The following is a 144,179-nucleotide window of genomic DNA, read 5'->3' as shown; positions in this document are numbered from 1 at the left end:
TAACAGAGCTGTGTTGTGTTTTCACCCTGAGATCTTGTCTCTCTCGCGCCAGTGGGAATGCCCTGCTGCACCAACCGGCAGAAGCCTTTCGTGCACTCAGTATATTGTCAGTCCTTAATTAGAGCATGTCGGGCAGATCTACGGAGGAAGTGACGCAGCGCGGCACCGCAAGCCCTTTGGCTGCGCCACACTGCCGCACTTCCAAAGCACCGGGATGCGACATATTTACAAGAATATGTTGCATCTCTGTGCTTCGCGCTGCGGTGTTGCACAAACTGCAGCCATGCGCTGGCGCAGGCACCCATGCACCATGGTGCAAGTATGAGTGCATCGTGGGGAGATTGTTTTTGTGCAGGTAGGGGAACCTTCCTGCACAAAAACAATCAATACAGGCATTTTCCTTTTTCAATGTGTGCTCTAGAATGCAGCATGCATTGAAAGAGGAAAAAACGGGGAGAAATGAAAACATTTCTCCTCGTTGCGCCTCCCTATGCCACCTCTAGGGTAGCGTAGCATTCACACACATATCCAGATTTACGATCCCTCATAAATCTGGAGATGTGTCCGGTTCCATGGGTGTTGCGTGGGAAAACCCACAGCAACACCGATGGAACGCCCCGTCAATGCAAAGTTCTGTGTAGAAGGGGTCGTATTTACAAGGAAAGTAAAAGTCACGCAGGGTGGCTTTTCCTCTCCTTGTAAATATGGAGGACCCCACGAAAATTGATGTACTGGTGGCGCAGGGGGCTTGTAAATCTGCCATGTCATGTTTGCGAACAGGACAGACTTCCACTGGACCTTTGATGTCATGCTGACCAGGACCAGGAAGTGAGGTTTGTTGTCAGCCTGAAAAGCAGGTGCTTGTGTTCAACAAAGACAGTAGGTGCAGGCTATGAGCTACAGTGGCTTGAAGTGGCCATTTCCATTGTGCATCTTGTTCCCCTCCCTCACTGTGAGGTCCGTGCAGGCAGCAAAGGATGTGTGCATGCTGCACGAGACATTTTGGAATCCAGCATTCATCATTCAGTGGCATATTTATAAAGCAGTGTTCTTTAAATACCCCTCACACACCAAAAGGTCCCTTGGTGTCATGCTTCATCATTGAGGTCTTCGCACCCCTCTACGGGATGCGGCGTGCTATGACCTACGACTACGCGGGAGCACTTTTTACAATGACCATTTGAGGTGTGTGTGAGGTATATTGTAAAAGTGAGTTAGTGGTGTGGTTTGAAGTGACTATAGTGATGGTTTTAAAAGTACCTGGCTCGTGGGGTGGACTCAAAAAAATGTTTAATGGGCCCCCGAGCTGGCACTGTTAAAAGGTTGTGTTTCAGAGGTTCTTATGTATTGCAATGTACATCACCTCTTGTGTGCGTGATAGGAAAAGTACCAGTATACTCTGTATTTAACATTATATAGGGCACATTCTTGTCATTTCTCTGTGCTGCCTTGCATCAATACAAGCACCCTTGCACCATGGTACAAGGGTGCCTGCGTTGTAAGCAGGATAGTTTTTGTGCATGAAGTGACACCTTCCTGCGGTATGCAGCGTTTAGAACGCAAGCATTACCACGGAATACCTTTACAACGCGGGCGTAACAACTAAAGTTGTTACCACGCATTGCACTGGGGGGCGCTCAAGGATAGTAAATGATTTAATTTACTATCCCAACACCTTCCCTACTATCCACGGGGACTGGTGTTGGAATAGTAAATTAAATTAATCAATTTTGCGCCCCCAGCGCAATGCGTGGTAACAACTTTCGTTGTTACGAACGCGTTGTAAAGGTACGCGTTGTCAATGTATGCGTTCTAACGTCATACATCCCTTCCTGTACAAAAGCAACCCCCAGAGAAATAAAGATATTTCTCCTCATTATGCCTCAACTGGGAAGGTGTAGCATTTTGAAGCATTCTCAGGTCTGCAAGTAATGGTAAATCTGGGAATGTGCCAAACTCCATGGGTGGATGCGTGGGAACACCCATGTTCCATCCATGGAACGCCTCCCTGAGGCAGAGTAGTGCAAATCAGAGCTGCGTTGCGTTAGTCTAAATTTATCAAGCTACTCAGGACCACACAAGGTGGCTTTGCGTGGCTTGATAAATCAAACTTAGAAGCTCTGTTGCTCTTGCACCCCATTGCTTGGCGCAAGGCCGATGTGACTCTTTGATAAATATTCCCCTCTTTGTCCTGGAGACAGGAGAGGGAGACGGGCTTAGGTACCGATCCACACTTATTAGTGCTTCTTCTACTGGCATTAGAATAGCCTTTCAGCAATTGGAGCATCTTTAATAGTGTGGAGTGAGTGGTCCTTTGTTTGCATTACACCAGAACGAGGCCTTGATCATGGACCATGGAAATATTTGGTGCACAGTCGTCCTTCAAATCTCTCCACTGAGTTAATGCACTTTGCCCTCCCAGCTAACTCACTAGTCTCTGGGAAGATGACTTCCGGGTAGCATGTAGTCTTTGAGTGAGGAGGAATAGTGTCAGTAGTACCTTGAAGCAATGTCAGCTTGTTCTGTCTGTCCCCCCTTCTCGCTTGGTTCTTAAAATAGTGGGTTAGACGTCATGGTGCGCAATGTGACAAAAATAAATGTTTCTTTGTATGGTCAGGCCACAGGCAGCAAAATATTTGGATGTGTCATTGATGAGAACCAAAAGGGACGTTATGGGACTTCATGTACTCCTGGCCACTATATGTTTAAAAGGGATGAGATTTGCATAGGCGAACAGGCAAAATGACATAACTTAGAGGCTGACGCTGAGACCTTTGACACCTGGCTACGGCTTCGGGTTGAAGATCTCGCTCCCTCTGTCTCTTGCCTCGGGAAGAGTGATCGGCTCTCCGCTCCTTGGTTTAACACTGCATTTAGAGAAAGTAAGAAGTCATGTAAACACTTAGAGAGAATCTGACGTAAGTTTTTTGATCCCAAAGACAAGCTGATCTATAAACAGTCATTGAAAGCCTATTATAATCAAGTTACAGAGGCAAAGAAAATCTTCTACTCAACCAGAATTGAACTGGATAGAAATAAAAGTAAGGAAATCTTTAAAATAGTTAGTGATTTCTCTTCACCCGCTGCCACAGTCAAGCCTTTTACCCCATCGGAGGAATGGGTTGACCGAATGGCCATCCATTTCGATGACAAGATCAAAGATATTCCCAAGTCTTTCTTGACAACTTCCACGGCATTTAGTGACAGTGATATGCCTGCCTCTATAAGCACACAAGATATAGTACCTTCCTTTGAGCAGTTCCCAAGGATCTCTCTAGAAAGGTCTGTACACATTATGAAAGGCCTGCAATCCGGCTCTCCCACCAACCCTTGCCCTGCCGTCATTTTGGCCGGGACTGCCGCAATTTGAACCTGGCAGTCAACCGGGTTCTCAATCTCTCCTTAGAGTTAGGGCAGGTCCCTAATAGGTGGAAAAAGCCAAAATTCTCCCCCTACTGAAAAAAGCTACACTGGACCCAGAGTTAGTCTCTAACTATAGGCCAATTTCCTTGCTCCCCTTTTTTTCCAAAGTTTTGGAAAAGGTGGTGAATATTGCAACTACGGCCTTTGTTGGGATGCACTTACTATTACATCCGAGTCAGTCCGGTTTTAGAGCCAACTTTAGTACAGAGACGTCATTGTTGGAAGTCTCTGAGGCCATTAAGGAGGTGACGAATGGAGGCAGGAGAACCAATGACCGTCTCCTACAGCGATTGCAGCAGTGTGGATTTGGGGGTACGGTGTTTAGGTGGTTTGTCTCCTTTTTAAAAGACTGCCAGCAAACAGTGTGGTCTCCTCCTTTCGCTGCCTCCATCCCTCCCCTAGCGGTGGGTGTACCTCAGGGCTCTATTTGGAGCCCTACTCTATTTAACATATATATGTCACCGCTAGCAACTCTAGCGGAGGAATATGGAGCTAAAATTGTATTGTACGCGGACGATACGCAGCTGTTATTCACCTGCAAAAAGGATGCAGATTTCAATGGAGACAGGATTAACAGCTGCCTTGCAAAAGTGTTCACCTGTCTCTGTTGTAACCAGCTTAAGTGCAACTTTGGGAAGTCAGTGATCATCTGCTTTGGCCACAACCACGGAAATATCTGGTGTAACTGGTGGCCTGCCGACATGTCCCCACCCTTCGACATCAGTAAAATTAGTGAAAAACCTGGGGGTGAAGATGGATGAGGATTTTTCCATGAAGCCTCAGATCCAGTCAGTAGTCTGCACTTGTTTCGGCATGCTTAGGACGCTGAGACAGTTTCTTCCTCTTCTACCTATACTCCACAGAAAAACGGTGGTCCAGGCTTTAATAATATCCAGACTGGACTATGTGAACGCACTTTACCTAGGGCTACCAGAGTATTTACTGGCCAGATTGTAGGTAGTCCAGAATGCAGCTGCCAGGGCAATTCTACTGCTTGGCCCCAGAGTGCGTATGTCAACCCAATTGAAATTCTTGCACTGGCTTCCGGTCCACAAGAGGATCCAATTTAAGTCCTTGGCTCTCACCTTTAAGGCTCTACATGGCAATGGTGCTGGATACATTGCGAAGAGAATGCAGTTTTATCATCCCCCTCGTACTCTCAGGTCCTCAACTCTTCAATTGGCATGTATCCCTAGTTAATGGCGAGCTCGCATTGGGGGACGTTCTTTCCAGGTGCATGCTGCAAAACTGTGGAATGAGATGCCGCTGAAACTAAGGACGATGACGGATCTCCTAGTATTTAGGAAATCACTTAAAACGTGGTTATTTCAGCTTTAAAAGCCCTGATACTGTAGTTTAGAGATTTTCAGTCATTTGAGTAGCTGTGCGCTTAATAAAACCCATATAACATAACATAACATCAATGCCACTCTGCTGTGCTTTACAGATTCCCTGTACCAGATATTGCCTTTTAGTGGAACATGCAGGAGAGGAGTGAAGCTGCGTATGAGGAAAACCAGATCTTGGTGATCAGCAGTGTGGGATAGTGGAATATTATTTGAAGTGAATGGCAGTCCTCCTCAGTAATAATTACATTATTACTTATGAGGTCCAGTTATGTCTCAATAATTGGACCCTGAATTCAGCTCTTAGTAGCTCTAGCACAGAGCAGACAGGCTTTTCTTAGGGGAAAAGTGAAAAGCATTTATCAGTATCAAAACAATTAAGAAGTAGCAAATAAAACACAATAAAATCCTACTCTAATTTATAAAAATAGAGAACATTTTACTGAACAATTAGATAGCAAATGACAAAAATCAGATGTATGGAGCAGCAAATATGATTTTTAAAGTTGTATGTGTTTGTAGCACCAAAAAAATCAACGAGCCAGTTGTGGGTATCTGGTCTCACTAGACCAGGTCAACACCAAATGTTAAAACAGACTGTGATGAAGCGCGTGTCAGATACAGACACCAGGGTTGTTCAAGTCATGAGTTTTACCTTCTCATTTAGGGCTTATTTATATCTTCTTGGATGGCTACAGACTGTTAAAAATCTTCGATATAGCCATCCGCCAACATGACTGTTCGTCCACCCAGTTTATATGTTGGTGGTATGACAGACGAAACTCCGTCAAACTTATGTCACTTCCGTTATTTTCAGAGTACTTCGTTGTCGGAGTATTGGCTTAAAAGCGGCTGACAGAGGCATCACCTGCCAAAATAAAACTTTGCTTATTATCGGCGACCCATAGTGGCCAACTGTCCATACCTGACCTGACAGTCTGGTACTTATAAATGGATGAAACACAGCCCTTTTACCCTCTACTCAATCTTTCATCTTTGATCATATGGAAACCAGCTACAACATTGATAGAATCACAGGCTTGCTATTATTTAATTTTTTAAAAAGCTGTGCAACTTACTTCTAATGAATTGGTCACAAAACACAACCTATGATTTTGTATTTCTTTTGTAATTTTTAAACATTTTAAATAATTGTTTGAAATGAAACATAAATCTAGTCTCTTTTAGTCGCTTAAAAAGCATTCCAAATTGTCCTTATGAATAAAATGTTGTTTTAAGCATGCGTCACTAGCCCTTGGCCCCACTTTTAAAATCTGTTGTCACCTGGATGTATGTTTCTGTCAATATGATGTCACATCAGTTAAGCATTTCTTTTGGGTAAATATAATTGTACCCATACTTTATCAAAGTGTAGGATACCTTCACATACATGTGTATTTGAATGGTATAAAATGTAGCAATTTAAAATATCATTCTCAAAGTTTTACTGATATTAGCTTAAATTATATTAACAATTGTGGAAGCTATTGAAGGATAGTGGCCTTTTGAACAATATTTCACCTTTCTTAATTAGGCTCCATAATGATAATTTCGCCCAGGTAAGGTCGGGACCGATGGCTGAGCGAACTAAGAAAATAATAGTAGCTAGAGGGCTGAGGCTGGGATGTGTAATGACCCTGATTATATTTTCTTAACATGTTAATGATGTGGTGTGATTTGTAGACACTCGAATGAACTGGCCATTCTGGACTTCCAAGACATATCTAGTCTACGTTTGGCTAATCCTAATGAGAGGTCCAGGCATTTGTTTGAGGCCTTGCATTTGGATGATCATTTAGTGATACCTAGAAGAAAGTGTCTGGCATCTCACACTGTCACTTCACCCGCTGCCTCTGTGAGTGTATGCACTATCATCTTCCAGTATCCTACCCATCCTGGAAAGTTCCATATCATGTACATGAAGGTGGCTGCTTCACTGGAGTAACGGGGGACAGATATCGGTGGGTGTCAGGTACATCCGTGTTAGTATGTCATGGTGAGATACTTGTGATGTAGGTAATTAAATTGAGGGTACTTTTGTCTTGCATTTCCATAAACGGTGTGGGGTATGATTTGAGGCACTGTAAACTGCTCCAGGAGGTCCTCAGTACCAGTCTTCCAGAACTGGACAGCAAGCTAGAGCTGCTGCCTACCAGACACATTTCTACCGTCCTGCTGCTGAGCCAAGCTCGAGCAGGGGAAGGCAGAACAATAGATCTCCTATCTCAGGGAGGTGTGACCACCTCCCAGACAGGGTTTAGTGTATTGGGGCAGGGTAGGGGAGCTTGTCAGTGCTTGAAGGGCACATTTAGTGCCCTCCTTGCATACTCTAGTTCAAACAATTTCAGGAAGCCATCGGCTCCCACTCTGGTGCAAAATTAGACAAAGGACTTGGGTGTATTCTTCCCACTGTCCAGCCCCTCCTCTGGGAGGGACCCCTGAATCATCCCAACCCTTTCCATAGGGTACTTAAGGGTTTACCTGTGGGTGGGTCACTAAATTCAAAGTGGGGCAAGATTCAGATCACATACCACTTCAACTTCGACCATCTGGGTACTTTGGACTTCGTTGTACTTCATTTTGGGAACAAAGACTGCAACGGGGAAGATCCCTGCTGCTCCTGCTCTCATCGTCCTGCCGGTCTTCTGCAATGTCTGTGCCTGTGCTCCATACAGGTTTTTCACTAGGCCTACGGACATCCAAGACACCTGAAGAAATCACCCTTGGAGTAAAGGAGTAACTCCCTTGTATTTTAAGGCACTGCAACACAGCAGACCGGTATGCTGATCCTGGGCTTCCACGGACTCTGAAAGGCTCAGCAACACAGGTCGTGGTTCTACAACTCCCTCGAGACCTGCACTGTCTTCTCACTGAGTTTGAGGCCAGTATCCCTCGTCTGAACCGCTAGAACAGAACCCCAGTGCATTGCAGTGACTTGCTGTTGCCAAGGCTTGTTGATTCTCTCCTCCAGAGATCTTCAGGCTCCATGAAGCTCCAGCCTCAAGCATCTCCTGCAGCCAATATCTTCACCTGCATCACAACCTCTGCACCATGGGCCTTCATCTTTTGGTAAGCTGCTCGAGGTCCTCTTGCGACTGGTCTGCCTCCAGCCTGTGGGTCCTCTAAAGGGTCTTCTTTGACCCTCGTGGGCTCCCCCTGCTTGCTTGGGCCTGCTCAGACTTACTTGCTCATGGTGAGTCACTTGGACCTTGCTGGTCCCTACACTGCACCTCTTTCTTTGATTAAGTTGGTTGCCGTAGCCAAGGCTTGTTGGTGCCTCTGTGGGACACTGACCTCTTGGCTCTTGGCATCCAACATCCACCATGAGATATCTCATAAATGGCTCCTGGTCTACCCCAGCATTGACTGGTCCGCACAGTTGCAACTTCATGGGCACTGTGAACGCCCCTGCATTTATCGACATTAGTGGGCAGTTGTCTTCCGTGCCTCATGGTCACTCTTGAGTGGCATAAACTCTGTCCCCTCTGCTTGCAGGTTCTTCTCACCTTGAAACCACATTTGAGTTCCACAGGACTCCTTCGTCTTCTTCTCCAGCAGCATCTTTCTTGAAGTCCTGCATTGTGGTCTACTGCGGTTTCCGACATTACTTGACACCTACGCACCAGGTGTAGGTATCCTGGTTCCTGGGTTATCCACGGGTGGGGTGACTCTCTTTCATGTGTTTTTTTAGGGTCTGCTGGGAAGGGTCCTCTTTCTTTAAAACTGAACTCCAACTTACCCATTGACTTGTGTTGATATTGCAGTCGTATTCATGCTCTGCACACGGCCTCCGAGGGTTCCTTGGGTCCCCAACACCTCAATGTCTTCTAGGTCCAGTCTTGCCTTAGGTCGTGGTTCGCACTCCACTATTTTAGTATATTGTTTGGTTCTCCCTGGGGACCACTATGTATTTGTGCTACTTACGAGTTCTATTTCATAAGTACTGTGTGTATTGTGGTTGTATTTCCGGGTAGGACGTACTCAATGTGTTAGTGAGTACACATTTTTAACTACACTGTCTAATTATTTTTCACTTAACCTATACCATAAGATTAAGTACTGGTTAAACAACCTGCTTTACACTCCTTCTGGACTAAACCTGAAGGCTGCTCTCCATAGCTACCACTTAGAGAGCTTTCTAAGGTTGTCTAAGCCCACTAAAATAACCATAAAGGTTGTCTGGATTAGTTCAAGGTTCTACACTTACATAAGTGAGCACCATGTATTGCGCCAGCCTCTCACATACTCCTTCCCAGGTCGCCATCTCCAGTCAGGACACCATTCCCATTTGACCAGGTAGTACCCAAAGAGATAGGTCTGGGGCATATGGTGGAAAATTCTGTCTCTTCTGCACATAGTGTGCCCAATTATACCAAGCTGTGTTTATTAAAGTATTCCCTGTTTCTCTTTTTGGGATGGGGGTCTCTGAGCCCATCAACCATTCTAATACTGTGTGTTTGTGTTATCCTGTTGCCCAGTGGCCTAGTTTGGTCAGATTGTAGCATGCCAACCATCGCATCGGCCAATGCATTTGGTCTGCTGCTTAATATTGCTCATAAGTGGGGGCATCTAATCCTCCTTTAGTCAATGGTGCGTAAAGCTTTGTAAGAGAAACTCTGGCCCTATTTTTGCCCCATATCAGTAATTTCAACATTGATGTACTATCTCAAAAAAAGAATTCATGGCAGAATGAAGGGGAGAGCGGCAATAAAATATAACAATCTGGGCAGGAATATATTTTGGATATTGCAACGCGCCCCATGGGAGAGAGTAGAGGTTCCGTCCAGTCTAAGTGTAAGTATGTACTCTGAATATGTTGCCTTCCAGGAAAAAAACAACAGGAGTATAACCCATAGACCAGATTGAGATTCGGGTGTATATGTGTTTTAAGCAACAATATCTCAATCGGATTCAATGAAAAAGGCAAATATACGTGTATGACATTATGAGGTCGCGAAAGAAAGAGACACTCTAGGTATCAATTTTAAAAAGTGCATATAGCATCATATATTAAAAACTCATTTTATACAGGACAGTTGTAGCAGCACTGCTGGCATAAAATGCGGTGGCAATCCAAGGGGGCTTTGTGCACTTGGTGCTCGTGAAACAAAGAGTGACGGCGCGAGTGACAGGTAGGAAAACACAGCGAAGGACGCAAGGTGACAAAGGGTAAAACAATATATACAGAAGCAATGGTTCGTCATCAATGAATGGATAGGAAATATTCGTTTGGAACCAAGGTTGCTGGTGCGCCATGAGTCGCCCTGTACGTAGAGTTGACGGGGTTTCGATCCTATCTAGTCAGGATCTTCATCAGGACCGCGTTGCCAGTTTGGTAAGTGCTGCATGGGAAAGGAAGGAGAAATGAGGGTAGCGGCCGGGAAAAAGGGAGCTAGCATGGTGTCAGAAGGGATACGAATAAAGAGCAGGGGAGCAAGGGGAAGGAGGTGGTGGGAAGGCTAGGGTGGGCAGAGCTGGGGGGAGGGGTCGGTGGGATTGGGGATGACAGGTGGAGACGGCCGGGTGTGAGCCCTGCGGGATAAGGGTGTTGGGGGAGAGGGGTTTGGGTTGGGGTAGTAGAGCGAGCGGCCTGGTGGGAGGAAGTCAGATTGCAAGCAGACAGATTTTGCGGACTGGGTGGGACCAGGTAAGATGTGTCCACCCTTGTGGATGGGTGTTCCTGGGTACCAAGGACCAAGTAATGGGTTACTTGCGGGTTTAAGAATTTGGCTCGGTGCGCTCGTGGGAGTCCAGATTTGGTGCAGGGAGGCTCGAAGAATCCGGTGTGCTATTCCTGGGGAGAGGGGGAGAACGATGGTTGGGACAAGAGGGAGTGCGAGTAGCAATGGAGGGGGCAAGGCGCTGGGGACGAGCAGACTTACTTTTGAATGGTGCTAAGAAGGGAACGACGGTAGCCATGGGCGCAGTATCGGAGCCCCGATCTGCCCGGAGTCAAAAGCCTAATCAGAAGTGCAGTCAGGGGCAGGGTCGGACCAGCCAGTCCACTGCCTGTCCCGTTGGCGGTACCTGGAAGTGGGGAAAAAAAGGAAGCCTGGTTGGCATTCGGTGGTAACATGGCCTCCAAGGAGTGTTGAACCGGCTCGGGGTTGGGCTTACCTAGTATCAGACTGAATCTGGCCGTCGTGTGAATCCGGTGGCCTATCGGGCGGCTGTGGGGTCTCGTGAGTAGACTGTAGTCAGCGCCCGGGGTCCAAGCAAAGTGCGAGGCGAAGGATCACAGTGAAGTATCTGAGAGTGGGCGTGGCATGTGATGCCGGTTGTTGCAGGAAGGGAAGGGGACGGCAGGGACGGTCATGTGCTTCAAGAAGGAAGACTATGGGACAGTACTTAGATTGCTCCGGCATCAGGAGCAGTCTGGCTGGTGGAAACGATACATGCTGCTGGCAGTGGAAAAGTATTAAATGGCATGTTTCCTAAGTAATAGGGTTATTCGCATGGAATCAAAATTTGTTACAGGTACATACAAAAGTTTGGAAATCCCAATGTCTATGTTGGCATATTTCCTGAGCAATAGGGCTATTCGATTGGATTCGGAATTTGCTACAGGTACAATGTAGCATATACAGGCAACAGGAGCAGTCTGGCTTGTGGAAACGATACATGCTGCTGGCAGTGGAAAGGTGTTAAATGGGACATTTCCTAAGTAATAGGGTTATTTGCATGGAATCTGATTTTGTTACAGGAACATACAGAAGTTTGGAAAGCACAATGTCTGTGTTGGCAATTTTCCTGAGCAATAGGGTTATTCGCATGGATTCGGAATTTGTTACAGGTACAATGTGGCATATACAGAATTTTAGACAACACAGTGGCTGTGTACATGGAAAATAGGTACAGAGAAAACATAGTAACAACATGCTGTTCAATACTGCATTGATAGTTGGTGGGAGCCACCAGTAAACAATAAGTATCCGATAAGAGACCCTAGAGAGTGGCAAGTGGAGGGCCTTGTGATGGAGGGCTGGGATCATATGCATGCAATTTCGAAGTTGCTAGAAGTACAATGTGGCATATAAAGGCAATATAAAAACACATTTTTAGTGCTATGTACACAGTCGTAAATAGAACTGAAATTACACAGTGGCAAATTGTGTCTAGTTGCACAATGTTGGTGGAGTGCCTTTAAGGAAGGTCTAAGGGGGAGGGCCTTGTGGGGAAAGGCTAGTGGCCAGGGTGTCACAGGAGGCAGTAGTGTGGAGAAAGCCTGCCTGGTGTGTGGGGGATCAGCTGAGGCCATCTAGCCAAGTGTAGGAGGTTGGGATCAGCAAGTAGGGCGGGTATGGGTGTCAAACTTGTATGATACCTTTCCATTCGTCAAGTGTATTTAACCCCTGATTTGCAGCATGTGATCCATTTACATTCCCTGTGGTTCAGTAGGCTCTGGAGATTGCCGCCTATGATAGGTAGTGATGGTAGTTCAACCACTTGCCATGACATTTCAAGTTCAGTGTGATTCATTTCAACATAGTGCGAAACTAGGGGAGTGGTGAGGACCATGCAGTGGATTCTGCTTTTATGTTGTATTATCCTTTGTTTGATCATTTGGGTGGTCTGACCGATGTACACCAGGTCGCAGGGACAGCGGATGGCGTAGATCACATTCTGGGATTTCCAGTTTGTGAGGGTTTTGAGGGGTTAGGTCTTGTTGTTGATTCTGAATTCTTTCGTGTTGTAAGTGAGATCACAAACAATACAAGATTGGCACCTAGCCGGTTCCACCCTGCCCGGGGGCCACGTTACCACCGAATGCCAACCCGCCTCCCTTTTTTCCCCTCTTCCAGGTACCCCCAACAGGACCTAGGCAGTGGATCGGCTAGCCCAACCCTGCCTCCCGACTCCGATTCTGATTAGGCTTTAGACACCAGGCAGATCGGGCTCCGATACTGCGCCCACGCCTACCATCGTTCCCTTCTTAGCACCATCCAAATGTAAGTCTGCTCGCCCCCAGCGCCTTGCCCCCTCTCTTGCTACTCGCACTCCCTCTTATCCCAACCATCATTTTCTTACTCCCCAGGAATACCACACCGGATACTTCAAGCCTCCCTGCACCAAATACGGACTGCCACGAGTGCACCGAGCGGAATTCTTCAACCCGCAAGTAACCCATTACTTGGCCTTTGGTACACCTCCGGACAGTAATTGAACAACACAGTACTCTGCTTTGCCCTTTTCCTAAGTTTTCAGGAGACCCTTCCTTTCCCCCCCCCCTTCCCCAGCGTGTCCTGCCCTGACCCCTCTGACAGCTTATCCTCTGACTGTCTCCCAGTCTCTCCAGTCATCCACCTTTACCCCCCTCTCCTCCCTCGCCCCCCGGGCTCAGCACAGTCGGGTCCCACGCAGTCCGCTTAATCCGTCTGCCTGTCATCAGACCTCCTCCCACCAGGCCGCTCGCTCCACTACCTCAATTGCCACCCTCACCCCCATAGGCTCGACACCCAGGAACACCCGTCCACTAGGGGTGACACATCTTGCCTGGTCCCACGCAGTCCACAAAATCCTTCTGCTTGCAATCTGACATCCTCCCAACCCAAACCCCCATACCCTCTTATCCTGCAGAGCCCACACCCAGTCATCTCGATCTGTCATCCACAATCCCACTGCCCCCCAGCTCCGCCCACCCCAGGCCTTCCCACCCACTCCTTAACCTCCCTCCCCTCGCCCCCCCTGCGCTTCATTCGCATCTCTTCTGACAACACGCTAGCTCCCTTTTCCCCGACCGCAACCCTCATTTCTCCGTCCTTTATCACGCAGCACTTACCAAACTGGCAACCCGGTCCTGATGAAGATCCTGACTAGATAGGATCGAAACGCCGTCGACCCTAAGTACAGCGTGATTCATGGCGCACCAGCAATCTTGGTTCCCCAACGAATATTTGCTATCCATTCATTAATGACGAACTATTGCTTCTGTATATATTGTTTTTCACTTTGTCACCTTGCGTCCTTCGCTATGTTTTCCCACCTGTCACTCGCGCTGTCACTCTTTGTTTCACGAGCACCAAGTGCACAAAGCCCCCTTGGGTTGCTACCGCATTTTATGTCAGCAGTGCTGCTACAACTGTTCTGTATAAAATGTGTTTTTAATATATGATGCTATATGCACTTTTCAAAATTGATACCAAGAGTCTCTCTTTCTTTCGCAACCTTGTACTGTCTGGCGCATACACGTATGTTTGCCTATGTTGCCTTCCAGCAGGTCCACTGGCTCATGATATATTTGAACTCCTAGGTATTTAAAAGTGTTACAGGACCAGGGGTAGCTGCCTTTGTTACTCCAGACTTAGAGGTGTCAAAGGAAAAAGTAGTGATTTTTCCCGGTTAACCCTCAGACCTGATATCTGCCCAAACCTTTCCAGCAGCTGCATCAACTCCTTGGTCACTGCTGGATCACCATGCAAATATATTAGTGAATTGTCCGCATTTAGGGAGATCACATGTCATTGGTCATATCCCCTAATACTCCAGTCCGTGGCAAGTGTATGTAGTGTGCATTCCAGTGGTTCCACTGCCCACGCAAAGAGAATCAGTGATAATGGACTGCATTGCCGGGTGCCACGCTGTATATCAAATAGTTTTGAGATAACTGTGCATATCTTGACTCGTGCTGTAGGCGACTTATATAGCAATGTGATCCATTTCAGAAAGCGCTGTACCATTCCATATCTAGTGAGCACTGTATGCAAGTATTGCTAGCCTAAGGTATCAAACTCCTTCTCAATATCTTGTGAGGCTATCCAGAATAGGACAACTGCAGTGTCCGCTCAGAAAATTAACAAGAAAAGCCTGAGTAGGTTGAGAAAAGTATTTCTGACGGGAATTAAACCATTCTGGTCACCATGTACCAGCAATTGGGTTACTACTATTAAACGATTGGTCAGAATTTTGTCCAATATCTTGTCATCCGAATTCAAAAGGGGCAGTTGGCGGTAGGAGCTAAGCAACAGTGGGTCTCTCCTTGGTTTAGGTAGCACCAACAGAATGGCTTCACAAGTGACTAGGGCAGTACGCCTGTCTCATAGGCGTCGGTATATATTCGGAGCAATCAGGAGCTAATTGTGTGTGGAAGGCTGAGTAAAACTCTATCGGCCAACCACCTGCCCTGGTGTCTTGCCATTCGTTATCTGCCGGATAGTGTCTACAATTTTGGTTTCTGAGATCGGGGATTCTAGCTCAGTGTAGTGTGCTAGTGAAATGCGAGGGAGATTTAAATTCTCTACGAATATCTGTGTTACTGTTGGGTCATTTGCAGGGTGGGCTTTGTATAGCAAGGCATAATAAGAGTAGAAGGCTTTGTTAATTTCATCATGAGTGTTGACTAAGTTTCCCTCCTTATTATATATGTCTGAGTTTGGAGACCTAGATTATTTCGTTTTGTGTAGCCACACCAATAGGCGGCCTGCTATGTCCCCCTCCATGTGTTTCCTAGCTTGGTAATCTCTGTAGTGTAGAGCTCCTAGTTTTATATAGTGTTGTTGTTTCAATCTAGTCTGTGCTAAGGTGGCCGCGGATGCCGGGTGAATAGACAATGCTCGCTCGCATTGCTGGATCTTTGCTTCAAGGGTAGTCAATTCCTTATGGAGGGTCCTTCGGGTCCAAATACTGCTCTTATTGTTAGATTTGGGGGTCTATAGTTGGCAGAGGTAGGTGCCTTTGACAAATAGGGACCCTTGCGTCTAGTCAGGGTAAGGGGGAACACTCCTAAAATAACCCTTGCTCACCCCCATGGTAACTTGGCACGAGCAGACAGGCTTATCTCAGAGGCACTGTGTGAATCATTTGTGAACACATACATTAATCCAGTGACAACACTACAGATTGACACCACACAGTTGAATATTAAAAATAAGTATTCTTTAAAAAGATTTAACACAAGACCACAAACTACAAAAATCCACAATACTGTACTTAACATGGTAGAATTAGCTTAGTTCTCTTTAGATCTTAAAATGCCACACTTTGAGTCAATGTACCTTTGGATGCGTAACACTATACAACGAACGTTTTGCAGGGAAGGTGATGCGTCGGTTCCTGGCTCGCAGGAACGGTGATGCGTCGGTTCCTTACTGCGCTTCCGTGACGGTGCAGCTTGCAACGCCATGATGCGATAAGGTCCGGTGCGATTAAACAAAGATGGCATCTTCTTCTTGATGCGACACGCTTCTCCAATGTTGTGAGATATCTCGACTCAATGCGACAGCTGCAGCGGTGACACCCTTGTTCAGTGATGCGACGACAGCGGTGGCGGCACGCTTCTCCATGGATGTGAGGCGCTTCTGCGATGCGATGCGACAGCTACAGCGGTGACATTCTTGCACAGTGATAAGACGGCAGCGGCTGCGGCGGTGACAAGCTTTTTCCATGTTGCAAGACATTTCTTGTGATGCGATGCAATGCAACAGCTACAGTAGCAACACCCTTGTTCAGTGATGCGCCGGCAGTGGCTGCCACGGCGACACGCTTCTTTTTGGTGAGTCGCGCTTCCAGCTCCTTGCGACATGCAATCCCTCAGAAGGCCCAAAACAGATGCAGGCACTTCCAAAGAACTCTTGGGGAGCTGGTAGTTGACGTCTGTTGTCCCTGAGTCTTCAGCAGGAGGCAAGCTCTGCTCTCAAGCCCTTGGAGATCCTTCACAAGTTTAATAAAGCACACAAAGTTCCTTTATCCTTTCTTTGGCAGTCAGGCAACCACTGCAGGCCAATCCCCCAAGTAGCACTTCAGCTTAGGGATAGTCTCTCCTCAGTTTTTTCTGGTTCCTCTCCTCAGCAAAGGTTTCTTCTTGTTTCCCAAAGTGATCACAATTTCTGGCATTTGGGTCCCCTCTTTTATACACAGTTTATCTTTGTTCTCTGAAGGCAGAGAGGCCTTTGCCTAGACCAAACCAGTTCTGGTCAGTCCTGGAGCATTCTGTTTACATGACTCCTTCTTTCCTTTCACAGTGCAGGGCAGAGACATCAGACACACCACAGGAGGTGGAGCCAGCATTGTGGAGGGAAGGCACAGCCCTATTCAGGTCCCAGGTGCACTCCTCCCTCCCAGCTGGATGCGGATCTCTCTATTCAGCACTGGGCTGACTCACCCTATCTCCTGGAATAGTGTCCTGCATGCAGTATATGTGATTTATTATGCTATGGAGGTCTTGCATTCCAGAGTAGTATGAAGAATCCCTGAGGGTAGGGTGAAGGCTACACCATGTTTCTTGTATATTAAGGTTATCGACCCATGCCCGTAGGTGTTGGGCGAGTTTAAACAAGCGGGCACCCTGCAGTGCTGGAGATGAGCGGTCGCTTGACAAGTCAGGAGTACAGTTAAAGTCACCCAGTACATCAGGGCTAATGGATCATGTAGTAAGGCTGGTGTCAGAGATTGTAGGTAAGACGATTGACCCGAATTAAGTGCATAAAGTTGAATTACCGGACAACAGGAGCCCATCGAATCGCTCCTCCAGTAAAGCATATTGGTTGTCTGGGTCAACGCAAGTGTGTACAATTTCCATCGGTGTTCCAGGTGCCACTCATATCAATGCTCTTCTGGCATAGCCAGAGTAAGTAGTTCTTATTAGCATTCCTCTTGAGCATTTACACATGGATTCCAGTGTCTGGGATATGGGTGTGTTTCTTCTAGCAATGCTATAGTAATCTTTCATCTTCGCAGATATTGATAGACTCGATAAAGGTTGGTGAAGCCTAATAAGCCTTGGACATTCCAAGTCAACAGTAGTATATTGGACGTGTTCAGGCACACTAAAATCCATCTCTCCATCTTATACCTATGGGAAGATATGCTGGAAGCATGGGACACAGCATTCCCCATTCTGTCCTATGGGTAAGATGGCCTTGCAACAGTGAAAATCGAATTTGGCAGTATTTCACTGTTAGGACATGGTACACACGTCAGTACTTGTCCTACCTTTCACATACACTGCACCCTGCTGGAGGTACCTTGGGCCTACAAAAGGGGTATCTGATGTGCATAAAAAGGGAAAGTAAGGCCTGGCAAGTGGGTTCACTTGCCAGGACAACAAGGCAGTTATCAAACTGCGTGCAGGCACTGCAGTGGCAGGCCTGCGATCTCTACTTAGGGCTACTTGTGTGGGTGGCACAATTAGTGCTGCAGGCCCACTAGTAGCATTTGCATTACCAGCCCTGGCACAGATGGTGCACTTTACTAGGAATTTTAATAGTAAGGCAAACATACCAATTATAGACAACCAATTACCATAACACTTTATACAGGGAGAACTTGCACTTTGACGATGATCAGCAGTGGCATGATTCATCGAGGTCATATTGGCAAATACAGATTTGTCTTAGTGTATATCGCTCCTGCAATTTCCACCCACACGTTAAACTTACACATTTGGATGCTATTGTAAAAATCCCATACATTACAGATTACGAATTATCCCCTTTAACACAAACAATGGATAATCATTAATAACAATATCCAACTCCCTTTCCTAAGCAAGTACATCAATAGTCGTCTGGCCATTTGAACTTATATGCTGTGATAAGTAAACCCCAAATCAAAAACATAACAACATCTTTATCAGTGAGTTAAGGTATCTTTGGGGGATGTCCCCGGGTAATGTTCAGAGTCATTTGTGGCTGGTGTGGACCATATCATCCCCTGTGATCTATTTTAAATGTGCAGTATTATTACTGCATTACCTGCTCACATCCCTGTGGTTAATGTGCACTGTGTGGGTGCCCCCATCCAAACCTGCTGGTGTTCATTCATCACATCAGATCTTCAGATGTCTGTGGCATGTCAGAGGGCCCTCCTCCTAGCAGCTGAGCCAATTGTGATACTGTCAATGGCGGTACTCCATCTGGTCGGCTCTCCACCTCCGATACCTAGGCCATGGTAGAGTGAGGTCTAGCATATCTCTCTACATCTTTCACTGGTTTCACCCACTCTTTTGCACTTGTTACTTTGAGGTGCCCTCTGGTCCATGCTTGTTACGAGTTCTGCAGTGTTTCTGTTGTTGCTATGGAGAAAAGGATCCTTTCTTGGCTGTATGCAAGACAGAAAATCGTTTTTGCTCTAGCCAGTTCCATGCCTCCTCTGGTGTCGTGCAGAGTGCAGAAAGTAGTGGTGCCCTCGTATTGTACACGGAGTGTGACAGGGAACTGCAAGGCATACTTCATGTTATGCTTTTGTGAGTTTTTCTTTATTTCCAGAAAGTAAGACCTATGACTCTGCACCTCTAATATATTGTCCTGATAAATGTATACCAGTGCGCTGTCTACTGTCCATGGACCTCGAGCCCTTGTTGCTTGGAGTATGTGGTCCCTGTCGTGATCATTAAATAGGCCGGCTACCATTGGGTGGGGTGGAGTGCCTGGTTGAGGAGGGCCCTGGGTACCCAGTGAGAACTTTCCAAGGAGAAGAAGGTGGATTGTTTCCCTTGTAGGATGGTGTGAACAAACCATTCTTCGAAATAAAGTTCCATGCTTTGGCCCTCTGATTTCTCTAGCAGGCCATCTATGCTAACATTATTCTATTGCGATCTCCTTTCTAGGTTGTCAACCTAACTTTGCAGAAATTTCACTTTGTCTTGTAACTCTTTGAGGCATTTGTCGGGATCTAAGACTGTGGGTCTTGGAGTAGCTAAGGTGGATTCAGAGTTTTTGACTCTATCTTTAAGTTTTTTATGATCTTCTCATTGGTAGCCTACCTATATGCACAGGGAGTCTATTTTAGGTTCTAGTGTGGTTTCATTTCCAGAACTGCTGTGAGCAGTTCGTCAAATTGACAGGAGTGATCTGCCAGCGGCTCTGACAATAATTTATCTGCTTGTGTATACCACAGAGTATTTGGTTTACCCCTAGTTTGTTACTGGTGAAGGCTGAGATTTTGTCTGGTCTCGCCTTACGCATCTAAGAAAGAACAAGGAGGTATGAATTAATGGGGAGCTGTCTAGGCATCTGCTGTGAGCGGTGTCTAGTCATTGGCTGTTCTGTGGGCAGTTCTGTAGGTACGGTATGTGCCTTAGCGGGGAACATATTGATAGTAGGAGTCCCTCAATCTGGTGGGGTTAATCAGATCAGTTCTGTGCAATCCTTGTATGGTGAAAGATCGATATACAATCAAATCACAGTTGGGCAATTAGCGAGGTGTGTGTTATCTTATGTGGAAATGGTTCTGGGTACAGGTAGAGAGCCAGTGTAACATACGTTAGAGGATTGGTGCGTAAAGGTATCAGTGTGAGTAGTGTCCCTTCTTCCCATGTGCTATGTGGTAGGAGATGTCAGGATTCTTTCGCTCTCCTATACATTTACCAGGCTCCCTGTTGTCTCTAAAGCAGGCCTGTGCCCATGTCAGCGCTCTTCAGGCGCGCCTTTGTCACCTTTGTTAGGAGGGGAGGTGCTGTCAGGGTAGTCCCCGGCAGTTTTGGCGTCTCCAGTGCATGTGAAGACTTTGTTGACCTTCTAGGTGAAAGCCCCAGTTGTCCATGTGGGTGGTCTTTCCTTGTCAGCCTGTGTGGGATCCTGTGGGCATCTGCAGTGTCGCGACTGAGTTACAGTCAATATCATAGCTAGTGCGATACCTGCTTTGTTTGGCCCAATGCCGTTGATGTGGTCGCTGGAGCGACATTGGTTTTGAGTCTTTTACTGCTGTTCTTGAGTCAAGAGCAAGTGTTGGTTCTCTTTATTCCTGGTACGGGAGGAAGAAGGTGCGCTCCGATGTCCCATTCTGATGTTTCAGACACCTACTGCGCTGTCAGTCAGTCTCTGGAAATCAAGGCCCACGCGCCACAGCATTCAGCATAACAAAGAGAGGAACAGTGCCGAACGCTGCAGTCGATGCGGCTGTCGCTCCGCATGACTATGCAGTTCAATTGAGGCTGTGGTACCAGCACCAGGTCAAGGGACGCAGCCCGCGCTTCAGTGTCCCGATCCATGTTTTAGCCACCTGTTGTGCTGTCAGTCGGTCTCTAGAAATCATGGCCTGTCTGCCTCAGTGTTGGGCGAAGTGAAGAGAAGAGCGGTGCAGAGCTATGCGGCCGATGCAGCTCTACCTCCGTGCGGCTGCGTGGTTTAACTGCGACCAGTGTACCAGCACCAGCACAAGGTTCACGGCCTGTATCCAGTAACGTGAAACCAACAAACGGGCTCCCTCGGGGGTGGTCAGGGGTTGTCCTAATGCATATGTACTCGCAAACATATCCCCGGGGGCCGTAAAGTACTGTCTGTGGCATGCCTGAGAGCCGCAACGATGCCAGCAGGGCAAGGATCGGTGTGGTGAACAGTGGGTGTGACTTAAAACAGATGCATGGTGTCTGGACAACAAACCGAGCCTTCAAGCGACATCTGGCTGTCATCAATGCTCTATTCGCATGCACCAAGAAATAAAGTCAAAGCAACGCTCATGCATGTTCGTAAAATACACATTGTTAAGTTTGCAGAGAGTTTATCATGTTTTTACATGCTTAGTGCAAGATGTATTTAAAACTAAAGGTGTTCCTTAAAATAGGTTTTCCAGGACACCTTATTTTCAGCTTCTTTAGTTAATGTGTAAATAAAGGAAACACATTTCTTTCAGATTTCTGAATGTTCCTGCTGTGCCTTGTGAACAGCAGTCCAGTGCTGCTGTTCACCAGGGGGGCACAATTAAAGGTCAGGAGGGCCGCATGAGTATCCTCAGGATCAGTTACAGGTCAGGCACAGAGCTCTGTATTACGTGTCTGCCACTGTCGCCATCTTGGATAATCTTGGGAAAATCGTAAACTCAAAACAATCTGGGCCAGTTGTGTAAACGTAACAAGTCTTAAAAATATATTTTTCAAGTTATTTGAGCATCCTTCCACCAAAGGAGGATTTTAAAAATTGGAAGCAAATAATGCAGTTTAAGCACATTTATTTAGTTACTGATCTGTTCATGCATCATTTACCGGAACACAATACTTTTATGTTATTTTCTAAATATGATGTTAGTATAGTAAACAGCTTTGTAGCTGTTTGGGGAAAGGTGCCACATATGCTAACTCTACAGCACAAAGAATGTTGAATATATGTTATTTGGTACTTTGTGACAACTCTCACAAACTATTTCTGAATTTGAAATGCGTGGGTAGTCATGTAGCAAGACACACAACCCATGTTTGATGAGATTTGCTCTAATAACATACATTAAGGATAGAAACTCAGCGCACAAGCTTGATTATAGATGATAGCCCCACATCACAGATGGGTGTCAAACTGGGATTACCAAGGGTAAGAGATGTTGACCTAGTTTTCCATTTGGTACTCATCGCAGTGCATTCAGTACCTCCTCCGTGGACCCATTAAGCATCGTTTAAGCAGAGCAGTGAGTGAAAAGTGGGCACCTCAAAGGAGAAAGAACCACGGTACGTCTGGCTTTAAACAGATGTTTTTTAAGGTGAGGTGAATGCTTTGGAGTGACTCGATATGAAGGCCAGGCTCGAAGGTACCAACCCAGCCGGTGCAACCCAGCCTACGGCAGCTGACGGGCGGGGGGGGGGGAGGGAAGGGCTGAAGCCCGTTCAGCCCAATTGGTGTTGCGCACCTGTACGGGGTCTATCTATTTTTTTATCAGAAAGAAAACCATTCCCTGCTAGGAGGTATGCCGTTGTGGGGTGAAAATAGGGAGAGCTTCACGCAATCTACCAGGCGCGCAACACCCATTGGGCTGAGCGGGCTTCAGCCCCCCCCGTCGTAATCTCCAGCCCGGGCTGCCAAGGTTCAGATGACAGCACAACATACTTTCCTGATTTACAATGATGTAAAATAAGGAAAGTATGAAAACCGTTTTCCCACTTTCATTTGCATTAAGGCTCCACATTTATTCTCGGATGGTTTAGAATCCGAGATTGTGATTTTAATGACCCCTTCAGAGAGGCCCAGAACCAGCCGGAGGCAGCTATCCTCTGACGGTTTCAGCAACCCTCCCTGCCCCCTACCTTTTGTTCTCTTTCAGAGGGGTGCCACCGAGGTGATTTCCTTGCCTGAAGCAGGAGATTTCACTTAAGCACGTTTGATGTGCTGTGCATCATGGAGTGTGAAGATGTGCACAGCAGGGAGATATGACGCCAGCAGGAATTCCTTTACAAAGGAAAAGCGTCACCTGCACTGGCCATCCCTTTACCCCTGCTGTGCACATCTTCACACTCTCTCAAGTGAGGCCCCGCCTGCCCTGGGCATTTTGGACACAGCTTTTCGAGGAACACCTCAACTGATTTTTTTTCCTTAGGAGCTGTCCTTACTTGTATCCAGCCTGTACTTGGAGCATTGCTCAAACCGCAGATCTACGTGAGGAGGGGAGACACATTGCAATGGTAAATGTTAGAGGGCTCTGTGAAGAGCACTACACTCGCGTCCTGTGGGTAATGTACTGTCATTCTTTATGCGACCCGCCGCTGTGCGCCATTACATCCCAGGTTTACAAGCATTATCAGTTTCCTGACTGGACACAGTGAATAGGGGTGCACGATAGTGCTGCTCATTGCGTCCTATGGCCCCTTCATTGGTTGGAAGGGATTGTTGGGGTGGAGAGGAGCTGTGAATGTGCGTAAGCACGGATATAGCTCCTAGTGGGTTTTGGCACTGGTTTCAGTGCTTGTGCTGGCTATGAAAGCGGCACATTGAGGTAGGGAGAATGGAAGCACCTACAGTTGGTGCCTGGGGTGGGGCTGTCACCAGATGCTGTCAACAGTGGCCCAACTTCTAATAGGAAGGTGCTAGCAGCCGAGGGGAAAGCAACTCTTCAATTTAATGCTTGACTGGTCCGTTCTATGATCAATCCGATTTTATTATTTTTAACAAATCTTGCCACTGAAGGGTGTTACTTGGTTGGAAATAAAATGTTAGGCCCTGGATCCCCACAATGTTTTTATCGATGGATGTAGGTGCTTTGATTTGGTTTCTGCACTCCTGGGTGGGCTGTAGGGTAACATGGTGAAGTGAGAGCAGAGATCCTGCGTTGAGAATTATGGCTGTGAAGTTTTGCAACACCTGGTGTGTCCTCACCTTACACCACAAGTGTGATGGAGGTGGTGGTCAGGGGCGCGTGCTAGGCCTCAGTTCAGCTGTGTGGGCTTGGGGCAGTGATGCCACACATACCTGCCCCCGTGTCTGCTGAGTGGGCCGGACAGTGGTACTATGGATGGGTGTTACTTGCAAGTGATGCTGTTGCGAAGCAGAGGAGCTATGGATGGATGGTACTTGCAAGTGATGCTGTTGCGAAGCAGAGGTACTATGGATGGGTGGTACTTGCAAGTGATGCTGTTGAGAAGCAGAGGTACTATGGATGGGTGGTACTTGCAAGTGATGCTGTTGAGAAGCAGAGGTGCTATGGATGGGTGGTACTTGCAAGTGATGCTGTTGCGAAGCAGAGGTACTATGGATGGGTGGTACTTGCAAGTGATGCTGTTGCGAAGCAGAGGCGCTATGGATGGGTGGTACTTGCAAGTGATGCTGTTGCGAAGCAGAGGTACTATGGATGGGTGGTACTTGCAAGTGATGCTGTTGAGAAGCAGAGGTACTATGGATGGGTGGTACTTGCAAGTGATGCTGTTGAGAAGAAGAGGTGCTATGGATGGATGGTACTTGCAAGTGATGCTGTTGCGAAGCAGAGGTACTATGGATGGGTGGTACTTGCAAGTGATGTTGTTGCGAAGCAGAGGTGCTATGGATGGGTGGGACTTGCAAGTGATGCTGTTGCGAAGCAGAGGCGCTATGGATGGGTGGTACTTGCAAGTGATGCTGTTGCGAAGCAGAGGTACTATGGATGGGTGGTACTTGCAAGTGATGCTGTTGAGAAGCAGAGGTACTATGGATGGGTGGTACTTGCAAGTGATGCTGTTGAGAAGCAGAGGTGCTATGGATGGGTGGTACTTGCAAGTGATGCTGTTGCGAAGCAGAGGTACTATGGATGGGTGGTACTTACAAGTGATGTTGTTGCGAAGCAGAGGTGCTATGGATGGGTGGTACTTGCAAGTGATGCTGTTGCGAAGCAGAGGTACTATGGATGGGTGGTACTTCCAAGTAATGCTGTTGCGAAGCAGATCGTAGCCGCATTCTCAGCAAGTGGCCTTGAGGCGGTGGTGGCCCTGGCATGTCCTTGCAAGAGATGTGATGCTGATGTGAAGCAGAACACGCCCCCTTATCTGCAGAGTGGCCCCGGCAAGTGGTGCCACAGGTGGGGTGTCCCTGTCCGGGATGATGTTTGAAGCATATGGGGCCCACTTCTACTACATCCAGTCAAGGAGTAGGATCGGCCTTTTTAAAGAAGTCTGCAGTACTGTAAAAACAGATGATGGCCGAATATGTCTACCATGTCCTAGGTTTGGATTGGGAGTATGTGTATTGTAGACAGGTTTGTAAGTTTATTTGTGTATTTTTAGTTTATTTTCTTGTTTTTCTTCGATTCACCCTCTATCTCAATAAAGACCGATAATACCTGCCAATCTTAAATATTCACTGTGCAGTAATTCAATTGTTACATCATCATAATACACATTTTAAGAACATGAAAATAAATAAAACAAATTTTGTTGTGCGCACTGCATCGCATTTGGCGATGCAGTGCGTGCAATGAAATTCATTTTATTTATTTTTATGTTTACTTACCTGTATTTGGCCGTATTCCATAGTTTTCTACCCCTCACCCTGCCCCGCCCCACATCACCGCCCGGCAGCACTCCCACCACCGACCGCTACTGGTTCTTTGTAAGAATTTCCTCCATCTGAAGCCAGGCCCAATGTGTTAAGCTGATATATAACACCAGGCTTGTTCCCAGGCCATGAGTCTAGACTGTGATAATTACTTTTTATTAGTTTCATTTCATATTTTGTTTACTAGATAAATTGGCTTGTGTGTGGTCTCATTTTGTTATTTTCTTCATTCTTTGGTATTATTTGGCCATTTGTTAAACATGTACGCTAGGAGCCTCTTGGTGCTATAGATATGAAACTTATAACAGATTCAGCTTGGTGGAAGGAACTATAGTGTGAAAATACAGGTTTTTAGCTTTTTCCTTTATTTCAGGCGGGATAGTGGTCTGTAATGGTACAGAATAATCTAACACCTTACACAAACACACAAGTACAACAACATTTGAAAGTCTTAGTTTATTAAATGCAACTTTATTCTACATAGATTTCCTTCCTTATGCATTTAGATACCTTTCATGTACTTAAGTATCTTTATGTTTATTACTTTGCACTACCCTAGATGTCACCATATATCTCTTGCAATATATTCCCTACCTCCACCCGACTCATCTCAAACCTCACTCTACTACTCTCTCCAATGCACTGACCTATTTTTAACCCCATACCTCTATCAGTATATTCTCTACCTACACTCTTTCATTCATCCTAAACCCCATACTCTTCTATCCTCTACCCCTCCTTCCATCATCTCATACCTCTTTTAGTATTCAGATCGCCCAAATAAGCCTTTCTAAACCTTACACTCTGACTCTTCCACCTCCATCCCAAACCCCTTCCTACTGCTGTTACCCCCCCAAAAAAAACCATTCCAGACCCTTCCTTCTTTCTTCTATTGCTCCACTATTCATTTTCAATACAAATAACAGACTAAGATCTCCACCACTCAGATTAATTTCACATTTCCCTATATCAGTCCCCACTAATTCTGTTTGGGTTCCAGAGTAGTGTGCTACCCACCAAAAATCGCTTCAACACCTCATATGGGGTAGTAAGTGCGAAGAACAGCAAATGTAACATGATATTATCAAAATGTAAATGCTTAATTATTTCTCATGCACCTTCTGAATTCCAGCATGATTATTATGCCTGTACATTAAAGCACCATGCTTTAATGTCTGTACTGCCAATAAATTAATGTTTATTGATACTGTAGTTTGTAACAACACTGCAAATGTACACATTGCAAAATCTCAAATTCCTTCTTTGTCTTTGGGGGGTGGACAGAATCCCCTTTTTTGTGTGAATTATATCTGTGAACAGTCTAGGTTTTTCAGAGAGTAGCATGTTGTTCTGGGCTCTTTAGACCCAGTTTCATGGGCATTCCATTAGAAACAAGCATTTACAATGCAATAGGTCTCGGGTTAGTTAAGTTTGAGCTATTGGCATTGCTAAATAGTGCAACACCAACTGCAACAAAAGTCTATAAATTGTACGCCAAAAAAATGTGTGTAGCAATGGCGGCATGCTGCGCTTTATATTAATATTTTTAAAAGTAAAGTGTGCCATACTGCTATTGCTACATGGTTAATTGTGGATGCGTTAACAATTGATGTGTGCACTGATGGCTGGTAGTGTGTGTGTGTGTCTGTAGAAATTGTGCACTGATGGCGGGTGGTGTGTGTGCCTGGTGGAAGTGTTCACTGCGAGCTGGTGGTGTGTGTGCCGGGTGGAAGCGTGCACTGATGGCTGGTGGTGTGTGTGCCTGATGAAAGCGTGCAGTGACGGCTGGTGGTGTGTGTCTGATGAATGCGTGCACTGACAGCTGGTGGTGTGTGTGTGCTTGGTGAAAGCGTGCACTGATGGCTGGTGGTGTATGCGCCCGGTGAAAGCGTGCATTGATGACTGATGGTCTGTGTTTGGTGAAAGTGTGCACTGAAGGTGTGGCGTTGTGTGTGGTTGTGTGTGTGGTTGTGGTTGTGTGTGTGTGTTGTGTGTGTGTTGTGTGTGTTGTGTTTGTGTGTGTGTGGTTGTGTGTGTCGTGTTTGTGGTTATGTGTGTGGTGGTGTGTATGTGTGTGTGGTTGTGTGTATGGTTGTGTGTGTGTGTGGTTGTGTGGTTGTGTGGCACCTCCTTGCCCTCACCTGGGTCCTGCAGCATCCGCCAGTCTCTTCACCAGAGGGCAGTGGTCCTATCAGCCCCCCCCCCACACACACACATGCACACCCATGTACGTGCACTTGTGAGGTGCTAGTGCACAGGTAATGGGTGTGTTCCTGTCCACCCCGCACCTCCCTGCCAGTCTATGACATGAGGCCAACGGTCCTCTCAGCCTCCCACCACACACACACACACACACACACAAGTGCGTGCGTGTGCATTGGCCCGTGAGGTGCCAGTGCACAGGTAATGGGTGTGTTCCTGTCCACCCTGCGCCTCCCTGCCAGTGTATGGCATGGCGCCAGCGGTCCTCTTAGCCTCCAACCACACACACACACACAGACCCAAGTGCGTGCATGCGTGTGCATTGGCCCGTGAGGTGCTAGTGCACACGTAATGGGTGTGTTCCTGCTCATCCCGGTTGTCACTGGCGCCGTGCGCGTGAGAAATGATTGCAATAGACTAGAGATTCCAGCTTCCAAGAAGCCTTCAGCTGTCACGACAAGAAGCGGCCATATTGGAAAATTAAATTGCTATATTTACGACAGGAATTGCAGAGAAAAAAATGGTTTATTTACATAAATACTTAATTGTAATATTTAATTCACTTTTATTATTTCCTTTTTATAATTATGTAGATTTTTTAAATTTCAAAAGTATAAATATTCACGGAGTTTATAGAACAGTTAGCCCATTATTATACATGTTTAAATTATATCTGTATATGAAAAGGTCTGAATGAGCAAAACTTGTATTCTGCTTTCTCGTACATGGAGATTCCCCGCTTGTTCTAACAACGGCAGACATTTCAGCGTCTAAAGAGCTGCGCGCAGCTTGCTCGCCCTTCATTTATGTCTATGCTGTTGAAGTCCCTCGAATGAGTGAATCTGTGGATGCGGGCACCAGTGCACGCTGTAGGCTGCGGACATGCCTCCAAAGGGGAAAGGTGGTACCAAAAGCAGCAAAGGTACTGTGAATAAACAGTAATGTAATCCTCTGTTAACTACTGTATTTTAAGGTTGAACAATAAATACATTTTGGTTAATTCACTTGCTCCGTTCACTAGTTGCGGGGGCGCGCGCGCAGCCGTGGACGGCGGCTGCGTGCGAGCACTGGCACGCGCTACCATCATGAGCTGAGGGCGAGAAGCTCTAGTTACAGGGCGAGGAGAGCGCGCACGTATGGCCGCGTGAGAGGCAGGGGCGGCACGCGACGCGACTGAGGCAAGCCTGGTGTGTTCGGTTGAGAGAGGGTGCCCCCCCTTAGGCACTTGGTAACTTGTTGGGGGCCTGTAGACTGTGCACCTGCCCGTCCTTGTGCAGGAAGTCTGCCCAGTGCTGAGCGCGAAGACACGCCGAGACGAGGTAGGTGGGGGGGGGGGCTCTGTGTGTGCGTGCGTGTATGCGCGGCGGGGGAGGGGGGTTCTGTATGCGTGCGTGTGAGTCTGCTTCTCAGGAGCCATGGGAGACAGGAAGCGCGCGCGACCTGATCCCAGTTCCAAGGTTGCGCGTGCACCTCGCTTGTCTCCTGTCTCCCTTGACGTCGTAAAAGCGAGAATGATTACAATAAGTCTCGGAACGACAGATTGCTTCGCAATCTGTTCGCAGTTCCGAGACCTAAAAAGGGTGTAATTTTAACCGTCTACATAATATCGTTGTGAGACAATATAATGTATTTGAGTGACACTTTATTGCAAGATGAACAAATCCCTTGTCTGTTATATAAATGGTTCACATTACCCTCTGTTCTCCAATTTACTTCTCATAAAACTGATTGTTGTCCAGTTTTGAATGCAGAATTTGCCACTTCTTTTTCTTAGCTTGGCCTGAGCATTATCCGATCCTGATTGTCTGCCATTTTAGCCCCGCCCCATTAACAATGTTAACCACGCCCCTTTTTATGCCATGTCAGCCCCCCCCCGAACTTAAGACCTAGTTGCGCCCCTGCAATCTACCACCATGAAACTTTGGGTTAAGATCCAACCCTACTGCTGCTTCCAATAAAGGCGAACCTCCTTTTGCAGGGAAAATATCCCCCAGAAAAAGGGGAGGGGAACAGGCTAACACACAGCCCTTAAATATCACCTTGCTACCTACCATGTCAGGCCCTCACAAACAGGAGTGCGTAACTCCACTCATAAGGTCCCGTCACCATCATGATCCAACTTCAAACTAACCATGTGTTTAGAGAGCTGTCGAAGAAATGTGAATAATGATGAGAGGCGCAACTAGAGACAATTTTCGGGGTGGGGGGGGCTAAGTAAACATTTGGGGGGGGGGGCTGAACCTTTAATCAGTAGGCAGAGTGGAGCTGCAGGGGCTCTAAGAAGGGGTGAAACAACTGCAAGGCCTAATTAACATTCAAATGGTCTTTTAAAGACCTGTGAAACGTTCGGGTGCGGCTCTGTGTGTGCCCGGGATCTGTCTCATCCCGGGCTACCACACACGACAGGGGTGGGGGGGAGGAGGGGGGCTGAAGCCTGGTGAGTCCAATGGGTGTTGCGCGCCTGATAATGATTAAGAACCAAATCACACGATCTGTGAAAATTCTGGACAAGAAAGGGCTGAAAAGTGATGGACTTCTACGTGAGTTTGCCAAGACCGACACCGGCTCTGAGGCCATCTTCATGTACCACAAGAAGCACTACAGTATTCCTGCATCTCAGACTTATACCTAATGATTAAAACCCACAGTAGTATTGGTAATTCCAGGTACAAGACGACCACGTGTGTATTCCTAGTCCAATCCGAATGGGGGCCAATCTGTTTTCCTGTGGGTGCGAACTGTAAAGCGTTGTTGGGTTTCCACTGTGAAACACTGAGTGGCCTTGTCGCCTGACCACCCATCTGAGACCCGCCAAGCCTCCCAAAGGGCGCAAACACCGACGCCCTCTCCTCACCGCCCAGCGCAACGAGCCACCCACATCAGAGGGCTTCGAAGCGCTCAGCCCTTTGGAAAAGGCGTTCATGGAGTTCAGAGACGCAGCTCAGATGTCTCCAGGGGTGGGGCCGCCGAGCGCGAGAATGGCGAGCCTGAGGTGTCCTGTTATAGTTACACCCACCTGTTATGTGTCCCATTGAATGCGCGTCCACGTGCGCTCCAGGTGGAGAGAGGTCTGTCTTCTGATTGGACGTTCTTGGAACCCGATACCACCTGCGCTCAAATTTCTATGGCCGCAGGCCTGGTGTCGGGGTGGGGCGGGAATCATATCCTTCTTTTCAAGAGCCTGTCGGAATTCTACCAGGGGTTTCACCACAAAGGAAGAAACCGCAGCATCCCACGGATCCCTCGCCAGCAGGTACCGTGCCTCTCGCTATGCCACCTGTTATTGTTTTGTTGTGTTCTATTATCTCCTAATAATATAAAACTATCTCTACAGCTTTATCTTTCCTTATGGTATTCCATTTTGGTTTTTGGTCTTGCTTGTGTTCTGAAAACATAATCTGTAAAGCTGTGAGGTCGCAGTATCGTGTAATGGATTTTGACAACAATTATTTGATATTACTTCGTGTTGGGCTGTCCATCCTAGTTGGTAAGGTGGAGTTGCAGGTGTGGGCCGATTTTTTGGGCAGTGTGGTGGCCGATTTTGCATCTGTCTGTGCTGTTCAGATGCCGCCAGCTTCACAGGGGGCACAGAGCAGCCGTTCCAGAGGCCTGTAGCTGGAGGCAGAGGGGCCTGTTACCCCCTTTCACCAAGGTAACGGGGTGCCAGTCCCCCACTGGGCTGGCCCATTGATATAATAAAAAGCTGTTTTGGGCTGGCTGCGGGCACATTAATGTATGCAGATTGAGCACAGGCTGGGGGGCTGAGCACAAGGGGCCTCAATTATATTCAGGTGTGGTTCACCCGCGTGAAATGCAGCAATCGCGTCAGACCGGTTCTCACCATGTAGTGTTTATCTTTCCAGGACTTTCTTTCTGCTGGAAGAATGAAAACTGCATGTTTTTATTAAAATTCACTTAACTTTGAGAGTCAGCAGAGTGTGTAACTCTGAGGCCCACAATTCACAAACTTCCCCGGGTGGAGCTACAAACTTACCCCTCGGTGTTGCTTAGCATCAGGTTACTTCTTGAAAGTGTGGTGTAAGATGCTCCGTTCCATTTTATGGCGGTCAGCGATCTTTTTCAGATCTAACAATATTTGCATTTTGCACATAACTGTTGATTTTTGCTGTGAAAACTTTAGAAAACCTGAAAGGGAGATTAAACAACTCTTTTGATCTATTTCTCATTGCGGTGCTTAATAATGTTTACGACACCAAAACTAAGAATCATGGTCCTCATTTACAAGGTCATTGCGCCGCGGTGAGTCACTTTTTTTGAGCAACGGCAGGGAGAATTCCTGCCCATATTTACACGGCCAGCGTAAGTCACCAAGGGCCCGATTCACAGAATGAACTTAAGACTCAAACCTAAACTTACTACTATTTTGGTATTCACAGAATGCACTTACTACTTTTGGCATTCACAGAATAAACTTACTACTTTTGGTATTCACAGAAGTTAGGATTTTGTCTTAAGTTTGTCTTAAGACAAACTTAAGTCTGTCTTAAGACAAACTTAAGACAGACTTAAGACAAAATCCTAACTTCTGTGAATACCAAAAGTAGTAAATTCATTCTGTGAATGCCAAAAGTAGTAAGTGCATTCTGTGAATACAAAAATAGTAGTAACTTAAGGATTAAGTCTTAAGTTCATTCTGTGAATCGGGCCCCATGTGTTACTTTTCGGGTCATGTGAATATGGGCCCCTTTCACGCATTTCTTCCGTGGGTGTTGCTGTGGGTGTTCCTATGCAACATCTATGGAACCTGAGGCATTTCCAGATTCACAAAGTTTTGTAAAGCTGGGAATGCATCAGAATCCTATGTCTCCCTGGTGTCAAAGTGGTGGCACAAATAGGAGAAATACTTTTATTTCTCCTTGTTTTTTCCTCTTTCTATGCTAATGTCATCAATGATTGTTTTTGTGCAGGGAGGTATTCCTTCCTGCACAAAAACAATCACCCCTGCAATGCATGCACCCTTGCAACATGACACTGGGGTGCCTGTGCTGGCGCATGGCAGCCAATTGTGTGCCAACGCAGGGGAAAGCACACAGATGCCTCGTATTGTTGTTAATACAACGCATCCCTATGCTTTTAAAATAATGCCGCTCAGGGCAGCAAAATTGCTTGCAGCGCCACACTGCGTCATTTTTTTGTAAATGAGGGCCTTTGTTTTGTAGACATAGAAGAGTGAAAAAGGCGCTAATGAAACATTTATTTTTTGTTTTCTTTTTCCGTGTTGGACGCTGATCCAATCCAATTTTTAGATCTGGATTAAAAACATCTTTAGCTTATTCTGCATCCTCATATAATAAAACAGCACAGACTCTCTTACACACTTACTGGCTGCATTTTGTCGGATCATATGTGCACATCTGCACAGTTTTAGGGTTGGTGGTCCCATACTTTTCCAATTATTTTATATTTCCTTTCTGAACCTTTTTACGTTTTGCCCGCTCAGCGCTTGCACTGTGCTTGTGTATTCTCTTGTAGTTAATAAACCTTAAAAGGGGCTCTTATCAGTTCCCAATGCCAAAATACTGTGTTCATGCGCTTTTGTGTGGAATTTTTTTTAACTTCCCCATGACATTAGGCATATAACACACTAGGCCTAAAAACCATTAGCATAATCATATTACGCACTAACCCCATAACCATGAGCATCATTATAGGAATGGTATACACCCGTTACAACGCATCTTTTACTCCGCACTACCATTACAACGCGACTTTTACTCCGCATACCATTACAACGCATTGCGCTGGGGGGCGCTCTAGGATAGGGAATAAGTATAATTTACTATCCAACACCTTCCCTAGGGTCCACGGGGACTGGAGTTAGAATAGTAAATTATACTTACCACTATCCAGCACCCCAAAGCGCTATGCGTTGTAATGGTATGCGTTGTAAAAGTCGCGTTGTAACGGTATGCGGAGTAAAAGTATGCGGAGTAACATGGTACATCCATAGGAATAGATATCACATTAGGCCTAACTACGCATAAATCACGGTGCCTAAGCTCACCCAACTGTCCCCAGGGCAACTGGCTTTCTCTAGGGCTCCAATGTAAAGTCAGGGCCTAGCTGCAGATGCAGCAACATCCAAAAAGTGTGCAAAACTGGCCTAAACGTAGCAGCTGCCCGCTAATTGCGGTGCAGCTGTGCAGGCAACAAAATGCGAGCACTGGAAAATCGACTCTGGGGCCCTGCTGTGGGGCTCTCCCAATAACTGTAGCCCAATGGGCACCAGCAATGCGCCCCGAACACACCACGGTGCCCTTGTTAAGCCCCACTGGGACTTCTTCCTGGAATGTGCGCTACTCGTTGCAGCTGCCCACTGCCAAGCGGGGCAGCTGAAAAATCATAGTCACAGGCCCCTCCTGGCCTCCTTACAACAATTAGGCCCCTAATTGGAGCCACATGGGCTCTAGGAACAAATATGACACCGTTGGAGCAGCCCGCTGTCAGGTGCGGGACCGCTCAGACAGCAAGACCAGAAGCCCCCAAACCCCCACAGGGACTTGGCATAGCACACGCGAGTTCCCGACAGAGATCAGCCCTCCTCACCGGGCTCTCTCTCGGGACTCCTGACTCTCCAGCTATTCCTTTCTCGTCCTGGGCAGCATGACGCGGGGTTCTCTCCTCAACTACGCGAGCCCCGCGCTGCTATCGGCGGCCTCAGCCGCCTTCGCTCTCTTCACCCGGGCCCCCTCCTGGGACCTGGGACCCGGGACCCGGATGTGGAGCCTGTCAAGCTCTAGAACTTCACTGCAGCACATCCCAGTGCGGGTATGGCTCCCGCCTGGGTCTTTGAACGCAGCGCTTCCTGCCGCATGGCCCTTCCGCTTCCGTCCACGAGGCCCCGCCCACAACCAGGCAGATCGCGGGTTGTTCTCCGATTGGGCAGCAATGAGGGGTAGGCTCCTTCTTAATTAAAAATGATATTAACGCAGGGTGTGCACCCGTTCACAACCGTCAGAAACGTGGAGTGGTCACCCGCTGTTTAAATATGCCAAAAAGCTGCAAAGATGCGGCGTGGGCACCTGCTTGGGGTGCACAAATGCAGGGTGGGCTCCAGCCGACTTTAAGAGCACAGGGGGAATCCCACACGCTGGGGATTCGCTTGCAGGCTCGCGTTGCCACTGGCCCAGCTCCTCTCTCCTGGCAAGTTTTAAAATAAATATGCTCCCAGGGCGCCAGCAAGCAGGCCAGAGAAATAAAGGGTCCTTGGTGCTGGGGGGACCACAGAACAGCGCAGCCAGGCAGGCAGGCCAGCATGCAGGGACCCCCAGGAGTCAGCAGCTGGGTTCTGCAGCAGTTGCTCCTGGCAGAGTGTCTCCCCCAAAGTAAGCACAAGCACAATAACAACATTTTCATGGTGTCACAGCCCCTACATTTATAGGACATTTTCATTTGTGTCACAGCACAGAGCTTGGGAAACCAGATGCAACTGGTTTTGGAGCACTCTGTTTACCAGGCTCCTGTTCCCTATTGTTAGGTGGGGGCTCGTCACCAGACACACAACAGGGAGGCAAAGCCAGCATTCACTAGGGCAGGCACACTCGTATTCAGGTGCCAGTGACTTCTCCTCCCACTACTCAAAATGTAGATGTCCCATTTAGCCTAGCGCTGACTCATCCTGCCCCTCCTGGAGCCACCCACACCTCACCAGCCCCTGTCACTCAAAAGCCAGCAATGCAATTCACATCAGGCAGGCACACACATAGCACACAGAAATGCCAACTTCTAAAAGTGGCATTTCTAAAATACCCATAAAAAATCTGCGCACACCATTGCGCTGCATTTATTAATACGATTTCACACATACCAGACTTAACCACGCTGCGCCTCACATATCAGGATCTACCACTGACCCACATTCATCAGAGAATCCCTTATGCATTCCTATGGGAGGGCAGGGCCATCTCACTACAAGTAACTCAGAGAGCATGCACTTTACACTGGACAGCAGTGATAAAGTTTGTTTCCGGTCAAGGGAAGGCATGGCTTGGCAGTTCGGGCTGGACTGTTCCCATGAGGCACAGGGTCAGACTGATTTGCATATAGCCATGTCTGAACTGGGGTGGCAGAGTGGGCTAAAGAACGGTGATGGATCAAACCCAGATCTTTTGACTGGGTGTGAGTGTTTGATTGGTTCAGATGCTCCGTCCATCACCACCCCCTTTTGTACCGGTTTGGCCACCATAAGTGTGTCGGGGTATGCTCAGACGTGAGTCCCTTGCTCACTTTGCCACTGGATTCAAGCAAGCCGGGCTGAAGACGGCTGGAGTGCCAGAAACCGGTCCTCGGAAGCTTGTTTCCGGTCCAGGGAAAGCATGGCTTGGCAGTTCGGGCTGGACTGTTCCCATGAGGCACAGGGTCAGACTGATTTGCATATAGCTATGTCTAAACTGGGGTGGCAGAGTGGGCTAAAGAACGGTGATGGATCAAACCCAGATCTTTTGACTGGGTGTGAGTGTTTGATTGGTTCAGATGCTCCGTCCATCACCACCCCCTTTTGTACCAACTTCTAAAAGTGGCATTTCTAAAATACCCATAAAAAATCTGCACACACAATTGTGCAGCATTTATTAATACTATTTCACACATACCAGACTTAACCACGCTGCGCCTCACATATCAGGATTTACCACTGACCCACATTCATCAGGGAATCCCTCATGCATTCCTATGGGAGGGCATGGCCATCTCACTACAAGTAACTCAGAGAGCATGCACTTTACACTGGACAGCAGTGATAAAGTGCCTAGATGCCTAAAACCACCAACACTACACAGGGAAAAGGCTAGGAGACAGGCAAAAAGTTTAGGGGTGAACCTGCCAAAAGGGCCAAGTCCAACAGGCTGATACCTAATTTTGCAGTAAATCGTAATTTTATTCAGTCACTGCATTCCAAAAAAATCAGGGACAAGTGCTCCATTTAGTAAAATCTGCCCGGATACATGATCAAAACCCAGGACTTACAGGAATGACTGTTCCTGCTAATCAGTGCCCAACCAGCCGTCCTTTGCACACGGCAAAGCCTTGTTTTTTTTGTTTGTGTGTGTGGGGGGTGGGAGCGGGGGTGGAGTCAAGTCAGGCAAATGGAATATACAGCGACTACCTATTTGCACTCCAGAATCGCGATGCACTCGAAGGTGTCTGAAAGGTGACATGTTGGCGCTGTTGTGTCTCGTGGTATAAAGTACAAGACTTCTACGAATCTCCAAAGAATACAAAATAAAGTAATCTCTTTTCCTTGAAGGGTAGCATGAGCCAAGCTCTTTCTTCCTCCCACCAGTGGATCGAAAAGCTCTAACGTTTATAGAGACATCTTGTAGGTGCTACACAAAATAGCAATAAATAAACAAATACATATATAAATGAAGAAATGTGCCAAGCTCTCAAACAGTGCAGCGTGGCGTATCTAGCTTTTCTTCGATTGCTGCAGGCTATCTATGCAAGTGCACTGACATGCCTGGAAGGCAACGTGTTAGTGCTTCACAAAATACCAATACCTACATTAATAATAGATTAATGTATGCCAAAAAACGAGTACTTACTGCTTTGGAACCTCTAAGTGATCTAAAGAGTCTGAACAGCACATTGTCAGTGCTATACCAAATAAGAGCTCAGATTTGAATATATACATTTCGACGTCTCCTCTGATCGTACAGCACTGCCTCTCTTACCTAACACTTACCTACCACCACGTTGACAAATTCTGTGGGTTCATAAAGGTTTGTGACAGAGGAAAGATGATGTTATGTGTAAAACATTTAAATACGTGTCTGTATTTGTGTCTAAGACAGATTCAGGGCTTCAGGAAATAGAACAAAGAGTACATTACACAGCCAACAGTCAAAGCCATCCAGAAAAAAACAAGCATCCTGCTGTGGGTTAGAGGCCATTGAAGACCATGCTGCAGGGGTTGCATAGACCAGCAGTACCCTGCAGCAGAAGGACTAGCGGCTGTCCCTGGCAGCCGAGATATAGACGGTGGGGCACCCTCTCACCACGGGCGACTGCAGCAGGGAACCTATGGCTATACAGAGCTCCAACCCCCACCGAGCAGGGATTATAACAAGCATTTGCAATGTCATAGGTCTCGCATTAGGAAAGTTTGAGCTATTGGTATTGTAAATGACAAATTTTGTATTCATGTGTTGGTTTTGAAAATAGCTAAATTAATAGCTTTGACATTTACAATGCCAATAGTTTTTACTTTTGCAAATGTGCCACCTATAGCATTTGTAATGCAATATGTCTTGTATTTACGTAACTTAGATGTATTGATAGTACAAATAACAATGGCTTTTTTTAAAAATTAATACTTAAATAAAAGTTATTGTAATTTATAAAGGCAATAGCTTAAACTATTGTAAATTACTATTGTGAAGATTATGTTCAGGGTATTTTATTGTGACAAAAATCCAAGAACAGAATTGAAATATTAACATCTTTTTGTGACATTTGTAATAAAGCTTGAAACATTGAGAGAACATATTTGAACCAGTTGTTGTTGAACGGTTGCACAGATTGATGCTGTAGTGGTGTGATAGATAGAGTGAGTGCGATAGATAGATAGAGTGAGTGCGATAGATAGAGGGAGGGCAATAGATAGATAGAGGGAGGGCGATAGATAGATAGAGTGAGAGCGATAGATAGAGTGAGGGCGATAGATAGAGTGAGGACCATAGATAGGTAGAGTGAGTTTGATAGAGTGAGAGCGAGGGATGGATAGAGTGAGGGCGAGAGATAGAGTGAGGGCGAGAGATAGATAGAGTGAGGGTGATAGATAGATAGATAGAGTGAGGGCGATAGTGAGGGCGATAGCTAGCGGGAGGGCGATAGCTAGCGGGAGGGCGATAGAGGGAGGGCAATAGATAGAGTGAGGGCGATAGATAGATAGACAGATAGATAGAGTGAGGGCGATAGATAGATAGATAGCTAGAGTGAGGGCGATAGATAGAGTGAGGGCGATGAATAGATAGAGTGAGGGCGATAGATAGAGTGAGGGTGATAGATAGATAGAGTGAGGGCGATAGAGTGAGGGCGATAGATAGTGAGGGCGATAGATAGATAGTGAGAGCGAGAGATAGAGTGATGGCGAGAGATAGAGTGAGGGCGAGAGATAGATAGATAGATAGATAGATAGATAGATAGATAGATAGATAGATAGATAGATAGATAGATAGATAGATAGATAGATAGATAGAGGGTGATAGAGTGAGGGTGATAGATAGAGGAAGGGCGATAGAGGGAGGGCAATAGATAGAGTGAGAGCAATAGATAGATGGATAGATAGATAGATAGATAGATAGATAGATAGATAGATAGATAGATAGGAGTGAGGGCGATAGATAGAGTGAGGGAGATATATAGAGTGAGGGCGATAAAGTGAGGGCGATAGATAGATAGAGTGAGGTCGATAGATAGAGTTAGGGCGATAGAGTGAGGGTGATAGATAGATAGATAGATAGATAGATAGATAGATAGATAGATAGATAGATAGATAGATAGATAGAGTGAGGGCGATAAAGTGAGGGCGATAGATAGATAGAGTGAGGGCGATAGATAGAGTGAGGGCGTTAGATAGATAGAGTGAGGGCGAGAGATAGATAGATAGAGTGAGGGCAATAGATGGATAGATAGAATGAGGGCGATAGATAGATAGATAGAGTGAAGGCGCTAGATAGATAGAGTGAGGGCGATAGATAGATAGAGTGAGGTCGATAGACAGAGTTAGGGCGATAGAGTGAGGGCGATAGATAGATAGATAGATAGCTAGATAGATAGATAGATAGATAGATAGATAGATAGATAGATAGGAGTGAGGGCGATAGATAGAGTGAGGGAGATATATAGAGTGAGGGCGATAAAGTGAGGGCGATAGATAGATAGAGTGAGGTCGATAGATAGAGTTAGGGCGATAGAGTGAGGGCGATAGATAGATAGATAGATAGATAGATAGATAGATAGATAGATAGAGTGAGGGCGACAAAGTGAGGGTGATAGATAGATAGAGTGAGGGTGATAGATAGAGTGAGGGCGTTAGATAGATAGAGTGAGGGCGAGAGATAGATAGATAGAGTGAGGGCAATAGAAAGATAGATAAAGTGAGGGTGATAGATAGATAGATAGCTAGATAGCTAGATAGATAGATAGATAGATGGAGTGAGGGCGATAGACAGAGTAAGGGCGATAGAGTGAGGGCGATAGAGTGAGGGCGATAGATAGTGAGGGCGATAGATAGATAGTGAGGGCGAGAGATAGAGTGATGGCGAGAGATAGAGTGAGGGCGAGAGATAGATAGATAGATAGATAGATAGATAGATAGATAGATAGATAGATAGATAGATAGATAGATAGAGGGTGATAGAGTGAGGGTGAAAGAGTGAGGGTGATAGATAGAGGAAGGGCGATAGAGGGAGGGCAATAGATAGTGTGAGAGCAATAGATAGATGGATAGATAGATAGATAGATAGATAGATAGATAGATAGATAGATAGATAGATAGATAGATAGATAGATAGATAGATAGATAGATAGATAGATAGATAGGAGTGAGGGCGATAGATAGAGTGAGGGAGATATATAGAGTGAGGGCGATAAAGTGAGGGCGATAGATAGAGTTAGGGCGATGGAGTGAGGGCGATAGATAGATAGATAGATAGATAGATAGATAGATAGATAGATAGATAGATAGATAGATAGATAGATAGATAGATAGATAGATAGATAGATAGATAGATAGATAGATAGAGTGAGGGCGATAAAGTGAGGGCGATACATAGATAGAGTGAGGGCGATAAAGTGAGGGCGATAGATAGATAGAGTGAGGGCGATAGATAGAGTGAGGGCATTAGATAGATAGAGTGAGGGCGAGAGATAGATAGATAGAGTGAGGGCAATAGATGGATAGATAGAATGAGGGCGATAGATAGATAGATAGAGTGAAGGCGCTAGATAGATAGAGTGAGGGCGATAGATAGATAGAGTGAGGTCGATAGATAGAGTTAGGGCGATAGAGTGAGGGCGATAGATAGATAGATAGATAGATAGATAGATAGATAGATAGATAGATAGATAGAGTGAGGGCGATAAAGTGAGGGCGATAGATAGAGTGAGGGCGTTAGATAGATAGAGTGAGGGCGAGAGATAGATAGATAGAGTGAGGGCAATAGAAAGATAGATAAAGTGAGGGTGATAGATAGATAGATAGATAGATAGATAGATAGATAGATGGAGTGAGGGCGATAGATAGATAGAGGGAGGGCGATAGATAGATAGAGTGAGGGCAATAGATGGATAGATAGAGTGAGGGCAATAGATAGATAGAGTGAGGGCGATAGATAGATAGATAGAGTGAGGGCGATAGATAGATAGAGTGAGGGCGATAGATAGATAGAGTGAGGGCGATAGATAGATAGAGTGAGGCAATAGATGGATAGATAGAATGAGGGCGATAGATAGATAGATAGATAGATAGATAGAGTGAAGGCGCTAGATATATAGAGTGAGGGCGATAGATAGAGTGAGGGCAATAAATGGATAGATAGAATGAGGGCGATAGATAGATAGATAGATAGATAGATAGATAGATAGATAGATAGATAGATAGATAGATAGAGTGAGGGCGATAGATAGAGGGAGGGCGATAGATAGATAGAGTGAGGGCAATAGGTGGATAGATAGAATGAGGGCGATAGATGGATAGATAGAATGAGGGCGATAGATATAGTGAGGGCGATAGATAGATAGAGTGATGGCGATAGATAGATTGAGGGCGATAGAGTGAGGGCGATAGATAGATAGGAGTGAGGGTGATAGATAGAGTGATGGCGATAGATAGATAGATAGATAGATAGATAGATAGATAGATAGATAGATAGATAGATAGATAGATAGATAGATAGATAGATAGATAGATAGGAGTGAGGGCGAAAGATAGAGTGAGGTCGATAGATAGATATAGTGAGGGCGATAAAGTGAGGGCAATAGATAGATAGAGTGAGGTCGATAGATAGAGTTAGGGCGATAGATAGAGTGAGGGCGATAGATAGATAGATAGATAGATAGATAGATAGATAGATAGATAGATAGATAGATAGATAGATAGATAGATAGATAGATAGATAGATAGATAGATAGATAAAGTGAGGGCGATAAAGTGAGGGCGATAGATAGCTAGAGTGAGGGCGATAGATAGATAGAGGGAGGGCGAGAGATAGATAGATAGAGTGAGGGCAATAGATAGATAGATAAAGTGAGGGTGATAGATAGATAGATAGATAGATGGAGTGAGGGCGATAGATAGACAGAGGGAGGGCGATAGATAGATAGAGTGAGGGCAATAGATGGATAGATAGAGTGAGGGCAATAGATAGATAGAGTGAGGGCGATAGATAGATAGAGTGAGGGCGAAAGATAGATAGAGTGAGGGCGATAGATAGATAGAGTGAGGGCAATAGATGGATAGATAGAATGAGGGCGATAGATAGAGTGAGGGCGATAGATAGATAGAGTGAGGGCGATAGATAGCTAGATAGAGTGAGAGCAATAGATAGATAGAGTGAGGGGGATAGATAGATAGAGTGAGGGCGATAGATAGATAGATAGATAGAGGGCAATAGATAGATAGATAGGAGTGAGGGCAATAGAATAAGGATGATAGATGGATAGAGGTGTAGAGAGAGGTAGAGAGAGGGGTAGGTAGAGAGAGGGGTGTAGAGAGAGAGGGGTGGAGAGAGAGGGTGGAGAGAGAGGGGTGGAGAGTGGGGTGTAGAGAGAGAGGGGTGGAGAGAGAGGGGTGGAGAGAGAGGGGTGTAGAGAGGGGTGGAGAGAGAGGTGTAGAGAGAGGGGTGTAGAGAGAGAGGGGTGAAGAGAGGGAGGGGTGTAGAGTGGGGTGTAGAGAGAGTGGAGTGTAGAGAGGGGGGTGTAGAGAGAGGTAAGGAGGTCCTAGAGAGAGTTGTGTAGAGAGAGAGGGGTGTAGAGAGAGAGTTGTGTAGAGAGAGAGAGGGGTGTAGAGAGAAAAGGGTGTAGAGAGAGAGGGGTGTAGAGAGAGAGGTGTGTAGAGAGAGAGGGGTGTAGAGAGAGGGGTGTAGAGAGAGGGTGTTGAGAGGGGGTGTAGAGAGGGGGTGTAGAGAGGGGGGTGTAGAGAGAGGGTGTAGAGAGAGGGGGTGTTGACAGGGGGGTTGAGAGAGAGGAGTGTAGAGAGAGAGGGATGTAGAGAGAGAGGGGTGTGGAGAGAGAGGGGTGTAGAGAGAGAGGGGTGTAGAGAGGGGGGGATAGAGAGAGAGGGGGGTAGAGAGAGAGGGGGGTAGTTTTTTAGGGCTCGCGTTTTCTCAGCGAGACCTAAAAACCACTGAGGAGGAATCTGAGCCACTAAAGATAAGTCACGGAGAACTGTCCTAGCTCAAAGCAAGAACATGCACTTTGAGGCTCAACAAAAACCATCGTCCTGTGGAGAGTACACAACTAACATGGGTCATCCGGTGATGGGAGGACGCAAGTCCCTGAATGATTTAAAAAGCGCAGATCAGCTGAGAAACACATATAAAGGAAGGGGCATAAAGCAGCCAACCCTTCCTCAAAAGGAAATTTTATATATACAGTCGCAAATATTTTAGGACAGTATGGCCACACAACGTTTATTATTATATATGTATGGCGCAGCATTATACTTTATGAAATCATATGTAAATTACTTTTTTGGCTTCATGGTCTGATTTACTTCTGGGTGTTTAAACATCTTGATGTTAAGGAAAACATTGACATGCTGCGATAAAATAGCTTGCACCTGCTCGCATATTTTGGCCCATCTGAGAAGCTCGCATTTGAGCCCGCAATTCGACTACAGTTGATTTCTTTTCCTGCCTATAGTTTAGCAGGAAGACGCAGAAGTCTGTCAGGAGTTGCCTTTTAGCGCTAGATTAGTGTACCGTTTTCACTGAAACTGACTCGCCAACTTTATGCATATCACTTGATAAACTTTCCTGAGACCATGTATACAAAAACTTTCTAGAGTAAAATTGATAAGCAAATTTAATTCAATTGACAAACGAGGTAGAAACCCAAGAACAACATTCTGCAAAATGATTAAGTATGGGCCAAAAATCTGCTCTGCTCGTGAAATTTGCGCATTTTCGGCAATTTCGACTCTTGCAAAATTGCCGCAAAATGCGCAAATTCGCTCGCGGGCGGATTTTTCTTTTTTTTTGATGGCCAGCTCATTCAAGGGACCAAAGTTACAGGCACACACGGTCATTGGAAGCAAATCTTCTGTCCCTTTACGCAGCTACAGTGTAGGAAAAGCACCATACATATACCAAACGAGGCAGCACTTACTGATTAGCCAGTAGAAAGTAATTCAGTTGAGTAGAGGTATTGCACAAAACGGTGGCATCTTCGTGGATAACTATGCAGGGCAGGATTCATTCTGGCACGGGGCTCCTGTCAAAAAAATTAAACCTCAACAGGAAGCACTTACAGATATAGCAGGTGCCCGAGTTGAAGCTAACTTTGTAACCATTTTAGAATGGCGCCAGCAAGCTGCCAGAGTTAAAGTTGCTTAGTTGCAACTCGGAAGGAAGCACTTACAGATATAAATAAAGCAGGTGCCCGAGTTGAAGCTCAAATTCAGTAACGTTTTTAATCAGCCCTAAACATTAGTGAGCACGGTCGCGGCTGGGCAACTGTGCATTAACCCCATACATGCCGTCAAAAATGAGCTGTAATACCCGAGGGAGGTCCTTGCATCCCTGAATTTCTCGAGCGCAATCCCCGTGTAGTTCCCCCGCACCACACACTAGCAGTATCAAACGTCTTCCCGCCCTTTCCCAACTATGTTGGACAGCTCACTTAAGGGACCTCGGCGCCTTTTGGCGCGGTGGCAAAGTTACAGGCACACATGGTCCGTGGAGACAAATCGTCTGGCCCTTTACGCAGCTGCAGTGTAGGAAAAGCACTTTACATTTACCCAACGAGGTATCACTTACTGATTAGCCAGTAGAAAGTACTCCAGTTGAGTAGAAGCAAATTGCAAAAAAATCAGCGAATTCGCGGATTTTTTTGCGATTTCGCACGAATTTGCGGACTGCAGATCCACAAAATTCGCCCATACTTAAAAATGATTGTTAAGCAATCGGAATGTTTCTGGCTAGTTCATAGTTGAATGTAAAACGTTTTTTCGGAACAGGCCCTGCACCTAGTGTTCCAAAATGATATCAGTAGAGGTCCTGTGCATTAATGGTTGCAAAAAGGTCGCCATCAAGATCACCCTTAAGGGGTCTCTTTAGACTCCAGTCAAGGGTGTAGTGAAGCACCCGCTATACAAGCTAATATGTGTAAAAACAAGCATTGGCAAAAAAAATGCGTGGTAAAAAAATGCGAGTTGTGCGCACGCAAAAAGTGCTGTGCACGTCGCGCACGCTTGTGCGCGTTGTCGCAAGCTGATCGCCCACCTGGAGCACTTCTAAAGGACCTACTTAATTTCTCGTAAGAGCAGGGCATGCGCGCTGACTCTAGTGAGACCTAAAAATGAATAGCACCCAGGAGCGCTCAGTTCCGGTCGACAGCTGCTTGCAGGGGAAGGGCAGCGCGGTCACAGCGCCAACAAGCACGTCCATGGCCTATGAGCTGGGAGACAACGGACAGCGGGAGGGGGGCAGGAACAAAATGGACGGGGGAACATAAAAGTAAACAGAGCAGCGCTAGAGTGCTGCTTCCGGAACAATCGAGAGTTCTTTTCCGGTGCAAGTCAAAATGACTGGGCACTATTTATAAAATAGACAATTGTGCTGTGTACGCGTTACCATACTGTAGTTAGACGGTGCTGCTTCCGGAATAACCGGAAGTTACCTATGGGCTAAAAAGCCAATAATAAGCCCACTAACAAATAAAATGCCAAAGTTAACCAATGGCAAGCAGCAAGAAATAACAAAGCAATAGGCGGAGTTTCACCACCCATATAGACTACTAGATGTCTCGGAGACTGCCTAGGCGAGACCTAAAAAGCAGCTTATTATTAATCATATATGTGAAACCTAATGTATTTACCATTGTTTGTTTAATTTTAGTTCTCCTCCTGTATTTAAACTACGTTTCCAAGTTACAGTAATTCAAAATCAACAGTACCTTCTCTTTCTATCTTTAGGAATCATATTTTCCTGTTATATGCTTTAAAATTACAACTGTTCTAAGTACACCTGCCTGCTAAGAACCACGCCTACTGTACTTTAAAAATTACATGCAATGTATATTTATTTATGTATTTATTTATTTAGTTATGTATTCATTTATTTTTAATTGGCCATTTCAATAAACTTGCAAAGACCATAGCAATTTGCTTTGACAAAGCTTGTTTTTCATTTACTTCTAGTATTTGTAGTTTTGTTTCTCCCTTTAAAAATTTTGTATTTCAAGTACCAGAGCATAAAGAAGAAGCATTTGTAAATGCATTATGTTTTTCACCTATGTAACTAATAATATGCTGTTTTTGGTGTAAGTTGTAGCTTGGTGAATATTTGTGCAGTGTAACAAGGAGCTCTGGTAAACGAAGTTTTGTTAATCTCCAATAGTAAAAGTGCGTGCTAATATTGTAAAAATGGTTTGGAAAGTAGATACGGGCAGGATGTAAATGACTAACCACCTGCAAATGCGGGCAGTTTTCCACAGGTCAAGTAGCTTAAAAGTGATTTTTTTGTGTGGTTAAAGAATGTTTGAAGTTTTCACTTTGAATGTGTTTAAAAACTGTACAGGAAGTGTTTGAAGATTCCACCAAATGAAATAGGTATCAGGAAATTATTAAAAGACATGAGGTCTGAAAAAACGATCCACATGGAAAACCTTTTTTGCAGAAACAATTAGTAAGTAAGTAAGTAAACGACATTTATAGAGTGCACAGCTACCTCCAACGGAGGTGTCCCGGCGCTAAATGCAGATTCAAGTGAAGAACAAGCATTGGACAAGCCAATATGACTCGACTGTTGGCCATATTGTCTTTACCGATGCTGTGAAGCATCTGGCATAACGATAACGTTGTGATGATATGGCTTCTATGCCATTTAATGGTCATGTGTATGTGCGATGACATATGTGCACACAAATGCATCACCACGCATGTGTCCACTTATAAAATACTGCTATTTTTTATTTACCAATTCTTTTTTTTTTAATTTACAGCTTTTTATTTATTTATTTTTTAGTAGATTTTTATTGAAAATTATATTTACATGGTGCAGAGGATATACAGGATATACATGGGAGACAACTGAGGACAAGGGAAAGGGAAAGGGCCCCGAGGGGGGGGACGTTTGGGTAGTGATTTGCAGCCGTTAGTCCACTTTATTTTCACTTCTTCTTCAGTTTTTCTTGGCGTTCCTCCTTCCCCCTTGCTGAATTGTCCAATTGTCTTTCCGTTCCCCGGTGGCGTAGAGAGAGAGAGAGGTATAGCGAAAGAGAGTAGAGAGAGTAGAGTGAGTAGAGAGAGAGGGCCACAGCTTTTTGCATTGCCATGCCCGAAAAAAATGAAAATATATATATATTTAAAAAAAAAAAAAAGACTTTGAGGTGCAATGGAGAAGCATGTGGAGGGATGCCATGGGTAGTGGGTTCGGGGATTACATAAAACAAGCATTTGCAATGCAATTGGTCTCGCCTTTGGGACCTTGTATGTATTTAGCTATGCAGCACATTAGCCTGGGTGCTGAAACATCTACTGTTGTTTAACATGGAGGGAAAGTAAGCACCAAATTGGTTGACACACCAGGTATGGGAACACATGGAGAGAAATGTTGCCTTTCAGTGGAAAATGGTATAGTCCAAAGCTCTGTTATTAATAAAAAATCAGGGCCTTCGGTGGTCATATCAATGAAAATACAAGATTTGAAAAAAATATTATTGTCTAGGGGTGCTAGACAATTTCTTTGGACTGGAATCTATTGAATGCTAAAGTGATTCTGGTATTTTACAGACCTCTTCTGGTCGTTTCTATCACGACAGTTAAATAGAGGCAGTTGAACTGAAAAAAAAGTCCCTATGCGGAAGCAGACAAGCCCTAGGGCTGATCTCCAGAGCCCACATAGTACATACACATAAACGTATATGATAAGTATATACTAAAGTATATATAAGAGGTCTCGAATGCTCGACCTAACAAGGGGAGAAGAACTAAGGGAGGCTAAAGAGCCAGGTTTTCAACGTTTTCCTAAATGCCAATTCTGACTATCACGCGCAGATGGACAGGCTAGGAGTTCCACAGTGTTGCCGTTCTCACAGAAAAAGCTTGGCCGCCCATAGTGGCCCTAGAAAAATTAGCAATCCTGAGTGATTTCAGGTGATTAGATCTCAGAACCCCGTCTTGATGATAGTGTTGGAATCTTTGTTTCAGGTAACGTAGGCCACAATCTCTAGAGGCTCTGTAGGCGAAGGTGAGTGCCTTAAACTCAATCATCCTTTTGACAGGCAGCCAGTGGGGACTCCGCAGATGATAGGAAATGTGGTGGTGGAAATGCACTTTCCTAATAAGTCTGGCCGCAACATTGTGAATTATTTGCAGCCTACGGATCAGATACGCTGGTAGTCCGATATAGAGGCTATTGGAATAGTCAAGCTGGGACGTGCCACAGCGTGGACCACTGTCTTCCTGCAATCCATAGGCAGGAGATGAAGGAATCTCCGTAGGGCTCTCAGCTTCCCGAAGCAAGATGATGAGACTTGGCAAATCTGGGCCTTACAGGAGAGGTCTGAATCAAATTTTAACCCCAGATTTCTAGCTGAATTTATTGGGATCGGGGCGAGGGTTTAACTCTGATGGCCATCAGAGCTACGGAAGCAGGGGGAAGATTAATTACAAAATAAGACCTCTATTTTCTCTGTGTTCAATTTCAAGCAGCTTTCCGTGATCTAAGCCAAGATGTTATTCAGGCATTGTTTGAAATTGGCAAAGGCAGCCATGGAGTGTTCTCTGAAAGGAAACGCCAGCTGAGTATCATCAACGTAGCATACCACTTTCACTCCCCATCGCTCGACCAGAGTTGCAAGGGGGGTAAGATAGACATTGAATAATAGTGGGCTCAAATCTGAGCCCTGGGGAACACCAAACACAAGGGGTTTTTGGGAGGACACTTGGGGTCGGTGAAATTCATGCTGAGCGCGATCTTCTAAAAACGAGTGGGACAAGCCTAACGTGGCTCCCCTCACTCCCAGAAGTTCAAATCTCTCCAATAGAATCCAATTTGACACTGTGTTGAATGCTGCAGAGAGACCTACCAGCACAAGCAAAGCATAGCTGCCCGGGTCTAACACTTCATGGACTGTTTCAGCAACTGCCAACAGGGGAGTCTCAGTGCTGTAGCATGATCTGAAACCAGATTGGGAGTCATGGAGACAGTTGTTAGATTCAAGGAAATTGGACAGTTGCTTCTGAACTTCCTTTTTGAAAATTTTAACAGGCGCTGGTAGCAGGGAGATAGGCCTAAAATTCTTGTGCTCTGCAGGATCAGCATCAGGTTTCTTCAAAATCGGCAGTAAATAGGTTTGTTTCCAGGCGGCTGGGTAGATACCCGTTGACAAAGAGGAGTTCCAAATTGTGTTCAGCAGTGTCTTGAGGCATGGGGCCAGTAATTTGAAGAACTGAGCCGGGCAGGGTCACCAGGAGAACCAGATTTACAATTGTACAGTTCTATAAGAGATGCCTCCGGGAGAAGCGGATGAAATTCGGACCAGGTGCATAGGGGGTCCGGGATGGGATTCAACGAGGAGGAGGGTGTAGCCGGTGGGAAGGAGGAATACATTAATTGTATTTTCTCCTGAAAAAAGACAGATAAGTTGTCACAGAGGGTGGCCAATGAGGAGACAATCTCTATCAAGTGTGCCCTCCTCTACATTCAATACCTTGCAGGCAAAGGTTGCCTGTTAATGAATACTTTAAACTGTCCTGCCTGCTTGTATGCTTTATCTTTGAGGACTGTCATTGTTTATTCATTTTCTTAGCCTTCTCATAGACAAATTAGCTGTCTGCTCTTGCCACAGTTTTGCACCCAAGCACAAGAAATTTCCTGCTGTGTCTTCTGCAAGAAGGTAAACACAATCCGATCAGTGCTCATGAATTACAAATTTGGTCTGACACTGGGAACTAGAAAACTCAGATGCTCGTCAGGGCACTCGGATGAGTTTTGAGCTGTCACTCAGTGAATCTTTATTTGTCAGTACATGACAGGCTTCAGTTTCACACAGCTTCAGCCCAGACTCACCGAAAAGAAACACGAAACTGAAAGAAGCAAACACATACCGATGCAGCAGAACTTAAAACACACAGTGCTTAGAGTCCATGAACTGGTCACTATGTACAGTTATTAAAGTACTGCGTACTTTAGTACACTTTCTATTTAGTCACACAAACACCCCCTTCTGAGCAGTTACCACATTTATAAAACGTCTCTTGATGTCTCTTGGGAAGTTTTAATGACTGAGTGCAGTCAGTTTGGAGGAGGGACTATTTTTTCCCCAAGTCCCTCGCTGCTGCTACAGAATGAATTCATAGAAGAAACAAGAGTAATTAAAATACAAGACAAGGGGCAGGACAGAAGATGTGGCATAACGGGCAGAACTGCCAACATTGGAGCTCTGGATCCGTTTTCAAGTCTCGGCATCGGCTCACAAGCATGCTTGAAATGCGTGCTAACACAACATTTTTAAATCAAAGACACTGGAGAAAGCAGAAAAAACTGTCAGAAATCAGGCTTTAAATGCGTGCAGTCGTCAGACAAAGCAAATAAACACTGTGCAGTCTGCAGGCATATGAGAACGAGTACATGGACCACAGGAGATAGACAAGAGAAACACACAAGGAACAACAGGAAATTGAACACCTACAACCACAAGAATTAAGGAAAAGTAGTGACAAGCACACGACCAATATGAAGAGAAGGCGGGATGTAAGCCCCTTTTATATGAAATACAATATATTTCACATGAAACCTAAACATCACACGCTGTATCACATACTTATGCAAACAGTGCTGACTTACAAAATGAAATAAAGCAATAGATCATCTGTCATGAGCACCTCTGCGTAAATCAGTGCTTGGCGGCTTCCGAATGCTAATATTGTATTATCACAGGGACTTATTCTCAAATGTTGCACATAGGTGTGCAAAATTGCATCTGCAGGTGATTCATGGAATGAGGATATGAAGACATGTACACCAGCAGATGCAATTTAGTACTGTAATGCTAAAAGTACGGTTAAGTGTGGGACAGCAGGTGTAGTAGGAGTGGCATGCACAGTTCCGGCAACACCCAGAAAATTGTAAAATAGTGGTTATTTAGAACCATTTATTCCTTCTTCCAATCTGGAAATGCACATATATACCCCTCGCAACACAGAAGTAGAGGTGCTTAAAGCATTGGAAGGGCAAGAAAATGACAATTTTCATGGTGGTATATGGGAAAGGGTTTTTATGTAGGTGTAGGCTTTAATGGCCCTGATGCAGTAGCTCTGTTCAGTCCTGTTTCTTATTTCAAGTTTCTGAATAACATGCTATATTTTGCTGCAAATTTTACCTATGTCATGAGTAATAGGTATGCTGCATGACACTGGTGTTGCTGGTGCCAGAGTACAGATCCTATAGAGGTCCAAAGAAAAGCGGAATTACTTTTAACTTTGTGACTCTGACTCCATATGAAACTGATAATGGTTAGGAGCAGTCAAATGACAGTCATGAGGTACATGCTTCTTATCTTTACCCTAAGTTACAGTACAGGTTTGCTAGGTTTCTCTACATGCCACTTGAGATAGGGCCCAAAATTCACAGCTACCCACATTGCAGAAAAGGGTCAGGTTTGAATGGAAAAATGTGATTAGCCCATGTTGCGATTTGGTTACCTTCTAGTCGTGGGCACTAGGACTGTCCATACAATTGAGATACAATTTTTATCAGGAAACTTGGGGGAATGTTGGGTGGAAGGAAGTTTGTGGCTCTGTTGGTCTTGGCCCTTTTTGCAGGGACATCCCTGAACTTTTTGCTTTCATCCTAGCCTTTTTTCTGACATGGTGTTGGTGGTTCTAGGACTCTGGGCAATTTAGCACTGCTGTCCAGAGTAAAGTTAGTGTGCTCTCTGTGTTAAATATGGTAAGGATTGGTCTAACCCTGTTTGGCATATTCAATTTACCTGTCAGTCCTTTGTAAAGTGGTATTTAATATACCCAGGGCTGATAAATTAAATGCTACTGGTGGGCTTGCAGCGCTGATTGCGCCACCCACCAAAGTAGCCTTTCAAACCTATCTCAGGCCTCCGCCATAGCAGGGCCTGTGGTTGCAGTGTTACTGCTGCTGTGACGTGGCACCTAAAGCGTGTGCCATGTCTGTGACCCCCTTTTACTACATGTCAGTCACCCCTAATGAAGGCCCTAGCTAGCCCAATGGGCAGGGTGCATTGTAGGTGAAAGGTATGACATGTACCTTAAGTGTGTGTTACATGTCCTGGAAGTGACAAACAGCCATTTTGGTTTCTCATTGCTGTAGGGCTGCCCTCCCATTTGAATGCATTGGGGATTCCCTGATAAGTGTTTCAGTGGTAATTCTTGATATGAGAAGAGCAGCGTGGACAAGCTTAGTATGGTTGGAATAGTAATAATAAATGCTACACAATGGTGTGAGCCAATTTATTATCACTATTTTAGAAATGCTATTTCTAGAAGTTACAACAAAAACCAGGACTCAGGTACTGGACTGCGTGTGCACTACGTAAATACTCTCAACTCCTAGAAGTTGGCATTTCTGTGTGCTATGTGTCTGCTTGCCTGATGTGGATTGCATGTCGGGCTTTGGAGTGGCAGGAGCTGATGAGGTGTGTGTGGCTCCAGGAGGAGCAGGCTGAGTCAGGGCTAGGCTGAATAGGGCATCTGCACTTGGAGTAGTGGGAGGAGTAGTCCCCTGACCCTGAATAGGTCCGTGCCTGCCTATGTGAATGATGGCTCCGCCTCCTTGTGGTGTGGCCGATGATCAGCCCCCACCTTGTGAGTGCTACAACTGAATTCCCCGAGGGAGAAAGGAGATGGTGTCCGCAGCGCGAGGCTCCAGGGGAATCCCGGCGTGTGGGACCACCCCCAGCACTGCTCATTGTAGCGGGAGCCCACCCCACGTTGCTGCTTATTTGGCGGGAGCAATTGAGTTCCTTTAGCCAGCTGGAGCCCAGCCCGCTTTTATGCCAGTGAATTGAGTGGGAGCCACCCCCCCATTTGTGTACTGCTTTTGGAGTTGGAGCCTACCCCGCGTCTTTGAAAGCACCCAAAAGTGCCGCTGCGATCAAGCGGCGACCCGGTAGGCAGGAAAGCTGCGTGACTGTGGGCAGGACCGTCCCACGAAGAGCTGAGAGGAAGTCGGCACCTGCATGAGCAGGACTCCTGTGTGCCAGTGGGAGCCCTGCGTGTTGCCCAGGCAGTCTGCCGGAGTCCCGATGTTGGAGCCTCAAGAGGCTCCTGTGGCCGCTAGATGGGAACGGGCGAGACGAGGACAGTCCAGATACACTGCCGAGCCTGCTCCATCCCTGGAGGAAACAGGAGGAGCCCCACATGAGCCCCGATGAGTGGGGCGGCACCATGTGCTGTTGGGGGGTTGGTCGAGGCACATTGTCAGTGCCTTCCCCCTGTGGTCGGGAGCCCCAGTGGAGCCACAGTGAGTGGGGGCTCCCATTTGCTTTGTTGGTGCCTTCCCCCTACCAGAGGAAGCCCCAGAAGAGTCCTGGAACAGGGGCTGAGTTGAGAGCATTTTTAGTGCTCCTGAAGCATCTGTTCAGTGCCCGTGCCTGTTTATGTAGTTGCGGGCAGCTCCATCGGAGGAGCACATTTGGTTTTAGATTCCCAGTGGGGCTCACGAGGCACAGTGAGTGCCAGTGCTTGTTTATTTGCTCAGCTGCACCGTGAGGGTGCGGGCAGCTGCAACGAGGGGGCCAATGTTTTTTTAGATGAAGAAGGGGCGAGTTGCACCCCACGCCCCAGCACATTTGCTGGGGCGTGCCAAGGCAGCCAGGGGGCCATTTGGAAGGCCCCACTAGAAGCCCCAGCCATTTTGGCCATATGGCATTTGAGCCCCAGTGAAAGGCCAGTTGGCCTGGGGTCAGTTCTGTGTTTAGGCATAATCTGTTTATTCCTAATATGATACATGCCTAATGATCATGCTTATGATCTTGATGCCTGATCTAATGTGATTTATGTGATGCCTATGACATGAGGTGTTTATGTTGCTGATTATGCCTAATCTAATGAGTTTTATTGCATAATGTTTTATGCTTGTGATGCCTAATGTCATCCTATGATGTTTTTGGATGATGTCTATTGCATAATGTGTTTATGCTAATGAGGTTTGGGCCTAATTTCTTTTATGCCCAATATGATGATACTTAGGTTATTGTACTAGTAGTTACTGGTTGTGCTTTATATTTACTACCTTCATTCTGATGGTTCTGATCGTGGCCCGATTGACCTGGTCCTGTATACAATCCCCTATGAATATTTCCCAGTGCCAATTGGCAAAGTGTATATTGTGTGATTATGATTCTAATGTGTTTTGGATAATACAAAGGCTATTTTTTATATAACCTTGTATGGAGTCCCTTATATGGTGTGTCCAGGGTGTTGCTGCTGTGTGCGTGTGTTGCGCAAACGCTTCACACATTGCTTCTGGGATAAACCTGACTGCTCGTGCCAAGCTACCAAGGGGGTGAGCAGGGGTTATCTTCAGTGTGTAACTCCTTTGCCCTGACTAGAGTGGGGGTTTCTGCCTGGCTTTGGCACATGCCCTAGCCAACAGGAAAACCCATTACTAACATTATTTGGAAGTGGTGAGGATAGGCCTTGCGTTTGCGCAATACCACAGCAACAACTGGTTGTACTACAAGCTCTGCATTTAAAGAATCACATGTTTGGGGATTATTTTTCCTGAATTTTATCCTAAAAGTGTCATTTTTAAATTGTGTACTCTTGCTTCAGACCTTACGCCTTGGAGTCTTGTGTTGCACTTGTGTGAGTTTGCCAGAATGGAACCTGCCTTTAACTTACATGATCTGTTGAACTACAGTATATAGGAGCTAAGGGGGTATTGTGATGAGAGAGGCTTAGCAGTGGGTGGGGAAGACACTCCGCTATTCCTTAGGAAAGCCCTGCTACACTGGCAACAGGATACATGGAGACGTCAGGATTCTGAGTGGGAGAATGCCCAGGCCGCACACCAAGAGGGTGGTGGATCTGAGGGTGGCTCTGAACATTCTGAAGAAGAGGAAGAAAATGACAGGGCAGGCACGCCAGTAGATAGTGAGGACCCCATAGATAGGGAGTCCCGTGCTGGGTCCAGTGCCCGGGTACAGTGCCCCATCCCTTTCCCTGTCCCCAGAGGTGTGGGTAGATAGGAGGGAAGAAAGGGAGCATCAGCTGTCTTTGGACACGCTCCAGTAGGAGTATGCCACATAGATAGCGCAACTGTGTTTGGAGGAGAAAAAGGGCCTTGAGGACAAAACGCTCGAGATCAAAAGGAGTTTATGGCAGGAGAGGATGGCGGAGGCAGAGAGGGCCTTTGCCAGAGAGAAGCTATCTCTGGAGGGTAGGTTATGCCCTGAGTTTAGTTTTAGTTGTCTGGATTCACCAGTGAGGGTGGGGTCCAGTGGTGGCAGCAATATGGAGTCCAGTGCAGGAAGTCCCACTCCCAGATCCAGAGCATGGTACCTAGTTCCCAGGAAGGGGATGTCACACCTGAAGGGTATAGGTTGAGGTTCAGGGGCAGTAGGAAACTGTCTCACCAGTCTTGGGGAGTTTGTGGATTAATGTTGTGATATGCTCTCTGCAGTTTCCAGATCCTGCCATCCCCGAAATGTGTGGAAAAGGTCTTTTTTATGCAAAGTGTGAGGTTTGCAAGGGATTCTAGGTAAGAAAACCTTGGGAGAAAAATACAAGTCACCCCACCATAAATTCCTCCAGGTGCCTAGTTTTTAAAAATGAGCAGGTTTGCTAGTTTTACCTAGGTGCTGAGTTAGGACCCAAAATCCGCAGTTATCATATGCTAGTACAAATTTAGAGATGTGCAAATAACCAAATAATCAAAAATATGTAAAGTGCAGCAAATCATCCGTGAGGGTGTCAAGGCACTGGGGTTGCAGCTAGGTGTGTGGTGTTCTGTTCATTCAGACAGCTAGATCTTGAGTCCTTTCCTGAATTGCTGTAGCGATGGAGTGGTCCTGAGGTGCAGGGGAAGGTCATTCCAAGCTTTGGCCACCAAGCGTCCTCCAATTTTGCTTTGGCAGATCGAGGGGGTGTCTGCAAAGAAGAGGGAGGTGGAACGTAGGTGTCCGGTTGGTTGGTGGATGGTCAAGCGTTTGTTGATGTAAGGTGGGTCTTCATTATTCAGGGCTTTGTAATCACGGGTCAACATCTTGAAATGACATCTCTTCTGGATCGGGAGCCAGAGTAGCTTCTTAAAGTGGGGTGTGATGTGTGTTCATCTGGGGTGGTCGGAGATGAGTCTGGCCACTGAGTTTTATATTGTCTGTAATCTCTTCAGGAAGCATGTGGGGATTCCTACAATCGAGTGTTCCCGTAGGGAGAGGTGTGGTGCAGTATCTAAAGCAGCTTACTCCACAGCGTGGGGCTCACGGTTCGATCCCTGGCACCGAGAGCAGCTCAGCATCATATGACTCTGGGCAATAGCTCACTTAATTTCTCCGATGGCCCCTAGTCCCTTGAAACCCGTAGGGCTGATTAGTTCATGCTTTACAAATACCGTATTTAGTCCAGCCTGCTGGTGGCAAGGCATTATGTGATGGTCCTTCTGATGTTGACTGGAAGGCACCTGAGGATCTTGCTGAGCATGCGTTTGGTGTGGAAGCAGGCGGATGAGACTGAGTTTACCTGGTTCTTCATGAAAAGCTTGCTGTCCAGGATGATATTGTGGTTGCGGGCATGGTCTGTCAGGGCGGAAGATGGGCTGAGTTCAGCAAGCTACCATGTGTACTTCCATGGAGAGGTGTTTTTCCCGAAGAGGAGGATTTACCTTTTGTCCGTGTTGAGCTTGAGACAGTTATGCTTCATCCAGTCAACGACGTTCATCATATATCTGTGGGAGTGACCTCTGGTGGTGGATGGGTCTTCTGACAGCAAGATGATGAGCTGGTTGTCGTCGGTTTACGAGATGTTGTTGAGGCCATGCAATGTGACAATACTGGCAGCGGGGTCATGTATGTGTTGAAGAGGGTGGGGCTGAATTATGATCCTTGGGGAACGCTGCAGATGATCTTCTTGGGTTCTGAGGGGAACAATGGAAGGCTGATTCTCTGGGTTCTGAGGTAAGTGGTGACCCATTCGAAGGCACCTCCATGGATTCCGATATGGTGCTGGATGTGATGGGAGGCGTTGTTAATGGCGGCTGATAGGTCCAGGATTATGAGTGCTGCCATTTCGCCGTAGTCCAGGAGGACCCTTATGTCTTCAGTGGCTGCTATCAGGGTTGACTCGGTGAAGTGGTTGGCTCGGAATCCGGACTGAGAGGGGTTTGGAAGGTTATTGCTTTTCAGTTGTTCGATAAGTTGTTGGTTAACTGTCTTCTCGAGAACCATTGCAGGGAAGGGGAGCAGGGAGATGGGCCAGTTGTTCTTTGGATCTGCTAAACTCCATATCTTGTGCTCATTTCAGGAATAAATAGATTTTCTCGATACCCATGTTTCACTTTACATATTTTATCATATGAATTGCTTTATACTTGGTACACAATGAAAAACCATTGTACAGTGCAGCACAGTTGTTGCCAGGGTACCTCGGGTTCTTGGAAAATCTACAAACCGTATATATTCCTGCAACCAAATAGGTCTAACGGGTGTAATGGTCGATTGCTTTGTATATTGCCCATCTTGACAAAAAGGTACAGATGAAAACATTGTCACAAATGGCTCATTTTTCCTATTCATTTTCAAAATTTCTTTATTTCAACAGTTAGTTTCTTTGGGAAAACCATGTAGGGTCTTAGGGCCATATGTAGGTAGCTTAATACCGGTCGGTAACGTCCGAAAATCGGTAAATGTGCCATTACCGACCGGTATTTAGCTTTTTCTGATGTAGGTGGCTTGATTTGAGGATTCGGTAATTTACCGATTCGGTAATTTAAGGATTCGGTAAATTACCGATTCCCTAAAATACCGAATCGGAAAATTACCGAATCCTAAAATCCTATGTAGGGAGCTCTCAAGTGAGTGCATTTTTTATTTAAGGATTCGTTATTTACCACCAACTACAAGTTGGTGGTAAATATCGAAAAACTTTAAAAAAGCGATTTTGTGCTTTTTTAAAAGTGCCTTGTGGCGGCATGTATGTGTGCCACATGTGCACACATGCACGATTCAGGGGTGCAACAGGGTGTCAAACACCCTGCCACCCTTTAATATGTTCCCCCTATTACCGATTCGGTATTTACCGAATCGGTAATGGTGAATGGCTTCCCATTCGTTCCTATGGGCCTCAAGGTCCAAAGGAATGAATGGGAATTGCCGAATCAGTAAATACCAATTCTTAAATACCGAATATTACCGATTCGGTAAAATTTACCGAATTTTTACCTACATACTATTTACCGATTCTTAAATACCGAATCGGTAAAATTCGGTATTTAAGAATCTGTAAATTGAGATTACCTACATATGGCCCTAAATATATTACCTCTTGCTGAATTTGGAATTGTGTCTACTAGTCAGAAATGTATAGCTCTCTGGGATCACCCATGGGGGTTTTAGACTGTTTTCAAATACAAACTGAAAGTAAGCTGAAAGTACAAAAAAAGGAAAAATGGGCTACCGCTTTGAAAAATGCCAAAATTGTGGTAAACAAGCATTGGCAATGCCAATTGATCTTGGCATATTAATGAGTTTAGTGGTGTAGTTGCTATTATACATATATTAATATACTGTGTTTAATATCAGATGAATAAATTAGCAGGTTAGCAATGACTTCAGAAGTAGCAGAATAGTAATGCAGCAGTTTTAGTAGTAAAGCAGTAACAGCAGGAGCAATGGAGTAGTGATAGCAGTTAAAATATGAGCATTGCTAGTAGTGTTAGCAGAACAGCAGTTTGAGCAGTATGAGCAAAGTTAGTATGATAGCAGAGTCAGCAGATTGAGCAGTTTAGCAATAACAGTAATATAAGGAGAACAAATACAATTTCACCAGGAGAATAGTGATAAGAGTAAGATTACAGAAGTAACAGTGGGACAGTATTGTGAGCAGCATTATTAGAGTAGAACTGCACTAACAGGAGAACAATAATAAAAGCATTAGGAGAGCAGGAACAGCAGTAGTATTTATAGAGCTTTAATAGCAGAGTTATTGTGAGAGTTGTGACAGAAGTTCTAGGTAAGCAGTAACTGCATTATTAGCAATAGACAGCTACAGCGGTATCAGTAGTTAACAGGATAGCAGTAACAGTAGTAAAGGAGAAGAACAGAACAGCAGCAGGAGAGCAATAATAGGGGTGTGAGTAGATTTGTGACAGCATTGTTAGTAGCATTAGTAGAGTACTGTGTGCTGTACCAGGGGAGCAGCAGCTAATAAGTTACCAGGAGAGCAGTGATAAAAGTTAGCAAGAGAGCATTAATAGTAGTGTTAGTAAAACAGCAGTGATAGTAGTGTGAGGAGTACAACAGTAACAGGAGTGTGAGTAGGACAGCAGAAACAGAAGTGCCAGGAATAGAAAAGACAGCAGTAGGCACTCACAGCAGTATTAGCAGTTAGCAGGATAGCGGTAACAGTAGTAAAGGAGAAGAACAGAATAGCAGCAGGAGAGCAGTAATAGGGGCGTGAGTAGCTTTGTGACAGCAGAATTAGGACATTAGTAGTAACAGTATAATTTGTAAAAAAGTAGTAAGAGCATTAGCATAACATTGGTGTCAGTAGTATGAGAAGCAACGGAGTAATCAAATCAGTGACTGCAGAGCTAAGAGGATAGCAGTGATTGTGCACGATAAAAGTGACAGCAGAGGTTACAGAATAGCACTGACGGGATTATCAACAGGTATCAGTAGAGCAGTAACAGGAGTGTTAACAATCAGCAGGATGGCAAAAACAACAGTATGAGGAGAAGAAAGACAATATCAGCAGGAGAGCAGTGATGGGAGTATAAGTACAATAGAAACAGCAGGTAAAGTACCATTACTACAGTCAGCAGAAGCAAAAGACCAGTGGTTGTAGAGTTACCAGGAGAGCAGTGACAGCAGTTAGCACAAGAGCATTAATGGTAATGTTAACAAGATAGCAGTGACAGCAAAATAAGCAGTACAAAAGTAACAGTAGGCCTACTGGACTAGCAGTGACAATGTTGTGTGCAGTCCAGCAGTGACAGTAGATTAGTACGATGTAGTGACAATAGTCAGCAGGATAGCAGTGTTAGACAATAAAGTTGGTAGGAAAGCAGTAACAGTAGTGTAAGTAGCACAATAGTGACAGCAGTGATTAGTTTTAGTAGGATGAAAGAGACAGTACACTTAAAAGAATAGCAGTAACAGCAGTCTGCACAATGTAGCAGTGACAATAGAGGTAACAGGATAGCAGTGATAGCAGTTTGCAAAATAGCAATAACAGCAGAGTTAGCAAAAGTGTAGTAACAGCAGAGTCAGCAAAAGAGCTTGAAGCTGCAGTATAAGGAGTACAACAGTAACAGCAGTATAAGCAATACAGCAGTGACAGCATAGCAGAATAATAGCTGTGACACTACAATTTGCAGAAAAACAGTAACACTCAAGTGCGTAACATACCAGTAACAGTAGAGGTAACAAATAGCAGTCACAGCAAAGTTACCAGGACAGCAGTAATAACAATATAAGCAAGATAACTGCTACATTAGAGTTAGTAGGACAACAGAGTGAGCAGTACAGTAGTGACAACAGATTTATAATGACAGTAATGTGAGCAGTGAGAGCAGGACATCAGTGACAGCAGTTAGCAGGACTTCAGTGACAATTAAATTAGCAGGACACACTAACGGCAAAATTAGCAGATTATTAGTAACAACAGTGTGAGGAACACAAACCGTAGCAGGAAAGCAATAATAGGAGTGTAACTACAGCAATTACAATGGGACAATAGTGTGAGCAGTATTTTTAAAATACTGACTGTAGTAGGAGGACAGCATTGATAACAGTAGGAGAGATGTGAGTGCAGAACATCAGTGTTAGCAGGATAGCAGTGACAATGAAATTAGCAGGACACGCTAACAGCAGACTTAGCAGGATAGTAGTAACAGCATTGGGATGAGAAAAAACAGTATCAGGAAAGCAATAATCGGTGTGTGACTAGAGCAATGGCAGTGGGACAGTAGTGTGAGCAGTATTAATAGAGTAATGACTGCAGTAAGAGGAGGATAACATTGGTAACAGTAGGAATACTTTCTTTCTTTACTTTTTTTTAACAGCCATAAGGGTCTACGGTTGAACAGCCATCCACATACGCAGTTGGCACAGGACACAAGAATGACGCATATTAAGAGTCCAGCGATAGGATCAATAGACAAACTCCAAACCAAGCAGGAGGCACACGATCAGCAGCGGTTCATCTTGATCAATAACGCACTTTCAAAAAGTGCTCAAAAATAGTTTTTAACGTATTTTACACTTTCGCTACCGGGAAAAAAATATATTTTGTTTACATTTGCAATAACTAAAAATAATTCTTACAACACAAATTTGTTAACACAATTTCTCTTTAAAAATGTCACAATTATAACTACCAACAACGCCGCTTTCAAACAACAAATAAACTTACCTACAACGCTGCCAAATGAACACCTCCTCTTTTCACTTCCCACCGTTTTCCCCAGAAGGCGAAGAGCCAACTTAACAGCCTTAAGGGTCTACTGACGAATAGCCGTCCACATACGCAATTGATACATGACACGGGGAATAACGCAAATTAATAGTCCAACGATTAGAGCAAAAGACAAACTCCAAACCAAGTAGCAGGCACACGATCGGCAGCGGTTCATCTCGATCAATAACGCACTTCCAAAGCGTGCTCAAAAATTAGTTTTTGAGGTATTTTACACTTTCCCAAACAGCAACTAAAAATATTTTGTTTACTTTTGCAATAACTAAAAATCATTTATACATAATTCGTACAACAATAATTTGTTAATAAAATTTCAAAAAGCTCACAACTATCAAACTTACCAACAACGCTGCTTTCAACTCTCTCAACATCACACACTTGCCTGGAACATGAAACAAAACAAAGCACAGTGAAGAAAAAGACTTGACGCATGAGTAAAATAACCGTCTGTATAACACTTGTAAAAGAGAGCCGACGCATGCGTAAAATAGCGGTATGGACAGGTCAGGCAAAATAGAGCTCATATTCAGCCAGCCAATCCCAGGACAAAACTAGCATTTAAAATGCAATAGGACTCGTATTTATACGTGACCTATTGCATTATAAATGGAAGTGCAGCCCTCGAAGAAGGCACGTACAGGAAGGGTGGGGGGACGGGGTGGTGATATGAGAAGTTACGGACTGTGGGAGGGAAACGGGGAGGCAGGGGAACAGAACTGTTTTGAAAGTAAAGATAGCCATGGAGGACAAAAATGACATCATGGCCGTCAGGAGGCGGGACTAACTTGCCGAACACCAATCAGAATGCAGCATTTTCAATTTCGGCCAATTAATAAGATAGCCGGAAAGTGGGCGGAGCTTCCCCCATGATACTGTATAAAGCATCCCTCGATGAGACGGCGCATGCGATGCCTTGGCCGAGACCTAAAAATTGGGTTTTTTGATTCAGCATGTTCCTGAAAACTGGGAAAATGGTGACTTTAGCACCTTTGCTGATGCCATTTTTAGGGGAAAAAACAGACACTTTTATCCAGAGCACTTTTCTCCTATTTTACATCAAAATTCACAATTTATCTAAGTTTTGTCTATTTTCTTGGTCCTCTTTAGAGGACTCCTCAAACCCTGGTACTTTTAATATCCTCATAATGTTGGAGAAAAGGACACGAATTTGGCATGGATACCTTATGTGGGAAAAAATAATGGGACCCTAAGCGTTAACTGCCACAAAGAACCAACAAAAAGGGTTCAGCAATGGGGGGAATGAGGATCCCCAGCAGTTAATGGGTTAAGGAATATGTCGGAGTTGAGACTGGTGTGAATAAGAGGGGGATGAAAGACTAGATCTCTCTCACAAGTCTGAAAAGATAAGGCATTTGCCTAAGGGGAGCAAATTAAGAAAAGGGATCCCTGTGGAAAGCACTGTGTGATGGATATTGATGACTATGGCCAGAGGAAAGATCTGAATAGGATCTATCTTTCCATTTAAGCACTAATGAACCCAGTATGTGTAGTGTTAGTGGTACGGTTTCCTAGTTCTGGGGTCCCATACGTTTACCAGGAGATAGGAAGCCACACTTGAAATACCAGTCCCTACTCCTTTATCCATTATGCCAGCCAGCCTATCAAGGAATGATGGGTGTTGAGGTTTGGGAAAGGGTTCCCTTCTGTATCTGTTAGGAGGTTCAGGGTGGACAGGAGCAAGCAACGTGAGCTGCTGTCAGGAGGGGGATGAAACCAGGCTCAGGGCTGCAAGAATTTTGTTGCCAGGACTAATAGAGTTTTTCAATGGCAAAGGTGGAGAAGAACAAGTGGAATTAGGCAAATGGGGGGAAATAGCTACCCCAGAAGTGGGTTTCGTAATGATAGTAACACATCCTCTTATCAATGTTCCCGGTCAAGGTGGCAATTTACAAATCTTTGGGGTCGTCTGTTGAGTCAGGAGGTGACACAGTCCAATTTCAAAGTGCCTCAGAGAGAGAAAATAATTGAGAGGATTTGATTGTCTATCATAGTTGCTTAAGTTGCAAAAGTGGTAGGAAAACTAGTCTGCTACAGACTTGGAGCAACTCAGGAGATATTGTCCTCGACTGAGAAGTTCCTTTTGAGGGAACAGTGTAAGCATTCTAGATCTAGAGAGAAAGGGGCCACAGTCTTCGATGTGATTTGGGATCCCCTCAGTTTGACTGTCCTTAGCGGGGGGAAGGTTGGTAAGGGTGGGATACGAAGTGCTTCTTTCTAGCATATCTAGTCACCTAGTAAAATCCAGAAAATGGCCCTGGCAGTTTAAAAGTCCTGTCAATGCCCTTTCTAGGATCAGTGCCAGGAGACAGATGGAAAGAGACCATATTAGGATTCACCTCAGGGGTGGAGCAAGCCTGGTGCACTAACCTAGAGAGCCTGTCTATTAGTTTGTAAAGCAAGTACATCAAAAATTGGGCCAAGTGATCAGTGGGAGACCATTTGCAGTACTAGGGGTGGTGTTAGACATCCTAGTAAAAAATAAGCTCCTCATTGACTTCCAGGAAGGATGTGTTTTTCAAAGCGAGAGAACAGCTGTGCTGGTTAGTGCTCATTGTGGAGGATCAGTGTGGGTTTATTAATACAAGATGTTTGATACCAAATATCTCAGTTATCAGTGGAGCCATCCTGTAGCTGGGGAACTCTTTTTCACCAGAGTCCAGCACATGCTTTACAATGGCTTCCCTGAGCACTGGCTGTAATGGAACTGTCCAGCACAGGGGTATATCTTCTTATGCAGTAATGCCCACACATGAAGTATAGTGCGCCCTGCCTTAGAGCTGTAAGGCCTGATATAGAGGTAACTTATCTGTACTGCATGCAGCGTCTGTAGGTCTGGCACACAGGGAGGTGTGCCATGTTGTGTCTTCACTTTTGTCTGTACCAAGATACGCAGTCTACAATGGCAGTCTGCATGACTTAGGTGAGGGGTTCTTAGGGTGGTACAATATGATCTGCGTCCGTTAGGGACCCTCCTTAGTACTTCAGGCCCTAGGTACCAAAAGTACCATTTACTAGGGAGAAACGGTATTGCCAATTGGGGTGCAATTTCATAGTTTTAGGAAAGAGATCTATCTCTGGGACCCATTGCACTTCCAGTCAAAATTAACTCAACACCAGGCAAAGAGTGGGGGAAACAATGTCGAAAAGGGGCATTTTCTTACAATGAGTTTTTTGGTTTTGCCATCGGTAGATTGCTCTTTTGTTCTCCTCTGACCACAGCATTGTTTATAAGAAAAGGGTGCCACATTTAAACAACACCAGTTTGAACGTATTGGTCAACAGTAAAAACTAGAGCAGAAATGTACAAGATACAGCATTGATCTTGACAAACATTGATAACTACTATGAACAATCATTGGCAGTGCCAATCGGTATCGCTTGTATGTTTGTAAATGTAAATAAGACTTATTGATATTTACAATGCTTGCTGGTATTTTGTAGTGTTTATAACATTATTATTGCATTGGGGCTTATTCTCAAGGTAGGAGACATTTATTTCAGGAAATATCATCAACAGACTGTGCCTGGTTGTTGGTGTTTTACTGTGGGAAGTTTGTTGAGAGTTTGTTTAATGTTTAATGTAATAAATGGGTGTGAACGTAAATGAGTTCAGTCTTGGTAGATATTCATAGTGTTCTAGGTGTTTAAATGTATGTGTTGAAGAACTTTGGCTTGCATGTATAACTGCCTATTTCGTGGCAAAAAGTACTTTGTATATATCAGTAGCAACTGAGGTGGAGGAGTGTCGCCCCACTGACTTCAATAGGAAAAAGAAAATGATAGCGTATTATTATCATCATTTTCTTTCTATCATTGAATATAGTGGCTCCCAGGATGGGGTGGGGCTGGCCAGAGCAGGGAGAGGAGTGGTTTGCATTCCTTAAGTGTGCAGGACTGCATGGCCGGTGCTCTTGGGCCAGCAAAACAATCCTGCGCACTTCACATCTTCCCCACCAGGCTGCATGACACATGCAAGGAACATGCAAAGCCTCAAGTCCCCGTCTGAATGCCGTAGTTCGAGTAACATGTAAATCCTCCCAGTCCCCGTCTGAATGCCGTGGTTCGGCGCTTAGACCAATCACAACGCTGATCCTCTCCCGATCAGTAGCAGCCGCTACTGGTTCATGTGTATTACAATCCTATATTGTAATCACGCTGCAATGTTGTGTGTATAATGGTGAGAAAAATGTATGCTAGTTTAGCATACTGATGGCAAAATATGCAATCAATGCAGCACCTCACACTGACACTCTAAAATTAAGGCTACCTGTTTTTCGTTTTTATGGAGTTTTACAGATAAATACAGACAGAAAACAATGTGTTTTCTGTCTGCATTTATTTTTAAAAGTTGAGAAATACAGAAAATGTTGCTGCTCTTTCATGAATTACTGCAGAACAGCTGAGCAGATGGACAGCATGGGAAATTAAAAAACAGGATGAAATTTCTTTAAATAACGTAGTATCTATATACATTTGTGATACAATGTTTGTATTTACCAGTGGATGTATTGTTATGTAATATTTGGCAGCTTAAATAGCTAAAACACGACAGACATCAAAGTATGAGTGTGCGTCTATCAGTTAAATAAATATGAAAATATAGTTTTACACCTTCATTTATACGCAAAACGCAAAATAAGTATAGATAAAATGGTCAAAAAATAAATATGGATAAATACAGACGGAAATGTAAAAAAAAAATACCATAAAATCGGGAGCCCTATCTATAATCTACTGATGCCAATAATTGTAGAAACAATCCAGGCAAATAAAGATTGAATCCACCACAAAAGGGAAAATGTCACAAAAAAGAATGATTAATCAGTGAAATTAAGTGGACTCCACCAATTCAAATAAATGCATCATGCTGTTTAATAATATCTAATTATCATTGGCCTTTTTGACATACCTAATAAAAGAATACTTGAAAAAGGCACACAAGAGATAGTAACACATCCTCTTATCAATGTTCCGTGTCAAGGTGGCACAGAGAAATTACTTAAGTAATAAGGTGATACTGAATCATCTTAGGTTACCTTTTAGGTCTAGCTAAAGGCAGTTTTGGCTGAGTGATTGACATCATGCCATTAGTTCATGAAAAAGTACATGACGACATGTTTTTCATTGATTCCCTTTGTTAGGTTGCCTTACGCATTAAGGGTGTGCCATTTGGTGTATGGTTACCCTGTCCCATTTCTGTTGCCTTTAGCTAATGAAGGTAGGGCTCACGTACCCTTTTGTTAGTCCGCAGATGATGTAAGGCTTGCAGTTCCAAGCCAATGTATTTTTTGATGTTCTTTGTTGTATTTATTTTACTGACACAAAAAATAATAATTGCTGACTCAAGGCTTTTTGTTTAGGACATGCATGTGTATGAATGCCTTAGCATACAGTGATATTCACTAATCACAGTTGCACATTAACTTGTTTTACATTGCTCTCATCATAAGACATTGGTGGGTTTAGAGAGGACTTATCTTGTTCACAACGTCAAAGCATATAAATGTTAGAGTAATTAGACACAGGCATATTAGACTAATCATTCACTACAATGTTTGTTTTGTATGCCTTTTATGTTTAATGCTAATGCACACGTCATCTTCAAACTCCATATCATAACATACTTTAGTCAAGGTATAGCACATATCTGCTAATGCAGTTGGTTCTGCAAAGCATCCTACTCTCATCTTCCATATTGTTGTGGTCCAAGATGTTGTTAATATGTTATGTTCCTTGTTGGATAGCTGTGGCAATACACAAAATGGTGCCCAGATAAGGGGCAGATTTATCAAGAACTCACACAGCGCAACTTAGCCAGTCACTTTGCTGCACTGCGTGAAAGGGCAAGAATGTGTCATATTTAACATTTTACGGCGCATTCCTTTCTTTTCCTTGCGCTGCCTTGTGTCAATGCAGGCACACTTGCACCATGGTGCAAGGGTGCCTATGTTATAAGCAAGGGATGTATGACATCACAACGCATGCTTTTACTCCGCATGCCATTACAACGCACTTTTTACAACGCAAGTCGTTACAACGACTTGCGTTGGGGGCGCTGGATAGTGGAATAGTTTAATTTTCTATTCCAACTCCAGTCCCCGTGGATAGTAGGGAAGGTGTTGGATAGAAAATTAAACTATTCCCTATCCTACAGCGCCCTCCAGTGCAAGTCGTTGCAACAAATTGCGTTGTAATAGCTGCGTCGTAATGGTAGTGCGGAGTGAAAGTTGCGTTGTAAAGGATGTTCCCTGTAAGCAAGATTGTTATTGTGCAGGAAGGGATACCTTCCTGCACAAAAACAATCCTCAGAGGCACTTTTCTCTTGCTATGTGTGCTGCAGAATGCAGCACACATAGGAAGAGGAAATAAGGAAGAGAAATAAAGATATTTCTCCAAGTTACTCTTCACCTGGGAAGGCGTGGCATTTTGGTGCATTTCCAGGTCTACCAATATTGGTAAATCTGGGAATGCGCCAAAATCCATAGGTAGATGCATGGGAACAACCACACTCCACCCATGGAACACCTACCTGGAGCAGAGTAACACAACGGAGTAATTTGAGCTATGTTGACTTACCCTAGATGCATCACGTCACTCGGGGCTAGAGAAGGTGGCCTTGGATAGCATGATAAATCTGACTTAATACTTAATACTTGCGTTGCCCTTGTGCCCCCTTGTTTGACGCAAGGGTAACGCAACTCAATGATAACTATGCTCCTCACTGTCTAACTAACTGATGATGTGTAAGTCATATGCAGGTAGAGTCACCTGCTTCAATCTTAGAACATACCATTAAGTGGGTAGTGTCAATATTATAACATTTGTGCACAGTAGAACTGAAGATTGAATTTTCAGACTATTTGCTCTGGTGAAATAGCCCTTAAGTAGAACAATTTGCCAATTTCCATATCAGGTCAGTGTCATTATGTTTGTCCTAGTTTTGGTATCCACATCTATCTCTGTAGGCAGCTGTTGCAAAGTCATGGTGTGCCCCATTTTCTCTTTTGCTGATTGGTACTGGTGGTAACTGACTCTGACTGTCATTGAGCTCTACCTAACCAGGCCCTGAGCCAGTACAATGCTGAAAACACAATCAGAATACAGTGAAAACACCCACATACACTAGGGTGCACTATGGGTAGGGTACCCCTATGATTGTCATGACCTCCCCTATAAGGACCTAGTACATAAACGGGCAGGGGGATTAACACTGTCTTTATGTTGCTAGTACATAATTAGACATGGTAGTCTAGATGCCAGCAGCCTTTTCTGCACTTGCATGTGTGCACTGCTGAAGCCTGTGGTCAGTTTAAAAGCAGCCCTGTTTTGCAGGACTGCTTTTAATATGTAAATTGTGCCCAAACTTGACTTTGGTGTTTGGGGCAGTAAACAATTGTTAAACTACAATATGTAGGCATATTGGGTACCCTCAGTGTCTCCCCTAGGTGTCACAGGGGTGGGAGGTGAGGTATTTATAAGGAGGGCCCTTATAAAATAGGTTTTTATGGCTTGGGTTTAGTCAAATTGATCATTTCACTTCCCACATTGTAGTAAAGTGCTTCCCAAAATCGACTTTTGTGCTAGGAGCACTGTGGAGTGAGGGTATGCAATATTTTTACACATTCAGAACAGTCTCCCCTATGTGTCCTAGGGATGTGGGTCCTGTAGATATAGGCAGGGTCCTTTTAAAAGATGTTTTATAAATCCTGGTGTTGGAGCAGTTGTCCAATTAATTTTTCTCATTGCAGATCGCTTGATAAGGGCACAGGCACTTAATTTTAAAAAAAAATAAGCACAGGCGAAATGTATTGGTGGTACTGTAGACCAGAAGGCCACACATTTTAATTGTAGCTACGTTTTAGCTGGTTTTTATACAAAAGGTACTTTTAAATTGCAACCAACTAGGAGAAATAGGAGAGGTACCACATTGATAGCTTGGCTTCATACTAGCCGCCTGGAGGACCAGTTTTGCGTCCTCCTGTGGACTCTTACCAAGCACCTTGTTTCCTGTAATTTGAGAATTGTTGGAGGTTTATCAAAATGCAGTGCACCTTGATTAATGAATAGTGATACAAAAATGTAGTGTATGCACTTCATTGAACTGTGTTTTAGCTTGTATTTTATGTGTTTGTACTGTTTAATACTGTACTTTTATGTTTTTTTTAAAAACTGACATAAAGTTGATGATGATGGTGGCTAAGTTTCAAGAACAAATGGAAGGTGCACTCGTAGAAAGTTAGACACGCAAGCAAGGGGAGGAAGACATACACGTGGCAAACATTTATTGCCCGAACACAGACAACCCCAGATTTTGGGAGGGGATAACGCGCAGACTAAAAACACATACCACAAAACGATCTCATGGTGGTTGCCGGGGATTTCAACATCGCGCTTGACCACACTTTAGACAGACAATCACACAGCCACTCCCAGCTCCCGACTGCGCACAAACACGTGAAAGAACATGTGAACCAGTCTCAACCTCAAAGACCCATGGAGACTCCAAAATCCTGACAATAAAGACTACACCTTTTACTCCAACCCGCACAACTCATACAGCAGGATAGATTACATACTCATCACAGGGACACACACACACACCTAATAGAGGACACAGCCATCGCACCTAGACTAGTCTCAGACCACTCATGCATCAGCTTGAAGCTGAGTGGATGCCACAAGGAGGACATCCCCCGTAGATGGAGGTTCAACAGTGATGTCTTGAAAGACCAAGAAAATAAATCCAGAATAGAAGAGGCAATTAAAAACTACCTTATCCATACCGACACCAAAGACACGGACCCTAGGATCATATGGGATGCATTGAAGGCGACAGTAAGGGGGACAATAATAAACATTAAAGCCAAAATCAACAGAAACGCAAACCAACATCTGACCCAGCTCGAGCTTGACATGAAAAGACTAGAGAGGACACATGCAGGAGACACAATACACAGCAACACTACAAGATCTCACTAAGAAGAAATATGAATACAATAGAATACTGAGCGAAAGACCTGGGCTGTGGGTGAATGAATACAAGTCGATTAACCTATGCGAGGCAAATAGAGCAGGGAAACAACTAGCCTCATACCTTAAATATAAGCAAAGACAATTCACAATCTCAACTATCACGGACACACACAGCAAAACTCACACAAAGCACAAACAAATCCTGCAAACATTCCAAGAGTTCTACCAAGACCTCTATAAGGAAGATCAAGCCCTAGATCGGCAAGGAGTTGCAGGGTATCTAGACAAACTGCGCCTCCCTAAAATTATGAACAACGAGGCACAGTCGCTGGGTAAGGACATAAATGCAGCAGAAATAGAGATGGCGTTCAGATACCTGAAAGACAACAAGGCACCAGGCCCAGATGGATACACAACAGCCTTCTACAAGGCACTACTACCATCTCTGATGCCGACCATGTAAAAGGTATTCAACCATTGCACTAATGAGGGACTAGTATCCCAAACCATGTCAGAGGCAAACATAATCGTCATACCGAAGAATGACAAAGACCAACAACTCCCCAAGAATTACAGGCCCATATCCCTAATTAATGTGGACTGCAAGATATATACGAAAATTCTTGCAACGAGATTAGTCAACATTTTACCAAAGCTGATTTCTAACTCACAGGTAGGATTTCTAAAGTCCCGTATGTCGCACGACAACACTAGACCCCTTTACCACTTACTCAAATGAACCTCCAAATCAGATGAACCGGCGGTCATTACACTAGATGCCGAGATAGCGTTTGACAGAGTATCTTGGGACTACTTGGAAGAATGCATGCGGACATTTAATCTGGGGGAAGCATACACTAGGAAGGTAATGGCACTATACAGAGACCCCAAGGCATGCATTGTAATAAATGGGGTGATCTCGGGGCCCTTTGCTCTTCAGCGTGGTACAAGACAGGGCTGGCCCCTATCCCCCTCGCTCTTCCTGCTAGCCATGGAATCTCTAATCAGGGATATCAAGGTAAACAAGGAAGTGAAGGGGGTCTCCATCGACGAGGTGGAGGTCAAACTAGCTGCGTATGCGGATGACATCCTCATTGTGACTGAACAACCAAAGAGCTCCATCGCGGCACTGAAAGGATCGATTGAAAAATACTCAAAACACTCAGGGTATAAACTGAATAAACACAAATCAGAGTGCAAGCCCCTCAACACACACACGCACAAAAAACCTTGCGAGGGTCGGGTCTGGCCTGGCAAAACGGGGTTCATCAAATACCTAGGAATTCTCTTTGGCAATGACCTTAAATCGACACTAGACAATAATGAGACTCGTCTGTTAGCAAAGACAAAGACTCTTCTAGAGTCCTGGTTGCCTAAATTCATCACATGGTGGGGCGGAGTAGAAACAATCAAGATGATGATCACACCGATGGTTAACTACTTACTGAGCATCCCGCTCATGCTTACGGATGATTTCCACTGCAAGCTTAACAAATTAAAACATTTATATAGAGAGACAAAAGAGCCAGGATAAGTCTAAAAAACTAAGATTAGATAAGAAACTGGGGAGGGTGGGGGGCTGAATCTAGCAGACTACAGAACCTTCCAAACCGCATTCATAGCAAAGCAGGGCACGTCCTGGCTGTCACCCCCTCAGGAATACACGCTGGTATGGCTACAAATAGAAAGAGCCATCCTAGACAATCTCGAACCAATTGCACTACTCACAGCCAATAAACACACACACATCACTAACCCAATATTCAAGAACACAAAAGCGGCCCTGCTCAAAATAGATAAAAAAATGGAACACAGTATAAAGGACTCGAAGTGGGAGTCCTTATGGGTGAATAACAAGATTAAATACAAAGGGAAGCCCCTAGCCATAGAGACTTGGAGGACGATGGGAATCTCATTCCCAGCCCAACAGGAAGAGGGGGCAACCCTACCACATTCAACACACTAAAAGAGAAACACAACCTTGCAGACGTCGAGCTCTACAGCTTCCTAAAAATAAAAACAGCTCTAACAAAGGCAAACTTAGCCAAACACAAACCATCAATTATACCATATATGTCGAGGATCAATAGAGTAGGTCACCAAGTATCGCACCTTTATGAACTTCTTCGCCCTAGATCCACCAAAATCAATGACAAACCAGCAGATACTGGACAAAACAGCACAGCACCACACTGTACGAACATGATCTGGAACTCCTCTGGGCCTCCCCCTCAAGGAACAAGATAACACCAGCTCTGGCCCAAACAAATTCTGGCTCTTACACAAAACAGGGTCCGTGACCAATGCTTGAACAAGAAAACAATTCAATTTTCACAGTGCGTGTTGTATCTGATTTCACAACACCGGTAACTAATACTCATATGTAGCTGAGTACATGCATTAAATCTCTCCTTATGCATGTAAGTTCCAATAGAACATGAGAAACAGAAAAACAGAACGGAACACACAGATTAGAATGATTGCTAAAGCCAAATTCGATTTAAACAGGTATATCCACATTTATTTTGAATATACATGTAATAACAATGAACATAGGTTGCACGCAGAAGGGAAGGGGGAAGGTAAAGTAGTGGTGGTGAGTATAGGAAAGTATAAATCATAGAATAAAGGTAGAACAAATGAATATTTTGCATACACTGGCAACTCAGGGCCAGACGAAGGACAACCTGTCCACAGTTGAACTTCAATTTACATGTAATCTGTAAATTATTATAAGTATTCAATACATTTTTAGAGATTGGTCCAGGTCTGAGTGGGGAGAGCTTCGACGTTTCGACTCGACTTAAGGCAAAGAGAGTTGATTGCGGCCTCCGCTACGAGTCTTCATCAGGACAACCGTGGCAACCTATGCGTGAATGTTAAAGTTTAGACTGGGCGCTGTCTGTGTGTGTGGACATGAAAAGGCAGTGTGGTAAGACTACTGACCTACACCTGGTGCCAGGCCTGGCAACACTGGTGATGGATCCGGTAATGAGGTTGGCCAATTCAGCCAAGGAGAAAGATTCGGGTAATAGCGACGTCAGTTCACAGTTAATGGACTCCTTTTCAACGGTAGGTGAGGAAAGGAGAAGTGGCTCGCTTCCTAAGGAGAAAGAGCCATAGAGGATGTAAGTAAGTGGCAACGCGCAAGGTACTCAAGGCAAGCGGCCAAAAAGGGACCAGAAGTAATGCCCGCTACTTGCTAGCCACGTGCGAAGCCGGTAAAACAACCCGTGAATAATAAGTGGCCCCGTGGAGTGAGGATACCCGATACAGTAGTGCGGCCCCCGGAGACTTGACAAGTGACAATCCCTCACACCCCGTACAATCATGTCATGCCTCGCAGGAAGGTGCTGGTTCAAAATACTTTAGTTCAGGGACACGGCTCATCCATCCTGCTCGGCGTGCAGCTTAGCACAGAATGGGAGCGCGCATTGAGACTGTAATAAACGTCGCTCGGTGGACGTGCAAGACGTGCACGTTGCCGTGCGGTGATCGAACACCGAAAGGCAGATCAGCATTCGGGTAATTGGTACACTGTCAGAGGTTCGATCAGTGTGCTCAGGGTAAACAAGGGGCTGAGCTCGGCCCGGGGGAGGACAGGTGCCACCTTCACATATACATAAGTGCAATAAAACAAACACAATGGGTCAGCAGTTAACAAAAAATAGTTACAGAGTACATTAAAAGACGCAATTGGCGGTCTATGTATATATAGATGTAGATGCCTCCTGTAGCATTGCAACCAGTGTGTAGACATTCAACAGACAATTATATACATCTATAAACATATACCTAAGCCAAATGGATGAGGTATAGAGGCATTATGGACGTATCAAGAGAGAGAGAGAGGACTAACTAGCTAGTCCTTGTCCCCGAGGGTTTATATGTATCAACAAAGAAGACTAGCTACTTATGACTTTATGGGTTGGACTCTGACTCGTTTTGTCAGCTGGCACCTTGTTGGTGTATTCATGAAGCCCTCACCCACCAACCTAGTTGGTGGCATGCTTCATCATCGGGCCCACCCAGTAATACCTAATGTGTCCCAGGTGTGCTACAACGCCTGATTACAGCGGAGCTGGTATATTGCTGAAAGTGCAGTGTTGGGGTTTAGTGACGTGATAGTTAAAACGGCTTGGCGGGGGTCCCAGTACCCGAGGGTAAATTAAATTTTAATGACCGGGCCACCGTCAGCGGTTAAAAATAAGGCAAGAGGATGTTAGGTGGTGAGTTACGACCTCCTACATCCATTATCGGTCGACATGTTTCAGCCAGTGCCTTAGGATTAATCTGGCTTTCCTCAAAACATATTAAAAAGGTGTTGGTGCAAATTAAAAAAGTGATGGGTGTAATACAGACTATGTGTTACTCGCTAAGGTGTTTTTCTAGGTGTGAGAGGGGGATTCCCTTCTCATGCATACCTTCACATAGAACAATTAGGACATAGACAAAACATATAGGTAAGGAGAGTCACTTGGCAAGTTGCTTAAAGTCATACACACACAATAAATGGCCGATGCTAAAGTGCAAGGTGGGTAGACTAAAGTCGGCCAAAGTGTAACGGTGCTGGTGGTACCGTTAGGGTGATTATCATCATCTAATTTAGGCTAGGTGAAACTGGAACACGGGAATCACACACAATGATATACAGTGTGATGTGTAAGGCGTAAGGTAACTGCTCTTACGCAGAGAATTAGCAGCCGATGCTTCCTGGGGTGAAGCGACAAGGGGATGACCTTGTGGGGAGAAATGGTTGGCCACTGGGAGTTAGGAGACCTGTAGGGAGAAAGAGTGCTTACCCAAGATTTTTGTCCAGGGGTCGTCATACTCACAGTCTTTCTGGTCAGAGCCTGCCGTGTACCTGTAGCACCGTCTTCACGTTCCGCTGATCAGGGCGTAGGTTGTCTGTCAGTTTATATAGGCGTGTTAAAGATTGTCACCTGGAAGGGGGAGTAAGGGTAGAAAGACTGTGCGCATTGGAGCGCGTAGAAGGCGCAAGCGCGATGGCAGACGCTTTGCATTCAGTTTGGCGCATGCGTGGGTGGGGTATACTCGCGCATTTGCTAAGGAGTTGTCTAGGCATGTGTAACAGGCGCATGCGCGGTGTTACATGACATGTCTCTAAAGTCGGGGAAATTACGTATTTAATGCATTTTTAGCCTGTGATGGAGTTCCAGGGAATGGCATTGTTTAACCCTTCATTTTGTGAGGAGAGGCGGTAAATCCACCTTTTCTCTTTGTTAAGCAGTTTTTTCTCATTGTCCGCCGCATTTTCAGGCAACTGCTCAATTACCGTCCAAGTTATATCATTCGGGTGTGGTGCTGAGTGATGAAGTGGTTGGTCAGTTTGCTGATATTCTTTTTGCACTTGATGGTGCTTCTGTGTTCCGTTACTCTGGTGCGTATTTTGCGTGTGGTCATGCCTATGTAGCGCAGGCCGCATGTGCATGTGAGGAGATATATTACATTGCGTGAATTGCAATTGGTGTGACTGCGTTGGGTCCAGACTTTGTTGGGTTCAAGTTCCAGGGTTTTGGTGTGTGGTGTGTGGTGTGTGGTGTGTCTCAACACGTGGGGCCTCCCAAAAATCACCGGACACTTCCCATGCAATGACTGTAGTGTGTGTCACCTCACAAAACACACCAAAACCCAATGCTGCTAACTCTTTTGTTTTAAATAGTTTTACGCTTTATACATTCTCCAATACACAGGTGTTTATTGTTGATGATTTTCTCTTATATGACCCAAAGGTCAGGGTTTCCTCATGTAATATCTGCCCAGTTTATATCTGTTTTTGATTATATCCCAACTTGCTCGTCAGGCTTATCATGTACAAAGTGCTAGGCTACTATACCTGACTTTAACAATTTATTAGTGTTAAAAAGGGCATCCTTGGCATGGCTTTTCCCTAACCTTTTGCCTTCAGACCTCCTGTTTTTGCTGACTTTGTTTTTGCTAGCCTCAGGACTCTGCACAATTTACCACCCCTAACCATTGCTAAAGTGTTTGTGCTCTTTCCCTAAAACATGGTAACATTGGCTTATACTCAATAGGCTTATTTCATTTATTTATAAGACCCTATTAAAATACACAAAATGCGCCTAGGGCATGTAAATTAAATACCACTAGTAGGCCTGCAGCATTGATTGTGCCACCCACTTACGTACCCCTTTAAACATATCTAATGCTGCCACTGCAGAACCTGTGTGTGTAGTTTACACCGCCATTTCGATCTGGCAAAAGAAACTTTTTGCAAGGCCCAACCCTTCCCTTTAAATACATATAAGTCACCCTGAAGACAGACCCTAGCCAGCCCCACGGGCAAAGTGCAGTGTATTTAAAATGTTGAACATTTACTTTTAGGTTTTACATGTCATGGTAGTGAAAAACTCTTAAGCTCATTTGTCATTACTGCAAGCCCGATCTCTCCTATGGGATAACATTAGGGTTGCCTTATTACATTTTATAAGTGTAATTTCCACCTTGGATGAGATGACTCCTTCAAGTATGGTGTCTCTGTAATCACAATTTAAAATCTGGAATCAGAATTTAAACTGCAATTCGAAAAACGCCACTTTTACAAAGTTTCCTTTACTTGCCTTAGTCATCTGATGCCTGCAGACTCTCTCAAATCACATGACTGGGTGTAGTCCTGGACCTTTCCCAGTTGTCTTCGGAAGCAACCACAGCATGAGAGAACACTCCTTGAATGCTACAGACGACATGCGCACCCTCCTTGACTGAGGCTAAACTGCAGCCCTCATCCTACTGGACCTCTGGGCAGCCTTCAACATGGTCTCCCATCGCACCCTCTGCGCAAGACTCCACAATGCCGGTATCTGCGACAAAGCCCTAGAATGGATCTGCTCCTTCCTCACCGGCCCGAACACAGAGTCAGACTTACCCTGTTTTACTTAGAACACACAGAGATCAGCTGCGGAGTGCCCCAGGGATTCACCCTGAGCCCCACCCTCTTCAACATCTAAATGGCTCTGCATGCAGCCAGAAGCCACGGACTCAACTTGTCTCCTATGCTGATGACATCCAGCTGATTCTCTTCAAACCCACAGCCGTCAAGAGGAACTTCCACAAGGGGATCAAGGCAGTCGCCACCTGGATCAACAACAGCTGCCTCAATCTCAGCTCAGACAAGACCAAATGTCCTCATGCTGCACTCCACCGCCTCCGCTTGGAGCAACTCCTCTGGTAGCCCGCAGTGCCCGAAACCCCCACAACTACAGACCACCCATGTAATCGTGGCATCATCCTGGACTCCTTGCTCTCTATGAACTGCCAAACCAATGTTGTCTCATCCACCTGCATCCACATGCTCTGTCTACTTTGGAAGATTTTCAAGTGGATCCCCACCGGGTCCAGGAAAACGGTCACCCATGCACTCGTCAGCAGCAGACTGGACTACAGCAATGCACTCTATGCCGGTATCACCAAAAAGCTTCTAAAGAAACTACAGAACATCCAGAACACCTCCGCCAGACTCATCCTTAACATTCCCTGGCCACATCACCAGTCACCTGAGAGATCTCCACTGGCTCCCGATCAACAAAAGATTTACCTTCAAGCTCCTCACACATGCCTACAAATCCCTCCACAATGCCGGACCCGCATACCCCAACCGCCGCCTCTCCTTCCACACACCCACCAGACATCTCTGCCCCACCCAATTAGCCCTGTCCACAACCCCACGGATCTACAAGACCACAGATGGAGGTAGATCCCTCTCCTACCTCACTGCAAAGAACTGGAACTCCCTACATCTACATCTACGGCAATCGCAGTCTCTGCTTCAATTCAGGAAGGACCTCAAGGCCTAACTCTTTGACTGAACCACCGATCCACCCCCCCACCAGCATCTGGATACCCTAATGGGTGAGTAGTCACACTTTACAAGAACCCTGATTGATAGTTGCCATTTGGGCTTTGTGTATTCCTCGTAGACATCCACACACAATGGGAGTTGACTATAAATCAATAGGCTGTGTCCTGTCTTCACACAAAGAGCTGCATATCCCCTGCAATTAGTCTGGAGCCTGGGAAGGGAAGACACGGCATCTGTGCACTTCAAAGGCATACCTCTAGAAGCTTCTCCCCACTTCAAAGGCATTACTGTGTATAAAAGAAGGACATCAGAAACCACCACTTCAATACACTACTGGACCTGTGGATACTCTACCAGGAGGAAGGGCTGCCGTGCTGCTGAAGGACTGCCCCTCTGCTGGACTCCTGCTTTGCTATGCTGACCTGCTTCCCTATTGCCTGGGTGAGAAGGACTGGACCTGCATCTCTTGAACCCATAACCCAGAGTAACTCCAAGGGGGAGTTGGCTGGCCTCCTGATCCTACGCCTCAGGGACATAACAGGATTCCAACAACCATGCACCTGCACCAGGACTCTGCCTTCTGTGAGTCTCTGCTGCCAAGTCTGCCACCCCAGTCCTGGACCCTTGGAAATGGGCCTAAGGTGCTTGCAAGTGGAACTGATGCATCTTCTCTACTGAGCAGCGCATCCCCAAGCAGGACCTATGCATCTTCTCAGCTAAGTGTCGCATTCCCAAGCAGAACATATGCATCTTCCCATCGCAAAAACCCACATCACCCCCGCAGTCCTTAGAACCGACACATCGCATATGGTTCTGTACATCTACAGCCCAGATCCTCACATACTTTGTCAGCAGCAGTCTCAATGACAACAGTGAACTCTGCATCACAGCTTCTTAGAAACAGAGCAACACAAGCTGCGCGCCGCATCCCGGATGTCAGGACTTCACATCGCACGCCGCATCTGGGGGGATCCTTGACAACGACACAACAATATCATGCACCACAGCCTCGCCCCATTTAGGAACTGACACATCTCTGTGGCTGCACTGTGCATCTTCGAAGCGGATACACATGATGCTCCACAACCAGGATTTAAGGTACTTTGTTCAGCGAGCCTAACTGGATCCCTGTAGCCAGCCCATGCTCCATCGCAGTTTGCCTGAACTTGTCTTTGTCCCTTTCTGTCGCTACCAGATATGTCCAGTTGGCAGTTTCTGCTTTTTTGTGCTATTTTTACTAGAAACTTCAAAATTCAATAGCTCCAGTTGCAGTAATTGAATTTGTGTCATTTTGGTCTTGTTTTAGGTATTAAACATCGCTCTAGTGTTCTAAACCTGGCGTTAGACCTGGAAGCCTTAGGGTGGTCTTCCCCCAAACTTTTGCCTGCTTGCCTCTAGTTCTGCTGATCTTTTTTTGTTAGTTTTAGGACTCAGGGATCTTTACCACTGCTAACCAGTGTAAAGTGCATGTGCTCTTTCCCTAAGCATGGTTTGATTGACATAACAATAATTGGCATATTTAGTTTACTTACAAGTCCCTAGTAAAGTACACTACATGAGCCAAGTGCCTGTAAATTAAATGCTACAAGTGGGACTTCAGCACTGATTGTGCCACCCACTCAAGCAGCCCATTAAAACATGTCTCAGGCCGGCCACGGCAGAGCCTGTGTGTGCAGTTTCCACTGCCATATTGACTTGGCATTTAAAACCCGCTGCCAAGCTTAAAACTCCCCTTTTATTGCATATGTCACCCTTAAGTTAGGCCCTACATAGCCCATAAGGCAGGGTGCTGTGTAATTAAAATGTGTTTTCATAGGTTAACATTGGGGATTCCTTGTTTCATATAAGAAGTGTAATTCTCCATTCAACAGAGGTGAGCTGTCATGATAAGTCCTCTATAAAGATAAAGTCAAATGTATCATTGCAATTAAAAAAAAATTCCACTTTTAGTAAGATAGTATTTTACTGCTATTAGCCGTGTACCTGCAGCCTGTCTCCAATACATGCCTGGGGTGTGCTCCTCTGCACAAGCAGGAAGGTCTCCCACCTTGCCCATGCTCGTGCAACACCTAATATTAGCTGTGTAATCAATATAAAAGATAAAAACACTTTTTATAATTAATATTGAAATCATAACTCAAAAGAGAACACCCTGCCATCCCACTTAAACAAATAATAACCCACCCACTCCAAATTATAAGTACCCACCACTTTCGCTAGCAAATCTGCTTCAGGAATTTGAATGCTGTCTGCAGAACTGTAACTTAATTTGTGTCTCTTTGAGACTGGCATTGCTTCCTTATTGCTTTTTAGGTCTTGCTTGCAGGCAGTGTGCATATTCTGTCGCTTGTCAATGACTGTTCCTTAAAAAAATGTTTTGTAAGTGTGAATTGTGGTATGGGCTGGGGTTGGTCACTTCACCCCAGTATCACTTGCTATCAGCTGCAGGTATGCGCTGTGGGGCTGGGTTGGGTGAGGAAGGATATCGACAGAGGAGGGAATATGAATTATTTTCTTTTTTTTATTTTCCCTATTCCGTTGTCTGTTGACTCCCCGCCCTACCACGCTTACCTGCACGGACCGCCTCTGCCTGCTATACCAAGTACGGGGAGCTGTTTCTGGGTGGAGGGCTTGGCTTTGAAAGTGAAATAACTCCTAGCAGCAGCTACAGAAACTGTGTGTTGGCGACTGCACGAGCTGGCTTCATGAGGGTAGCAAAGGTTGTTTGTGAATTGCCAAACTTTCTCTTTTGCAGATCACTTGGCCCTGTCTTATTGGATCACTTGTTCTGTGTAGCTGTTGTACATCATAGACCATGATTACAACTTCTAAAGACTCCTGTGTTGAAATGGTCTTCTGGGATGAGCCAGGTAGGTGGTGTCTGCATTAACACAATGTGCAACAACCAACGGCGGACCACAATAGCCGCACTTCACTGCTGAGTTCCTCCTTTGATTGTCAGAAGTTAATGAGAGATGATGTGCACATACAACTCCTGCACCTGCCGCTATTAGGTGCAAATTGCAAAGCAGAATAGCAACTGTATACACATGGAGAGGTGCGCTCCCAAGATGTCTTTTCCAAAAAGTAAGACTGATCAGCTGTGAAGTAATGGAGATCCGTGATTCCTGGTTCCCCAATGGTTATGAGTCAAGTAAGGGACCGAGATGCGTATATCATCGGCAAAGATACGTAACAAAGGAAGTGCATAGTATTGCGTCTTATAAGGGCCTCCTTGATAAGGGCCTGGTGTTTAACCTTGTGTGCCATGCATAGATGTTGGTCATTCTCAGATCCAAAGTCAGAGTCATTACCAGTGAGATTAAAATTCATCTTTCCCCGATCTATTAACATACGTTTAAACTGTTATTACAAAGTAGCAAGTGATCTCCATTGTGCTCGTGTTTTCAATATTAATGTGCACAATTTTTAATTTACCGGGGATAAAACACTATAGATTGACCCATCTAGTCAATATAAAGTGTAGCTTCATTCACTTTCAAATATGCAATTTCCCTGTTTGCTGCTTTGGAACGCTGACATTTGTACTAATGCTCCTCTACAGGTGAGAAATGGGAGCAGCTTCACCTCTCCTCGAGTAGCTGCAGTGCACATTGCCCTGCAAGCAGTGGCATGGCAAGGGGGGAAGATGAGGACCCCCTCGTTCCCCCGACCCCTAAATGCAGCTGTCGCTCGCGGAGGCAGCAAGAGCAGGAATCACCAGCACCCTCCCGCTCTTACATTTGGATGCCTCGGGCGGCCTAGCGCAGGGACCGCCACGGGCAGCAAGAGGCCTAGCTACGCCACTGCCTGCAAGTCCCCCACATTGTTACCCATAATTTCCCCCTGCCTACATTTCTTTTGAACCCGACTTGTATATATTTGCAAAAGATCCCTATGCCAATGAAAGGCACACACTGCCAGGTGCACAAAGTATGAATGGAGATCCCTTGATTAAACTACTGAACATAGGGGACTGGCACTTGCTTTCTTCTCTGTTCAAAGTCTCTTCTTCACTGTCCTCTTCTTGGTCCACCTTCACATGATCAGGCCAAAAAAGCAAGTTCCCTCCCCGCAGATACGAAAGGGCACCTGAAAAATACAGTGCTTTGGAAATTTGTAACCCCCTTTCCAGTTGCAAGTTTGACATGTATGGTTTTATGAATGATACCCTGCAGGGAACATGGCTATCAGTGTCACTGGTTACAGATGTCCTTCCCTCCAGGTCAGGCGGATCCTGAACCTGGCCTCCCAACCTTGGGTCTAAAACCTTTGGTGGAATACTTGCCTGGCACTCCAGGACTTCTGGGGACTCACACACTATCCCCCTGAGGCTAACACATGACTCATATGTTGTGTGACCATCTGTCTTGCGCAGATCTCCCGTACCCTGTCCATCTGACAGTGCGCGAAGGTCCCCCAAAACAGAATTGGTGTCACCATGGTCATTCCAAGGGAACGTAGCCGAACTGGCTAGTCCCTGACCCACTGGTTCTTCCACTGGGGAACCCATCCCCCATTCACTTCTCACTTCGGACTTCTGTGCCCTCCCAACTGGAGTGGCACTGCCGGACACTAGAACCACTGGAGCTCTATTTACAGATGCTCCAGGTCCTCTAGACACTACGAGATCCTCTTCAAATGGACTAACAGGACAGCCTAGGCCCCCAACCTGGTGGTCCCTAAAGAAACCATCCAGGCTCTGAGACAGGGCTTTGGGCATCTGGGGACTCTCTGTCACACACTCACTCCTACTCCACTGAGACAGGTCGTGAGCCCCTACACCCCTCTCACTACTCTGGGACCTAGCTGGGCTACTCTGAACCTCTTCCACCACGCTGGGCTGGAAGATACCTGAACCACTACTTTTGGAATCACTCACCAATGACTCTTCAGAAGCTCTGGCCCTTTCCCAGTGGTCTGCTTCATCTGCAAGCTCCCAAGGATCAAAGGTTTCATACCTCAACAGGTGCTGGCGCAACTCCAGCCAACAAATACTGAGCATTTGCTCTTTGAGAACCATATTGAGCAGTTCCTCAAAAGTCGGTTCCGTGTTAAGCTTTACCCAATTGACCAGTGCATCATCACATTCATTCACAAACTCCTCCCAAGTCTGGTGAGACAGTTTCTTACTGCCCCTGAATTTCAACCTATACTCCTCTTCTTGGGAAACAGGTACCATACTCTGGGAACTGGGAATGGGACTTACTGCACTGAAGTCTATATTGCAGGACTTACTGCACTGAAGTCTATATTGCAGCCACCACTGGTCTCAACCCTCCCTGGGGAATCCAGAAAACTATAACTGCTATCAGGGGATAATCTACCCTCCAGAGCTAATTTCTCTCTGGTGAAAGCACTCTCAGCCTCCTCCATCCTCTCCTGCGCTAAGACCCTCTCAGTCAGTTTCAGTTTCATAAACTTTATTCGATAGTTGTAGAAAAACATCATAAAAGTATACAAGTAAAAACATTGCATGTATAAAAGTTACAAACAACAGGGGAAGTACATGCCATACCGTTTGCTTAATAGGTGCGTATAGTGTTAAATAAATCTGATCTTAACATTTTAATTGAAAACCATACTTTTTCTTGCTGTAATAGATTTTAAAATAAAAGTTGCAGTGAAAAAACAAAGGTCCGGGCTAGCAAGTGAGAATAATAATTTCATAGCGTTTCCTGTAGTGTACGTAATATATTTCAGAAACAATGGTTTAAGGTAATAAATACGCAGAGCTTTATACAATGGACAAATTAACAGAAAATGCAAGGTACTTTGTTTAGTGAAACCGTCACACGAACAGGGGACAGTAGAATGACATTTCATTGTGGGGAATGCCACCAAATTGTGTACAATGCCGAGTCTAAGTCTTGTCAAGACAAATTGATGGGACCGTCGGCTGATGGCATTAAGGTACATCGGTATACCTAAAGCATCGTCTCTAAGAGAATAATAGAAAACATGAGTTGTATATTCTCTTGATTCTGCTTTTCGCCTGTTGGATTTAGCCCTCAGAAATTCAGCTTTAATCTCATATTTGGACAAAGTGATAGTACATGCAGGATCTTTATCCACATCCATACCAAACAAGTCGTTAAAGGTTGAGATCACATACTTTAGCCAAGGAATTTTATAAGCTTTTTCCAGGTGTAAACAATCTTTAATAATTTCCTTGGTGAAGCTAGTTTCAACCTTAGTCCAAATAGATTTCCAAACCAATAATGGTCTCAGTCCGATCAGGTCAGTTAGATAATCTAGCCCTAGTTCTATGTGGGTTAGATCGGTAGATGCCGATGGTGGGAGACAGAGTAATCTTTTGAGGAGCCGATTTTCCAATATTTGCAAGTCCTTTTGGTTCCGATGACCCCAGACCCCAGAGCCGTACAGTGCTATTGACGTGCATCTATGTTTGTAAATATTCAGCATATCGGGTATACGGCGGCTCCCAAGTTTTGAAGCAAAACGAAATACGCCTAAAGAGGCCTTCCCCATCCTTGGACCCTCTCAGTCTCTAGCTTTGTTGTTCAAGGCCCAACGCTTTAAGACTCAATTCTTGAGCCCATAATGCCTTTTTTCCTCTAAGGCTAGCTTCCTATTCTCCAACTCCAATTTCTGAGCTTCCATATGCTCATAGCTCTCCTTCTGGAGTTTCTCTAAAGTCAGCTGATGCTCCCTTTCATCCCTCCTATCTACCCACTCCTCTGGGGACAGGGAAAGGGATGAGGCACTGCCTCCGACACTGGACCCAGCAAGGGACTCCCTATCTATGAGGTCTTCACTATCTACTGGCATCCATGCACTGTCATCTTCTCCCTCCTCTTCAGACTCTTCAGGGCTCCCCACAGACCCACCACCCTCATGGCGGGTGGCCTGGGCCCTTACCTCCTCACTGCGCTCAAGATCCCATTGATCCTTGTGCCATAGGATCAGGTTGTTCTTCAGTTTGGACTGGGTGTCTGACTCACCCACCTCTATGTCTCTCTCTTCACAGAACCTTATCAACTCTAACATACTGTATCTAAACAGACCACAGAAATCAAAAGCATGCTCCATTTTGGTGGATGTTCTTGAGAAAAGTTTAACACAATGAACCTAGGTGTCTGAGCTAAAACAGGAGTACACAATTCACAAAGGACACCTTTATGGGAAGAAATAATGGAACTACAAAAAAACAATAATCCTCAAAATGTGATTATCTAATTGCAGAGCTTGTAGTGCAACCAGTTGTTGCTGTGGTTTTGCACAAACATAAGTCCAATTCCCACTGCTGATCACCAATGTTAGAAATGGGATTTCTGGTTGGCTACGGCTTGCGCCAAAGCCAGGTAGAAACCACCACTCTAGTCAGGGCAAGGGAGTTACACGCCAAGATAACCCCTGCTCACCCCCTTGGTAGGTTGGCACGAGCAGTCAGGCTTATCCCGGAGGCAATGTGTAAAGCGTTTGCGCTACTCACACACACAGCAGCAACACACTAGGCACACAACAAAAAGGAACTCCACACAAGGTTATATATAAAAATAGCCTTTGTATTACCATACACATTAGATCATAATAACACAGATACACAGTGCCAACTGGCACTGGGCAGTATGTACAGGGGATTATATACACATAAATCCTTTGTCTCAGGCTGCAGGGCAGGGGGAGAACCAGTCGCAGCTGGTTCTGGAGCACTTTGTTGTGCTCAGCACCTCTCCCTATTCACAGGACAGGCTAGTGTCATCAGTCACACCACAGGGGGCGGAGCCAGCATTGTGTAGGGAAGGCCCAGCCCTATTCAGGTACCAGGTGCACTCCTCCCTGCCATCAACATGCAGATCTCTCCATTCACCACCGGGGCAGACCCATCCTGACTCCTGAAACCAGCACACCAGCCAGCTCCAAATTTACATTGACTGCACAGACATGCCAACTTCTAGAAGTGGCACTTCCACACCAGACACATTAAATCCACGCACATCATCGCGCAGCATTTATTCTCACGAGTTTGCACATACCAAACTCGCCCCTGCACTCCCCACACATCAGGAACTACCATGGACACACATATCCCCCATGCATTCCTATGGGAGGGCAGGCCAATCTCACCACACGCACTCAGAGTGTGCACGCACTTTACACTGGGACACAGTGTTAAAGTGCGCAGAAGCAAAAAAAACAACCAACACCAAGTCACATTGAAAAGCAAAAAGTTTAGGGGTGAACCTGCCAAAAGGGCCAAGTCCAACAGTCCTTACTACTACTGGTACACTGGTACACTACTCTGCCGTGCAGATTGCATGCTCAAGTAAGGTATCCTACGCATGTTTGCTGAGAAGAGAAGACTTTCTTTTACTATCTCATGTCCAATCAGTAAAACAAGAGAGTGGCCATGGTCACGTTGGATACCACCAAGTTGTGTCTTCTGCTCTTCATTTCATCTAGGCCTAGTATTATATACATATCATTAGCAGTTGATGGTGAACTGATTACAGTGCACCACGGCTGGAAGGAAGTGTGAGGAGGAAGAGGAGGACCGCACCATTACATTTTCCTATCAAGAAGACCTTGAGTCTGATTGTCCGCTGAGTTGCCCACTCTTATTTCTTTTCACAAATAGCTCTAGTCATATTTCTTGCTTATTGTGAATTTATACACTCACTACAAAGGTGTACACTGTACTGTTTAGACTAGGTTGTGAACAGTCGAAGACACCCTTTACTTAGCATTAGCATATACAGCAGGAGTTAAGTAACTAATAGCCTCTTCTATCTTCAACTCAGCAGAGAACATTTTATGAAGAAGTCTCAGACCTCGATGGGTTGACGGAAAAGGGAAAGAAAGATAGAAGGAGGAAGGATGGGTGAAATGTAATATGACTGCCAGAGAATGATATGTGGGTGATGGGATGATAAAGGTGGCTGATAGGATGCGGGGGCGATTGAAGGATGGGTGAAAGGTGAAAGAAAGGATGCCTGCCTGGCTGGGTGAAAGTGAATGGTGAAAGGAATCCTCCAAGGGGTTTGATGGGTCAACTCAAAGCAAGGATGCATGAGCGGCTAAAGGACAAATGTATGTTGGTATAAGGTTTGTTGAGAATGATAGCCATGTTTGGATGGATTGATGGTATTCAATCAGAGGTGAAAAGGACTGGATGAAGAGAATGTAAAACTTAAACCGTGCCTGAGTAGCAAACCTAAGGGTGATAAAATAATGATAGAAGAACAATGCAATGATAATTGGAAAAATTCCTGGGAAAAAGGAATGTTTTTTTCCCCAAGGCTTTTGATTCAAAGGTTTGAGGTTGTATTTCAGACTACACCCTTGACTCACAGTAGTTTCCAAGCACAAAATATATATGTTGTACCCACCCATCATCAATCGCATCCCTCCGAGGCCCACTCCATACCCATGGCATTTTTCAACAGTGTCAGCCATGGGTGACCTATCGGCTGTATGGTTACAACAATTACAATAATACACTTAATTACACATAATTCACATCATGCCTATGCAAAGTTATAAAATACGTACCAGCTGTTTCTAGCTCCAAGGTCTGACTCCCTTGCCTGACTCCAAGATGGCTGCCACAGTGTTCCCTACCTCGTCATGCTACTCCTCAGAGAAAAAAAAACAGACTTCGACCAGACTTCGAACACATCCCCCATCCTACCTAAATAGCAGCTCCAGCTCCTTCTCTGGGTTGTTTACTCCCCACTCCTTCTTTTACCTCTATCCTCTGGTACGGACTTGATTATGCTACTGTAGGCTATGTATCTAATCAAAACATTATTTTCCTGATCGCTGAGACCTGAGCAACATGGTTGATGTCCGGTGGAGCTGCTAGACAGCTAATGAGGAGATTGGCCCTGGTTTCCCCCTCGACCGTCACCTACCCAGCCGGACATTGGGCACAGTTCTTCCTCGTCTCCCTGCTAAGGCTCCCTGTTCTCAGGACACCCCTGTGCCGCACGGCCCCCCAGCTGTGTGTGTGCCCCTCGTGTGCCCTCGCTGCTGCTCGCAGTCTCGATCTGCCGTTTTCCTGCTCCCCTAGCTGGTATTGTTGCCACTGACTCCCTGTATTGTGCCCCTGCTGTATCTTGGTCTCTGATGTAATTTTGTTGTAATATTGTTGTAATTGTGTGCATCTACCGTTTTGCCTGTCTAGCCCCGCTCCCCGCTTCCCGCCGCCGTTCTCGCGGCCACGCCCCCTTTTCTCCGTGTCCTCCCCGCTCCCTCCTCCCAGCTGCTCCTCCCTCCCACTTGTCCTTAAATGGCGACCGCGCGGCGCAGGTGAGTGTGACCTGTTCTCAGGACACCCCCGCACCGCACGGCCCCCCAGCTGTGTGTGTGCCCCTCGTGTGCACTCGCTGCTGCTCGCAGTCTCGATCTGCCGTTTTCCTGCTCCCCTAGCTGGTATTGTTGCCACTGACTCCCTGTATTGTACCCCTGCTGTATCTTGGTCTCTGATGTAATTTTGTTGTAATATTGTTGTAATTGTGTGCATCTACCGTTTTGCCTGTCTAGCCCCGCTCCCCGCTTCCCGCCGCCGTTCTCGCGGCCACACCCCCTTTTCTCTGTGTCCTCCCTGCACCCGCCTCCCAGCTGCTCCTCCCTCCCACTTAGCCTTAAATGGCGACCGCACGGACGCGCAGTGGTCACGCGCAGCGGGCGTGCCGATTGTGCGCCAAAGGCGTGCCAAAGGCAAGCCCGTCTACGCCCGTCCGCGCCTGGACCGCGGCCAGCGCCAGAACCCCTGGTCCCCGTAGATGCCTGCCCACATGACGGACCTACACAGCCGCCACCCTCAACGCACTCAATGCCGGCCGAAGCCCCGCCTGCTACGGAGCCACCCCGAAACGCACCCACGGACCCTTCACCTGCCAAGCCTGCAAATTCACCAGCCTCCGGACCTGCAACGCACCCGCCAAGCCGAGCACCCGCAGCAACCACCTGAAGTGCATCCTGCTCAACACCCACTCCGTCCACGGACACGCCGTCGAACTCTGGAACCTGCTCGACACCACATCACCAGACGTCGCCTTCCTCACGGAAACCTGGATGAATGCCTCCTCATCGCCCGACATCGCCATCGCCATCCCAGAGGGACCGCGTCAATCAGACTGGAGGAGGCTTTGCCATCGTCCACAAGAACACCATCCGCATCACGACCGACTCCAACGACACCTTCCCCGTTGCCGAGCACCTCCACTTCCAGATACACACCGACCCTAAGACAACCCTCAGAGGCACCCTCGTCTACAGAACCCCGGGACCACACACACAATTCAGCGAAGACATCACGGACTTCATCAGCCCACACGCCCTCCCCTCCGCGGACTACATCCTCCTAGGGGATCTCAACTTCCACCTGGAGAACAACAAGGACCGCAACACCGCCGCCCTGCTGGACAACCTCGCAAACCTCGGACTCAAGCAACTGGTCAACACCCCCACTCACTACGCAGGCCACACGCTTGACCCAGTCTTCTCATCCAGCAAGCACATCACCTTCAGCCACTCCACTGGACTTCACTGGACCGACCACAGCTGCGTCCACTTCAGCTTCAGAAGAACAACGACCCACCACCACCCGCAACAGGCTCCTCACAGGAGCTAGAGCAAGATCACCACAGAGCAGCTCACCACCTCCCTCAGCCAGAACCCGCCCGCCAGCACAACGGACCCCAACGAAGCAGCCCACAACTTCACACAGTGGATGACTGCCTGCGCAGACAACCTCGCGCCTCTGAAGAACCCCCCCAGCAGACCCAGAAGCAAGAAAGCCACCTGGTTCACCAACGAACTCAAGGACTCCAAGAAGAACTGCCGCACCCTCGAGAAAGCCTGGCTCCTCGACCAGACCACAGACAACATGACCATTCTCAAACAAGCCACCCGCAAGCACCACCAGCTCATCCGCACAACCAAGAAGAAAACACTGAAGGAACGACTGGACAACAACGCCCACGACAGCAAGGAACTCTTCAGCATCGTCAAGGAGTTCTCCAACCCCAGCACCGGCAACAACGACATCACTCCTTCACAAGACCTCTGCGACTCTCTCGCCTCGTTCTTCCACCGCAAGATCGCCGACATCCACAACAGCTTCGGCACACCACCCACGCACCCTATCATCGAACCAACGCCCCCCACCACCACCCTCCGCACATGGACCACGGTGACCACCGAAGACACAGCCCGCACAATGAACACCATCCACTCCGGATCTCCAATCGACCCCTGCCCTCACCACGTCTTCAACAAGGCCGACTCCATCATCGCACCCCAACTCCGGGACATCATCAACATCTCCTTCAACACCGCCACCTTCCCGGAGAGCTGGAAGCACGCCGAGCTCAGCGCCCTACTAAAGAAACCAACAGCGGACCCCACTGACGTCAAGAACTTTCGCCCCATCTCGCTCCTCCCTTTTCCCGCCAAAGTCATCGAGAAGACCGTCAACAGACAGCTTGCCGCCTTCCTCGAGACGAACGGATCCCTTGACCCCTCGCAGTCCGGTTTCCGAGCCAACCACAGCACCGAGACCGCCCTCATCGCAGCCACCGACGACATCAGAACCCTGCTCGACAACGGGGAAACAGCGGCCCTCATCCTCCTGGACCTCTCCACAGCGTTCGACACTGTCTGCCACCGAACCCTAGTCCAACGCCTCAGCAACACAGGTGTCCAAGAGAAGGCACTGGAATGGATAATCTCGTTCATTGCCGGAAGAACACAGAGAGTCCGCCTCCCCCCGTTTCGATCCGAGGCCACCGAAGTCATCTGTGGCGTACCACAAGGATCATCACTCAGCCTCACCCTCTTCAAAGTCTACATGAGACCCCTTGCAGCCATCGCACGCCAACACAACCTCAACATCATCTCCTACGCCGATGACACCCAACTGATCCTCTCCCTCACCAGAGACCCCGCCACCGCAAGAACTAGCCTACACAAATGGATGAAAGACGTCACCGAGTGGATGAAGAACAGCCGCCTGAAACTGAACTCAGACAAGACGGAAGTCCTCATCCTGGGACCATCGCCCTCCGCCTGGGATGACTCCTGGTGGCCCCCGGCCCTAGGCAGCGCACCCAAGCCAACAGACCACGCATGCAACCTGGGCTTCATCCTGGATTCCTCCCTCTCGATGACCAGACAAGTCAACACCGTCTCCTCATCATGCTTCAGCACCCTACGCATGCTCCGCAAGATCTTCCGATGGATCCCGACAGAAACCAGGAAGACGGTCACCCAGGCACTCGTCACTAGCCGACTGGACTACGGAAACACCCTCTACGCCAGAACCACAGCCAAACTACAGAAAAGTCTCCAACGCATCCAGAACGCCTCCGCCCGACTCATCCTGGACATCTCCCGATGCAGCCACATCTCCGGCCACCTGAGGCACCTGCACTGGCTCCCCGTCAGCAAGAGAATCACGTTCAGATTCCTCACCCACGCACACAAGTCCCTCCACGACCTGGGCCCCAAGTACCTCAGCGACCGCTTGACCTTCTACACGCCCACCCGCCAGCTACGTTCGACAAGCCTCGCCCTCGCTGCCGTACCACGCATCCGAAGAGCCACCGCCGGAGGAAGATCCTTCTCCTACCTGGCGGCCAAGACATGGAACTCCCTCCCCACCCACCTTCGGCTGACCCAGGACCATCTCGCCTTCAGGAGACAACTCAAGACCTGGTTGTTCGAGCAATAGCAGACCCCCTTTCCCCCAAGCGCCTTGAGACCCTCCGGGTGAGTAGTGTGCTATACAAATGCTATGATTGATTGATTGATTGATTCCTCCCCTCCTTTCCTACAAATTCCCTCAACCTCGTTGTTTGTTTACTTTACCTTACTACGCTACTGTAACTGATGTGACCTATACCACAATGTTCCCCTGGTAAAGCGCTCTGCTTCCTACGGGTCTAGCCAGCGCTATATAAAACGTTTCTGATGTACCTTGTAATGCAACGATCCTCTGGTTAAGCGCTCTGATACCTCCGGGTCTAGACAGCGCTATATACACTTCTCAAATCAAATAAACTCAAAACTGTTTTTCCTGAATGCTGAGACCTTAGCAGCATGGCTGATGCCCGGTGGAGCTGCTAGACAGCTATTGAGGAGATTGCACTGGTTTCCCCCTTGACCGTCACCTATCAAGCCGGACACTGAGCACAGCTCCTCCTCGTCTCCCCACTATGACTCCTTCCTTCCCTCCCTCCTACGACTTCTTGCAACATTGTTTTTGTGTTACTGTACCTTACTATGCTCTTGTAACTGATGTAACTTTGAATGCAACAATCCTAAATGTAAAGCGCTCTGATACCCTCTTGGGTCTAGTTGCGCTATATAAAACTTTATCATTGCATTTGAACATGATGTAGCGCTACGAAGCTGCGTACAGCATTACTGAAATTAGCCAAATAAATCTCTGGTGCACAGACCCAGACATTCAGATATGCTGCACAGCAGCATTGCAGCCATTACATATGGCTAAATAAAACATTGGCAAAGCCAATAGCTGTGACCAGAACATCCTAAACCTTTATTTGATTCCTCCAAAACTCCACATCCTAAACCTTTATTTGATTAATCCAAAATTCCACATTCTAAACCTTTATTTGACTCATCCAAAACTCCACACTTCGGTACTTTCTTTTTCGCTACCCAGATTTCCTAATTTCTTTTCTCTTTGATTTTGTATTTGCTCGCTGACCCCCTTTTTCTTTTTTCTTAAATCCTTACCTATCTTCTTTCTTTCTTTCTCAGTCCCTCCTTCTCTCGTGCTTTCCTTTATTGATTATCTTATCTTTGTTTCCCTTTCCTGCACTGCGCTGTTCAGACGGCATGTGTTGTTGAAGAGACAAGTCGTGCCTCGCCAGGAGTCCGTGAGGTGAGCGGTGCCCGGCAGCTGTCTCAAGCATATTAGGACACAGCACAGCTTTGCCTCATTTTGTAACTTTGCACAACACTTGCTTACCTTTCACCTTCTGTCAGACACCGCTCACCCTGCACACTCCCCCACCATTTACTCTGCGCAGTCACCCTTACATTGCGCTATCAGTCAGATACTGTTCGTCCACAACTTACACAGTGCTTACTCTGCACTCACACACCATTGACATACCCGTCACCCACCACCCACACCTCTCACCCTGAACTCAGACCTCTCATCCTGCACTTATGGTATTGACATATCGCTCACCCTATACTCACACACATCTTACCTTGAACAGGGTAACATCGCTCACCATGTACACTCACACAATTCCCATTCTGCACTGAACACACATCAATCACCATGCATTGAGGCACATTCACCCTACACTCAGACACTTATCAACCTTCATTCATGCACCACTCACCCTGCACAGAGAGTACTCACACCATTCTCCTTGCACTCATACACTGCCCCCTCACCTCTTATTATTAATCCCATAGGCAAAACCTGAAGCATTTACCAATGCTTGTTCCTTTCCGTTTCTTTGCCTGATTCAAAGTCTGACGATAAAGAATAATGGTTCACCCCAGAGACTTACCACAGCCAGGCACATGCTTAGGATAGCAGCTGTCCTCTGAATGTTCTCTAGATGTTGGGGTGTGGTTGAGTTTCAAAGGCGTGGTCAGTCTCTTTAGAGTTCACCCGCCCTTGTGATGCTTTTGAAAGACCATTTGAAAGCCCTTTGTGGCTCTGAAGGGACATGAACAACTGCAAGTAACATTACCTCTCGTGCCTGCATTTGGGTTTCTTGGAATGTCTTTCATCATCTAACTCTGCACAGAAGGTAGGATTTCTCAAAATGAAGGCCAAACAAAGGGGGGGTTATGTATGTAGTTATGTTTTAGTATTTCTAAAGCACAAACTTAGCTGGCTAGCAACAGAGGGCAGTAAAGAAAATAAAAAAGGAAAAGTGTAGTGTGCTGTTCCGTGGGAACTTTAAGGGACATTATGCACACTCCCTCCCATTACCAAAGTCATTTCAAACAATCGATGGAGTTGCTGTACAAAGAATATACAGATTCGGATCCCACATGGCTGAGGTTACATTGCCCCTCAGACAGCAGAGCTATCTCAGAGCGCACATGCTCAGGAACCACACAGCAGAGCTTTCTTGCAGACTCACAGATCTTGCAGATAGTAGTTTATAGCAAGAAGAATATCTGACAGGTTTGACAAAAATTACATGTATTACTTTTTTTAACAGAAATGATATTGCATGGGTTTTTTAAACTTCACTGGTGCTGGTACATAAATGAGAGCTATACCTAAAGTGACACTGAAAGTACAGGGGGTTGCTTTACACTACAAACCTGTCTCCTGGGTACATCGAACTTACAAGCTCAGGCCTCAGACAGCAGTGCCAGGGTATAGAGATCTATGAGCCTGAGGCCTTTAACAGCAGGGCTATCACTCGGGTTACACTGCTCCACAAATCATGAATATTTAAAACACAAAATAGGTCTACCAAGTGAAATATAAATAACCAGACCAAGTCAGTAAAACCGGGAACTCCTCATTTAAACCCAGATAATGGAAGTTGTCTGAATTCATTATTTCCTAAATACTGCATCATGAATGTTCATTATTCGGAATTTACTTGGTTACTTGTATTACTTGGTGCTGAATCTTAATAAAAAATATTCTGTCACACTGTCCTTATTTCTCTTACCCTATTCATTTTCTCTTTGTTTTCAACTATCTAACAAAATTGCCCTCCTTCGGCAGAACATGGCAGTGAAATAAAATCTCTCTCGCTCTTATGGATGTATTTCCTTTCTCTGCTCTCTGGTCTTTTATTATGAAATATCTCCACCCGGTAAACAATCTTAACTCTGTTTTGTTACAACCTTTGTGTGTTATCTCTTTGCCAGTTTTCCCTCCCAAAATCTGATTTTCTCTTTCTCACCTACTCTCTCTCTCCATCTTTCTGTGGATGAGTCAAACAATTTTTCCAATATATATTTTCTTTTGAATATTTGCTTTTTGTCAGAGATGTGTCCAAAATAACACTAAGAAGCAAAAAATATTACAACACAGCGAATGCATAGTTAAAAAGTGATTCGGGCAGGGCAACATTTCGCAAAATAATTACCACCACAGACACAGGCAGTTTGCAGAGTCAATTCAGTTGTTGCGTTCGGGATTCTATCAACTAGAATACGATGGAAAGGAAGCACAATCAAAGAATCAAGCGCCTTGAGGTCTCCAGTGCTACTTTAGTGCTATGATATTTGTTACCATACCAATGGAATATTCTGTGTGATACAAATACCGGGATCATAACAAAACTAACATTGCACACAGAGCCTACATTATTTTGAAAGAAGTACTTTACCTCTACTGACACTTGCAACATGCACTAAAATATTTCACGCAAAGAAATGGCAGATCAAAGGGCATTTTGTCGCAACAGGACAAACAAACTAACCAAGAAACTAAGGCAAATAAAAGAAAAAGGAAGAAGAAATAAGTATCACCACCAACAGGTCTGTCTGGTGTTTAGCAACAGCCTCCTGGCGATAGCTGCTCATAATCTTTCAGTCACATGAATGTCATCAGTGGCCCTGTTATTGAAAGTAGCTGTGTGGGATGCGTAAGAGTCTTTCCTCTATTTGAAGCTATCAGAGGATCAACATTTTAGCAGTGGCGACTGAAGGATTTTGAAAGTGGTGAGGCGAAAAATGATATCCTAGAACAACGAGCGAAAAGCGAGCGAGCCATAACTGGAGGAGGGTACGGGGGTTCCCCCCCCCGGGAGTTCCCCCCCCGCAAGAGTTTCCACCCTGCAAGAAAATTTAGCAAAACATGGATACAAATGGTGGCTTTTACACCATATATTAACTGTGCTTTTAAAAAAAAATCCATAATGCCTCTAATACCCTTGGGGCAAGGTCGCCCTATACAAAACTGCAAAAAAAAGAAGCTATATTCTACCATGTAGTTTGTATTTTCCATTAACATACAGTTGCCCATACCAGATTAGTTGGAAACTCTGCTGTGCACTACATGATTGTCTAAATTCTTGAAATTAAGTTTTTGCAATTCAACTTTCTCTCGGCAGTCGTTAAATGAAAGAAAGCAAGGGCACATCTGCCCTGTATATTATATTCACAGCTGCAGGCCTCAGCTGAAAGTCGGTGGCATTTCTAACCTGGATTAGCTCTGAACCTTAATAAGCAGAACGTGGCAGGCGATTCCTATGCTTGGAGATTTAATCCATACTGACTATTCGCTTAACGCCTCAACTCTTTTATTTTGGTGAATTGTTCTGTAGCTAAAATGACTTCTGTATCTAGGTGGCCGAACAAAGCATAATTGCTGTGTGCTAGATAGGAATGCATTTATAGAGCACCAAAAGAGCGTTCAACCTTATATATTCTCGAACATAAAATAATTGTTATCTCATTTAGTAAGACATTTCAGTAACGCACAAGTTCTACCAACCACATTTTTAAAAAATGTTCATGGCCCTTTATTCCTGGATGAAAACGCACCGTATCCAGCTGTATTACACAGACTGCGCTGGAGCAATTTAAAACCAAAATGTCCAGTTTACATGGATTACACTAGTGCTATGTTGCATCAATATTTCAATAAACTGGAGTAAAAAGTTGTTTTTTTCCTTGGTCTTTTGTGTAAATGTTATTCTACAACTGTTAGTGGTAATCTTAGTTCACAATTAGCCCAATTACCTCAGGAAAGTGAGACAAATTTGACCAGGCTACCATACGCCCTACATGACTTCAACTAAGAAGGTAAAAAGTTGCATAATTGTCACCATCACCGATCTGAACTGTATAATCTAGAAATTTTGAGGAAGATTTGTCAATAAAAAAATCCTGAACTATGGAAAAAGCAATGTGCACCTTATTTTCAAATAACACTGCATGTGGGAAGTATAGTTTTCAATAATTAACAGTGCATAGCCCTGCACACCAATCTCCACCTACATATGCCATTGTGAGCCTCCTTCAGATTACTGTGCAAAGTCTAAAAATGTAGTGCAAATGGTTGTTGACAGGTTCCTGCACTTTTGTGTTTGGGGTTTACAAACACTAGGATTTGAAGTTAAATACAGTGTCATAACTCATAGTACAAGGAAATAGATAGAAAATTAAAATATCCCCCTCTTGCACCAAATATTTAATCGCAATGAGCAGGAAAAGTGAATAAGCAGGAACTTCTTTATAAAAGAGTTCCCTTCAATCCCTTTATACTCCTTCCATCCATCCTTTCACCCTTCTGTCTATTCATATGACAATCTCTTCATCTTTCTAGCCAGATATCCATCCAGACACCATCCATTCATCCACCCTTTCATACATACATTCTTTCACATATCCACCCATCACTATATCCACGTATGCATCTAGCTATCTTTTCATCCTTCCTTTCAGTCTTCCCAATCTGTCTATTCTTCAGCTCTCATTCGTCTTTCAACTACCCTTCCTTTCACTCTTCTGTCATACATTTCACCCTTTCTTGCTCATTTCCTTCATTTCTTTAACCCTTCCTTTCTACTCTCGTTCTTTCTACCTACCCATCATTTTTCTCTCATCTTACTTTTTCTCTCTAACATTGTTTCTCATCAGATTCTTTTCAGTTTGTCCCTTCCTGTGTTTTCCCCTATTCCCATCTTTTCTCTTTCTATGTTTCCTTTGCTGTGGATGGCAGCCCACTTCCCACACCCCTCTGTCATGAAACTTCCTACTAGTGTTATTTACGAGCATTTTATCTGTAGACAGGAAATTCCCATTGGAAACTACATTTTATTGGGGCCCAGTTCAGCAGCCCAAAAAACCCAGTGGCAGCCCCTCTTAAGCTGCTGAAGTAGGGAGTTTGCAATGCCACTGTCTTTGGATATCCCTTCCAACATGGGAATTTAAGTCTCTCAGAACTGAAAAAACTCCCCGAGCCACAAAAACCACTCTGGCGCAGTGTGCTATATTCTAGTAATATGGATCATGTGCACGAATAAAGTTTTTACCTACTCGTGTAGACCAATATAGTTTTAGAGCAACTCGACCAATTAACAGAGCCAATTGTCTTACCTCTCTCTGGCTTATATACACAGATGTCTTAATTTACACAGTGAATAATGTTAAAAAAATGGAATTTGAACTCCAAGTCCTTTTTTTGACGCAGTCTTAACCCACGATGGTGTAATTTTGCATATGAGTAAACCCCACTTAAGGGCGTGAGAGTGGGAGTTCTATTACCAGATTTTCCTGTCATATTGGGGAACACCCACAAACTGAAGAATGTTTGGCTATTCTCTGACCCTTCTGTAATCTCTTCCCATCAGAGAACTTGTAAGAGAAGTTGGCTTTTTCCAGGGATGGGAAGAGAACTACCCCAAAAATTCATCTAGTTAGACGGTAAGGGCAGTGCTCTCCCTCTCAAAATATAAAATTGCCGGTACTCAGTACCAGCCCATTTAATACACAGGTAAGGGATTTTCAACAAAACCGTAAGAATAATTTTTCTACGGAGGAAAATCACGTACAATACACATGCGCAGAGGCGAAAACAGGAATACACAAAGGATTTCCAGGATCACACCAGGAAAGCACTAGACATACTTGCATAAAACTTTGTAAATTCCAGAAAGTTGTAAATGTGAGTCTATGTATGACTGTGAACTGGTGGGTCCGGTTTGTAAATTTCCTTGTAAATTGGGCCTTCTGCAGTTACATATCAGGCAACTTCATCTTTTGACAACAATATACTAAACAAGGGCCCTTGGGGCGTATAAACGAACAGCTAATCCCAGAAAGCTCGAATTATTTACACATCATGAAAGCTGTTTCACTTACACAAAAAAGCAGACAAACTATGACAACCACCGAACCACACACTAAAAATATGCTTTAGGAATCCTCACAATCCGACAATAATACTACACCCAAAAACTTGAGACAGCACAGCTATCCCTCCCAGAAGACGCACAAATATTTCTGCTGCTACATTTCCCATTCTGCTTCTGACAGAATGTGCAGAGCGTTGTCATAGCTGCCAAGGTTTCAGATTGCCATGTGTGACATTTTCATAATTTAAGTGTAATTATGAGTGACATTTCAACGACTATGAGTGACACTTTATCGCAAGCAAAATCAAGCCATGAAGACCAGAGAAACTTATAATTATCAGAAATTACACCTATTTGAGTAACGATAAACTCTAAGGGGATCCTAAAATTGCTGCAAATCACCAGAAATAAAAAACGTGGCCTTGTAACCTGATTGATTTGAACAGTTAGTCACTGACACTCCACATCGGGCAAGCATCAGGAGAGTGAGGCTGAAGCTCACATAGGTTACAGCCAGCTAGGGCAAGACTAAGGAATGTGCACCAGGAAGATTATGCAAGACGGTTTTATTCGTCCAATTAGTAATGTACAGCCGTAAAATATCAAAAGCAAAAAGCACTTGCAAAATGTAACTAGCACCTACGTCTGGAACGAAAGGAGAATAGCCATGGGTGTGGACTGAGGGGCAGAGTTTTAAAACACACACTTCACAATACCATGACATGAAGAAAAATAGTCAACTGTCAACGTAATTCCGGGTAGGGCAGTTGAGTTCAAGTGTTTTCAGTTTTGTCCTGTTATAATTAACCTAAACCAAATGTTGTTTTCATGTTCACAATATACCGCTTCCTGGTGAAAATTACAAGTAAACAAAAGTGCCCGTCTGCATTTGCTGTTATAATCACAATGATCCGTCATTGACAGACTGCAGATTTAAACCGGTAGGAGTCTCACTGGGAAGGATGATGAGAGTGAGCAGCCCTGCAGATGACGCCATTTAGTGAATACATTTATTTTTCAGATGCGGCATTGATGTAGTTATTATAATAATTGTAACTTACTTGAAGACATTTCCCGGTCTGTCCGGAGGCCGCGGGACCACCCACCGCGGCCGCACAGCTCAGCTGCAATACTGATTACTCTGCAGCCAGTCACATGCACTCTACCGGACAGGACAGCAATCTGTCTTCTCCGACCCAGTGGCTGCTGTGAGTCGTCCCCTGACTTGGCCGCAGTTTAGTTTGTGACGCTGGCGCCCGCGATCATTAATGCCTCTTCTTGAGGTGCGGCGGGCGCCCCCGTCCGCGGCGATTGAGCGATTCATGGAGGGGTCAACTGTCATTGACAGTCCTTGCCTCGATCTCCTCTGGGCAGGCCGCCGGCCAGCGCAGTTTTATTTGTGGCCTGCGCTCAGCTGCGCAAGAGACAATGCATTATGCCAGCCACGACCGACGCGAGGACTCCCCCTAAATTTGAGTGGCCCGCCGTTCTGTCTCACAGTAGTGTGCTAACACGACTCGGGCGTGATGGCAAGTTAGCGTGCTGCGTCACATCCGTATTATAGAATCACCTTGGCGCCCTCAGTAACCTGGCTGTGTCAGCCAGTTACAGCATCGGTGCTGAGACTGAGAGCGCCCCCCATAATTAATTGCAATAATGACTGTGTCTGTGTCAAATTAAAGCTGCGGCGAGGCGGGCACGAAATTACAGCGCCAGCCTGGAGCCAGCACCGATTGTTTAATTGCGTTACATTGTAGCCGCGCTCTCACTCACCCCACGAGCTGAGAGCAGCGATTAGAATACATGAATTGAAACTAATGATGAACTAGAGCAGCTGCTCATTGCGGGCACAGGCTGCAGCACGCTTTCGGACTCGGAGAGCAGCAGGAGCCATGCACAGAGCCATGCAAGTCGGCAAAATGCGTGACAACGCATTTCAGTGCGGTGATGCGGAACACCGCACTGAAATGCGTGACTGTCACACCTGATGCGTGATACTTGACAGGACTGCGTTGTTCCTGCTCTGGGTTTGAGGAATGAAGGTTTCGGATCTCATGCTGTGTCTGACAGCAGCAGCAACAGAGATCTGATCCCACAGCATTTTTCTCCCACAGCATGTGCTGTGCCAGCGATCAAAAAATATTAAATGATAACTCCCACCCAAAAATACTCAGGGGTCGCAAATCATATTGCAACATCATAAACCAGTATTATAGCTCAACCAGCTGGCGATGTGTTCTGTAATCCAGCCAGTCGCAGGCGGCATGACGGGTGGGGGGATCGCGAGGGGTTTAAAAAATAAAATAAAACTTACCTTCCCGCATTTTCCTGCTGCCGCAGCTCTTCGTCTCTTCATGAAACTGCCTGTCACCCACAGGCAGCCACCCTCCATCCCCTCTGCCAATCACAACGCTGCAATGGCAGCGTTGTGATTGGTGAGGCGCAGCGGAGAGTGCCTAGCCGGGACATTTTCTCTATGAAGGCTGCATGCAGCAGCCTACATAGAGAAAAGGGGGGAGTGCACATGACTTCTTTGTTTGGCCCTGAGGCCGACCAAACAGTCAGTACCCATAACAGTACCCAAGCAGGACCGCCCACCCGCTGTCCCACAACCAGGCACTCCAGACACTTCTGCTTTTCTCGCAATGCGAGAAGCAGAAACATAAAATGGTAGTTTTACCATTTTACCATTTTATGTTTCTGCTTCTCGCACTGCGAGAAAGCAGTGCGGTGACACCCCCACACCCCTATGAAGGAGCCACCACTACATTTTGGCATTCCTTGCCATTAAGTGAATTTCCTTTAAAGTAAATAATTGTATCAAATAACAATATTATCTTAAATTGTGTAATGACAGAAAGTATGATGATTTATTGTATTTATATGTGTAAAATAGCCCATTATAGATTCTAATATAGGCACTTCCAAGAAGGTGGAAGTATATAGCCAATAGCATGATACATTGTAAGGATATTGTATGTCAACGAGGATTGCCATAACCAATCAATCAAAGAAACTTTATTCGACAATACATGTCATAAAAGCATTGCACATAAAACACTGTTAGAACAATTACAAAGGGAATTAAAATCTGTATAAGATTTGTGCAAATAGGCCTAAAGGAAATCAATTCTTCCTAATACATTATAATACAACAAAATCATGTAATAAAGAGCATGAGCAATTATATTATCATTTGATGGCTAAAATGGTAAAATCCTTAATAGACACCAGACATCAATATTATAAAAACTGATTACACATTCACAGGTAACAAGAGTCCAGGTTGATTTTTCTACAGTCGTTAATTGAGATCTTATAGACCACATCCACCTTAAAAACTTTGCCACTGGGATGGCATAGCTGAGTGATGAATCGATGCACAGAATTCTCAGGGCAACACTACATGATCTTGTGCCCATGTTCCTGCATGTCTGCGCCAACCATACTTTTCACGGGACAGAGTAGGGAGGGCAGAAGAACAATACATGCAAATAGGTTTCTTCTAGATCAGTGCAAATAGGGCATTTGCTGTCACCTGATGTAATCCATTTAGCAGTAAAGGACTTTAGTGGTAAACAGCCCACTCTAAATTGAAAATACAATTTACGATCAAGGGGCTTTGATATTGCGTCCCAGTAATACTCAAAGCTCGTCCATGATTTTATTTGTAAAAGGCTCTCTGTTAACGGTATGCAATCAGTACTTCTAATTGCATCGTATTCAGTCATTTTCCAACATCTTGTCCTTGATTGAGGCTCTTGGTGGACATTGGGAGCTAGATGGGATATCCCACAGATACGACAGGCCCATTCTGGTCAAGAGACTTCTGTTATCATGCAGCCAGCTAATTTTGTGAAAATGATCAGCATCCACAATATCCCTAAGACCCTCTGCAAAGAGAGCTAATTCAGGTGTGCACCATATTCTGTGCCAATATAGAATTGGGCATAACCTGGCTAACTCTTCGCAGAGCTTTTCTGCCTAAGTCATTCCACAGAGGAAGCGTGGGTGTACTTTGTGGTAAGCTTGTTATCTCTCGGAGAAACCTATTCTCTGACATAGCTAGCTGTGTGTGTTTCTCGAGGCCCCATAGTTCAGCTCACCACCTTGGCATTATAGATTAGCAACACCGGACCAAGAGGTTTGGTCAAAGATGTTTTAAATTCATTTCTTGGGACACCCACTAATTGCCGGTGCTTTAATGCCATGGTGTCAATATGTTGCCTCCATCTCAGTTCCTTCTGCAGGGTAATAGCGAATAGATGAAAGTGTCAACCTGTTCTAGGGGTGACCCATCCAATACCATACTACCCTTGAACAATCTGTGTTAATTAAAAGTCATTAACTTATTTCTTTATTTATTTATAAAGTTTTATATAGCGCGAAACTTGACCCAAGAGGGTATCAGAGCGCTTTACATTTAGGATCTTTGCATTACAAGTTACATCAGATACAAGAGCATAGTAAGGTACAGTGCATATAAACAATGTTTCAATGATTCGTAGGAGGGAGGGGAGGAAGGAGTAATAACGGGTAGACGAGGAGGAACTATGCCCAAAGAGAAACAGTACTCCTGAGGCGGAAGCCGGGAGCAGATCTAATTTTAAAATTTTAGAGTGTCACTTTTGATTGTATTCTTGTTTAAAACTTATTTGAGCACTTGCTGCATTGACAACCCTCCCTGGCTAAACGCTGCACAGCGGATCCTAACGCTGAGAGCAGACCTTGGAGCAAAACAAACATCCTCGGACGCCATCGCCGGCGTGCACCGAGGCCACGCCCCTCGAGGCCACGCCCCCTCTAGGCCACGCCCCCCACACTAATATATAGGCGTTGACTACTAGCGCTTGCTTAGAATCAGTACTCCTGAGGCGGAAGCCGGGAGCAGATCTAATTTAAAAATTTTAGAGTGTCACTTTTGATTGTATTCTTGTTTAAAACTTACCTTTATTTGAGCACTTGCTGCATTGACAACCCTCCCTGGCTAAACGCTGCACTGCGGATCCTAACGCTGAGAGCAGACCTTGGAGCAAAACAAACATCCTCGGACGCCATCGCCGGCGTGCACCGAGGCCACGCCCCTCGAGGCCACGCCCCCCCGCACTAATATATAGGCGTTGACTACTAGTGCTTGCTTAGAAAGGATACTCCTGAGGCGGAAGCCGGGAGCAGATCTAATTTTAAAATTTTAGAGTGTCACTTTTGATTGTATTCTTGTTTAAAACTTACCTTTATTTGAGCACTTGCTGCATTGACAACCCTCCCTGGCTAAACGCTGCACAGCGGATCCTAACGCTGAGAGCAGACCTTGGAGCAAAACAAACATCCTCGGACGCCATCGCCGGCATGCACCGAGGCCACACCCCCTCCCCGAACTTCCTCTACACCAATAAATATGTGCCTCTGGAGGAAGCGCAGCGGACGAGCGCAGCGGGCGCGCCAAAGGCGCGCCTAAGGCAAGCCCGTCTGCGCCCGTCCGCGACAGGCCGGGACCAGGGGCCACAACCCCTGTTTCCCCAATTAGTGATATATTAGGTAAATCTGCTCTGGTATGCTCCCGCGAAGAGTTGCTCAATCTCAATACTCCCAGTCCATCACATCATCCTTACTGTGCTATAGTAAGTCCTTTAGACACCATGGGCCCTTTTAGCTGTTGGAATTGTAGATGGAACAGTAATAACACGGAGTGTCTTATATCTGAAATTACTCTCACTCAGGATTTCTCTCGCATCTAGGTTAATGCTAGGTCCCTTCCAAAACATTCTATTGAAATATGGGATATGCTACATGAGATTAAACCTGACTTTGCTTTTATCACGGAGACCTGGCTTAGTGAGCACAATACCCCTGATATCACGGCTGCACTACCCAGTGGGTATAAAATTATCAATTTAAATCGATCAATTAAGAGGGGTGGTGGAGTGGCTATGATTTTTAAAGACACTTTTACCTGTCGTCAAGAAACAGTTACGCAACTAGGCAAGCATGAAGTCCTGATCTTCTCCATCTCTATCAATACGAAGGAGATCCTTGGAGGTGCAATTATTTATAATCCCCCTGGTAGTATGATTGATTTTAGCACTCAACTCCTGGAACAAATTCTTCCTGTTTGTCTTAAACATAAAAACATTATAGTCCTTGGTGACTTCAATGTTCATTTTGACCTTCATGATAATCCCCTAACTAAACGCCTTGCAACCGATATGGAAATCATGCAACTGACACAGAAAATAGCATACCCCACACATAGAGCAGGGCATATGCTAGATCTTATCTTCACTAATATACCTAATATTATCATTACAAATATAACTCCTTTGACTTGGACGGATCACTATAGGATCGAATTTAATTTGAACCTACCTATAAAGAATAAAAGACCTTTCGTTCAGTCGACAAATTCCACAAAATGTTGGAAAAAATTCTCTGTGGAAAAATTTAAAGAAGACTTTGATTATAATTTTAGTCCTGGAACTTCCAGCGAGGAAGAAATTCGTCAATTGATTAGCAACATTGAGAAAGCGTTGGATCATTGTTCACTATCCCGTACTATAGATCGACCTAAACGAAAAATCTCAGAGAAATGGTACGGCTCAGATCTAAAAGCTGTAAAAAGAAAATGTACCACATTGGAACACAAATGGAGACTACGTAAAACGCTCGAAGACAGAGCCACTATAAACATCAGCTGAAAGTATACAACACAGCTATACGCAAAGCAAAGAAAGACTATTTTTCCCAAAGAATACTAGACAACAAAAACTCCTCGAAGGAGCTTTTTAAAATAGTAAAAGAACTTTGTAACCCACCGTGTCTCACCTCAAACTTGACTCCCTCACATGAAAACTGCTCCAAAATTAGTGATTTTTTTTAGTGAAAAAATGGATAAAATCTATGCTTCCTTTGCAAATAACAGCCAGGACCATGTAGAGTATCATGTTGATTCTACTCTGCAGGCCAGCTGCTCTACTTTTGGCCCTTTTTCTGAAGAAGAAGCTAGCAAAGCCATGTTTGAAATCAAATCAGGATCACCATGGGATGTCTGTCCACACTATATCTTCTCCCAGCTTACACCCGTAATATATCCAGCAGTTACAAAAGTTCTTAATCTTTCCTTGGACCAAGCTGAATTCCCAGAAGTCTGGAAAAATGCAGCTGTAATACCACTATTAAAAAAAGCCGTCGCGGACATAAACGATCCAGCCAATTACCGTCCCATCTCACAGCTTCCATATCTATCAAAGGTTTTAGAACGATTGGTAACTAAACAATTGTCAAGCTTTCTGGAAACCAATAACCTGCTGGATGTTTCTCAGACTGGTTTTAGATCGAATAACAGTACTGAGACAACACTCCTGGCTGTGATGGACGATATTCGAATGCAGATTGATAAAGGCAAAATGGTCGCCCTGATATTACTTGATTTATCAGCGGCGTTTGATACCGTTTCCCACAAACTGTTAATAAATATGCTAGCTGCTAAAGGAATTCATGGTAAAGCCCTGAACTGGCTGGAGTCTTTTCTATCGAATAGATCCCAGTCCATCTGTTTAGGAAACTTTACCTCCACTCCTCGGAAGATCAAATATGGGGTGCCACAGGGAGCAACACTGAGCCCAACATTGTTCAATGTTTATGTTTCTTCATTGGCATCTGTAGGCAATAAATGGGGTATCAATATCTGCTCTTATGCTGATGATACTCAGCTGATGGTAACCCTCAATGGTGAAGAGGACGCCAAAAACAGGTTACATAACTGCCTGTCAGAGCTATCTAACTGGATGCATGGGCACTACCTGAAATTAAATGCTGACAAGTCAGAAATTCTTTTATTCGGCGGACCCAAACAGCTTTGGGACAGCTCTTGGTGGCCAAATACTTTAGGTACTCCACCAATCCCAACCCTGACCGCTAGAAACCTGGGAATCCATATGGACACCACTTTATCTATGAAGCATCATGTTACCACAATCTGTGGCAAAGGATTCGCCATACTAAAAATGCTGAAACGTGTTTTTCCCTGGATTCGGATGGAATGTAGACAGATTTTAGTTCAATCTTTACTGACTAGTAGGTTGGACTATGGCAACTCGCTGTTTGTTGGTATGGCGGATTATTTATTTTCAAAACTACAACTGGTCCAGAACGCGGCAGCCAAAGCTGTCTGTGATAAGAAAAAGTACGATTCTGCTACAAACTGCCTGAGAACGTTACATTGGCTGCCTATGAGGCAAAGAGCAGTATTTAAAATGTTGTGCATTGCTCATAAAACTTTGCATAATACTGGCCCTTACATCTTGTGGAACAGAATCAAGCTCTATGCCCCAGTTCGGAATTTACGTTCACAAGCCACAGCTAAAGCAGTCACCACACGAATATAACTATCCAGGATGGGCGGGCGTGCCTTTTCGCACCTTGCCGCTAAGTGTTGGAATGACTTGCCTATCGATCTTCGATGTACTGATTGTTACCTCACTTTCAGGAAAAAACTAAAAACTGCATTATTCCCTAAATAGAATATATAGTAGTCCCTGGTAATTTGTTTATGGTTTACTGTTTAAATTTAGCGCCGTGATATCCTTGTTGGATGAGTGTCGTGCTTTAGAAGTACATATAACAATAACAACAACAACAATGTCCGGCTGGGTAGGTGACGATCAAGGGGGAAACCAGGGCCAATCTCCTCATTAGCTATTAAGCAGCTCCACCGGTCATCAGCCATGTTGCTCAGGTCTCAGCGTTCAGTAAAAAACAGTTTTTAGTTTATTTGATTTGCGACGGTTATATAGCGCTATCTAGACCCAGAGGTATCAGAGCACTTAACCAGGGGAGCGTTGCATTAGAAGGTAGATCAAAATAATTATAAAGCACTGGCTAGACCCGTAGGTATAAGAGCACTATAACAGAGGAACATGGCGTTACAAACTGCATCAGTTGCAATAGCGTAATAATGTACAGTAAACAAACAACGAGGTTGAGAGAATTTATAGGAAAGGATGGGAGGAAGGAGCCATAGCAGGGAGACGAGGAAGAACTGTGTCCAATGTCTGGCTGGGTAGGTGATGGTCGAGGGGGAAACCAGGGCCAATCTCCTCATTAGTTGTCCAGCAACTCCATCGGGCATCAGCCATGTTCCTCAGGTCTCAACATTTGGGAAAACAGTTTAGAATACATGTATAGGCTAGGAGGATAGAAGTAAAAGAAAAAGGTGGGGGGAGGGCTTCGAAACAAGTCAGAGAGGGAGTTGAGACACAGCTGCGATTTCCATAACCAAATAGAGGGACAAGGCCAACGGCTGAGTTCTTTTATAAGGTTATAGAACTTTCAGGAGACTTGCAATACCCTTATCATGTACAACCGGGGGTGCCTTATCCCATATAGTACTTGGGATACACCAACCTTGGTGCAAGGCTCTTTCCAATGAAAGAGCGAGCATGTTTGCAAACATGAAGCAGAAATATAAAACCTCTAGTGCAAAATTAAACACTTCAAAAACATGTTAGATATTTGTTGCAAACAGCTATTAGAAACAGTTCAATACAAGGCAGTTGTTAAAAAAGAAAAGCTGCAGTAGCTCGTAATGTGTAAAGATGCAGAAAGATTCAATGCTTTTATCTATCTAAGCAGTGCAAAAAATAAACATTCTCTTGCTTCTCACTGTATGCTATTAAAATGGAGCAGAATAAAGAAAAGCAAGGTGCTTTAAACAGCTGCTTCAATTAAGCTCTGTGACATGACCTGAATTTAACCTCAGCCTTCTGGCTCTGGCCACAGGCATTGTGATGTCAGAACCTAACTGTAATAACTTATAACGGACGAGTTCTTACAACTTTATTTAATAATCGGTGACTGAGTGCGTCACAAATCGCCGATTTTAAAGAAATTAAAAAGTGCTGCTTATACAGGGATTACACAATCCTATGTATTATATTGAGCCTATAATATTCCTTTGAGCTGATGCAAGATGTCATTGAAATTGTCACAAGCCAATGGCTGAAAGGCACTCACCCAAGCAAGCCCATGATTTGAAGAGGCTTCGCCAGTCCTGCATGAGGTATCCCGAAAGAATGCAGGATTAACTGGAAACATAAACATGGAGCAGTGCCTTGTTGGCATATGGAAAATGCAGAAAAAGACAATGCATTATTTGTTGTCACAAGTGGCAAATCAGTATATAAATGTTATGTATGAGGTCATCTCTTGATATGTTCTTTATGTTTATGTTATTATTGTTTTTGTACAGGCTTCTCCAAATACCATGTCATTGAAGGATTGTCTTAATCTTGTTTTGTATTGTTCTGAGATTGATTGTTTGTCTGCAGTTGTATTGCTGTGTTTTGTTGTGGTTAGTATAGATTTAGTAAATGTCTAGTTGAGTAATTAGTTGTATTGGATATTGTGAATGTAAAATGAGTTTGATCCTGCTAAAGAACCTAGAGTTATAAGCACTCAAGAGTGTGAAAAACAACTATGTTGCTCCACATTGATCTGGTGCTCTGCTGGCCATAGCTCGACTGATGTAGATTGCTGTCTAGACACCATCACCAGTGATGTAAATAGCTATGGTGGTTTTCCGGGCTCGGCATTGGCACTTATTTGCCCACACCGGCGTTTGTGACAGTCTGCCACAAGGTGGTACCGTCTGGCTAATTAATAAATGACCACAACAACACTTAATTATTAATTCAATATACATTAAAAATGACTATTACGCGCTGCCCAAGCCATCCATACAACTTTGGGGGCCTGAATTCGTCCACATAGTCACATTTGTAGGAATGAGATGGTTAGAAGTTGTGTTGTTCCTATCACTGCCAGCATGGCAGGGGCAATGTGTGGTGAAAGCTGCAGTGGCCTCCTGACAAGAGCCCTGGCACGTATTTCTTTACTAATTAGCACTGTAAATGACTGGCTCTATTATATTGGTGTGGTGCGAAGGTAGTTCTAATATATTAGTAGCCAAAATTCATGGCACTTGAATAAGGAGGAAGAGACCAATTTGGCACAGAACAAAAATGAAATAGGAAAATCCAAGCTGGCACAGTTATTAGGGAGAACCAAGCAAAGACAGCCTTTCACTAGGAGCAGGGGTACTCATAGTACGGCCCGCGGGCCGCTAGCGGCCCAGCAAGCCTTCCCTGGCGGCCCGCAGACCTTGCAGTGCCGGTGTTGTATAAAAACATTTTTTAAAAGTGTCTGCAACCGGAGCGTGACTCCGAGAGACTCTGCTGCTTTGTGGGGGCCGGGTGATTCATTTCAGCAATAGTCAGAGTGGAGCTGCAGGGGCCTAAGACGAGGTGAAATACAAAAGCCTCATTTACATACAAATGGTCGTTTAAAGACCTGTGAAGTGCTCGGCCGCTGTGTGTGTGCCAGGAAGCTGTCTCAGCCCGGGCACACACAGGCAGGGTGAGATGACAGAGGGTGACAGAGGAAGGTAGAGGGAGAGGGAGTGAGGGAAGGGGAGTGGGGGAGGGAGAGAGGGAAGGGGAGTGAGGGACGGAGCTGGGGAAGGGGGAGCGGGGGAAGGGGAGTGAGGGTGAGGGAAGGGAAGGGAGGGTGAGGGTGAGGGAAGGGGAGTGAGGGAGTGAGGCGGAAGTGAGGGAGTGAGGGAAGGGGAGAGAGTGAGGAAAGAGGAGGGAGGGAGGGAGAGAGGGAAGGAGAGGGAGGGAGGGAGTGAGGGAAGGGGAGAAGGCGGTGTGAGGGGGAAGTGAGGGGGAGAGAGGGAGGGAGTGAGGGAAGGGGAGTGAGGGAAGGAAAGTGAGGGAAGGGGAGTGAGGGAAGGGGAGCGAAGGAAGGGGAGTGAGGGAGGGAGTGAGGGAAGGAAGGGGAGTGAGGGAGGGAGAGGAGGAAGGGGGAGCGGGGGAAGGGGAGTGAGGGTGAGGGAAGGGGAGGGAGGGAAGGAGAGTGGGGGAGGGAGAGAAGGAAGGGGAGTGAGGGACGGAGAGGGGGAAGGGGAGCAGGGGAAGGGGAGTGAGGGTGAGGGAAGGGAAGTGAGGGAGGGAGAGAAGGGGTGTGAGGGAGGGAGAGAGGGAAGGGAAGTGAGGGAGGGAGAGGGGGAAGGGGGAGTGGGGGAAGGGGTGTGAGGATGAGGGAAGGGGAGTGAGGGAAGGGGTGGGTGAGGGAGGGAGGGTGAGGAAGGGTGAAGAAGGGTGAAGTAAGGGGATTGAGGGAGAGGGAAGGGGAGTGAGGGAGAGGGAAGGGGAGTGAGGGAGAGGGGAGGAGAGAGGGAAGGAGAGGGAGGGTGAGGGAGGGCAGGATAGGGAGAGGAAGGGAAGGAGAGGGAGGGAAAGGGAGGGAGGGAAGGAGAGGGAGGGAGAGGGAAGGAGAGAGGGAGAGGGAAGGAGAGAGAGGGAGTGAGACAGTCAGAGTGAGGGAGAGAGAGGGGAGAGAGGGAAGGGGAGTGGGGGAGGGAGAGAGGGAAGGGGAGTGAGGGACGGAGCGGGGGAAGGGGAGTGAGGGAGGGGAGTGAGGGAAGGGGAGTGAGGGAGGGAGAGAGGGAAGGGGGGGTGAGAAAGTGAGGATGAGGGAAGGGGAGTGAGGGTGAGGGAAGGGAGGGAGGGTGAGGGAAGGTGAGGGAAGGGGAGTGAGGGAGTGAGGCGGAAGTGAGGGAGTGAGGGAAGAGGAGAGAGTGAGGAAAGGGGAGGGAGTGAGGGAAGGGGAGTAAGGTGAGTGAGGGAGGGAGTGAGGGAGTGAGTAAGGGAAGGAGAGGGAGGGAGGGAGTGAGGGAAGGGAAACAAGGGGTGTGTGAGGGGGACGTGAGGGGGGAGTGAGGGAGGGTGTGAGGGAAGGGGAGTGAGGGAAGGGGAGTAAGGGGAGTGAGGGAAGGGGAGCGAAGGAAGGGGACTGAGGGAGGGAGTGATGGATGGGGAGTGAGGGAGGGGAGTGAGGGAAGGGGAGTCAGGAAGGGAGAAAGGGAAGGGGAGTGAGGGACGGAGAGGGGAAGGGGGGGCGGGGGAGGGGAGTGAGGGTGAGGGAAGGGGAGTGAGGGAAGGGGAGGGAGGGAAGGAGAGTGGGGGAGGGAGAGAAGGAAGGGGAGTGAGGGACGGAGAGGGGGAAGGGGAGCAGGGGAAGGGGAGTGAGGGTGAGGGAAGGGGAGTGAGGGAAGGGGAGTGAGGGAAGGAGAGTGAGGAAAGGGGAGAGAGGGAGGGAGAGAATGGGAGTGAGGGAGGGAGAGGGGGAAGGGGTAGTGGGGGAAGGGGAGTGAGGATGAGGGGAAGGGGAGGGAGGGGGAGGGAAGGGGAGGAAGGGTGGGGGAGGGTGAATGAAGGGGATTGAGGGAGAGGGAAGGGGAGTGAGGGAGAGAGAAGGGGAGTGAGGGAGAGGGAAGGAGAGAGGGAAGGAGAGGGAGGGTGAGGGAGGGAAGGATAGGGAGAAGAAGGGAAGGAGAGGGAAGAAAAGGGAGGGAGAGGGAAGGAGAGGGAGGGAGGGGAGGGAAGGAGAGGGAAGGAGAGAGGGAAGGGGAGTAAGGTGAGTGAGGGTGAGTTCGATACTGTCTGCCACCGCACCCTAGTACAACGCCTCAGCAACGTCGGAATCCAAGAGAAGGCACTGGAGTGGATCATCTCGTTCCTTGCCGGAAGAACCCAGAGAGTCCGCCTCCCCCCGTTCAGATCCGAGGCCACTGAAGTCATCTGCGGCGTACCACAAGGATCATGACTCAGCCCCACCCTCTTCATCAACGTGTACATGAGCCCCCTCGCAGCCATCGCACGCCAACACAGCCTCAACATCATCTCCTACGCCGACAACACCCAGCTGATCCTCTCCCTCACCAAAGACCCCGCCACTGCCAGAACCAACCTGCACGAAGGGATGAAAGAAGTAGCCGAGTGGATGAAGAACAGCCGCTTGAAACTGAACTCAGACAAGACGGAAGTCCTCATCCTTGGATCATCACCATCTGCCTGGGACGACTCCTGGTGGCCCCTGGCCCAAGGCAGCGCACCCAAACCAACGGACCACGCACGCATCCTGGGCTTCATCCTGGACTCCTCCCTGTCGATGACCAGACAAGTCAACGCCGTCTCTTCTTCATGCTTCAACATCCTACGCATGCTCCGAAAGATCTTCCGATGGATCCCCACCGAAACCAGGAAGACGGTCACCCAGGCACTTGTCACCAGCCGACTGGATTACGGAAACACCCTCTACACCGGAACCACAGCCAAACTGCAGAAAAGACTCCAACGCATCCAGAACGCCTCCGCACGACTCATCCTGGACATCCCCCGCCACAGCCATATCTCCGGACACCTGAAAGACCTGCACTGGCTCCCCGTCAGAAAAAGAATCACGTTCCGCCTCCTCACCCACGCACACAAAGCCCTCCACGACCTAGGCCCCAGGTACCTCAACAACCGCCTGACCTTCTACACTCCAACCCGCCAACTACGATCGACCAGCCACGCCCTCGCCGCCATTCCACGCATCCGAAGAGCCACCATGGGATCCCTCCCATGGTGGCTCTTCGGATGCTTCTCCGACCTGGCAGCCAAGACCTGGAATTCCCTCCCCATCCACCTTCGTCTTACCCAAGACCACCTCTCCTTCAGGAAGCAACTCAAGACCTGGCTATTCGAGCAGTAGCGGACCCCCCCCCACCCCCCCCCAAGCACCTTGAGACCCTCCGGGTGAGTAGCGCGCTATACAAATTAATTGATTGATTGATTGATTGATTGATTGATTGAGGGAGGGAGTGAGGGAGTGAGTAAGGAAAGGAGAGGGAGGAGGGGAGTGAGGGAAGGGGAGCGAAGGAAGGGGACTGGGAGTGAGGGAAGGGGAGTGAGGGAGGGGAGTGAGGGAGGGGGAGTGAGGGAAGGGGAGTCAGGGAGGGAGAAAGGGAAGGGGAGTGAGGGACGGAGAGGGGGAAGGGGGAGCGGGGGAAGGGGAGTGAGGGTGAGGGAAGGGGAGTGAGGGAAGGGGAGTGAGGGAAGGAGAGTGAGGAAAGGGGAGAGAGGGAGGGAGAGAATGGGAGTGAGGGAGGGAGAGGGGGAAGAGGGAGTGGGGGAAGGGGAGTGAGGATGAGGGAAGGGGAGGGAGGGTGGGGGAGGGTGAATGAAGGGGATTGAGGGAGAGGGAAGGGGAGTGAGGGAGAGAGAAGGGGAGTGAGGGAGAGGGGAGGAGAGAGGGAAGGAGAGAGGGAAGGATAGGGAGGGTGAGGGAGGGAAGGATAGGGAGAAGAAGGGAAGGAGAGGGAAGGAAAGGAAGGGAGAGGGAAGGAGAGGGAGGGAGGGGAGGGAAGGAGAGAGGGAAGGAGAGAGAGGGAGTGAGACAGTCAGAGTGAGGGAGAGAGAGGGGGAGAGAAGGAGAGAGAGGGAGGGAGACAGAAAGATAGAGGGAGGGAGACAGAGAGAGATAGAGGGAGGGAGACAGAGAGAGAGAGAGAGATAGAGAGAGAGATGTGTCTATGTGGTTCTGGTGGCTCAGTGGAAGAACTGCAGGGACTTGTGTTCAACCTCATGGTCACAGTTTTTTTGTTACTCTAGCCCCACCCCCTCCCCCACTGACCCCGCCCCCACCGGTGTGGCCCTCAGACACAAACCACACTGTAAATTTGGCCCCCGAGAGAAAGTTTGTGAGTACCCATGACAAGGAGCAATCATGGAAGGTCATCGCCAGTATGGTCAAACAATTATTGAGTAGCTCATCTAATGACAAATCAGGAGGTTTCAGGATTGCCTTGGAGCAGGTTGTAAATGTGAGCATGCACTTTAGGTGGCTTGAATCAGCAGCAATTGAGCATTATCAGGTAAGGGGAAGTAGGTGATGGCTGATCTCCCCTTCTTGCCACAGAGAGTAAGTAAGGGTCACACTCAGGTTGGGGCCACATCACCAAGAGCTTCACTCAAAGGTCTGGGACTGGTGTCTCTTTCTGCAGAATTATTGGGTCTGGATTTAATGGGCCAATTATATCTGTGCCGAAAGATACTGGAGAACTCCCCTCTTGTCATCCCGCCACACGCCACTCATAAAGATGGACTTCATTTGAAATTCGTTATCAATTTGTGTAACTCCATGCAATTGAGTAGTTAGTTAGATTTGTGTAAAATAAAAATGCATTGACCAACTAGTGTGCTGGAGAAATCACTCTATATGTAAGTGTGAAGTATTTTGTCATTCTTAACTTCAGAAGATGAATGAAGGTTAGTGGTCATATTTTAATAAATGTAGACTCTGGGTAGAAGGCCTACTGTCAATATCTGCAAGGACCCTATTAGCTATTTATTTGTAGAAAAGCGATCTCAAAGCGAAGATTGTCTAGCTTTAGCAGAGAAGTCATCTGACTGGGCTTCTTTTTTAATTTTTATTTCAGAATATATAAATGAAGTGGCTGCAAAAGAAAGATGGAACTAAGTAAAGCTGACAAGTGTTCATGGAGTGCCCATCCACAATGGGAATTTGCATAAGAACGGTAATTATTTATGCATCTTTGAAATCATTTTCATGAAATTGTAAATGTAAGCTAAGATTTGGGGTTACCTGCTTAAGAAGGATATCAAAAACTGTGTTGATAGCATCAGTAGTGTTTAATTCATGTATAAATGCCAGGAAGTGGCGATTCAGGGTCTATGTGTGTATTTAATTTACTAGCTTTTTGCAGAGGAAATTGACGTTTGCTGCCAGTACCTGCTGTTTGGGGGAGCTGTTAGCTGCACGCCCGCTGTGTTCCCGCCGCCCGCCGCTGCACCACTAAGATCTTCGGTGTGGCCGCCGTGAGGCGTGCGGGGACAGCGGGACTACAATCCCCATATTTCCCGGCGGCCTGTAGCCGCGCATGCTCACATCGCGCTAGGAGGCGCATAAATCCTGGGACAGCCCCTGTCGAGTGGGGAGCTTTTTGCAGAGGAAATTGACGTTTGCTGCCAGTACCTGCTGTTTGGGGGAGCTGTTAGCTGCACGCCCGCTGTGTTCCCGCCACCCGCCGCTGCACCACTAAGATCTTCGGTGTGGCCGACGTGAGGCGTGCGGGGACAGCGGGACTACAAACCCTTATAATTCCGGGCGGCCTGTAGCAGCGCATGCTCACATCGCGCTAGGAGGCGCATAAATCCTGGGACAGCCCCTGTCGAGTGGGGAGCTTTTGCAGAGGAAATTGACGTTTGCTGCCAGTACCTGATGTTTGGGGGAGCTGTTAGCTGCACGCCCGCTGTGTTCCCGCCGCCCGCCGCTGCACCACTAAGATCTTCGGTGTGGCCGCCGTGAGGCGTGCGGGGACAGCGGGACTACAATCCCCATAATTCCGGGCGGCCTGTAGCCGCGCATGCTCACATCGCGCTAGGAGGTGCATAAATCCTGGGACAGCCCCGTCTCGCGGGACGCCGGGCGAAGCCCGGGCAAAGGGCGGGCCGTCTACGGCCGTCCAGGGCTGGATTAGGCTGGGCTGGGCCAGCCCTCAAAAGTCTTCAATCTTGGGTAAGCCCTCTCACGACCCACCTATTCTGTTGCTGTTTGCTCTTGATATATTCTTTGGGTATGGAGGGGAGGCGCTGCCTTACACCAGTTCACGCAGGGGGAAGACCAACTGGGACCCTCGATAACTTTTTTACTAGAGCAGCCGGAGTTGTGGGCAGAGAAATCGCTCTGACTGAAAAGCGTTTGTCAATGGAACTCTTGAGTGCCAAACGCTCCTCTTTAGGTGGTTTGATAAATGCTGTCTCGCCGGCTAACATCGCACCAACTACCCTACTCACGTGTAGCCCTATTGACTTGGAAAAACTTGACTTACAATTTGATTATCTCTCAGGGGGCGAAGCTGCTCCACCTTTGAATGTTTCTTCCTGTAGTAGTGTTTCTTCAGAGGGGTTTTATCCGATTGAACCGAGGAAAAGCCTACAGTCAATAGATACTACATCGGTTTTAGAAAAAGAATCATCATGTTCAAAGCTAAATGGTAAAAGGAAGAGGAGGGGGGGCCGTCATGTGGGCAGAAAACCCAAGGTTTTAAGGATCTCTAGCTGTCCAAGTACTTCGTTCTCTAAGAAATCTAGTAATACATCTAAAAAGTTTAAAAATTCCACTAAAGTCCCGCTAGTTTCTAGTGCCCAAACCAGACAGACGGTAAAAATAGTCACAAACCTCAAGGAGGAGGATGAGTTAGTGCTATCTTTTTCCAACATGACGCACTTGTTGCGTTCTTTTACTCTTCCTCTGATTGAAAGGTTAAAAATTATAAATAGGAAGATTGATGCCCTGAGTGAACTAGCTAATGACAACACACGCAGGCTTGATACATTAACATTATCTAAGACTACTCCTGTTAGGGGAATATGACAAGTACCAACATAGATCCTAAAGTCCCAACATCAAGCACCATAAACAAGGACCGCACAGGCCGCAAAAGAAATACTGCCCAAACTCTGCTGCCATTATCAAGTAAACCCCCAGAACCTAATCCACCTAATATACAATCATCTGATACAGATAAGAATAAGGACATGGGGGGGGGGGGGGGGAAATAGTAGAATCCAGAAGGGTAGTACAGGTTTCCTTGCCAGTAATTGATCTTCTGCCAGAATCGGCACCCTTGGTTTTAGTGCTAGTGAACGCCCCTGTTTTGAATGAAGGCACGAGGGAGAACTTTGGCCAATTAAAAAACAAGGCGGTTCATTGGATCACAAACAACACTTCAGAGGGCAATAATATCTGGCAAGATATCATTATGGCTCGTAGAGTGTCATGGATAGGGAGAACAAAAAAGAACAAAGCAGGGGATTGTATCGTTTTGAATTTTAAAAGATCTGACCCTGTTAGACGTATTCTGAGTGAGATCATGTTTAATGCTAAGTCACAAAGGAGGGGTATTGAGATTCTCCCACTTGAATATTTTTACAGGGAGCTGAATAGACCTAACCCAAGCAGAGCAAATAACCAGGGTTATAACAGGAACACGCAAAAACCAACTAGACAAGGCTGGGAATATCCTACTAAATTCTATCCAAATCAACAACGCAGAGGAATAGATGGGCAACCCCCTAGTTTTGAAGGGGTTAATCGCTACTCGGTTTTGAGGGGGCTAGACGGAGTCGACTGACGACGAACCAATGAAGATAGGGAGGCTTTTAGAATGGGTCTAGAAACTGTGGCAGAACGAGTCGAGGTACCGAAGGAGAGCGACCCCCACAGGTAAAAGCCCTTGCTGGAGACATTGGAGGTACCTCCACAGATTGGGACAGAACATCTAGCGGTAGATAGTGAGGGTGACTGTATAACAGGAAATCTCTCTAAATATCAAGGACCGAGGGTTACCTTCTGGAATATTGCAGGTCTCCGCTCGAAGATAAACAATCCAATTTGGTCCGATTTTATAAAGGACATAGACATACTCTGCCTCCAGGAGACTTGGTCCCGCGAAGCCATTCACATCAACGGTTTTAAAACATTCCATGTACCAGCAAGCTCTTCTAGACACGGGAGGTGTAAAGGCAGATTGACTGTCTATGTATCAAACCTGCTGGAGGTATTATCATTGAAATTGGAGGGTTCGTCTAGTGAGTATCAAATTATTGTAATTCAGGTGACCCCCAAGGTAGAGGTAATAATCATCAACATGTATATTAACACTGAAAAGGGGTTGGTAAATGACATGATAAATACCCTTAACAAGGAAATTAGAATGTTGGTGGATAATACAGTGAGGGATTCCATCTTGATATGGGGAGGTGATTTTAACCACCATCTTTGCAAGCAGTATCAGAGTGGTTGTGGCGATCATGAAATGTACAAGTTGGAGAATCAACCCCATTTTGAGCACAACAATGGGGGTGACGCATTTAATGATATGATGGCCTCATTTGATATGGGTTTTGTTAACTTGCAATGTAGCCCCCCGGTGGAATTTAGCCCCACATATGTGGGGCGAGGGCATAGTACACTGATAGATTTTGTCACCATCACCAATTCCCACTCTAACCGCTTAACTGATTTCTCAAAATATACTATAGGGGTGAGCGACCATCTCCCTCTTGGCTTTGGTATACTGCTCCCTGTAAATAAAGATTGTTCCATGATAGAAAGATTGGCATGGACAAGTAATTGTATCTTAAGCAGACAGAATGGGTATGCTCTTAGGTGGTCCTCGAGTAATCCAGAGGTTACAAATATTAACATAATTAAACAAGCACTTGTGCCAATCAATAGATGTCTCCAGAATGAGGTCTTACACTCGGAGGTATTGGATTCCTTTTCTGATATCACAAGGATCATTAAAATGAATCTTCTGCGTCCAGCTAGAGTCAGGAAACCGTCCAAAAATGGGTGGTTTGATTCAACATGTACGAAAACTCACGTACAGCTCAAGAGGGCGCTAAGTAAAAATCCAAGAATTCAGGCAGAAATAACCCAGTGCAGGCGCGAATATAATCTGGCAAGAAAATCTCGGAAACGTAATATAAAGAACGAAGCCTGGGTAAATCTATATGAGGCTTCTCTGAAAAGGGACGGTTCTGCCTTCTGGGCAGCTGTCAAGGCCCCGTTTTTTAATCCAGGAGACAATGCCAGATTGGAAGTGGCAATATCGGAAGATTCATGGATAGTCTTCTTTGCAGAGGTCTATAACCCGGGTGGAGTGCATAAATTGGCTGTCATGGAGAGTAAAACACTGGGGCATGGTGAGGTTGGCTTTATCCCAATCGACCTACAGGTATCTGTAACTGAAATCCAATATGCCATTGCTCAAAGTAGGGGTAATAAAGCCCCGGGTGCTGACAGTATCCCCATTGATCTATTTAAACAACAGATTGAGCTATGGTCTCCGCTACTTAAGCGTGTACTCGATGCTAGTTGTGAAATGGGATTTATTGATACTTGGGTGGAATCAATAATTATTCCTATATTTAAAAAAGGGGACCGGGAAAATCCCGCCTGCTATCGCCCTATATCCCTCCTGGATTCTTTCATGAAAGTTACAGGGAGGGTAGTTTTAAATCGTTTACAACAATGGGCTGATGATACCAACATCTTATCCCCTGTGCAATATGGGTTTAGGGAGGGTCGGGGTACCTTAGAACAGGTACTAAATTTCTCCATGCTCCTAGGAAAATACACCCAGGCTAAGGAAGGCAAGCTTTACGCAGTGTTTGTTGATTTAAGCGCTGCGTTTGATTGTGTTATACATGACCGCTTATGGCAGATTCTGAGGGACATGAATGTGGAAGAAGTGGTAATCTCCTTTTCAAGACAACTCTACGCTGGGGCCAGGGCTAAAGTGAGGTTTGGCACAAAAGGAGAATGTACCAAGCCTTCCCATGTAAAGCGGGGAGTTAGGCAAGGGTGCGTACTCGCCCCATTTCTTTTTAATCTGTATACCAATGATTTAGAAAAAGAACTAGTGGCCGAAGTATGTGACTCCCCACAGATTAACCACCAACAAATTGTGTCCCTCTTGTACGTGGACGATGCCGTGATTATGTCACGGACCCAAAAAGGATTACAAGCGGCCTTGAACACATATTTAAAGTTCATGGATAGTAGGGGCCTTAAACTTAATGTACCTAAAACCTTTGTAATGACGTGTGGAAGATCTAGGAATAAAGAGTGTCGTCTGTTTGCTGGGAAGGAAAAAATTGCTATCACCAAATCTTTTTCTTATTTGGGTATTGTGCTTGAAGAAACCGGGTCCTGGGGGCCAGCCATCAGAAACAGGACTTTGATGTTCAAGAGAGCTACTGCGGCACTTATGTCGTTCTCTAAAAAGATGGGAAAGAGACCCCCAGAAATTTTGCTAAAAATTTACCAGGCCAATTGCATCAGTACAGCCATATATGGAGCAGGTATTTGGGGAATTGATAATTGTAATGAAATACAAAAGGTTGAGAATGTGTTTTTAAGATTTATCCTGGCAATCCCTGTAAGCTCCCCTGTATTCAATTGTCATGCAGAGCTGGGGATTCAATATATCATCGACTTGATTAGTATGCAACCTGTTTTGCTTTGGCACCGAATTTGGACTACTCCTGACCTTCTGTTAAACAGAAATATCATTAAGGACTGCATGGGGTTGGACAAGGCCAGTAAGATACCTTGGCTGATGTATATTCTTAAATTTACCAGGGATCTAGGAAGACCAGAGTATTACCACCAACCAGATTCACTGCATAAGATTTCAAGAAAGGACTTGAAGCAGTTGTGCTGGTATCATGTTGAATCCCTGAGACTAGGTGTGGAAATGAACAAAAAACTTGTTATACAGCATCAACTCACCCTAGTCACATATACTATTCAGCCTTACTTAATTTGGTGCCTGGAGGCCTTTGACCGTTATCTATTAACAAGATTCAGGTTTGATGTCTTCTTTCGTTTAATTTCATTCCCTAAAGTAAATGATTGGGGAAGAAATTTGTGTAAATGCCCATGTGACAATTTGTCTACCCAATCTACGCTGCATGCGATTTGTTTTTGCTAATTTTATACAATGGAAAGGTCTAGATGGATCAAACCACTTTTAAAGAAACATGGTACTTGGAGGCAATGCCGCCCAGCTTTACTGTTCTTAGTATCCTTAAATGATGTAACATGTGTGGCCGTTATGCTGAGTTTTTAAAAAAGTATCTTAAAGAAAAGGAAAAGCTTAATTATCTGCTAAAATATATGTATTTTTTAAATGACTTCGTTAATGTAATGAACTTGTTGCTTTTATGATTTTATGTATTTTAAAGTCGAATAAAGCTTTTTCATTCATTCATTCATTCATTCATTCAATTTACTACTTGATATCAGAGGCAAAGAGGTTGTCAGGAAGCGCACTGTCAGTGCGCCCCCTGATGGCAGCCCTCTGGAGGGGGGAAAGGGAGTGCTATGGACCCCAGACTTCTCTGTGTAACAGATGAAAGCAGAGACAGATGATTTTGGGGCCATACGTAACCTGAAATTATAGATAGGTAAAAAGTGAAATACGGGGATATTTTTCACCTAGTTGTTATGAATGACATAATAAACAACTCAAGCTTCATTCCCGTTGTCTATTTGATGTCACTTAGAACCCTTTGTTGAAAACATCCCGTACTTCACTGTTTCCAATTTATAATTCTATATTTCACGGATAGAAATACTTCCTTCCTGTATAACTAAATACAAATATAGATACATTTTAAAATTATGAATCTTTTTCCAGTAAATGAAGGTTATGTTCCTGCACCTCAACATCCTGCCTGAGTTCTGGGTCTATCCCTTCTTTTGAGAAAAGCAGTATTAACTTCTGGTTCATCTCTAAAACTAGTTTCTCTTGCCACTGGCAGTACTGTTATGTTATGTTAAAGAGCTTTATAGAACGCTCATTGGCCTGGAGATATCTTGGCACTAGCTTCACTCGAAACAACTGGAATGACACCCCTAGGGACAGACTCACAGAACTAATCTGAGATAAAATCCTAAACTTACTACTTTTAGTATTCACAGAAGGGATTTAGTAGTAGTAAAGTTAGGACTCCTAACTTTACTACTACTAAACTGAGACAAAATCCTAACTTTACGACTTTCGGTATTCACAAAAGGCATTTCGTAGTAGGAAAGTTAGGAGTCCTATCTTTACTACCCCTTAATGTCTTCTGTGAATACCAAAAGTAGTAAGTTTAGGAGTTTATCTCACATTAGTTCTGTGAATCGGCCCGTGGTTATTAAAAAGCAACGTTTTCAGCTCCTTTCTACAGGGAGTTGGAGAGCGCAAGGCCCTGATATGTGGAGGAAGATGATTCCAGAAATTGCTCGCACCTGTGATAAAACTTCTTCCTCCCAGTTTGTCCTTTGGAATCTGGGGGCCACACTTTTCCTGGCTCCAGAGGAGTGCAAGATTCTGCTGGGTTCGTACCAATCAAAGACCTGCCTAAAAAACTCTGGACCAGTGTCGTACAAGGCCTAATCAGTAATACAGAGAGCCTTGAATTTAATATGACTTCTATCTGGCAACCAGTGTAGCTTGTAAATTGCCTTAGAGACCGATTGAAATGTGAGAATACCCAATAGCAAACTTGCTGCTGCATTTTTCAGAGTCTGGGGTCTATTCAGATACTGTTCCTGCATATTCACATAGAGGCCGTTACAGTAGTCAAGACTAAGCAGTGATGACAGTTTTTTTGGCATTGGCCAGAATATACGGAAGAATTTTTTAAATTGCCCTCAGTGTGAAGAAGGAGGAGGAAACATCAGCATTAACCTGGCTTCCAAACTTCAGTTTATTGTCAATACCAACACCTCAATTCCTTGCCTCCTAAGAGGAGGTCCCAGTTCCTCAGGCCACCTGGATGGGGCCCAAATAAGAGAAAGGTTTCCAAATAACACAACCTCAGTCTTTCCTGAGTTTCTCTTTAGGCAATTTTTGTTTATCCATAGACAGGTGGCAAGCATACAGTCATGGGATTTGGTGCAAATGTTATCAATGTTAAAAGCTGGCACCACAATTTGAGTGTCGTCAGCATAGGATGTTAGCGAGAAGCCAAAGGTTTTAATCATATTAGCCGGCCCTGTTACATATATGTTGGATACCGTTGGGCTGAGCGAGAGTACCTGTGGGGCCATGCAAGAAAGAGAGAAAGGAGTAGAGAAATAATGATCATGTGTTACCGTATTTATCCTGCTAGTTAGAAATGAAGTCAGCAAGGCCAGGGCCTTATCTTCGATTCCTAACTCTCCTGGACAGCTGATCAGACGTTTTTGGTCAACCATATCAGAGGCTGCCAACAGGTCTAGGAGAATAAGAACTGCACCTCCTCCCCTATGCAGCACAACCCTTATCTCCTCTGTGGCCTTAAACAAAGCAGTGTCTGTGCTGTGACCAGGTCTGAACCCAATTTGTGTTGGGTGCAGAAGATGATTTGCTTGAATAAACTGTGAAAGCTGTTAGTTCATCACTTTCTTAAATATTTTGCCGGGAGTGGAATGTAGGAGATGGGGCAAAAGTTTTTGGCGTCTGCCAAGTTCGAGCGGGCTTATTTGTGAGGGGAAGAATAGAGGCTCTTTTCTATTGAGAAGGGAGAACTTCAGTCTTAAACATTGAATTGAAGATAGCCTTGAGTGTTAATGCTATCAGATCGGGAACCAAGTTCAGCACAGCGGGTGGACATGGATCTAAAGGAGAACCTGATTTTGTGGAGTGCATCATTTTTACAACCAGATCTGAGGTGACTGGGGAGAATTCAATAAAGGTCTCCTGAACAGAATTCACCTGAATAGTTTTTCCAGTGGGGTCTGTTTTAGGAGGCCTCAAACTTTGAGTAGATTCGGAGAACCTTGTTGCAGAAGCAATGAGCCAGTGTGTCACAGAAGGATTGACCGCAGTTTGCTACTTTACTGCCTGGGAGTGTAGTTAGTTTAGTAACTACTTGGAAAAGATCTATGGTTGAGTTCTTTGCTAGATAAATTTGTTGCATGAAGTAGTCACTTTTTTCTTACCTCGATAAGAATTTATATTTGGACAAAGCAAACTTATACCAGGCTTTCTCCAACTTGCCATATTGCGAACGCCATAATCTTTCCTGTCTCCAGCACTTTTATTTTTCTATTCTAAGGCCGTCTGTAAACCAGGTCACAGAGGGTGTATTCCTATAAGCAGAGTAGATTTTATATGGAACTAGCCTGGTGAAGGCTGTATTTAGACAGTTAGAATAGTCTAAAGGGTTTTCCTCGGTATCATGAGAAAGTGAAGGTTGTGATTGTGTAAGCTGATGCGTAAGATGGTCAATGTCAATTTTGTTTCAAGCACGAAAGAGGGATGGGCGGCCAGGAGCAGCGCTTGGTTGGAAATTTGGTAGAATGTTAATTTAAAAAATAATTGCATGATGGTAGGACCAGACAAGTGGCAAGACATAATTTGCACTAATATGGGGATTGTTTGAGAAGATGACACCTAGTGTGTGCCCCACCTGATGTGAGCTTGTTCATTCATTGCATCAGACCTAGGGTGCACATCATTCCGAGGAAAGCCCTGATGTCTCTATCTGAGGATGACTCGAGATGAACATTAAAATCACCGAGGGCGGGGAAGTCATTAGCACATGAGCCGGCTTTCAGCAGTGAGCCGATAGATTTTAAAAAGGCACTCCTAGGAACAGGTAAAGTAACATGCCTTAAAAGACTGTTTTTTTGAAAATTTCATACTGAACACGAGTGCTTTACAACCAAACTATATCAAATTTAGCCCAAAAACATTTGCGATAGATCCCCTTTTCAGAGGTCTATCCAGACTGTGGATTGAAAATCTGCTGGGAACTACCGCTGCAAGGTTGGTGCTAGACAATGCGCCCACCCATGTTTCAATTATAGCAAGCAAATTCATTTGCTGATTGTTAGATTTTGGGGTCTCTAGTTGGCACAGGTAGGTACGTGTGACAAATAGGGACCCTCTAGTCAGGCTAAGGGGATTACACTCCTAAAATAACCCCTGATCACCCTCTAGGTAGCGTAGCGCGAGCAGTCAAGCCTTATTTCAGAGGCGTTGTAAGTTAACCAGTTGTGACCACATACAGTAACCCAGTGACAACACTACAAATGGACAAGACCATAAATGACAGAAATACACACTATGATTGCTTTAAGATGGTAGATTCAAGCTTAGTTCAGTTCAGTTCTTAGATGCAACACTCTGCGTCAATGTACCTTAGGTTGCTTTGCGCTTCCATGACAAGCAATGTCGCAGGGATGGGAAATGCGGCAAAATTCAGATACGAAGAAATAAAGACGTGAAGATCTTCCAGATGCGGCACGCTTCTTGGAGATGCGAGAAGCCCTCGGTTCGATGAGTGGGCTGCACCCTTACGATGCGACGGCAACAGCTCCACCGGCGACGCTCTTCTCCACGATGCGTGAAGCCTCCGCCCGATGCAACAACTACAGCGGCGACATCCAAGATGCGAAGGCAGCAGCTCCGATGGCGGAGCTCTTCTCGGGGTTGCGAGGTGCTCTTGATCAATGCGGTACATTGCGACAGTTCCAGCGGTGACACCCTCCTTCGGAGTTGCGACGGCAGGCACAGTGACGGCAACATGCTCCGACCTCTTTGCGAGAGTATTCTCCTGGTGCGGTGCAGAGCGACAACTACAGCGGCGACACCCTTCTTCGGAGTTGCAGCGGCAGCAGCAGCGACGGCGACACGCTTCCTCTTCGTTGCAGCACGCTTCTCTGGAATGCGGTGCAGTGCGACAGTTCCAGCGGCGACACCCTCCTTCGGAGTTGCGACGGCAGGCACATCGATGGCGACACGCTTCTTCTAGTTGAGTCGCGCTTTCAGCTCCTTGCGACACGCAGTTCCTCAGAAGGCCCAAAACAGCAGCAGGCACTTCCAAAAAAACTCTGGGGAGCTGAAGTCTGTTTTCCCAGCAGGAGGCAAACTCTTTCCCAAGCCCTTGGAGATCCATCACAAGTTGAAAGCAAAGTACACAAAGTTCCTTTCTCCTTCCTTTGGCAGTAAGGCAACCACTGCAGGCTAATTCCCCAAGCAGCACTTCAGCTTGGGAATAGTCTCTCCTCAGTTTCTTCAGGTTCCTCTCCTCAGTAAAGGGTTCTTCTTGTAGTCCAAAGTGATCTAATCTCATGGGGACGGGTCCCAATATTTATACTCCAAAATCCTTTGTTCTCTGAGGGGAGAGGAGCCTTTGCCCAGTCCAAACCAGTTCTGAAGCACTCTGTTTACCAGACTTCTCCTTTCCTTTCACAGTGCAGGGCAGGCACACCAGATGCCCCACAGGAGGTGGAGCCAGCATTGTGGAAGACAAGTACAGTTCTGGAGCACTTTGTTTACAGGACTCCTTCTCTTCTATCAGTGTGCAGGGCAGAGACATCAGCCGCTCCCCAGGGGGTGAAGCCAGCATTATGGAAGGCAGGCACAGCCCTATTCAAGGTTCAGGTGCAACTCCTCCCTCCCATCTAGATGCAGATCTCTCTATTCACCACTGGGTGACTCAGCCTGCCTCCTGGAATTCTCCAGCCCTGTCACTCACGAAACCAGACATAGGAGAGGCAGGTTTTAATGGTTAGACAAGCAAATACCTACTTTCTTAAAGTGGTATTTGCAAACACAGAATATTAAAATAAACTTTACTAAAAGATGTATTTTATTATTCTGAGTTCAGGCATACTAAACTCGAATTTCTTCCAGGTTGTCTGAGACAGTTAGGATTGTAAAATGTAATAACTCTAACAGCCCATTCTGGCCTATGGAGAACAGGTAGCCTTGCAATAGTGAAAAACGAAAATGGCTGTAATTCACTATTAGGACATGATACACACATCAGGGCTTGTCCTACCTTATGCTTACAATGCACCCTGCCCTCGGGCCTACCATAGCGGTGACTGACATAAAGAAAAGGGAAGGTTTAGGGACTGAGAAGTGGGTGCACTTAACCAGTCAGCATGACAGTACCAGACTGCAGGCAGGCTCTCCAATGGCAGACCTTAGACACATTTTACAAGGCTGCTTCTGTGAGTGGCACAACCGGTGCTGCAGGTCCACCAGCATCATTTGAATTTACACATCCTAGGCACACTCAGTGCACTAGAGTAGGGTCTGATAAGTAAACCAAATAGCCAAACATGGAACCACTGATTAATACAACACTTTACAATTGGGAGCACTTGCGCTGTGGCACTGAATAGCAGTGGCACAGTGCCCAAAGCATCTAACACCAGCAGAAATACATGAGGCACAGCAAAAATGGAAGGGAGACCAACACCAATGGTGCCAGGTCTAACACTGAATGTCTATAAAGACAGCCAGTTCAAACCCTTGTTTAGGAAAGGAGTTTATGAGCGCACAGCGCAGCTTGGGGGGCCGGTGGTTCAAGCAGGGTGAGATGACTGATGGCTGATTAGTGAGTGGTGATGCATAGGTGAGAAAATCGGGGTCCAAAGACTTTCTTATTTTGTCAATTTCACCTCTGTGAAGATTAGGGTAACAAAAGTGACACCATGCATGAAGAAGCTGACCTGTGCCCCTATGATGTGACAGGCATACGCTCAAACAATATTCTGCCATGGTAGAGCCCATGCAACATGACACTACACCGTCCTATTGGGCATATTTGATGTTCACATCTGGTTACATATCTATTATCCTACAAGGACATGTTCATTTAACTCTTGGTGACTTTAAACCTTTGAGCTATTCTGTTTAGCAGATTGTAATGACTTTCAGTAACCAGGTTAGGTAATGTATGAATATCCACAAGGAACAGATTTGAAACAGATTTAAAATTGGCCATTGTTATTATCTATTGTCAATTCTCTATCATAAGACACAACACCAGCATGGATGTGTGAGATAGTAATATTTCCATTCTGACCATTCCTTTCCTTAATATCACCTATCACACTTTAAAACAAGATCTTTTTAGCGTTAGAACAGTGGTCATGTCCTCAATATGACTATGGTATCTGGTCATGCGATCTTTGATATTCCTGGTTCACAGTGGGATATTCTTTACACTTGCTAGATGGGAACTCTCGTGTTATTTCTGAAAAGTGTTCATTTCCTTAGGCTCTGGTCTACAGATTAGCATTGGGCATGCCTACCTCCTTTTGAACGCCTATAGAGAGGCTGTTGGGCAGCACAATGGTACAATATGTACAAGGCTTTCCACTTACCATGTATTTATTTACTGTAAGTGTATTCCAATAATTCACACATGCACATATCCCCAGACTGTAGAATTACATCCACGGGCAAATTTACAAGACGTTTGGGCAAAGCAATGCAGCAAGACTTGCTGTTGCACTGCTTTGCATTAACAGGAGCAAACTGAACAGTGTCTTATTATTTATTATCTCCCTGTGTTGACATGCATCTGGCTGCTTGGCGCCAATGAAGGTACTTTTGTGCCACAACGCAAGGGTTCCTTCATTATGGGCAGGATTGATATTTTGCAGGAAGGAATACCTTTCTGCAAAAACACAATTCCTAGTGACATATTCCTTTCTATGTGTGCTACAGAATTCAGTATGCATTGAATGAAGACGTAACAAGGAGATATGAATATATTTCTCCTCGTTATACCTCCCTTGGGTAGGCGCACCGTCTTGGCACAAACCCAGGTTTGCTGCCTTAAGTAAACTTGGGTTTGCGTCAAAATACATGGATGGATGCATAGGAATGCCAGTCCTCCGCCCATATGACTCCTACCCGATGCATTCTAACGCAAGGCAGTGCAAGGCACTACGTTTTGCCACTTGTATTTTTTTAGGTCTCGCCTGAGCCAGCGCATGCGCTGTCTGCCGAGACATTTAGTAGTGGACTTTTCAAAGTGCTACTACGTTGGCGACAAGCTTGCGGTTATGCACGCGAGCTCGCTCATCGAGCTCGCGCACAGCCGCCATCTGGCTTTCGAGCACATGCGCCATCTCGCGGGCACCCTTACAGCCCGTGATCACTTTCACGGCCGCATCACTTTCACGGCCGCACGGCCAATGCACCACATGCACTCAACAGTCCCCCTGGGGCACAATCAGGCATCCACTTCGGCCTGCTGCTCGCAAGCGCGTGCACCACTCGTTTTCAATGCTTGTTCTCTGTGTCGGTGGTAGTGTTCGTTTGGCTTGCGATATGATATCCTAGGGGTCCCAGGTGTCTTGGTGCCCGAGATTCTCCTCCCCGCTCTGCAGTGCTATGGCCTCCTGGTCGGGTCCTCTTCAGCGGGTCCCGGCGGTGCGGTTAGTTCAGGAGTCAAGGCGGCTTTCCCTTTAGTGTAGGATGGGTCTCGCAGCTTAGTATCGCTTGCTGCTGAATTGCTTTCTGGGTCAGTGCCCCCAGTATGGGTAGTGTCTAAATGTATTGGACTATGTGCTCCTGGGGCAACAGGGCGCTATCTTCACCTGTCCGGCGCCGTACCACAGACCTCCGTCCAGGCTTAGGAGGTAACAGTTGCACCTATTCCGTGGTAAGTGAGAGCAGTTTTGTGGCAGAGCATCGCAAAGGGCTTTGTGAGTGCGTAAAATGGTTCCCCGTCTGTGCGCATGGTCGAAGCCTTTAATTACAGCTCCCTACGGCGTCTGTCCGGTCTGGCCAGGGCCGAACTGGGAACAACAACCGGCCCTGGCAAAGTGCTCGGCCGCCCCCCCCTCCCCATTCGGGGGGGGTTGGAGGTGCCACCAAGCTCTTTGTTGGGGCCGGTTTTCAGCCGCTTTTGGTACAGGGTCGATTTTGCAGCTATGCTGCAAAAACGGCCCTGTAACAAAAACGCCCCCCGGGGGCCCATAACAGCCCCCATCCGGGCAGGCGCACCGGGGGATTGCCCGGTGCCCGCTATGGCCAGTCCCGCCCTGGGTCTGGCACCCTGTCTGGTATTGTGCTCCCGTTCCCTCCAGCAGTAAGTTTGGGCCTCTCCTCAGGCTCATTTTCATGTCACTTTTCTCATGCCCCTGAGGGCCGCCGCTCCGCTCAAATCCATCTCCTCTCGCCGCTGCTCCAACAGTGCCTGCCGGCCTTCAGTCAGGCCTGCCATCACCGCCGTTGCTCTGAGGCTCAGCATTTGCCTCCCCTGGCTGCTCCTGCCACCCCCGCAAGGTATGCGCCACTTCTTCGGTCAGCTACGCTCCTACCTCAGACTCCCGGGGGCAGCGCCAATCCAGAAAATCTCTCTGCCGCTGCAGCACAGCCACCGGGCAGCTCCAGACAGAGGCGGGGTCCTCACCTCCATCCCCAACGCCGCCACTTGATCTCTGTGGGATGCCGGTGGCGTAGGCCGAACCAGCTTTCAGCGTTTATTCAACGTTGTAAGGTCGCGGATCTCCCAAATATTACTGCTTGCCTCGTTTAGCAGTGGTTGCGTAGGGGAGACATGGTTCCTGCAGGTGCATACCCGGCCACAAGGAGTGCCAAGTTGAGCAGCTCACTCCTCCGGAGCCAGGCCACGACCCCCCCATCTCCCCCAAAACAAGACTCATGATAGAGTTTGGGTAAAGCAAAACGTCTTTCTGATAGATTGACTTTCAGTACTGGCTTGGTTTAGCTGTTGACTACCTCATGATGCATATACATTTCAAATAATTAATGTGCCACAAAAATCATTGAAGTAACTTAAGAGACTTGAAACGACATGCAATGTAATATTGCGTATTCGCACATAATGACTATTTTAGACATGTTGCATCTGTGTATATATGTAATATAGTGTTCATCTTATACAAGTTATCTATTTCAAAAAATAAATAAAAGTATGCCTGGAAAGTGATGGATGGCATCTTGAAAATCCTGTAATTAACAGCCCAATAGGAAGTAGGAAATCTATTGATTTAAAATTTGAATTTAATTTGCCAACAGCCTGCAAATGAATTAAAATGCAGTTTGTTGAAGGTCACATTCAGGTCAGAAGTTTGATCAGCACGATGAAGTTCTATATGAAAAAGACAGCTATGTATCCTAGTCAAATACAGAAATGGTCGACTGGGAGCACAGTACGACAGCAGGTTACTTACTACTGGCAAAAGGGGTGGAGAAACACATCAAGCATTAGAAAACATGAGGGAAACAACAGACACAATGAGATAGTGGGTACATTCATCTCACATCCGCACAGGAAACAAAAATCCATGCTTCTGATACATGGACAGGAAAGTGATACATTCCAATGGGTCACACTTGTGACAAGTGCAACTGTGTGTTATACACACATTTTAGGGGGTCTGACAGGAGATGAAATGTGAACTCCTCCCACAGACACACAAGAACGGACCACCATTGCAGACTTAAAACCTGCACTGGTGTGCAATTTTCTGCCAGTTTACGTGCTAGGTTACCTCACAGAGTCTGAAGGCTCGAGCACAAAGGCACGTTTGACATTAGAGAGGATGCTGGGAGTCCATCAGCCTTTTTGGTTGATTTCCACGTGAAGGCGATCCATTTACAAGCTTTGGCAAATAGGTCTCTTCTTTGGAACCTTATGTTTAGCCATGCAACAGTTGATGTTGTTGCGCCAAGGATATTGTGCTGCATAACTAAATACTTATAAGGTCCCAAAAGCGAGTCTTATTGGCTATGCCAATGCTTGTTTTACACAGACACGCAAGGCTTTGTAAATCTCGACTATCAATTGGTGTTGTGGCTGTGCCAAAAATGTAGCACAAAAGGAATGCAAAGTAAATCTGTGTCATAATCTACAAGTGCTCCTTGGATCATTTAGGGGAGTACTGAGAACCTTTGGGAATGCTGAAAATTAAAAGAAGGTCAGAGTAATACAGGAAGAAACATTTGAATAGATGGAAGAAATGGTATCTATCCGATGCAGTGCGACACTGAAGGACAAATTGGAGAAAGTACGAATGAGACATGAGAAGTAGAGTGGGACACGGGCAGTGTGGATTATCAGAGATAAAAAGGGGGTGTGAGAACGAAAGTAAATTGGGCAGGTAATGAGAAAAGCATGAGACAGAAGGCAGAGCAGTAAATGAGCTGCGGCGGGAAAGGGAAAATAAAGCATGGAAATGGGAAGATCAGAGAAAATAAGCAGGAATCAGAGAAAATAGCAAGACTATGTAGAAGTAATTTCAGAATTAAGGAATTGTGTTTAATTAACAATATAAGTGCACTCTATTTAACATACTCCAGTTGTTTAACTTGACATAACTAGGCCTCCACTCTCATGTTTCTCCTTTCTCTGTCTGTGCACAGAGAGTTGCAAATGTTTCCGTCAACATTTTGTAAAATATTTTTAAATTCAGGCTGTCTTACAGTCCTGTTCTGATGTATCCTTAAGCTGCATTCTGTTTGGTGTTTGTGATGTTCCTGGAGAACAAAAAGAGCTCGGATGTATCTTTACAAGATCTTTTCTCTTCCATACATAATACAAGATTATTCATTAGTAATTGAGCAAACGTCATTTTTCACATGATGTTTTTTCTGTTATACCGTTGGATATCGTGTTTCAGAGCACGTTGACAGCATGGATTTCTGTTTGTAAAGAAATATAATACACTGTATTTGAACTGTAAACAAGACCATCTTAGCTTTACTTAAGAGAGCAGACTCCACGTTGTTCTGTGTATTTTATCCGTACTAATGTTTTAGGAGAATGTTTACCTTATTCATTGAAGGCAGGCTTCATGACAATCTTATTAGTGATTTATACTTATAATAATTTCAGAGCATTTTGCTTATTCTTTAGAGGCAGTCTTTATGATTTTAAAATTATTTTACTATTGACTGAGGATGAATTGAATTGACTTATCATTTGCCTTTTTGCTTGCATTAATGATTTCTAAATTTTAAATAAACCTTAATGGTTTACAAATGAATCTTGTCCTGTGTGGATTTCTAGGGTGGATTTTCCTTAGTGGCTTACTTGCAATCTTCTTCAGGTGTCCAGTTTGTTCAACTAGGAAGAACAAGTGCCCTCTCTAATCTCACAAGCTGAAGCCTCTGGCCCTTTTCCAGCTTCTGACTATGTTGTGACTTCACAAATCAAAGCAAAATATACCCTTGAATAGAACTGAATGGCAAAGGTCCACACTACAGTACTTATGTAATTCTGTGTCCCAAAACACTAAACATCTTAAGTGATTGCTCCAAGCCTTTTGCCCATTGACCAAGCTAGTGTCATTCACAAGAAGGAGTGTTGATGTACAATGACCATCTGAAAGAGAAATTGTGGGTTGGGAGTGTTCAAATTCTCAATACATAATAAACTTTAGTCACTCAAAATACATTATTGATAAAATATTCTTGAGTTATCTGTCTTTTTGCTTCTTGTTTACAGGGCAGAACGCGAATGCTACTGAATCATTGAGTCGGTGACTATGGCAAATCAAACCCCAAACAGCACCAGCACTACTGAGCAAGAGTGGTCTGCAGAGGTTTCTGATTGGTTTGACAGGCCTGGCGAGGAGGATCATACGCTTTTACTCACTCTGAGGTGCCTCTCTCTCATCTTTTCGCTGATTGGCTTACTTGGAAATGGAACTGTACTGTGGTATCTTTTCTTCAGAATTCCATCAACCCAGTTTACCGTCTACATTCTTAACCTGGCTCTGGCAGACTTGAGCGATCTCTCCAGTTCATTCGTCACTCTGCTCTATGTCTTTGGCTACCCGGCTGGACAGCACTCTTCAGACCTAGCTAGGAATGTACTGCTGACCCTGAGGCTCTTCCGTATCCTAGGCTACAACACCAGCCTCTATCTCCTCGCGGCTATCAGTTTAGAGCGGTGCCTATCTGTGTTCAAGCCAATGTGGTACAAATGTCAACGCCCAAGGCATCAGTCAGTTATTGTGTGTGTGATCCTCTGGGGACTCTCCTGTTTGATGACTGGACCCGAGTTCTTCTTCTGTGATGAAGTGATGTATGAAACTGAGGATTCTCAGTGCTCTGCAGTGCTAATAACATCATTTAGCTTTGGTTTCATCATTGTTGCTCCACTCATGGTGATTTCCAACCTGACCCTACTTTGCAAGATAGGCTACAGCTCCCAGCAGCACCAAAGTCCAAAGCTGTACATTGTCATTGTCATATCTGTACTGTTCTTCCTCATCTCCACCATACCCCCACGCATCCTAGAACTCCTCCTCTACTATAAGGTTCTTCCACCAGGGAAATTGTCATTCTTCAGTGCTCAACACGCCAGCATGTTCTGTTCAACCATTAACGGCAGTGTTGACCCTTTCATTTATGTGTTTGTTGGGGGTCTTTGGAAAAATAGAGGGAAGGGTCACATCCATGCAGCACTCCATAGAGCCTTCAAGAGTGAGCCATCCATAATTGGGCATGAGGGAAAGAACAGCATAAGTACATTGTATGGATGAATAGCTTTTCTGTTCCTCACAAACCATGAAAGATGATACATTTACATGGCTGTAACCGTAACATTCAGAAGAAACAATATACCCTGCCAGTGGTAATACATATGGTCAAAAAACATGATAATTGAAACAAAAATAACTAATTTTAATAAGCTAACTCACATTCACCCATTCATTAATCGAGTATAAAGGTCACATATCCATGGTAGCAGCATACATTAATGTCTTATGAGCAAAATAAATTGTAACTTGCCTTTAACACATTTGTTTTCTGTTACTTTTGTTTTGCTATATCTAACTCGGATCACTGACAGAATATCGAGGAGCAAAATATCGACCTGGCAAAATATCGATGACAAAATATAGAATGCCAGAATATCGAATTTCTGTCTCCAAATAGGTAAGTACAAAAATATCAAATCCAAAATATCGATGTAAAGAAAATAGTTTGTAAAAATATCGAATTTTTTAAATGTCTAAAAAGTAATGCAAAATAATAAAATAACTATTATAAATAAGTAAAACATACTTAAAAATACTTAAATAATTTTAAAATGAATACATAATTAATGTAATTAAAAAATAAATAAACATGCATTGTTATTTTTTAATACATATATATTTACTTAATAATATTAAAAAAGTATTAAATAATTTTAGCATAGGATAGCGGGTAGAATTTACTATTCCTATTTCAGTGAGTGCAAGAGTAGGGAAAGCGTTGGATAGCGGGAGGGTAAAAATTACTATTCCCACTCCAGTGAGTGCAACAGTAGGGAAAGCGCTGGATAGCGGGAGGGTAAAAATTACTATTCCCACTCCAGTGAGTGCAACAGTAGGGAAAGCGTTGGATAGTGTATAGGGATAAAAATGACTATTCCCACTCCAGTGAGTTCAACAGTAGGGAAAGTGTTGGATAGCGTAGGGGTACAAATTACTATTCCCACTCCAGTGAGAGCAACAGTAGAGAAAGTAATGTTTTATTATTTAAATAAAAATAAATTAATTATCAATACCAATAAAAAATTATTTACAATGCATTACCAATTACAAAATATTTAATAATTAATTATAAATACCAATACATTTTCTTTATTAAAAATTAATCACCTATTAATTAATTACCCACAAATTATTTTTCAATACCAACAATTATTAAGTAATAGAAAAGTACCAAGTAATAATTAACAGTAAATTAATTATCAATACCAAAAAATAATTGAAATAATGAATAAATTACAATTAAATTAATTCCCACCCTATTCCCCTATAAACCCACAACCCGCTCCAAATAATTACTACAATTAATAAAATTTAATACGAATTAAAAAAATTCATTACCTATTAATAATTAATTAATAATACATTAATTATCAATAACAATAAATAGAAATAATTACTTAATAACAATTAAATTAATTCCCACCCTATTCTCCTATAAACCCACAATCCGCTACAGAACTAAAACGCAAAATTAAATTAAAAATAATTAATAATTCCTAAAAATTAATATTGAAGTTACTTTAATTAAATTAGTTCCCACCCTATTCCCCTATAAACCCACAACCCGCTATGGAATTAAAGTACGCCAAAAGTAAATAACATAAAGGGGTCGATTCCGATTCGGGAAACAAATCCGTAGGTCGATTCGTATTCGTAGCCGTTTCCGTCCGAATCACGTAGTATGATCTGTTGGCTCGAAATACGTATGAATCGTCGTGAACTGTACGAAAGTGAAGGGTGAGTCCGTACGACATAGACCCGCACAGTAAACCGTACGAATCGTAAACATGCCGTACGACCCGCCAAGTACGCTCCGGACCGGGGAATGGGGACGCGATTCGTACGGATACGTCGGGTATGAGCAATTCATACGGAGATCTACACTATCGCATAAGCACCGTACCCCTAAATTCAAGGGGAGTACGCAGGGGGTGTACGCACCGTACACGTACGACCTTGGGGGATACGGACCGTACCCCTACGCACCCTACAGCTACATTCATGGGGGGGTACGCACGGGGACATACGCACCGTACCCCTGTAATCCAAGGGTGTACGCACCGTACCCCGATGCACCGTACCCCTGCAATGATGGGGTGTATGCACCGTACACGGGGGTCCATTCCGTACGCATTTCGCGCTGAAATCTGGTTTTCTGGACGTTTTAAACTCCCGTAGCAAAAGCGTCGTACGGGGTGCTGTAGACACGATTCGTACTTGCTGGGTCGGAAAAAGCTGCATCGAACCGTAGGGACGTTGCGTACCGCGTGTTGCGAATATGATTCGTACGGATCATTGGGTTGTACGGTCTTTGGTACGAATCGTGCGGAGAACTGCATTGGGTACACATCGTACTACATCATACGTATGGGTACGGTTCTCCGTACGATTCGTACGGGAAAAAGGCTCTGTACAACGATTCGGACTGGATTTTACCGAATCGGAATCGGCCCCAAAATGTATTACTTTAAAAAAATTCAAACATACATTACAAAAATAATACATACTTTTAACACATATACTAACACTCAAAACACTATAAAAAATCGATATTTTTAACAACTATATTATGACTGTCGATATTACTAACTTCGATATTATGGAAATCAATATTTCTTACCTGAATTTCATTATTCTGCACCACTATATTTTGGCAATTCAATATTCTGTCCATTTTATATAAAAAAAACAATATTCTGTCAATTTGATTATTTTTTTCTTGATTTTGTGACTGTTCACCATCTAACTCATATGTCTTATCTGTTACAAATCAACTCTACAGCCCTCGCCCGTACACAGCTTGATGTAGCCACAGAACATGGTGTAGAACACACCTTATGCCCAACCTTCCATGCACTAAGTCACCCTGCACATGTACTTTAAATTTCGACTATGAGCAGTGGTGGTTGGCTGCAAGACCTGGCCAGTGGCCAGGTTATGTCCTCAACCTTCCATACACCCAGTCACCCCCACCCCCCATAGTGCCCTTTGGCTTAGTGAACCATAGGCAAGGCTTAGAGCTCATCCTTTGACTAGATCCTACAGCCAGTCTGAAGTGCAGCCAGACCATATGAGACATGGTCATCCTCTGTTTCAGAAGAGGTTCTTCATAGAGACTGACCTGTACTTAGCAAACTATGCATTCAAACAATGTGGAACCTTGGCTTCTGGCGTTCACCTCAGGATTTGGCTGCCAGACCTGGCTTGAGCCAGGCCCAGATGTGCACCTCATCACAAACATGACCTATATCCTGTCTGCCTTGTTACAAGAGAATTAGGTATTACCAGATTACCCGTCTGCCAAATTCTAAATGAGGCCCGATAAATCTTTTCTTATTCCGGCAAAAAACTGTTAATTTTTAGTGCCTGTGTTCCTAGCTTAGGGAATTCAAAACCAAGTATGACACCCCAGTTTTGCATAGAATATTGAACATCACGCTTCCCTCACAAAGATTTTTCTCAATCAAAGATACTGTGCACTGAGCAAAGAAAATGCAAAAACTGCAACCTCCATTCTGGAAACTATGAAATATTCATTGATGCATTTTTAGTTCATATTTGGCTTCTACCCACATGTTTTCTACTCATAAACTTTACATCTATAGTCATTGTTTAGGAACCATATATACCAATACAATAAGCACCTCAGGAAATTATTTCATACATTTTTGTGGAGAAATGGAACATTGTGAAAATAGAAGATGGATGCAGTGGCTGTGCAATCAATTAGATCTAAGGAAGTGTTGGTTAAAGGATTTATTCAGGGAGATGTGGGGGGGAGGGAGTCAGCTGGGAAGATAGGAGAGTGATCAATGGTGACAAGCACGCCAGGCAGCACTTTGTTGACTCACTTTATCACCAGTACATAGGGCCTGATTTATAATTTGGCAGATGGAGTCATCTCTGTTGGCCTGGAGGAGGACGTAACTCCACCCATAAAAATTAGACGGCGTATACTTGTACAGTGTTGGCAGGACTGCTGTCATGCTGACAGTGCCGTTAAACTATTTTTCTTTTCTATTTTCAAAACGAAAATCCTGAAGTGGTATTTTTTTTTTTTTTTTTTTTTTTAAAGAAAAAGAAAATGCTCCCTTTGTCATTGTAGTTGTCTCCCATGTTGGGGAAACATTTAGCAGTTTATACTGCCCATTACCACCAGGTTTTTGCATACCCCTAATATATAAACTGGACCATTTGTGCATGAGGTATTCCATCAAAAATAACTAATACTATAACTAAAGTGATTTGACACATTTGAATTGTTGATAGAATGGGAGGAGATGTGTCCTGTCATTTCTCTTCTAGCCTAGCTATCGAATAGTCATTACAAGAATCATTAATACATGTTATCAAAATAATTATTGAAACCAGTACTGTTCATCCCCCATTTTCACAGAATGGTTGTTCAAAGTGTTAATTTGTTGGTATTTAGAAACAGGAGTAATTTACATGATGATCTGAAAAATATCTGGTTCAGTTGCTCGTTTTTGCTACAAATTATTTTGTACATCATCATTTTTCAGGTATTTTCTAATAGATCTTTGCATAGTAATGTAATGTCTTTGACTACAGGGGCTGTTCATGGTGATTATGTGTAGGTGCCTCCTGTATTGTACGATATATAATCTTGACAGAATAATTATGACAATGGCACATGGTTGAAAGTCCTATTAGGATTGTGAACTTTAGGTCTGAGCGATGGGTGTACTTATGGCACAATATCTCCTACACCCAACTGAATAAACTCAATAAACACGTTTAGACTTGTGACCTTGGTGTATCACTGTTTATCTCATCTACATGTGTCTGTATTTGTCACAAATGTGTCTCTATTTCCCTGAAAAGCAACAAAGAAATTTTAACTCACATGCATCGTAATGAGTGGATTCTAATTGTCCATTGTGTTTGTTGAAAGCCAAGGATAATTTAGTAAATAATATATTAATCTTTTTTTTTCTTCATTTTGCGAGTGCAACCTTATTTGAGAAGCAATAGAAGGTTACTAGAGATTGGGTGCCTTCTTGAGCCACAATTGGAATACTATTTTTTTTAGCATAAAGGGGGTCATTATGATGGCGGATTTTCCACATACTCCGGGCCGGCGGAAGCCACCGCCGGCCCGGAGTATGTGGAAAATCCGCCGAGGAGGCCTGAAAGACCCACCGCCAAATTAGGATGGCTGGTGGGTCTCACAATCTGTCCGCCGCTTTTCCGCCGCGGTCGGAAGGCGACCACGGCGGAAAAGCACTAACATGGCTGGCGGTGTCTATCAGACACCGCCAGCCATATTAGGATGTAGGGAAAGTAATGCTTTTCCGCGGCGGCTTTGCCGCCGTGGAAAAGCATACGGACATTCACTTTGGGGGCCCGTTGCGGGCCCCCTGGGTGAAGGTTGCGTGGGGGGTGCACATGGGGGGTACCTAAGGTACCCCCCTGCCTTTGCGTGCACGAAGCGGCAGGCACCGCGCGGTGCCTGCCGCTTTGTGCATGCAAATGCACTGCTTTCGTTTTTTACATTGCGGCGGGTGCTGCTTGAAGCAGCACCCGCCGCAATGTAAAACATACAGGATGTGACCGCCAGGGTGGCGGTCACATCCTAATTGCCATGGAGGGACCGCCGCTGCCCATGCGGACGGTCCCTCCTACTCAGGGGTGGCGGACGGACGCAAGTCCGTCCGCCATCCTAATCGGCCCCTAAGTGTGGTGGCTTACCAGCTGTAACTCATTGTCAGGAACACAGCAGCAAAATGAGACGGAAAGCTAGTTCCACTCATTATATAGAGTGTTTTGAAGACAGGCTAGTTCCACTCAATATATGGAGTGTTTTGAAGACAATGACGGACATTGCATAGTTAGTGTAAGGTACTTGGGGCAGATTTATCATTCTTTCACACAGCACAATGCAGTAAGCCACCTTGCTGCGCTTCATGAAAGGGAAAGTACAGGAATGCGCTGTATTTGCCATTATACATCTGATTCCTGTCCTTTCCTAGTGTTGGCGCACTTTTGGGTGCCTAGCACCAACGCAGGCACCCTTGCGTCATGGTGCAAGGGCGCCTGCATTGTAGGCAGGTGTTTTTTTATGCAGCAAAGGACACATTCCTGCACAAAATCAATCCTGGGAGGCATTTTTCTCTTTCTACATGGGCTGAGAAAACGCGGAGAAATAAAGATATTTCTACTCATTATGCCTCACCTGGAAGGCATAGCATTTTTTGACGCATTGCGAGGTCTACAACTTGTGGTAAATATGGGAATGGGAAAAAATCCATGGGTGGATGCCTGGAACACCAAAGCCCCACCCATGGCACACCTCACTGCCGCATAGTAAATGCAAGAGAGTAATTTGCACTGCTTTGCACTACTCTAGATTTATTAAGCCATGTAGGGACACGCAAGGTGGCTTTCCGTGGCTTGATAAACCTCACTTAGGATTTATGTTGTCCTTGAGCCCACTTGCGTGCCGCAAAAGTGGCGCAAAACCTTGATAAATTTGGCTCTCTATCTCTGTACCACGTTCCCACACAATTATTTTTCCTCCAGACTTCTTTTACTTTGAGCTCTACAGCGGGTGTAACCTACCAATCCACCTGCTTATAAAGCAGAACATATTCTAGATTTCATGCCTCGCTGGTCACCTCCGCTGCATGGCATAGTTAGTGCTTTACAAAAATATATGGATACATTTGAATTTTAAAGTTTAGAAAATAATGCCAAACACAATTGCCCAGTATATCTGTAAATTGGCCTGAAAAGACCAGTAGTGAACTTAGATTTCAACTACCAAAAATCTTTTTTAGGAATTCTAAAATATATAGAATATTCTGCTTGAAACTAGCTGTATTGCATTACCAATTTTTGTTTGGATTCACTCTCACTTCATGTGTTGTCACTGGGAGGGAGAAGTCTACTGTGCCCTGTTATTGAGATGTTATGACTCAACAAAATCTGTAGCATGTTTCCACAGTAGGAAGGGATGCCAGTGGCACTCAGGAAAGCCGTGCCCACAGGGGGAATAACTAGTGTATGCTGACAGAATACTACCAGAGGCACCGAGGCCCACGTGTTTGCAGTGTCCGTTCCACCAAAATTGTAGATTTGTTTACTGCCATACAATGTGATAAGTACTAATTTTCATTAATTACTTTAGGATCCATACCCCCGGTGATATGCCTCTGCATGCTCAGCACAAGGCTAAGGACAAAAGTTGTCTGAGGTGATAATCTTTATGGAAAGGGATGCAATTAAACTGGGAGGGGGTAAATGTTCTCTATATCTGATGATTCATCAATCAATCAATCAGTAGATGCGTAGAGCACTACTTGTCACACGTGAGGTTATCCAAGCGTATGGATTTTTGATGCTAGGAACTCAGGTGTAGTTTTGATGGATTACAGCATGTACTCAGGACAAGACATGCATCCCTTGCTAATAAAACGGGTAGAGCGATGACTGGGAATTTGATTAGGATTGTCTAGGTCCTGTTCACTACCAATGGCTGACTCACTTAGCGTGTAAAACACCTTGACTTGAATTACTCCAAGAAGAGGTTCAACCTGTAACAAAAGAAGAATTAAAACTTACCTCGTGAAAGTTGTCTACTGCTCTGCCTGAGACTCTGCAACAGCATTTTGCTTCAAAACTAGTGGTGTCTGTGGCCGGCTAATCTAGGTGGTTAAGGTTGGTAAATGTCCTACCATTGATGACTGTGTGTCTCACTGGAATGTCTCCTTAGAATATTGAAGTTACAGGAGATGACCAGTTGATATGAGGTAATGTGTACCTGCAAAGTAAATTATGAGAATTCCCTTTCATCTCAAAGAAGGGAGCTGGTACCTAATGATCTGGCTCTGAATACTTGTATCCAAGGTTGAACTGCTAACAGAATTTGATAATAACTTTCAGGAGAGTGGAGAGGACGCCCTGCAATCTCTCTAAAAAAACACAACATTTCCTGGTCGCTCCATTTTTCCTGTTGAAAGCTTTTCCAACAACATTTATGGCTATTGTGGGACCAGCTGAATTTTAAACCCAGCATCAGGGAGCCCTTTTCAGACGCTGCCAAGGACATTGCCCCAATGTCTTCCATAAAAGTCAATGGGTCAACATATCCTTTTCAGGTCAAGCCTACACAGCGCTTGCTCTGTAGGTGATGTGTTACTTGTGGGGTTTGAAGCCTCATTCAGCCGCCAAGATCTTCCTTGCTGAATATTTCTCTCCGAATTGAAATGCTTGGCAGTTCAGCAGACATGTTCCTGGGTTGCATTTTGCCGTTGTTTAGTAGTTTCATTGGGGGGACAGGTTCTGCACTGACTGACATACGTCGCCTCTTAGCGTCTTCCTAGCTCGTGACGCGGGCTCTCTCCCATTGGCTCAACACGCTCTGTTTCTTCAAGGCCTTCCAATCAGGCCACGACCGATGGTGCTGTCACATTCACATCATGCACATCACAATGAAAATATTCGGCCATGTTACTTAAACCATCGTCCAGAAAAAGCAGACATAAAATAAATCCTGCGTTTAATGATGGGATTTGCCTGGCACTTCAATTGCTGAGGTGAAGGTGGGTGTTGATTCTTAGCAAAGGCTCGGTCAACTCATGCAAGGACAGATAAGGAGAGACAAAGGTCACACTTTCACATTTTTACTAACTGGAGAGACAGTGATAGTTATAACAAAACATAGATGGGTGGGCATGTACATGATGACTATGAGAGTAATCTTATGCTTCTTGTGCCAGATGCAAGATTTACAAGAAGGATTAACAGCAATTATCTCAATGATAATGCCCTCTCGAATGGTACTAAATCGAAAAAGACTTTGCTTACTGACAGCAAACGTGGTTTAGAAACCACCTATGGAAGGTTTATGTAGTAAATTACAAACAAAACATTTGTAAAGCGATAACACTTCTTTATTTAGAATTTAAGCTGCACCCACGACTGGACGCTCACGCCGCATACGAGGATCGCCCACAACTGACGAACGTCGTTGGAATCCTGGCATGCCGCGTTCTGCACCAGATCGTGGAACCAAGAACAAAAGATACAAGAAACAAGAAGTATCCTCGTGCCGGGTGTCCAGCACGAGGATAACAAAATGGTAGAAACACTGAAATACTACAGTTAGTTAAAAAAAAAATGCTTTCAGGAACTGTGTATTTATTTTTGCCAGATACATTCTACACAGTGTTGGTTGGCACACATTGTTATGTAGTGCAATGAGCACCAGAAGAAAAGCTACGCAGGGAAAGGGATGAGAGCCACATTCTGGTTGCCTAGCCCATAGTTGTTGAAAACTGGCCCCAATCACCAGCTTCACTGTGGGAATTCTGAATGGCCATTCCA

General features: G+C 45.4%; 1 protein-coding gene across 3 annotated transcripts; it reads left to right on the top strand.

Annotated features, from left to right (window-relative positions):
- Positions 1-30,842: 30,842 nt before the first annotated feature.
- On the top strand, positions 30,843-139,601 carry LOC144768669 (proto-oncogene Mas-like). Of its 3 annotated transcripts, none has more exons than XM_078652493.1 (3): positions 30,843-30,881; positions 115,435-115,533; positions 133,790-139,601. In XM_078652493.1, the coding sequence occupies exon 3, from the start codon at positions 133,830-133,832 to the stop codon at positions 134,829-134,831; it is 1,002 nt and encodes a 333-aa protein (XP_078508619.1). In that variant the 5' UTR covers positions 30,843-30,881; positions 115,435-115,533; positions 133,790-133,829; the 3' UTR covers positions 134,832-139,601. The 3 variants fall into 3 exon arrangements, with proteins under 3 accessions (XP_078508619.1, XP_078508636.1, XP_078508627.1); XM_078652510.1 differs by lacking the exon at positions 30,843-30,881 and adding an exon at positions 81,073-81,188; XM_078652501.1 differs by lacking the exon at positions 30,843-30,881 and adding an exon at positions 93,993-94,091.
- The last annotated feature ends 4,578 nt before the right edge of the window (positions 139,602-144,179 follow it).

The sequence above is a fragment of the Lissotriton helveticus genome, chromosome 1_1 (genome assembly GCF_964261635.1).
Source record: "Lissotriton helveticus chromosome 1_1, aLisHel1.1, whole genome shotgun sequence".
Taxonomy (NCBI): domain Eukaryota; kingdom Metazoa; phylum Chordata; class Amphibia; order Caudata; family Salamandridae; genus Lissotriton; species Lissotriton helveticus.
The sequence above is the reverse complement of the archived record's forward strand: the minus strand, read 5'-3'. Positions and strand labels throughout refer to the sequence as shown.

Bases quoted from the DNA above. Each gene is read 5' to 3' on its own strand.
- LOC144768669 (XM_078652493.1), top strand. From the start codon at position 133,830: ATGGCAAATCAAACCCCAAACAGCACCAGCACTACTGAGCAAGAGTGG.